The 107,500-nt window shown below is 44.1% G+C and overlaps 5 protein-coding genes across 9 annotated transcripts; 3 read left to right on the top strand and 2 right to left on the bottom strand.

Annotated features, from left to right (window-relative positions):
* Nucleotides 1–1,143: 1,143 nt before the first annotated feature.
* On the bottom strand, nucleotides 1,144–11,889 carry niban1b (niban apoptosis regulator 1b; the record flags this gene model as incomplete). The annotated part of the gene is made up of 14 exons (XM_080860273.1): nucleotides 1,144–2,201; nucleotides 2,836–2,947; nucleotides 3,330–3,437; nucleotides 3,628–3,738; nucleotides 3,945–4,091; nucleotides 4,517–4,704; nucleotides 5,033–5,195; nucleotides 5,611–5,715; nucleotides 6,321–6,436; nucleotides 7,034–7,195; nucleotides 7,314–7,428; nucleotides 7,617–7,742; nucleotides 7,850–7,980; nucleotides 11,835–11,889. 14 exons carry the CDS (start codon nucleotides 11,887–11,889, stop codon nucleotides 1,144–1,146), a joined length of 2,697 nt encoding a protein of 898 aa, XP_080716399.1.
* A 16,749-nt stretch (nucleotides 11,890–28,638) lies between these two features.
* rnf2 (ring finger protein 2) lies at nucleotides 28,639–33,640 on the top strand. Of its 4 annotated transcripts, none has more exons than XM_080860650.1 (7): nucleotides 28,639–28,724; nucleotides 29,949–30,086; nucleotides 30,376–30,533; nucleotides 30,949–31,164; nucleotides 31,389–31,664; nucleotides 32,071–32,260; nucleotides 32,606–33,640. In XM_080860650.1, the coding sequence occupies exons 2-7, from the start codon at nucleotides 30,000–30,002 to the stop codon at nucleotides 32,705–32,707; spliced, it is 1,029 nt and encodes a 342-aa protein (XP_080716776.1). In that variant the 5' UTR covers nucleotides 28,639–28,724; nucleotides 29,949–29,999; the 3' UTR covers nucleotides 32,708–33,640. The 4 variants fall into 4 exon arrangements, with proteins under 4 accessions (XP_080716776.1, XP_080716777.1, XP_080716774.1 ...); XM_080860651.1 differs by having other exon boundaries at nucleotides 30,373–30,533; nucleotides 32,089–32,260; XM_080860648.1 differs by having other exon boundaries at nucleotides 30,373–30,533.
* Nucleotides 33,641–36,244: 2,604 nt separating this feature from the next.
* Nucleotides 36,245–41,786, bottom strand: cyldl (cylindromatosis (turban tumor syndrome), like). Of its 2 annotated transcripts, XM_080860713.1 has the most exons (15): nucleotides 41,470–41,786; nucleotides 40,771–41,221; nucleotides 40,435–40,608; nucleotides 39,890–39,971; nucleotides 39,554–39,720; nucleotides 39,234–39,393; nucleotides 38,984–39,122; nucleotides 38,742–38,852; nucleotides 38,411–38,502; nucleotides 38,188–38,251; nucleotides 37,867–37,999; nucleotides 37,554–37,662; nucleotides 37,219–37,337; nucleotides 36,592–36,796; nucleotides 36,245–36,471 (listed from the first exon to the last, which is right to left on the bottom strand). In XM_080860713.1, the coding sequence occupies exons 2-15, from the start codon at nucleotides 41,191–41,193 to the stop codon at nucleotides 36,287–36,289; spliced, it is 2,163 nt and encodes a 720-aa protein (XP_080716839.1). In that variant the 5' UTR covers nucleotides 41,194–41,221; nucleotides 41,470–41,786; the 3' UTR covers nucleotides 36,245–36,286. The 2 variants fall into 2 exon arrangements, with proteins under 2 accessions (XP_080716839.1, XP_080716838.1); XM_080860712.1 differs by having other exon boundaries at nucleotides 40,771–41,786.
* A 123-nt stretch (nucleotides 41,787–41,909) lies between these two features.
* On the top strand, nucleotides 41,910–87,094 carry zc3h3 (zinc finger CCCH-type containing 3). Its single transcript, XM_080860691.1, has 12 exons — nucleotides 41,910–42,001; nucleotides 43,445–44,687; nucleotides 45,582–45,718; nucleotides 61,292–61,427; nucleotides 65,936–66,078; nucleotides 66,958–67,039; nucleotides 68,751–68,909; nucleotides 69,347–69,416; nucleotides 79,882–80,013; nucleotides 85,425–85,609; nucleotides 86,242–86,438; nucleotides 86,616–87,094. The coding sequence occupies exons 1-12, from the start codon at nucleotides 41,929–41,931 to the stop codon at nucleotides 86,651–86,653; spliced, it is 2,595 nt and encodes an 864-aa protein (XP_080716817.1). The 5' UTR covers nucleotides 41,910–41,928; the 3' UTR covers nucleotides 86,654–87,094.
* Nucleotides 87,095–91,012: 3,918 nt separating this feature from the next.
* mafaa (MAF bZIP transcription factor Aa) lies at nucleotides 91,013–94,979 on the top strand. Its single transcript, XM_080832138.1, has one exon. The coding sequence runs from the start codon at nucleotides 91,833–91,835 to the stop codon at nucleotides 92,763–92,765; it is 933 nt and encodes a 310-aa protein (XP_080688264.1). The 5' UTR covers nucleotides 91,013–91,832; the 3' UTR covers nucleotides 92,766–94,979.
* Nucleotides 94,980–107,500: the final 12,521 nt, after the last annotated feature.

The following is a 107,500-nucleotide window of genomic DNA, read 5'->3' as shown; positions in this document are numbered from 1 at the left end:
GTTTGGGGGAAACAGTGACTCAGAGGCGTTCTCACCTGGGGGATGAAATTCATGTTGACAGTTTGGGCAGGCCAATAGGAAAAGCACATATTTCAGCTGTGACTGGAGGGGGAGGGGGAGGGGGGGTGATTGCAGGCAGGCTTTTGGTGTGCCAGTAACTGATTACTGGAAGTGATTTTAGGCTAAAACCAACATCGGATCGCAAGGGGGCAAAGCAAACAGCTCATATTTTAAAAGGGCCCTCTGCTGTTAAATGTGCCTTCATAGCAAAGAGAGAGAGAGTTAGAGAGAGAGAAAGAGAACACTTTTAGGGTAGGAAGATCAGGTCTGTGTGAGAGGAAGAGAGGAGGGAGGGAGGCAGAAGACAAAATGTATTTCTGACATTATAAATGCAGGAAAAAGATCTGCATTAGGAACAGGCAGAGCGACTAGTTCCTCAATACAGCGGCTTCAGAACTGCAGAAATCCCCTCATGTCCTGCTACTGTGGCAGAGGGTCCCATCTACTGGCTGACTGTGGAAACATTCACTTCATTTTGTAATCCTAGCTGAATAGATTATTACTCAAGGTGCACTTGTTCCCTGATGGCTTATCGTTTCACTGATTTACAACTAGTTAGAAGTTTTGACCCCTAACACCCTATCCTGTGCATAAGTAGGCTACTCGCATCGACACCCATGTCAACGAGAATGGAATAAGATTGACAGTATTAGTTAGACTATGCTGAGGTTATGGTTGTTATTAACAAAAATGTTAAACTAAAAATCTATTTCTGCATATCAGTTCATTCAGAAATATGTCAGAAATATTGTCATTCCAACAAATGAACCAGGAAAAAATATTTTAATATTTGCATTTTGTATTAAGGCGGCCAGTATTAAACAAAATAAAAGCAGCATATTAAACAACAAAATATAACGTGCAACATTAATCATAATAATTGAAATACTGTAGTATGAAAATAATAAATTGACTGTATGTTCTCTTGGTAAGTTGCATAAAAAGCCCAATATCTCCTTATAAAACTGCGTTAGTATTAAGCCCTTCTATGTCGATGACGTGTATCAGTTATCTTGTTATTGTGTTTCTATGATGTCCATTAGTTCAATGCGGTTCAGGTCAGGACTCCCTCAGAGTGTGACCCTAAGCTGACCTGCCAGCGGGACAGGGTCTGATGAAGTCCTCCACCTCGATGACCTCCACCACCAGATCCCGTATGGCCTTCACACTGTCCAAACGCCCCTCCTCCTCCTCCTCTTCCCCCTCACTTGTGCCAGATAGAGGTGCAGTGGCGCCCTCTGCTGTTGCTTCAGAGGCTAAGAGTCCAGAGGAAGTGCTCTTCCCCTCACCGGCCTGACCTCCAGTCCCCTCTGGATCCCCACCTCCCCCTCCTTCTCCTCCTGTCTCCTCCACAACTCTAGCTACCGCTGTCACGGCCGTCGCCGCCTCATCACCGCTGCCTCCTGGTGGCGTGGCATGGGAGAGCCTAGGGGAGGTTGAGTCGTCTTCAGAGAGAGGCACCGCGCTGCCGGCTAGAACCCCTGCAGGTGGGTTAAGATAGATGGCTCTGTCTGTGCAGACTGTGGAGGTGCCAGGAGTCACCGGGTCCGGTTCGCCTGGAGATGAGAGAGCTTCAGGACCGGATAGCTCCTCTTTGGGCTCAGCAGGCGGTAAAGCGTCTTGGGTTGCGCTGTCCTGCTCCTTGGCCTGTTCCTCCTGTTGTTTTAATGGTTCTCCTTGTTCTTTGGCCTGTTCCTCCTGTTGTTTTAATGGTTCTCCTTGTTCTTTGGCCTGTTCCTCCTGTGGTTTTAATGGTTCTCCTTGTTCATTGGCCTGTTCCTCCTGTGGTTTTAATGGTTCTCCTTGTTCTTTGGCCTGTTCCTCCTGTGGTTTTAATGGTTCTCCTGGTTCTTTAGGATGCTTCTCTTCTTCCTTCCCTTCCTCCACCTGCTTCTCACAGTGCCCCTGCTGCCCCTCTATGCCCTCCTTGTGCCCCTCAGATACCCCTGTGCTGCTGGCCAGAGGGGAGGGCTTAAACTCAGCCTGCTGGGAGCGGGCAGGACCCACCTGCTTGGATGGGCTGGAGGGGGCGGAGCGAGGAGGCGTCAGGCTGTCACTCAGACTGCCCTGGCTGATGGACTGAAGGTCAGAGCTGTCCACCAACAGGTTGTGCTTCTTCTGGCTGGCTGCCTCCTTCACCACTGCAGGGACACAAGAGAACAAACAGGCATGAAGTTGCAAAACACTCAAGACGTGGCATTGTATCTTACAAATCTGAGAACATGAGCTGATGGTTTCAGTAGATGGAGCAGTTTGGAGAACTATGACAGCATCAAAACACAGCACAGAAACTGTTAGGTCAGGGCAGCAGCCCCAGATGGCCTGTAAAGACATATCATGGTGTATCTCACATCACAGGCAGCACCACACAGACACATCATAGTGCATCCCAAATCACAAGCCACACCACATAGACAAGATCCAATGTCCAGGTAGTATGTCTACCCCAAGCGAGGACAAGAGACAAACCAGGAACCAGGACAAAGAAAGTAGTAGCTGCCTGTAGTAGCAGTCTGTAGCCAAGCTGACCCTGAACAGGCTCTAGTGTCAGGTGTTGTGGATCGAGCTTGTGATGCCTTTCCCGCAAAATGCCGATTTTGCGCTTGCAATGTGACTCTTCAGCGGTGATGCCCACACTAGCCGAGTGCGAGTGTAGGCATCAAAGAGGGTGAGTAGCCACAGAGTACCACACTCTGGGCTCGCTCGGACGTCATGGCTGACGCGCAAACACACGTAGAGGGTGAGCAGCCACAGAGGGGATGAATGATCACCGACCTTTATTCACTTCAGGGGTAAGGGTCTTCATCAGGATGTTCTCATATACATTCTCCACATTTATGAAGTCAGTGCAATCCGCAAATATGTATTGTTCAAACTTCTCCAACTCCTGAAAATAAAGATGGAATAGAGATTTGTGGTCAATAATACATTTATAGAGTTCAAGTTATTCATAAACCCATGCAGAGATACAGCTAGTCTATATAAGTCTACATACATAGTCTGTAGGTGCGCTACTCAGGATGACACTGGAAAATGGCATCGGGCTAAACTATGTGATTCCTCTCCTTTTGCGTATTTTGAGTAAAAGTAAATTAAAGTAAACTTTCCATAACTTTTAATAGTTTATTTGTCATTTCTACTGGGGTGGATTCTTATCATATGAATCCAAGGTTAAATCCAATGTTTCTTGAACATGTGGGAGTCTGTGAGGTTTGTGACATGTATATGAGGTGTGATGTGCAGCTTGTGATGCGAATGGAAAGCCATACAGGTCTGCAGGTGGGACCCAGGTGTCTCCTCAGCACAGGGAGTGTGATGTCCACCAGCGCCTCCTGAAAGAACCGCTTCCGCACTGTACTGCTGTCGTAGTCATATTGCTTTGAGAAACAAAGACAACACTGTCAGGGGACTAGGTACTGCTTTCACAGAACTGTTCAAACCAAAACAGCATTTATTGGGGGCGTGAGATTTCTTTTCTCATTGCCAAAGGTGAGAGGTTTGGGAACCACAGTGATAGGGTAAGGGAGGGTAAGAGTTGAGGAACTCATCTAGTTAGAATAAGATTACCTTGAGGACTCTCAGCTTGGCTTTGTCCATGACAGACCCCAGCTGAGCAGGGTTGTCTTTAACAGCAGACTGGAGCAGCGACTCAAAGGTGTACATTGCATTGTCCAATAGCTACAGGGAGAACAAAAAACACATGCAGTATCTGACAGAATAGAGGACAGAAGAGCTGATTCAGATGCTGACGGACAGTGACCACTAGAGGGAGCTAAACGTAATGAGAAACCACCATATGCATGAATTCTGCATGTTTTGCCTGCTTCATGTCTCTTTAAATCCCTTAAATCGCATTGTATTTATGGACCTGTACATAAGCGTACCTGCTGCATGTGTGTTTGTGCTCCCTGCACCAGATTTGTGGTGTTGGAGAATCTGAAGCGTCTCTGGAGCTCCTGGAGCTTCTCGTGAAGAACTTCAAGCCTCTGGAAGCTCTCCTCCAGCTCTGCTCTGCTGGCCTGCTGGAGGGTCTAGCAAGAGGGCAAATGGGTCAACAATTTCTCAGAATGCATCCCACAATTACTGCTATCAATGATAATATAAAATAATATACATAAACAAAATAATATAAATAAAGTATCTAACAGTTAAGGGCGAACATATCCTATCTTATTGCTTTATATGTCTATCACATACTGCTCCATACAGCCATATGTTAATATCGCACATACCTGCAACTATTGTTAAATATAACATGGCTATATATTTGACAATTATGTTCAAAACATGCCGCTGTTTCTACTGTATACACTGGCAAACTCAGAGATGTGTGTAACGGCACCCAAAAGTAATTACTTCCATTCTGCTAACATTACACCATCTATTACTATCTCTGAGGAGAATTTGACGGTCCTGTGTATGTTATGGCGTCCTCCGACCCCATCCTGTCCCTAACCTGCTGGACCTGCTGGAAGGTCCAGCCCTGGTGGACGTCCCTGCAGAGCCGCTCCAGCTGTTCCTCGCACAGCTGCCTGACAGCATGGAACCCTCCGTTCACCGGCTCCAGCAGCTCCTCCAGCACGGAGCTCAGATACGGAGTGACGTGCTCCGCACACACACTCTGGGCTCGCTCGGACGTCATGGCTGACGCGCAAACACACATGAACAGACACACATGCAGATGCAGAAAAAAAAGAGACGAATGCATTCACAGACTAATACTAAGATGTTTATGTCTTTTGGTGGCCTTCAAATCGACACTCATTTTGGGTGCTACAACCACACAAACAATTACAAAGACATTTTGAATTGGCTTTTACATGGCTTTCGGTTCATTCCTTCAGTTTTGAAAACAATTTCATAATATCAGATTTAATATCAAGACAAGATATATATATGTATGTATATATTTTCCATGATTCATTAGTTACATGTGCAACACCCACCCACTACAAAAGTCTATTTGTTTCACCTTGAAGCTTGGTCTCCAGAAAGGTGCGAGAGGAGGCAATCTGGTCCATGTTTGAGCGCAGCAGCACCCCCTGTTGTTGGGCTGATGCAGTGCACTCCTCCTTCAGGCTATGCAGTGCTTCCTGAACTTGAGCTAGCACTTGAGTGTGAGCAGCCTCCACCAGCTGAGCATGACAACAGGACACAGCACAGATGAGAGCACAACAGCATCACAACACAGTAGTGCTTAGAACAAAAAAAAACACAACTATACATGCAACAAACAATACAACACAATTGCAACACTGACTCCAAATCTCAATACAGCAACACAACCCAGCGCGGCTCCGTGCAAAATAAAAACACAACCTTCCTCATCTGAACGCTACAAATTTAGCTTAGCTCAACACATAATGAGAGTTTGAGGATTATATTGTTGTAAATGTCTGAGAGCATATCACAGCATCAGCGATTAACACCACTGAAATAACACAAAATAATGATGAGAATGAGGAACCTGTTTGAAAACCACACAGAGCTTTTTCTGCTTTAAGTGCATCAATGGAAACCTTTGAATGAGTTGTAGACAATGAGGCTTACAGACAACCAGGCCCTCCTCTTCTCTGCACTCTTCCCCTTCAGCTGGGGAAGCATCTCCTTCTGCAGAAAAGTAATAAGCCTCTCCATGACCAGATGTGTGAGGACCTGCACACACACACACACACACACACACACACACACACACACACACACACACACACACACACACACACACACACACACACACAACACACACACACACGCATGCACACACACACACACACACAAGTCTTATATTGTTAATGAAGAACATTATACTGGGCAAGTTCTGGTTTCATAATTTGTTTACATTTGTTTATATAATAAGCATTTTTATCTCACTAAAGTTTCTCACAATACATATATATATAGAATATTCTCACTATATATATATCAAATATAAGATATACTTTGTATATAATCCACAGGCAACACTGAGTGCTGCACTATGGAGACACGTGTTTCAAAAAACAATGGTATCTAAACTTGTGACTAAAGTTTAACACAGGAATGGGACATGACACCAAACTCATCATTTTTGGGTCCTGCCAGCCGTTATGTGTGAGAGCACACAGCTCGGTCTGATATGAGTGTGGTTGCTTTGTGGTTTGCCTTTAACATCCGCTGCTTGACGTGGGCTCTAAAAATATCGCTCAAAACTGCAGAGACCACCACTTACCCAAATAAAACAGTCTTATTTTACTCCCTCCATGTGTGTACATGGCCCTCACCTGCGTATCATCTCCCACGAGCATGTCCCATGATTCATAGTGGCCTTTCTCCTGTCTGTGGAAGTGGGTGGCTGCTAGGAAAGCCTGCGTCTCACAAGTAGGTTTGTGCATTGAGTCTAGAGGAAGGAGAGGAGAGCTAAGTGCTATGGAATTAGTCTGGGGGATCCTTATATCTGTGGCCTTGTGAGAGAAAAACAAAATGAGAATGCGATCGGGATTATGGAGGGTGAGGGTATCTGACACAGACAGAGACAGAGAGAGGATGGAAAAGAGAGTGTGTGTGATGTTCAGCATTGGTTTTGGTGCTAGGTTATATTGGGTCACATTCAAAGTGCCCACTGCACCCTGCAGCTCTGTGGTTTCGTGGTGTTTCTTTCAAGCAACACGTCATCTGCATGTTACCAAGGCTACCAAAGACACATGGCATAGCTACGGCCAGTTTCGATGATGCAGAAAGCTAGAAATGTCATCTTTTCTGAAACGCTTACACACAAGCTCAGACAAACACACAAACAAGAACACAGACACACTCGGCTGCTGACTACAAACGCTCTGTGGCAGATACCAATCTCTATGACCAAACCGTTTAGAGTATATTAATTAGTAATTAATCAGACGCTACAGCAGACAGCAACCACTTGTAGAAACAGCAGGCAACAACACAACAACAGGAAACAGACACATGACTCAGTAGAGGCAGACCAAAATAATACCATGGTTCTGATGACGGATGCCGTGACTGAGAATGGAAAGCAAGTGGCACCGCTGTTTGTCGTCATGGCAGCAGAGGTAAACATCGCGTCGGTATGGTAACCTCAGATATACTGGAAATGCAGTGGGTGGCACCAGCTCAGGGCCAGAGTCCTCCTGTTCATCTGACCCAGGATGACACAACAAACCCATATGAGTGTAAGTGTGTGTGTGTGTTTGTGTTTCTGTGTGTGTGTGTGTGAAAGTGGCTGGTGAAATTTGGTGAAGATAGTAGATACTTACTGATCAGATCAGGAACGACCTTGTGCACTAAAGCCTCATACTTCTCTCTTGAAGTAACCACAGTACCACCAACCACCTCAAGCTTCTGCCGTGCAGGAGTCCTTTTCTTCCACATCTGTCAGCCAGTAAATAAACCACTTTAATCAGGATAAAGAACAAATGTCAACAGATATTAATACGAAAAAGAGTGAGGCAGAAATGGGCTGAAAACAGAACAGCCTATTAAAGATGGGTTGTGTTTTTTTAGATATTGGATGGAGAAATGGATGATGACAGCAAAACAGAAAGGGATGTGGTGGTGACCTCCTGGCTGTCGTGAAGCTCCAGGCTGTAGTCTCGCACAACAACCCATCTGTCCCTCCACTTCTTCCCGTCCTCACACTGCAAGACACCCCCCTCATAGAGTACCTCAGGCACACCTGCTTGCTCCTGCACGTGTGAGAATAATATATTAATATCAGTGTATGTGTGTGTGTGTGTGTGTGAAAGAGTGTGTGCACATTTGTGTGTGTGTGTGTGTGTTTATGTTTTCTCACCCTCTGTTTGAGGAGAAGTGCTGGACTGGTGTTTTGCTGCTCCAGCTCCTCCTGCAGTTTGGAGCAGAGGGCCACACAGTACTGCCTCCTGAAGTGAGGACTGAAGCCCTTCAACTCTGCCTCTGTCTGCTCTGCACACACACACACACACACACACACACACACACACACACACACACACACACACACACACACACACACACACACACACACTCACACACACACACACACACACACACACACAAAAACATTTCTCAAGGATAGATCAGACATCGAGTCATAATTTTAGTCGAGTCATAAATGTTATGCTTTCATCTATGTGCTGAGACCCGCCCCATCATAGATCATAGTCTTTTAATTGATACAAGACACGTTCTGCACAACACTATCCCCCGGGACACACACATACGCACACACTACTCAAGTACTTGAGTTATTTTTTGGAAACCATTACTAGATTTCTAAAATGATATTCTCGTGCAACCCCTATTGTTTGTTTGTGTTCGAGAAAATGTCAGTGGTTGTGCTTAATGTTCCCTTTTCGATTGCACTTGTGTTTTCTAGCTTGCGTTAATGTTAGAGTGTATTTCTGTTTTCCTTTATGAGTCCGCGTGCCATGTGTGATCGAGTGTATGTGATTCTTTGATGTTAGCGGATTTGCCCACCCTGAATCAAGTGTGTTGTGTCCACGTAAAAGACTGTCTGTCTTCCCTACCTGCTGTATCAGTCCCTGAATGGTGGCCTCCCATGTGTGGCTTTACAACAAGCAGCCAATGCCAAAGACCAACCCTCCTGCCTGCTCCATGTTAACAGTACATATTACCTGTCTCATGATGCCTTTTAGCGTGATGTTATTTCTTACTGCACGGGTTAATATCATTTGGACAGTATACAGAGTATTGGTTACAGGGCTTTACTACATCACCCACACATTACACATACTGTAACACTATGAGTCTATGACACAATATTTCACATTCCGAACTTCTCCAATCCACCCTAATCTGGGTGTTTCCCTGAGCTGTTTTATGGCCTCAGTCAGCTCTGTATCTGTAGTCTATAAGTTTAATAGCTTAAGGAAGTTTGACCAAGATATTTACGAGATATAGGACCTTGAGAAAGATTAAAAAAAGCCTTTATCTGATCATGACATTTTTGAGCAAACCTGAATTTATTTCTAGTGGATAAACTGGCCATTCAACTTGTGTCAACAGTTTTCCCCCACAATGAAGGCTTAGTTTTAATATCATGGTTATGAGCCTACATTCTACAGCAAGATATTATAGGTCATATTTATGTCAGCAGTTGTACAGGAAACAACCAAACATGCCTTCTGTCTGTGGTCTGATCCCCAGCACCTAGAGACAGGGCGGGTGGGGAAACAGTTGCTTATCTCTGTTTAGAGAAAAGCCTTTAATAACAAGATAATGGCTGTAATTGGGTGTAATTGCCGGGCCATTACAACACAGTCCAACTGCAGGATGTGTACCCAAAGAGAGCTGGAGAGCAAGTTGTCTAAGCTACAGCCCCATGCCAGTGTCACCTGGCACAGCAAGACTGAAAGCGAGGTTTCTCTATTCATACATCGGAATGACACATAAGTTTTGATAACTTTCAAATACATTTTAATGTAAACATTAATATAATGGCTTATGTTAGTGCTTAGTAATTGCTAATGTGAGCTTACTTACAAATATCGTATAGATTTGAGAATTACCAGATGTCCCTATACAAACTTAAATTCACTGCAAGAGAACATCTGGCTCCCTTCTTTTTTGAGTTTTTGAAAGCTTGATGATGAATTTGATCTCTAATACTCAGGAGGACTGGCCCATTAGAATGGAAACACCCTCAATAAGCCAGCAACGTATGAATCTGTTTTTGTTGTGCATTTGGAATGATTAAATATACAGGACCTTCATCAAGAGTGCGGTAACTGCAAAACCACAGAAAATTCATGCAGATACCTCAGCCAACAGAGCAACCTGATCAAAACAGCAGGATTGCAGGAAGAATACATTATCCTCCTTTAAGCTGTCAGCATATTTGTCCCACAAAGAAAAGCACTAAATATGTTAAAGAAAAAAACGAGGCCACACAAACAGGTTAGAGCTGGCCCAACAGACCTCTACTCTTCGGTCTGGAAAAGTCATTGTCAAGATGTGTGTGTGTGCTTGTGTGTGTTCGTGTGTGTTCGTCTGTGTGTGTGTGTGTGTGTGTGTGTGTGTGTGTGTGTGTGTGTGTGTGTGTGTGTGTGTGTGTGTGTGTGTGTGTGTGTGTTTGCGTGTGTGTGTGTGTGTGTGTGTTTGTGTGTGTGCATGTGTGTATCTGTATGTGTGTGTTTGTGTGTGTGCATGTGTGGTTGCGTGTCAGTGTGTGTCACTGAATATCTCTACATAGTATCAGGCACAACGGAAATGTCAGAGTTCTGTGCTGAGCAACTGTAGATCCTTTTACCATGATCTCACTGCTCTCACCTCTTGGATGTCTGAATAAGCCTCATTGTACAGGGAAGTGCAAAAAGACATTTGCAATCACAAAGTCCTTGCACACTGAAATAAAAAGACATTAGGCAACAAACCAGACAAATGTGAGGGGCTTTTATGAAGGGGCTATGTTTATGAGGCATAGCAAATTGAACACAGAGTTCAGTTTCACATGAATGTATCAAGTAAACTGGGTCTATGGTGCAAAGAACCAACACCAGGACCAGGCGAACTCTGACCATTGTGAGTCCAAATGGGTTAAGCAGAAGTTGCTGAGTTCTTGCATGGGTGTGTTAGTGTTCGCCTGTGTGTGCTGGTCCAAGTTTGACAGAACTGTTCGCTCCCCCACTACTGCAGCTCAAGAGTGGTGTGATGTTATGGGGAGGGCCTCACACCCGCCCCCTCTCCAGAGGTTCGCTCTCCATGATGTCACACTGTTCCAGGGCTCAGTTTGGAGAGATCCCCTCCTGATGAATAGCAATAGCATGACTCCCATGGTGGACGCCTTGGTCCACTGCAACTACATCGCCAAAGAAGCTAGTGTGCTACTAGTTTACCTAAAGATGCAGTCTTAAGTGCTGATGAAGATGTTTGTGAGATGCTTTCTACTAAAACAGTCTTCACAGTCTTCAGAACTTGGGGAGGACTAGTTTGGAACCATGTTTATCACACACAATACCTTTCTTTTAATCTGATACTAATTTCACCACGCATCTTTTGAAAAGCCTGTGTATATGAGTAGTTGATATCCCCTTGCTGATAAAGTGATGAATAATAACACATTTCAGGTTGACTCAAATTAACAGATGTTTAGATAAATAGATTTGACTATTTCAATACATTTTGTACTGTAACAAAAAAAAGTCTTAGTTGTGAAAACCATAAATGTGTGTTCGTATTTATTTTTCCTTCTTGATTCATTTTCCTTTCAGCATGAATTTACTTGGCATGATTTGGTTGCCAAAAAGTAATACACTGTTGTATTTTTTTTTGTCATTTTTTAATGTCATCTCAGGTCTCTACTGTAGCTTATTTAAAAAACAAAACTCATGCAACTGCGAGGTCATCCCTAAAATATGGAGGTATAAGTATTAAAGGATGTATGCGCTTTTGAACGGCAAATGAGTATGAATTATTTGAGTTACTCGCTCCTCAATTTGGCTGCATAACTCGCAGATCTCCATCTCCATTTGAAACTGAACACACATTCCTATGAGGATAAATGTGTATCCTACATCTGTCCATTTCTGAATACACAATAAACTTAAGTATGGAGAAAAACTCTTTGGCTGTAATTTGCATTAAATAGATTTTATATGCCGATTCTCTCCGTTAAGGGCTAGGGGTTTTATTCCCACTTCGCAAAATTCTGATTAAATCATGCACGAAAGTAAAGTTCTGAAGCCACCCGATTTATCGATGAACTCGCTGCTCTAACTCTAGGCAGTCTTCAAAAACTAGGCTATTGTTTTAATTCACTGAATAATCAGCAAGCCTACCTCTTATGTGGTTGGATGTAGTCTCATCCAGTTGACTGGAAGGCGATCCACCCATGGTCAGAGGAAACTTCAGCCTCTCTCACAACTCTCTTCTCTGTGTCTGCACAGACGGTTGCGCCTCTTTTTGGTGGCTGTCATTAAGTAATGGGCGTGCAGTCACTCGTGATAAATGAAACAATTCTGTCTCACAGATCTCTTTGAACTTCCTCGAAATTCAGCGACATGATTGGGGCAATCTCATGTAGGCTCAAATACAGGGCTAAAATAGCCTATAGCATATTCTAAAAATGTTAGAATGACCGGGAATAAAATTTGGGGAGGTTTACATTTAAATGCTTTTCTTTCCTCGTACGCTGAGCTGAGCAGACTACGCTAATATAAAACACTCTATTTGACAGTTAGGCCTACACGATTAAATCGTTTTTTATTTCGCTAGATAAATGCTTTTATTATATCAGTTCACATCCATATGGAAGCCCATTTCCGCCAGTAAAAGAAAAAAAAGGTGGTCACAAAAAGTCATAATTATGAGATAGAAAGTCATAATTATGAGATAGAAAGTCAAAATTACGAGATAAAAAGTCATAATTATGAGATAAAAAGTCATAATTATGAGATAAAAAGTCATAATTATGAGATAGAAAGTCATAATTATGAGATAAAAAGTCATAATTATGAGATAGAAAGTCATAATTATGAGATAAAAAGTCATAATTATGAGATAGAAAGTCATAATTATGAGATAGAAAGTCAAAATTATGAGATAGAAAGTCATAACTAGAAAATGCATTTCCTGAAGGAAATACCAGTGCATGAAATGCAAAGGTTAAGAAAGGAAGAAGAAAAGAAAGAAGAGTGAAAGAAGGAAAGAAGAAAGGAAAGAAGAGTGTAAGAAGGAAAGAAGAGTGAAGAAAGGAAAGAAAAGTGGAAGAAGGAAAGAAGAGTGGATGAAGGAAAAAAGAAAGGCAAGAAGAGTGGATGAAGGAAAAAAGAAAGGCAAGAAGAGTGGAAGAAGGAAAGACAAAAGGAAAGAAGAGTGAAGAAAGGAGAGAAGAGTGGAAGAGGGAAAGAAGAAAGGAAAGAAGAGTGAAAGAAGGAAAGAAGAAAAGAAAGAAGAGTGAAGAAAGGAAAGAAGAGTGGAAGAAGGAAAGAAGAAAAGAAAGAAGAGTGAAATAATGAAAGAAGAAAGGAAAGAAGAGTGAAGGAAGGAAAGAAGAGTGGAAGAAGGAAATAAGGAAAGAAAGAAGAGTGAAAGAAGGAAAGAAGAAAGGAAAGAAGAGTGTAAGAAGGAAAGAAGAGTGAAGAAAGGAAAGAAAAGTGGAAGAAGGAAAGAAGAGTGGATGAAGGAAAAAAGAAAGGCAAGAAGAGTGGAAGAAGGAAAGAAAAATGGAAGAAGAAAATAAGAAAGGAAAGAAGAGTGGAAGAAGGAAAGAAGAGTGAACAAGAGTGGCTCTGGATGAAGAGATAAAGAGAGAGTGAAAATATTGAAAAAAGGAGATAAAAATGGAGTGAAGAAGAGAGATTGAGTGTGAGAGAAAGTTGACAGAGAGAAAGATGGAGAGATGGAGAGAAAAAAAATAGAGAATGGATGGTGTCTTAATGTTCCTAGTTACAGTTAAATTGAGAGGGACAGAGAGAGAAGAGCACAGGTGTCAGTGAAGCATGTGAAGCAGTGAAGCATGTCAGTGAAGCATACTAAGGCAGAAGGCAGTAACTTCTATGTTAAAGCTCAGTGGTATGATAACAATGGAATAATGACCCTATTAATTAATCAGTAGTAATACTATTTCATTTATCACAATTACCAATACAATGATTATCACACACACACACACACACACACACACACACACACACACCATTGAATTATCACATTAAGCACATAAAACAATGAACTTGAATTGTCACATGAAACACATAAAACATCTATGTCAGTCCATTGGGGGGTGTGTGTGTGTGTGTGTGTGTGTGTGTGTGTGTGTGTGTGTGTGTGTGTGTGTGAGAGAGAGAGAGAGAGAGAGAGAACGATAGAGAATGAGGCCCATTTTCCCCCTCCACATGCCCCCGCTCGCCAAGCGAAGTTACCCGATTTAGATGCACCTTTTTCGGACTAGCCACAGGCACTGGGTGGGGGAATAGCCCGATAGCTTAGCATATCTGCCATGCAATTCTAATGGTAATGCTACCTAGCTTGGTATGCTAACTGTCGGTAGCCTATACATCGTGAAATCAACCAAAATACTGATGTCACTGGCTTTAATTTGATAATGGCATGTTAGTAGTACATTTAATATCAGTACATTTGTTTAATTACTGCTGATATTTTACAAATACGTCAAAAACTCATTTTTGACCAAACTTGAAGTTACGGTCTTTTGCCTTAGCACGGCAGAGTAAAGCACAGGTGCAAGCCAGTTTAAAGACCCTATTATGATGTCATAATGGCCCAATGTAAGTCAATGGGAGAAATTTATATTCGTTTTTCTTTAACCTGTTACTGCAGTGGGATATTTCGCCTTAATTTGGAACGATTTGTACTTACACATAATAACACTCAATATCTGAAGTTGTACACAAGATACAAAGATCATTCATATCTTAAATTGAAGAAGACAAATGGGCCAAGACATGCATTCACCTCCTGACTTTTATTTTCATTATTAAGTATCAATTTCAAAGCATCATATACAGAACAAAATGTAAAAAATGTAAAAAACGCCTTTCATTTTTATGTTTGACAGTGTGTGGATGGTTTCAAGGAAAAAAAAAACTGTCATGTCCTATATTTCCTAATTCAACATGTTCCTGAGAGACAAAGAACAAAGTTTGGAGCAGATATCTAAAAATGTCCAGGTGTTGCACAGCAATATCTAAATGGTGCATTCAGGCGTCTCCAAGTGTCCAAAACCTCTCCAAGCTCTCCAAATGCATAAAAAATGTTCTCATTGTATATCATTGTTTTTTTTCGTTGTACAGACATATATAACTCCATTTTAGACTAATATTATAATTTCTTTTGAGATTGGATTGTGTCACTGTTGGAGACTGTGCAGCTGGTAGTAGTGGTGGCGACAGGGGTGGTGGTGGTGGTGGTGGCGACAGGGGTGGGCGTGGGGGTGAGGGTGATACTGAAGCTGGAGCTGGGTCACTGCAAGATAAAAACGTTGGACAATATCAATATTTTGACTGGGTCATGCCTTACAATTGAATGTTGCTTCATGTTATTTACTAAGCTAATGCACAAATATGTAAAATGTAAACATATGTAAAAAACACCATAGTCAAGTTGAAGTGTGATAATAACATAGGCATTATGCATTCAGCATGCATTTAGCAGATGTAAATAAAACATTTCTATGCGATTTGAGGCAAGAAGCAGGTTGTGCTATGTTAGTATGTTGTAACCTACATTGCAGCTACGTGAATACAGCAGCAGCATGCTAACCAATATCCATTACTAACAAACTACATCCCACAATGATAAAAAAAAAAATAAAGCACTAAAGAGAATAAGGCATATGCATAGCTTACTGGTATGCACTAAAAAGTAGTTGATTTAAATTACTTACGCATCGAGGATGGCATCGATTCCATTCACTCTTCCGAGTCCATGCTAGTCCATGCTGAGTCCATGCTGAGTCCATGCTAGCATGCTAGTCCATGCTGAGTCCGCTGGCTTCCGTCGACGTCTTCATCAAAAATCATCCCATATATTTCACTCATCTGCAATCCTCGTCTTGCCATGATGGATGAGTACAAGGGAGACAAATTGCAGCCAAAAATATGCACAAACAAGCCCTCAGGATCGTGTGGACCAAACCACTTGCTGTGCGCATTTGAAGGTAAACAAAATGGCCCATTTACGCACCGGGAGCGCAGCTGAGACTCTTGAGTTGCGCTTTCAAAAATCTAAACTCCAGGACTGAGCAATCAGGGCAAATGACCTACCTACTTTTTTGTTAGAATCTCTATTATTCGGTAAAACAGGTGTCAATCACTACTGAGAAGTCTTACAAGAAGTGTAAAGTGATATGATAGGACATGCCTGAGCAGCTGCATGATTGAGAGCTGATGCCATTGGTGGTAATGCCTGTCACTCATGACAAACATGTGTTTAACAGCCAATAAAATCCAAAGATTCTGAAAGAGGGGGTCTTAAGCTTTGTAACTATATATAACATCACGTGATAACTTCGTGTAGTGTTGTCAGGAAGAGAGCGAGGAGATCGCCATCAGAAACATACAAGAAAGTGAACGTTTTTTCTCAATGTCGTGAGCAAGTGAATAAACAACTTTATGGACATAACCATGCAGTTCAAGTCTGTTTTTTTAGATGTTTTGAAGGTAAATTAATGTTCTATAACGTTATTTAAGGTACGGATAATGCAGAAACACATTTAAATGGCTTAGTTATGGGAGGAGGCTGCTCCATATGTAAAAAATGAGGATGTGTCATGGTGTGTTTAAAATTGTATTTATTTGTAACGGATGCATGTAGACAACTGAAAATCGGTTTACATATAGATGGATTACCACAAAAAAATATTAAATGGGAGTTTGAATCATATTTTCAGAAATAGAATTTTCAGGATTTGTTTTGGCGATTTATCCAGTACGGGCCCGCCCGCGGGTCCATTAGGGGGCGTTAAAGCAGTAACAAGTTAATATCTTAAAAAGTATAAAGTTTAGAAAAGTGAAAAATACATAGCATAAGTGTCGTTTACAAGACCTACGCGACAAAGTTTGAATGAAGTTTCTACGTTAAGTGGTTCGGGCTGAATTAATCGCAGAAAAAGGTAACAAGAATAAGAAGAAGAAGAAGAAGAAGAAGAAGAAGAAGAAGAAGAAGCCTAGGAATAACAATACAGGGCATTTCATGCACTGTAATTATGAGATAGAAAGTCAAAATTATGAGATAAAAAGTCATAATTATGAGATAAAAAGTCATAATTATGAGATAGGAAAGTCATAATTATGAGATAAAAAGTCAAAATTATGAGATAGAAAGTCATAACTAGAAAATGCATTTCCTGAAGGAAATACCAGTGCATGAAATGCAAAGGTTAAGAAAGGAAGAAGAAAAGAAAGAAGAGTGAAAGAAGGAAAGAAGAAAGGAAAGAAGAGTGTAAGAAGGAAAGAAGAGTGAAGAAAGGAAAGAAAAGTGGAAGAAGGAAAGAAGAGTGGATGAAGGAAAAAAGAAAGGCAAGAAGAGTGGAAGAAGGAAAGACAAAAGGAAAGAAGAGTGAAGAAAGGAGAGAAGAGTGGAAGAGGGAAAGAAGAAAGGAAAGAAGAGTGAAAGAAGAGTGAAGAAAGGAAAGAAGAGTGGAAGAAGGAAAGAAGAAAAGAAAGAAGAGTGAAATAATGAAAGAAGAAAGGAAAGAAGAGTGAAGGAAGGAAAGAAGAGTGGAAGAAGGAAATAAGGAAAGAAAGAAGAGTGAAAGAAGGAAAGAAGAAAGGAAAGAAGAGTGTAAGAAGGAAAGAAGAGTGAAGAAAGGAAAGAAAAGTGGAAGAAGGAAAGAAGAGTGGATGAAGGAAAAAAGAAAGGCAAGAAGAGTGGAAGAAGGAAAGAAAAATGGAAGAAGAAAATAAGAAAGGAAAGAAGAGTGGAAGAAGGAAAGAAGAGTGAACAAGAGTGGCTCTGGATGAAGAGATAAAGAGAGAGTGAAAATATTGAAAAAAGGAGATAAAAATGGAGTGAAGAAGAGAGATTGAGTGTGAGAGAAAGTTGACAGAGAGAAAGATGGAGAGATGGAGAGAAAAAAAAATAGAGAATGGATGGTGTCTTAATGTTCCTAGTTACAGTTAAATTGAGAGGGACAGAGAGAGAAGAGGTTCTTTGGATTTGGCACAGGTGTCAGTGAAGCATACTAAGGCAGAAGGCAGTAACTTCTATGTTAAAGCTCAGTGGTATGATAACAATGGAATAATGACCCTATTAATTAATCAGTAGTAATACTATTTCATTTATCACAATTACCAATACAATGATTATCACACACACACACACACACACACACACACACACACCATTGAATTATCACATTAAGCACATAAAACAATGAACTTGAATTGTCACATGAAACACATAAAACATCTATGTCAGTCCATTGGGGTGTGTGTGTGTGTGTGTGTGTGTGTGAGAGAGAGAGAGAGAGAGAGAGAGAGAGAACGATAGAGAATGAGGCCCATTTTCCCCCTCCACATGCCCCCGCTCGCCAAGCGAAGTTACCCGATTTAGATGCACCTTTTTCGGACTAGCCACAGGCACTGGGTGGGGGAATAGCCCGATAGCTTAGCATATCTGCCATGCAATTCTAATGGTAATGCTACCTAGCTTGGTATGCTAACTGTCGGTAGCCTATACATCGTGAAATCAACCAAAATACTGATGTCACTGGCTTTAATTTGATAATGGCATGTTAGTAGTACATTTAATATCAGTACATTTGTTTAATTACAGCTGATATTTTACAAATACGTCAAAAACTCATTTTTGACCAAACTTGAAGTTACGGTCTTTTGCCTTAGCACGGCAGAGTAAAGCACAGGTGCAAGCCAGTTTAAAGACCCTATTATGATGTCATAATGGCCCAATGTAAGTCAATGGGAGAAATTTATATTCGTTTTTCTTTAATATCTTAAAAAGTATAAAGTTTAGAAAAGTGAAAAATACATAGCATAAGTGTCGTTTACAAGACCTACGCGACAAAGTTTGAATGAAGTTTCTACGTTAAGTGGTTCGGGCTGAATTAATCGCAGAAAAAGGTAACAAGAATAAGAAGAAGAAGAAGAAGAAGAAGAAGAAGAAGAAGAAGAAGCCTAGGAATAACAATACAGGGCATTTCATGCACTGTAATAATGAGAAACAAAGTAAGCATGCCTAGATAAGACCAGTCAAAATCACTTTGGCTTGAGTCTGATACAAAAATGGAGTACATTGAGGACTACTTTAAACGTGGCTTTACCACAAATGAAATGCTTGATTTGCTTGCTGTTTCGCATGGAGTTGTATTAAGCAAGCGTACTCTTGAGAGGTTTTTAAGCAAGAAGAAGTTATGGCGACGGAAAAATAAAACCGATGTGGCTGAGGTGGCAGCATTCATTGAACAGCAGCTGCAAACATCTGGTCAGTGTCATGGGTACCGATGGATGCACCAAAAGTGTTGGTTAAATGGAATTGTGACGGACAGAGAGACTGTTCGAATATTGTTACGATTACTAGATGGTGAAGGTGTTGATCTGAGATCAAGAAACAGACTACGACGGCGTGTTTACCACAGCTGTGGTCCAAACTACGTCTGGCACATTGATGGCTACGATAAGCTTAAACCATTTGGAATTGCAATCAGCGGATGCATAGACGGATTTTCAAGAAAGATGATATGGGTTGAAGCCTATAAAACAAACAATGATCCGAAGGTCATCGCTGGATACTTTATGGATGCTGTGATCAACGCTGGTGGATGCCCTTCCAGAATTAGACTTGATTTGGGGACAGAAAATGGGCATGTAGCTGATATGCAGCGCTTCCTCTCAGATACAGACAGCGTAACCTTAGGTCCTAGTACTGCAAACCAGCGAATTGAACGCTGGTGGCTGATCTTGCGAAGTCAATGTGCCCAATTCTGGATGGACCTATTCGACAAACTGCGGGAAGATGGCTTCTTTTCAGACAACTTCTTGGACAAATCCTTGATTCAGTTTTGTTTTCTTCAAATAATCCAGGTAGGCATTCACAATTTATTGCATCTTCTATAATGTAATTTAATATCTAGGGATGTAGGCTAGTGTGTGTATACGCACGTAAACCGTTTACGCAACTCCTTTTTATGCAGATTTGATGTTATTTTTAACTTTGGTTATCATAAATGTTGGTAACTTAGGCCTATATAGGCCTATACAAGACAGGCTTTGTAGGCTACTCATTATCTGCATGGTAGGCTATGTCTAATCACCCTCTTGCGGAGGCCAGCGCAATAGGTGTCAGAAACAGAATATGGATCAAGGTAGCCTAACTACGTTTATCAGCTGCATAAAAAGTGGGACTGACTACTATAGGTGGAATAGATGGAAGGCGATTTCTGAAACGTGGCACCCCTCCTCCTGTCAAACCTGACGTTTTTAGGTCCATTCAATACATTTTGGGTGGCATGGCCACATGGCCTCTTATCACGGAGAATCCAGAGTACACTACCCTTATAGAGTAGGCCTTGCCCTTAATCAAATAAGCACAAGGGCCTAAAAGATCCCCCCACCCCATCCCAAGCTCAGGGGCCCTGGCCCTGGATAATGAATCCCACTTTGCCTGCCACTTCAACACCCCTACTTCTGGTTTGTTTAGATTGTGCTCACCCCCTCTCCCACCCAAATAACCATTTCAACCGCTTCAGCTTAAATAATCAGGATACTGTTACTAACACTGTGATACAGAATGTATACTGAATATTATGTCTGTCCTCTAGGAAGAAGTTGATGGGGTTGTATCGACTTGGAATGACCACAGAGTTCGTCAAGTCCACAACTCTCGTTCACCTCATGGACGTCCCTCCATACTATATGCAGTCCCTCAGCTGTACGGAGGCAGAGATTATTTGCAGAATGTGGACCTGGAGAAAGTTGAAGTCTGCCTTGAAGAGTGTGTGTTCAAAGACTTTCCATGTGATGAGGACGTCTTTCACATTTGTGTGGACCTAATGTCAGAGCATAATCTGTCATTAACAAATGATGTGTTTGAAACAGTTAACCTGTATATGACATTGAGACAGCTGATAAACAATGATCTTGGTGTATATCATTGATTTGATTGGACAAGGTCTTGTGTCACAAGATTGTCATAAGATAGAATAGTACTGCATTTAGTCCTTGAGCCAGAGCCCCATTTTGTTTTTTGTTTTATTACAAATGTATTAGCAGTCAAGTTATTTTGATGTACTAACATTCAACATTTGCAAATATGAGTAATAGTGCAAAATGCAAAAGTTTTAACTGAACTGTTTATTCAGATATAAAAGTTCACAATAGAAAAATTACAAAACGTCTCTCATCTTTAATTGGAGCTGTAATGCCACCTTAAAATCTTTACAGAAAAGCCTTCAACAGTAATAGATGTTTTTTTTGTAAACAACAACAACAGCAACTGTATGGAGTAAAATAGAGGTTGCCACGTGAAATGTAAACAGGTAGTCATACATTGACATGATGACATCTCATCTGAAATTATTTATAAAGATAACTGCAATTTTCTTTCTAATAACTCCCAGGCAGACAAAACTGAACAACAGTACAACAGTACGCCTAGGCTAATCCATTGTTAGAAGGCTTTTTGTTATACTTAAAGCACACACAACAGGTATTCACAATTCACTCTGCAGCATACCATTTAAAGCTCATAACACTTTCAAAAAAAAAAAAGTGGTCAAAAAGGCAACACCAAGTAAACAGCCGTCATCCAACCTTCACAAGCGTAAGGGACATTCCTATTGACTAAACCCCTACATAATATCCATGATCCATATGTTGCTTTCTAAGATTTTGTTCATTTCACTTCTGAAATCTGGGTAACTGTCATAACTGACTGGTAACTCCAGGTAACAGCCACAAGTGTGAGCAACTGGTCTTCTCTGAAATCCCTGAATTTGTGTAAAGCTGACAGTGATGTTTTTTCCCATGAACAAGTCTGATCCAGTACAGAATCTAAGAAAACAGGAGAGGTGCTGGGTGTCTGAATCTCTAAGGTATGCATTCACATACTTGATCTGTTTCTCCTGTATATTCTGGGTTGTGGGGTAAACAATTGATTTAATGATTTTTCGTGCTGTTGGCTGAAGGCCATCGTAAAGTGCTGCGATCCCTTTTATCTCTGATCTAAGTGGTGTGAGCATATTGCTCCACTGTTCAATGACAAATGCAGGCTCCTGGATCAGTTTTTGGTGAGCTAGCTCCTTCAAGATTTGCTTAATGTTATCTGCGGTCACTACCTTCCGACATCCCTGACCATCCATAATGTCCAACAACTCGTCTTGGTCAACACTTTCAAAATCAAAACAACAAGATTCAAACATCACGCGCTCTGACTCTGACACATACTTCAAAAAGGTGTCCACAAGATCACTCTCCACATTGCCTAAAACTGCCTGCTCAAGAATTACCGGTGCAATTTTTACTGGAAGATATTTCTGCTTTTGCCAGCCAAATGTGATTATTCTACCTACATTCTCCCATTCTTGTTTACCAAAATCATGCCGTAAATATGGGACTTTGAAACTATTTCCCACGGTGCACTGCTCATAAAAGTCCTTCCAAAACTCTGAAAGAACATCCCTTAAAACTCCTCCATCATCCACAGCCTTTTCAAGTTTTCCATCAGGAAGGATAACTTGAAAAGAAATGTTCCCCTCCAGAACACTTGCATCAGAAAAAACTTGAAGAAGTTCTTTCAGAATCTGGCCACGATGAAGAACAATTATTTTCTTAGCTGCATCTGTGTTACTGCCTTGTTCATGTGAAAAGGGTGAATCAAATGAATGTTCTTGAGAGAGAGGTAAAGTATCATCAGCACTTGAGTGCTCCATCCCTGAGAAACCTTCAGTACGGACAGTTACGACACCACTATCATCTAAAGCATCCCCTTCAAGTATTGTTTCTGGCAAAAGAGTGGAAACTGTACTGCTTCCAATGTATATGACATCTGAACTATTCCTTTCCATAGCATCTGCTGCTGAAGTGTGTGAAGGACTGATATCAGGTTCGCCAGGTGTCTCTTGTGCCTCAGTTGTCTCTTGTGTATTCTCTAGATCTGAGTCACAGACATTTTCTCTCTTTTTTGTTGTTGTTAAATAGAAACGCAAGGTGGGTAACTTAGTATTTTCATAGATTTCCCCAACTGTAATTTTACCATCTAGTGAATGTTGCTGAAAGTCAGTTAAATCACAGTCAAAATCATCAAGGTTCCCCTCTGCATTTCTTCATCCTGGAAAGAACAACTGCACAGCTTTATCAATCAAGTCTGATTTTGTATAGTCCTTCTGAACACTCAGTTTTCTGGTTCCACCTCCTTTTTTGGTTCGTACCTGCACAAATTCCCCTTTCCTAAAATGCAACCATCCCAATTCAATTTTCCTCTCATTCTTCTGAGCATTCCTTGCTGTGGTTTGACACTCACTGTCAGACACGCGATCGGCTTTTTTTCCTGCAATCTTTGCTTTAAGCCGTTCAAAGACCTTTGACTTGTGACTTCTGGGTTCTTTTTCCTTCCGTCTGCAGTATCCAAAAACAGCCAATCGGTCACCATAGGAAGGCAGATATTCTCTTAGCTGGTCATCCGTCATAAGGTGTATCACCCTGGAATCAATCTACAATAAACATACAGTATACTTTATGAATTCTCACATCAAGTGCATTTAAGAATTTTTTTAGTAGCCTACCAATACCAGATATTATTTGCAAAGTGCTTTTGACATCATGCATTTATTTTCATGTGTGATTTGTCAAAACTACACATTTCCTGTATGACTACCTTCTCCTCTTCCAGTCTCTTTATGTTTTCCTCAGGCACATCCCGTGACCTTAAGTAGTCGCTCAGCTCATCCATCTTTCTTGCCTCTCAAAACCTCTCTGAGCCTATGTTGAATAGAATTAAAGTATGACCTTAAGGAAAAATGCAATATTTTTCATAGGCCTAGGTGTTTAGCACTTTTGTGCAAGTAGGCCTTAATTTCTAACATTTTACAGCAGGCTGTAGGCTTTCATCAAGATCTTGTGTGTAGCCTACACAAGTACATTCAATGTTGCTTTATCTGCATGACTGTACAGTGTTGACAAGGCATAAACATGAAAACAATATTTAAACTAGATGTGGCTACACAACATAGAAAGTTAGCTCTCTCGTGCTCTCTCTTCCTCTTTGTCTCTCGGCTATCCGGAGAATATACCCGTTTTCATAAATACCATGGTACTTGTTCACGAAGTGTCAGACATGGCCCTCGAACTCTTCAAAATATTGATGTAAAGCTTTATGATACTTCCTTAAGAAATAACGATATTTTATGAACTCGCAGACAGAGCTACCTACCTCTCACCCCCCTCAGTTCTGCCTGATAACAGACGAAGTCATCCCATGCCCAAATCTGGCCTATTTTACTTGATTAAACTACCATAGCCTCAATAATCCAAAACGTAAACAATTCAGTGCTTAATCATCTAGCCCGCTGTGGCAAGTTTTATTTTTGAGGTCGCTAACGTTAGACTGAAAGTAAATTAACTTGGAAAATCTCTCTGCTCCGGACACAGATAGGCATTAGACTAACATTAGCTATAGGCTACTAAAGTTAGCTAGATGAAATGGGTTTCTGACGACAGTACAAGGACTAACGTTACATTTACGATGATAACTCTGTTTCACACAGGTCTACGCGCAAACGTTTAGTAGCATGCTCAGACATGATACAAGAGGGTAACGTTAGGTAGTTCCATGAATGTAACTATATTTAAAGTAACTAGTAAGATCACTGCGAGTGAGACGATTCTAAACTAACGTTAGCATGGATACAACGTCTTGTGGCTGTAGAAAGGAGCATGTTAGTGTCACTTCTTTACTGATCCTAATCGGTATTAAATTACCTCAAACATATCCGCAATGCAACATCAAACAGAACAGAATGGTAATCTTACCTTGGAACTGCATCCCTTGCGTTTTGCATTCAGCGTTAATATCGGCAGGTTCACATACTGTACGTCTAGCCCAGTGTAAAGCCACTTTCCATTCCCTTTCCACGTGTCTCATTTCCATGGCAGCGGTTCGAGCATGCGTGCTTCTTATGTCAAAATTTTGACTTTTTATCTCATAATTATGACTTTCCTATCTCATAATTATGACTTTTTATCTCATAATTATGACTTTCCTATCTCATAATTATGACTTTTTATCTCATAATTTTGACTTTCTATCTCATAATTTTGACTTTCTATCTCATAATTATGACTTTCTATCTCATAATTTTGACTTTCCTATCTCATAATTATGACTTTTTATCTCATAATTTTGACTTTCTATCTCATAATTTTGACTTTCTATCTCATAATTATGACTTTTTATCTCATAATTTTGACTTTTTATCTCATAATTATGACTTTCTATCTCATAATTATGACTTTTTGTGACCACCTTTTTTTTTTTTTAACTGGCGGAAATGGGCTTCCATACATCCATACATGACAGTTTTAACTTTATTGTCCGAGTTATTAGCCTTTTACCTTCCTACTAGGCCGCAAGGTGAAGCACGAAAAGTCCTTTAGAAAACGAATCCCGTTCCACTCACTGGCATCTACACAATCTTTAGCTTATAAAAAAGAACGAGTCGTGGTTAGTTACCAAAAAAAAGTTCGTCGCTGATTTTCCAGTCGATTGTCTATATGGCTTTGTTTTATGCAGAACTAGAGACTTCAGAGCGTAATAAGATTTTTGTCGGGAGCCGTGCCACGGTTCGACACGTGATCATGCTACACCAATGAGAAGGCTGCATTTGTCAACAGAATGGAAAAATGGCGGCTCCCGTGTGGTTAGAAACATCGTTAAAGATAGAGGAAAACATCCGAACATCCTCAAAAGTGGGCTAAATTAATTCTAATTAGTGCTGTATAGATAGCCGCGTCCAAGAATAACAATGAGGCAAATATACGATGATGTTATTTTTATGTTAAGTCATTTACATCAAGTTTGACATACATGGGAATACCCACCGAAGAAATCAAGGCAAAGACTGTACTTCCTACGTCAGCTGAGGTGATCTTAACTATGAGAAATCATAGGCTTAGATGATACACAAGCAATTCCATGCAACATTGTAAGAACTCATGAGCATTTCTTAGAAATCACAAAGAAATGATGACATCGTCTGACAGATGAACAAAGACAAGAATTATGACTCTGGATGTCACTTCCACCAGCTCCAAAGGTGATCCTTGAGCTGGTTCACTGCCCCTGCAAAAACTATGTTTGCCTGCGAGTTTAACTAACTTTGACACTATGGATTTAAGAAAATGGGCAAAAACTTAAGGTGGCAACAACCACACACACACTCCACATACAAACACACACACCCCACATACAGTAGGCTACACACACATTTCACTCCACATCGACACATAGCCTACACACGCACACACACACTCACAGGTGAGATTTCATTCACAACAATAAACCCTCATTCCCCTATAACATTACAGCTCCACTCCCAGATTCTCTCTCTCCCACACACACACACTTACAGAAATACAATAATCATCCCAACTTTAGAAATCCAGCGAGGGGGTTGACTTTTCCTCATTGATCTGGAGCACTCACACCTAATTGTAAGCCCTGTCAGACCCTCGTTTGTAATTGTGATTAACATTAAATAAGGGTTAAATACATTATATCAATAAGACACAGAACAAAATACAGTAGTAATAAGGATGATAAGTGCATCGGCCCAGTGGTTGAGAAACACTGCACTAGGACATCAAGTCTGAAATGCCATCAGCGGTTGCACAGTGAAGAAAAGCCACTTAAATGCTTGAATTCTGAAGTGTGAAGTTTGCCCTTCTCAAATACATATGTTGATACTCATGCCATGTGGAAAAACTTCTAAACAAGCTGGGTCTTTAAAACGTCACCTGATAGTACATGGCAGGGAAGGTCCACATAAATGTGCCTGACCTTTTATATGTTTACAATATGTAAAGGCATTTTCACTGGCATTTTCATATGCAAAAACATACTATGTGGGAAAACATTTACAAGGTCTTCAACTCTGTTTGTGTGTGTGTGTGTGTGGAAGAGAAGACTGGAGAGAAGCCTCGTGAAGGTGCCCAGTGTGTGCACACTCACACTCACACACATGCACATCCTCATATAGGCTGTAAGGTGAACCCTGTTTCCGTTTTAACCCGCTACACTGTCTGGCATCTACAGATGTGGCAGTCATTGCTGTAAGTGTGCAGACAGATTTGCCATGCACTTTATATGTTTTCACAGGGACTGGCAACAGGACATGTATCATTGACATTACCAAGGTGTCATCAGCTCTTGGAACCAGTGTGTGTTCAGCCTTGATCGGAATTCAAACATTCTATGGGTGTGACTCCACAAGTGCCTTTTATGGCAAAGGAAAAAGAAAGACATTTTCTGTTGCATGTAAGAAAGATGAGTACCTAAAGGCTTTTAAAAGTTTAGGTACTAACTTAAACTTGGAGCAGTCAACATTTGCATTTCTTTGCCAGTATGTATGCCACTTATATGATCAGTCGGCTGCTGATAATGTAAATAAAGCTAGGTTCAAGGCTTTCTGTATGACATCATCAGCCTTGCCAGAATTATCCATTCCCCCTACCACTGATGCCCTCCATCAGCACTGCAAAAGGGCAAACTACCAGGCTGCAATAATGAGGTCCTGTCTCAAACATAATATAAGTGCTCCATCACCTGCTGGATATGGTTGGCAAATAGAGGATGGGAACTTCACGTCACCTGGATGACTAGAAATCCAGCCCCTGACAGTGTTTTGCATGTGATACACTGTGGCTGCAAAGGTGCCTGTGAGACAGACAGATGTTTTTCTGCAGGATTGTGTTGCATGTAGTTGACCTATGTCGTTGCTGTAGGAACTGGAAGATAACTGTCCTGACACTGACACTAACAGTGAGGACTGAGTGTCCCTAATCTGTTATTTCTTATTCAGTTTTGTACAGTTTTATTTATCATATTTCATGTTTCATGAAGAGTGTTTTTATGGTTCATTAGTGTTGTTTTCATTTGTGGAAGAATGAATGAATTAATGAATGAACAAACAGATGGTCATTGGTATTTACAATTACTGCCTTTTATTGATACATGGAGGTTTATTTGTCACATACATAAAAATACTACTGTTTTTTTCTGTGCGAGTGTGGAGAAAGAAAGATCAAGAAATATTTTTCATAAATAGCAAGAGGGAGTTTAAAGAGCAGTGTGTGAAAAAAGGTGTAATTGATGTTTTATAGTCATTGTGTGTGTTTAGGATAAGGAATGCTTGAGGAAAGAAGCTCCTCCTCAGTCTCTCTGTTCTGGTCTTGTAGCAGCAGAGACGTTTGCCTGACCTCAGTGTTTTGAAAAGTCCATGGTCAGGATGTTAGGAATCCTTTACAATACCTTGGGCGCTGGTAGGTAGGTCTTCTCTTGCAGGTCTCCTGCAGAATATGGAGAGATGCTCTGATGATTCGGTGCTGCAGTCACAGGCTGTACAGTTCCCATACCAAGTCTTTGCCTTGATTTCTTCGGTGGGTGTTCACAGTCCATGTAAGATCTTCAGTAATGGGTATTCCCACGTATGTCAAACTTGATGTAAATAACTTAACATAAAAATAACATTATCGTATATTTGCCTCATTGTTATTCTTGGACGCGGCTATCTATACAGCACTAATTAGAATTAATTTAGCCCACTTTTGAGGATGTTCGGATGTTTTCCTCTATCTTTAACGATGCTTCTAACCACACGGGAGCCGCCATTTTTCCATTCTGTTGACAAATGCAGCCTTCTCATTGGTGTAGCATGATCACGTGTCGAACCGTGGCACGGCTCCCGACAAAAATCTTATTACGCTCTGAAGTCTCTAGTTCTGCATAAAACAAAGCCATATAGACAATCGACTGGAAAATCAGCGACGAACTTTTTTTTGGTAACTAACCACGACTCGTTCTTTTTTATAAGCTAAAGATTGTGTAGATGCCAGTGAGTGGAACGGGCTGAAACGAAAACCGTGTTCACCTTACGGCCTATACGTTTCCCATATTCCATTGCGGGTTTTTTCCTCCGCCATATTGAGAGTGCCAGAACGCGCTGGTCTGGAATAGTAGCACCACAACACAGAATTGTAAGTACATAAAAATATGAAATTACTCAAATATGACAGTGTTATTTGAAGCTGTTAGCGCGTTTCACTGGTATTTTAATGCTTAGGGATACATTTGAGTTATTCTTTAACTGAATTAGTGCTCATATTGGTTTGAAACCATTGTACCTTGTTTGCTTCCTCGCGAATGTATCTGTTAACGTTAGCCCTTTAGCTAACCTTAGGTTCTACGTCTCTAGAAAGCTAGTTGATGGCTAGCAGATAGCTAGCTGGCTAGCTAATGTAAATGTTATGCTTTATTTTCTTGACAGCAGTTACCCCAAAATGAGGAGCATCTCTCGTTTTTTACTCATTACGGCTTCTGTAGTTGTTCTATCAGAGTCTCAGCCATGCACAGGCATAAGTTATTTATGACTCCCTGTGTTTATAGTCTTTGCCGTAGTGTTGGTTGGCTGGAACTTGGCTAACACAGCAAGCTAACACAAAGAGGAGTGAGAAGTAACGATAGATAACCCAGCCAGGGTTAGCCAGGGATCATGCCTCAATTATCTGGAGTCTTGTTATTAGCTGACGTGTCAACCGCAAAAGGGGGGGTGGGGGGGGGGGGGGGGGGGGGTCGGTTTATCATTTGGTGTAGATATCGAGCTGTCTCTACATGCGATAATTGTAAGTGTGCGATTGTTTTGCTTGACAGCGGGTGAATGGCAGCCGTGTTTACGCACTGGCCAGTTAATGTGAGGACAATTATATAGTGTTTATTCTATTGTGATTTTTTCCCTAAAATAATTTTACTCTCCCGTTATCATGGACGTGTTTTATCGGAAAAAATGCATTTCAAACTGAGAGTTTGCAAGGCAAGCGTAGTGGGAACATCGGCAGACGGTTGGACACCACGGCAGCATAGTAGCGTAGGATTTGTGTTCTCTGTCAGGACAGGACAGAACCAAACACTTTTGATATACCATTATCGGGAATTTTTTTTGCACACCACTATGTTAGGAAGGGCAGCAGTTCACTTCGTTGTGACGCGTGTAAAGGTCTGTGCTGGTGACTAGTTGAGTGTTTATTCTACACTCATGTTTTTCTCTCAGAGGGCCAGGCGTTTTAAAGTGGTATTTGTCGGTTTGCTTCCAAATATGACGATTAAACATTTCCTCCATACTACCTAGAGATGTGTCCGTTAATGTGCAATGACTTTAGTCAGGTCTCCATAACCCCAGCCTTTGCTTGTATTATCCTTCCCAGGTGTTTCTGGTGTAAAGTGACACTAGCCTCTCTTCTTCCCAGCAGCAGAGGATGACTCAGACCGTACAGACCAATGGGGTCCAGCCCCTCAGCAAGACCTGGGAGCTCAGTCTGTATGAGCTGCAGAGGACCCCACAGGTGATACACACATACACACACAATGACCAGAAGCATGGCCTGGAATGTGCAGGTTATGGTCTACAGAATTGATTGGGGGAGGGGTTGTCAGGTGCAAACATGGGCAACATGGCTTTAATGGCAACAAGGCTCTACCTCTAGAACCGTCGGGCAAATGCCTCTGGAACAACGTGATTGGCTAAGTTTAGACGAGAGGCCTTGTGGTAAGCCTTGGACTGGGACTGTGGGGTGAAGGGTCACATTTAGTGTGCTGGATGATAAGCTGTGCTGTATTGTGCCCGTGCAGGAGGCCATCACAGACGGACTGGAGATCGCTGTGTCCCCACGCAGCCTTCACAGCGAGCTGATGTGCCCCATCTGCCTGGACATGCTGAAGAACACCATGACGACCAAGGAGTGTCTGCACCGTTTTTGCGCAGACTGCATCATCACCGCGCTGCGCTCTGGGTGCGTGTTGCTCTTCTCAGACTCCGCAACATGCACAAATGCATATCAAATGATAAGCATTTAGCATATAGGCTCATACAGACCACCTCCATGCTCTAACACCAGGGGTGCCACCTCCATTTTGACTCCCATTACACACTAGGATGCAAAAACTATTGACTTCAATGCCTCTCATGCCAAAATTGCTGTTGTTAGCTAAAATTTTTGTCAATCTGATGCAGAGTAAGCTTTGAAAGTTGGCAGCCCTTCCCTACACTGAGAATCATACAGATATAATCGTAAAAATATACTACAAAATATGTATGTATGTATGTATGTATGTATGCATCTATGTGCGTGTATATATATATATAGACTCTGGTCACAGACCTTTTAACCTCTGTAGCCTCTGAACCCTGTAATCGTCTGTCTACAGGAACAAGGAGTGTCCCACCTGCCGAAAGAAGCTGGTGTCCAAGCGCTCTCTGCGGCCGGATCCCAACTTCGACGCACTGATCAGCAAGATCTACCCTAGCAGAGACGAGTACGAGGCGCACCAGGAGCGCGTGCTTGCACGCATCAGCAAGCACAACAACCAGCAGGCACTCAGCCACAGCATCGAGGAGGGCCTGAAGATCCAGGCCATGAACAGGTCAGTGGCCCACACGGGTGTCTCTCTAACTGCCTGTGTGTGTTGGTGGTAGGATCAGAATGGGGATATTGAGGTGGGGGCAGAACACAAAGGTGTGGGTGTGGGTGTGTGTGTGGGTGTGGGTGTGGAAATGTAATGTGTGAGGTGTTCAACAAAGGAAGTTGTTGCCAGGGCCTCAGGAGAAGGTCTCTTTAGCTGAGGATAATTTGTGTGTTTCTCTGTAGGCTCCAGCGGGGGAAGAAGCACCAAGTGGAAAATGGCAGCGGGGCGGAGGACAACGGCGACAGCTCCCACTGCAGCAACGCCTCAGTCCACAGCAACCAGGAGGCAGGGCCCAGCATCAAGCGCACAAAGACATCAGACGACTCCGGGCTGGACATGGACAACGCCACAGAGAACGGCGCCGGCGGAGAGCTGGCGCTGGACGGGGCCAGCGAGATCGAGTTGGTGTTCCGCCCACACCCCACGCTCATGGAGAAGGAGGACCCAGCGCAGACCAGGTGAGATGCTCGTCTGGCCGGCCCCAAGAGCGGTCAGGCTGGTCAGAAACTTCACTCCTAAACCCTCAAATGGTGCTTCAACCACAAAAGCCAGGGCCGGTACACTTAAAAACAGCCTACCTGTAGGGTGACTACAAATTGAAAGATGGTTTGAGCCCTGAGGTTAACTGAGCCAACTACATTGGGTTACTGATGGCAAATTGTAATAGCATTAATACAAACTTAACAAATACAAATTCTAACAGACATACAAAATACATGACATTTTATATCAAAACATTCCATAACAGTGAGCTACCATGCCCCAACAATAACCTTATCATCACTTTGGGTCCTCCTGGATCCCTAGTGCAGTTCAGTCTACCCAGTCAGCAGAAGAGCACTGCCTATCACTGATACTGCGTAGTGTGGAATTCATCCCCAGGTACATCAAAACCTCAGGGAACGCCACGGTGGACCACCTGTCCAAGTACCTGGCCGTACGCCTGGCCCTGGAAGACCTGCGCAAGAACGGTGAAGCCAGCCCCATCAACGTGGAGGCTGCCAGCGAGAAACAGTACACTATCTACATCCCCACAGCCAACAGCCAGTTCACAGTGAGTACCCATGTCTTCACACAACCCACACCACACACATGTAGTTCACATCTACCTTACACATACAGTGCACTCATATGTGTACGATAACTCATTCCACAACATGAACTCCCTATGGCAACGCTTCAGCTTTCTGCACTATGGCCTGCCTCTTGCTTCATCGCTCTCTCTCTCTCTCTTTTTGTGTCTCTACGTTCTCTCTCTCTCTCTTTTTGTGTCTCTACATTCTCTCTCTCTCTCTCTTTTTGTGTCTCTCCGTTCTCACTCTCTCTCACACACACACGCTCTTCTTTTTTTTCCTACTCTGTAACTTCAGTAACCAGTCTTTTTCTCTGTCTGTCTCAGGTCCTGAATGGCTCCTTCTCTCTGGAGCTGGTGAGCGAGAAGTACTGGAAGGTGAACAAACCCATGGAGCTCTACTTCGCGCCAACAAAGGAGCACAAATAGGTTGAGACCAGTCGGGTCTGGAAAAGACTGATGTTTTCCCCCAAATACCTCCTACTTATTCTCTCTTTACCTCTCTCTCTCTCTCTCTCCCCCTCTCTCCATCTGTCTCTCTCCCCTTCCCCAGTGTGGGACTCGTTGCCCCTCGGTAACTGTGCTGCTTTGTTTTTTTATTGTGTTTTTGTATGGGGTTGGCCGGGACTTAGGAGATGTTTTCTGTTTGTTGTTTTGTCTGATCCCCCACCCGTCATGTGTGTCCGTGGAGAGCGCTTCAGGAGAGAAGCAGACACGCCGCGTAGAGACGTTTCATCTTGTAAAATATCACGTAAAAAAGGCCCACCGTAGAGAACTGTACAGAAACTCCACAAAGGGGTCAAAACACTCAATAACAATTAATTTTTTCTCTCTTTTGGGATCTTAGTTTCTATCCGTGGCAACGATCTTTCAAATCAGTCAAGATCATAGAATTCAGTTTCACCTGAGGGTTAATGTGCACCACCTGAACTGGTCCTGACCACTGTACGTGAGACTGGAGAGTCTAAGGGCGCTAGTTTAGCCCAAAGTTGGGCCCCTAAGCTGTAAACTATCCCTGAGGTTGTGGTGTCAGGGTCAAAGGTTACTGTGACACTATGAGAACCCTGGAAAACTCCAGAAACAACACGACAGATGTACGACTGCTCCAGAAGATATTGTCTTCGCTCAAAAAGAAAGACTCATCTTACCGAGTTTATTATTTTAAATAGAATACATAGCCGTTGTTTCTGTCTGAGGAGGGACCTGTTTTTTTATATATCTTGATGTTTCGTAAAATCGCCATTGCAGAGTTCTTTTAGAGCATGAAATATTTTAGTTTGACATTCTTTGCATAAATATGAGTTGTTGTTTGGGAAAATGTATACTGCATTATCTGTTTGGAAAATAAAAAATAAAAAAGTGTGACAACTGCGTCATTCAGTGAGACTGAAGTTGCAGGACTTTGCAGCTTAAAGAGAATCGTGCACGGGCTTAGTAGGGATTAGAAGACATCTAGACATAGGGAAGTTATGACTTTCGGTCTTGAGTTTAAGGGGGTTGTCCTCCGAGACCTGCAATGTAAAGGCTCCAGTATTGGGGATTAAGATGAGTGATCACCTATTGGAAGCTACTTAAAGAGCATCCTTAAGGCCGATATATGCTCAGTTTCAGATGCAACGCGTAAGCACGTAAGCGCAAGCAATTCACCGCCAGAACAATAGGCTTGCGTAAGCAAGTCTAGAAAAAGGGGCCGACGCACGCAAGACTTCAAAAGATGCGCAAGGGGCGCACAAGGGCCTCTTGCGCTTGCGCCTCTGACCATAAATCGGCCTTTAGTCTTTAGTCTCCATCATGTAAAGTAAGTGAACCAGATCAGATTCTTGGGTTGAGACCTGTAGAACTCACTTACTGCTAAAATGTTAACTGAACCTGCGCCAAACCTGTACAGCTTTGCTTGAAAACTGCTGAATGAAGGCATGAATGTCAACGACAGTACAGCTGCAGACTCAGATGGAAGAGTTAACAAGAGACGAGAGAGTGGTCATACTTGTAGTCGGACTCAAGTGCAGTTCTCGGGGCGTGTTGGCTTCTGATGTTGAACTGAATTGATTCACATCACCACCATAATTGCTTGTATCTTCGATTAAGAACAGAAGTGAGGAAGGAGCAGTAACCATCATGCCTGCCTTGTAACTTAACATGACATAAGACGGAAGGGATGGTCCATATATTCCCAGTCAGCGTGTACATCTGAAGCAACAATCGACCACTGTAACAGTCATCAGTGTGTCAGGTTGCCCTTGATCTTTCCAGAAACAGCCAGAAGATTCCATGTCTACTGTCACAGATGTCTGCGTTTGCACTACATTACATTTTATTTCATGTACCACAGACTTTGGTTCAAAGCAACTTGTAGTATAGGTAGCATATGTGTTCTACCTGAACAGGGTATATCCACCTGCTTATAGGCTGGTCCAGAGTACCTGCCTCTTATGGACATCTATGGGATGTCAGGTTTACTGTACTAGCCTGTACGTTTTTTGGTAGATTACTAATAAGCCTTATTAACCCATGGAGAAAGTAACACTAAAAGCTTTTCCCCAGGCACTTAAATCTCAGCACAGACATTGATCCTAAAATTGGTTTTAATAGTCTTAAAATCCCTTCACCAGGTTAATGTGTTACACTAGTGGTATTTACTGATATCCATCATGTCTACAAGTTACATGACATAAGCCAGGTATTTTTATGAACACCCATAGTTTCAAAGCATTTTTCCACTTATTTGGCAATCAAGACTAAGAGTCTAATGGTCCATGCAGAACGGAAAAAATTTGCAATGTACATGATGGAAAATTGATCATTTGAACACGGGATTGTTTTAAATTATATTTGAAGAGACTCAATGCACAGAACGCTTCACCAATCCATTTCACAACGAACTGATTATTTTATTTTCATTTGGTCCTTCCAGGGTACAAATGGCAGACATCAGTAGTACTCATTCAGCATATTGTGGAAATGCTCTCCCCTTTGAATGTACTGAGAATGATTGTTTTCACAGTTGCATGTCTTTTCAGAAACAATAATTCAGTGTCTATGTGACTGATATACTGTATATTGTTCAGAACATAGTCCTATGCCTGTGTCTGATCGGTGTTGATATCCGGTAGTAATATCCCTTTGATGTCATTCCTATGCAGATTTTTACACCCAAGAAACAGTTCTACTATAGAGTCCTCTGCATTTTGTAAGACTGAGTTGAAGAGCAGCTTTGCCACTATGCATTCTCTTTAATGAGCTTTCAGAGTATGCCCATCATTGAGGAAGCTAAAGCAATCAATGATTCAAAGTGAGGAGAGCCTATTTACAAACATGAAAAGTCTTTTGTACAAGAAACCAGACCAATACCCTACTGTTCCCATATTTAAAATTATCAAAAATATGATCATGATCTCAACTTCAAACATGCTGTGTCGTATCATGAACAATTAATTGGTGATAGAAAAAGTTGTAGTACAGGAGTCAAGATACTGGTACCCTGCTACAGTCCTATTGATATTCAGAGCAAGAGGCTTATTTAGTCTGATCCATATTTATCTTAAAGTTGGAAGCTCTGGTGCAATCCCAGTTTTGCAGTTACTGACAAAAGTATGACTCATTTTCATTTTCATTTTCAAAGATATATACATCAATATTTTTCATCAGTGTGCCAGAAGACAAATCTCTTTTTATCTAGCCACTTATCATTTAGCAGGTATTACATTACAGGCACAATCATGTTAGTTGACAGGCCCTACGTTATCCTCAACAGAAGTCAGGTTAGCCTTTTATGGCCTTCAAATGTTTTTTTTTTTAGTTGTGTCGGGCTAAAATTGGAGAGCTACTACTCTGGTAAAGCATGCCAGTGCTGTGTGATTTGGGACTCTTGTAGAGGATCATTTAGGTCTCAGTTTCCTCTGAAGAGATTGGAGTTCTAAGTATGGGTGGGGGGGGGGGGGGGGGGGGGCGGGTAGGTAAGTGGGAAATAAGAGAGATTACTGGGCTATGGTACATACAGTGCAGGTGTCAATGGTACAGGTAGGCATTGGGACTCTGGTAGAGGTACATGTAGGCATCACAGAAGAGGCGCTTGGCCACATCATCCATTTCTCTGGGCTGTAAGCAGGCGAGCTCTGGGAGGGGCATCTCCAGGTACCTGCCCACCTCGGGACAAAGGCGCACCTCTGGGATATTGTAGCCATCACTCTCCCCTACAAGACAAATGCAATGATTTCTCGAACTGAGAGCACACCCACACATGGACACATTTCCTGAGACTAGTATTTGGCTGACTACAAAAGCTTTTTTTGCTTGCAGTCTTCTCTCCTCACCCTCTCTGTCTGACATGCTGTCGAAGAACGCCCAGTCGGTGGTGTTTGGCCCGTACTTGAGGAAGGACACGTAATGGCTGGTGTCTATGCAGAGCACAGCAAACATCTCCATCACGTCTCTGGGAGGAGCAACGGCTTGTGACCAGCCTTCAGGCACAAAGGAAGGAGAAGGTTTGTGGGACCCCCGGCTTGGATGGCTGTGCACCTAAAAAATATTACATATTATCACATGCCAATGTCACACTACCAAATCAAGTGAATTATGAGAACAAACAGCACCTAACCAAATTGAATCAGTGCATAATCAGTGCATACCCTAACTCTCCTTCAAGTTCAAGTAGGCCCTCACTGAAAGACTGTCAAGAATCACTTTTCAACCCTTTCACAGAAACCAGCATGATTCATGGTAAACCCCTCAGATGGTTATTTGGGAACTTCTGCATTTGTACACCATTTTCTGCTAAATGTAATTTTCAGTGACACTGTGACATCGTGACACTTTTCATCCTCTCAGTGGTTTGTGTGCATCACCTTCCTCATCTGTGCTAGCTGATGTTAATGGTTGTGTAGTACTGAGGCCAGGATCACTTGATTATTGGTGAAAAGGTAAAAGGAAAACATGACTACCTGAGTGGAGCATGTCTGGCAGAAATATTTGAAGCCATTCCTGCTAAAAGCGGAATCTTGGAAGCACTCTTTGCACTCCAAACTAGCAAGGCCTCCACACAACAGGCACTGCTGAGGGACTAAAATCACACATACACACACACACACACACACACACACACACACACACACACACACACACACACACACACATGCACGCACATACACACATTACAGACATGACATGTGCATTTACACTAAGGTAGGTAGTATTAAAGTGGTTTGGGGCTGTACACTGCACAGCAACACATGTGTATATGTTATGCGAATGTGAGTTAGTGGACATGTGTGTGTACCTTCTGATAGAAGGCCAGTGATATCCAGCTCCAGAGAGGGAATGATCTTTGGAAACATCTTAAAGTTCTTCCCAAAGCGTGGCATCTGGAGGATCAGGCAGGAGGGTACCTGAATAAACAGAGAGTACGCACCCAGTTTTCAATACTTTGCTGTGCTTCAAAGCCATGGGAACTGACACTACCCAGACACATAACTGGTTGAGTGCCACAGACAATATATGAGCAACTTGATATTGAGCTAATACTCTTCTGCCTTCAATGCCCCAAGAACACATCATAGAGACACAAACAATATAGCAAGTTAAAGAGTTACTTCAGCCAGTTTGAGATGACCGCTGTAGAATGACTGCTCAATCAGCTGCTGGACAGTGGGCAAGATCAGATTGTGGGGTTCGTCCAGGAAGATCTGGTAGCAGAAACTGCTCTGCACTCTATTTCCTGAACAACTGCCCAAGAAAGAAAGAACACACTATGTAAATAAGTAATAACGTAGTCGCATGTCTAGTAAGTAGTAACAAAGATCAGAGAAAGATCAGATGTATTTAAAAAGACACACACACAGAGAAGGTCCAGGGATCTAGTCACCGAACCCTGCACTTGCTGAAATTCCTAAGTCAGACAGTTTTGAACTTACAGTTTGATAGGTGGCTCCAGAGAGAGGATTTTATTCATGATTAGAGAGAGGAACTCCTCTGGATCTGCAAGAGACGCAAGAGAGATTTTCACATATGTTCTCATATGTTCTTATATAATTTCTTTATATATAATTTCAGCTATTTCCAATTTATACTATCTAAATTGATATACTATATAATATATAGAACTGTATAGAACTCCACTTCTGTATGTCTTCTCACCTTTTTCGTCTGTGGTGAAGGTGGGACAGTATCCTCTCTCCTGGAGTTGCTTACGAAGCCTCATAACACTCCCAGCCTCTACAAAGCCTCTTCTACAAACATATACAAATATAGATGTTACTCTTAAATTCAGAGTACTATTAAAAGGAGGAGCTGTCATGGACAAGTAACAAACATTCAATTTAATTTCCTGTTTAACACAGATGTTGCATCACTAGATATTTTCGGTGTACAGACAGCTGATTGTGCTCTAGTTTCGCCACTCTACAGTTTAACTGGATGCTCGACCCACAACCAAACCTTTCCCTGTAAGTCTCTGAACAACCCTTACCTGCGCAGTGGGTTGACGATGTCTAGCAGTAGTGTTCTCTGTATGGGCTGGTCCTTTGGATCAGCAGGCTTGAACAGCAGAGAGTCAAGCACTGATGAACAGGAGAACAAACTGGGAACAAATAATATCCTTAGCAGTTACTAGCTTATAATAACAGTCAATGGTAATAATACGGGTATAAGTTGCATAGTACCAGTTATGGCTTTAGGGTTGATGGTTTTAAATGGGGTTTAATATCTGACCTGAAAAGAGCAGAGTCCATGTAGCAAGAGTTGCAGTGACCTTGAATACCCTTCATGCGACCCACAAGCATGTGTTTCACATCCTCTGAGCTGATAGGAGGAACATTCTCACTCTCAGTGTCAGCATCACAGCCTTGTGCTAAAGAAAAGATGCCACCATTGGATTTAAAGGCATGCTGACATTTAAAGGTTGCTGTAATAAAAGTGGTACATGTGGTTGCGTGTGCAGTAGCAGTTGTGCTGGTCCTACTGGTTTGCTTGGGGAAGGAAGAAATCAATGTGTCCCCGGTGCCACTGTAAGGAATGTCTGGGAAACAGGAGCTCATCTTCACAAACATGCCTTGTTTTGACGGACATGTGAAATAACGCACTTCTTTGAATTGGCCATCACCCACTCCAGTTTTTGTGTCCTGGAGAAAGAGAGGGGGAGCGGAGAGAAAAGATGAAGAGCAAAATGTCAACTGTACTACTCTTAGAGACATCTCACTACAAAAGAACAGAAAACAATGTGTCATAACGATGTCTATTGCTGTGAGTGGGTTTCTCTTCCTGTGTCTTTTCTTCACGTACCAGCTCCAGGCCCACTCTGGTCCCGTCTAACCCCGGAAGGCTTCCTATCCAGCGGACAGTCCCATACACCGCGCCTTTCCCAAAATGCACTCTCACCCGGGAGTTCAAGCTGACCGAGCTGCTATTTACCGGCCCAGTGCCTGCATCAGTGTCCATGAGTCCCACATCTAACAACACATGATCTCAAAATCACTACTATATAATCACAGTACGTATTTTCTAGCAGAATAAACCAAATTTAAAGATCTAAATAGGCTTGCAATGAAATTGAATGTTTGCTCAAATAATTCACTGAATTGATTTAAGTGTAGAACATATGAAATATTGAATGCATACCTGAGGGGTGGTACTCCTCTTTTAGAACAAAGCCCAGGGGGACAGTGACTGAACCCCCCTTCTCTCCCTGCTCATTCTTGTCCTGAAGAGAAACAGTTACCTCTTGATATTTCAAGCATTTACACACTTTCCTCATTTGATCGCTTGATATATATATTACAGCGATGTAAGAACGAATAACACAATAAACATCAAACAGCAGACCTACATATTGAAAACAACAGTTTCATATTTTGTTTCGCTATTAAGTAGACTTAAACAAATTTGCATAGCTAAATTATTAAATGTTTGTATGGGTATAACTGTTAGTTAGGTATAACTGAATACAACTAAATTACCGAAATAATGATTACACTACAAATGTACCAGGCATGTCTGACTAAACAGAAAGACAGAAAACATCAATTGAATAAACCACACAGGAAGGCGCCCTAGTTATTGAGAAAACCACAAGTGAGAGAAGTGCAGTGCAGGTGAGTGAATGACAGGTAAATAACATCCAAGTGAGTAAACAGCAGGATATGGCACTGTCCTAGCACACTCACCGTGGAGATGAAGGCCAATTTCTCGCCATTAATCTCCTTCAGCTCCATCACCATGCCACGACGGGCATGTATTTCATTGTTTGGGAAGAAGATGACCCTGTCTCCTGCCTGCACAGGGGTCTCAGAGGCAGGCTTCACACATGGGAAGGGGGCCCAGATTTCCCCAGATCCGTCCTGCAGGATGATGTTAAGATGCATGGTCAAATTCCCGCAAGGAAAGTTCACAGAAAGATAAGACGTAATGTAGGCCTACTGTGCTTATGCCAACACCAATATATCCATCACCATCATACACCTATATGTATACACACAAACACACGAAAGACACACACCCACCTGCAGTTTAATCCTGAAGAATGTGCCAGAGGTGCAGTCAGGGAAGAGCATCCTACTCCTGCTGCCAATGTACTGAACTACGCCTTGCTGCCACTTCCCCTTTTCCTCCACAAAAACAGAGCTACCCTCCTTCAAACCCGCTGCTGCTTCTAAGGCCACTTTGTTCAGGAAGGCGTCCAGTCTTTCCTCCTCGGTGTCAAGAGCCTGTAGAAGTGCTGCCTCTACTTTAGACAGCGGGTGCAAGGAATCCACCTGCACAAGGTATTCAATGAAAGACCCCAGCCACTTCACTGGTAACACTTTAGATTCCTGGGAAACTTCACTTAAGTATCGGTTTTCTTTCATGTAGCAGATCTTGCCAGGGTAGATATAGCTTGGCATCCCCTCGCATCTTTCAGTAATGATGAAAAAAAGGTCTTCCATTTCTAGTGTTACAACGGTACAGTAATTTCTGAAAGGCAGGAGAAGAGTGTTAAAGTAGCAAGATGTCAGTCCAGCGCGCTGGAGCAGCGTCCACCCTTCTCGAACTTTGATATTTGATTTAGTTCGTCATGACCAACAACGAAACTGATTTTGACGAAGATAGGACTATAACCTATGACAGTCACCAGTAGACCACCCGCTTTACAGTCCTGTGTGAAAGTGTATATTTAGAAAGGCCTAACCTATTCCAACGTTGTATTCTCCATATACAATTACCATCGGAATGCTGTTAATGTCTCGTCGTTGTTGTGGATCAACCTCAGCAGCCCGGAATTGTGACGGCAGTTACTTTCATTTTCTCCGTCAGTAGGTGTCCGCCTTCTTTCAGGCAGTCTCATCAAATTCTTCTTCGGTGAAGTTACATTGACGCGACAGAAGCTTTCTTATCCAGCCCAACTGACAAACATGGGAATTCCCCATTTCACGAATTTTCATTTGATAAAACTTTTGACACAAGGCTACAACTATCAATGTTTTGTACATTGTGCGTTACATTGTGTTGAAGGACGTGTCCACCTGTGCTGTATGTGTTACAACACTTTTCGTGTGTACAAAACGGTAGCTTGCTAGAACTTTGTTGACGTGAACATCCCTCCTACACAACTTAAATGGTCGGAAGAACTCTGATTGGCTGCAGCAGGGCTCCGTCACAAGCATCCTATTGGTCTGTGGCTGATGACCGACGTTGTTTTGGCTTCAATTATGGAAGAACGGGAAGCATTAAAGAGGCAGATCGAACTATTACAAAGTAAGTAAGAGGGAATGTTTACCACTTTTTACGCATATTTGTATGATTTCAAAGCCTGAAATTACAGTGATTTTACGCACGTATGTGCTTTATGTTTACACAGTGTTTTGGTTGAAAGAAACCACAGTAACCCAGCTAGCTTGCTTGCTAGCCAGCTATCCTAACTCAGCTGTCACTTGCAACGTGATGTACGCATTGGAGTTAACTTGATAGCTAGCTTGCATAACTCTTTGATCGTAGTTCGCTTAGCACCTTGTCACATTTGTTTTTCCGAAAAGAAACATACCCCTCACAATAAGTGACTTAACTGCTGATCTATTATCTAGCCATATAACGTCAGTAACCAGGACATGGTTAACAAGGGATGGTTAATATTAGCATTTGAAGGCCAATGATTACCTAGCCAGTTAGCTAGGTTAATAGTAGATAGGCTAACGTTGCATGATGGTTACTTCAAAACTGCCTATTCTCATCAACTGTAGTTGTAGTTGTAGTGACAACATTAACCTGATGACTTGAACATCGAGGTCAATACAACATGTGTTCTTCATCCCTTATCCTTAGTCAGTCTATGTTATATAGTTAACGCTAGCAAGGTAGCCTGCTAATGTAGCTGATGTACTCTCAAAGGTAGCCTGCTTTCATGCTTTCATTACTACATGTGATAATGTGTGTATCCATTCTATAAGTGTAAAATATGTTACATTTTTCTCACCTTTCAACAAACCATACGCATAAAAGCTGTAGAAACACACAGTGAATTGCTGGTAAAAGTGTATGAAGGATTCTCCTTTGAAGTCGAGCTTTTTTAACACATTTCATACAAGTGAAGATAATACACGAAAAATACACGACAGGACCATGTAAGATAAGGTATTACAGTGAAAGGGAATAATATATAAGAAGGCGTTATTATTCTAAAAGGGGATAATGACAATGATACTGATTCTAAGTGTGACCTGTTTTTTGAATGCTTTTGTAAGAAGATACTGTTGTAGCAGACCTTAGTTCAAGTGGTAGGGAATTCCTGAGAGTGGAACTATAATGACTTAAGGCACCATAAGCTGATTTAGGGTTAGGTCGGTATAGTGAGGAGTCCTTAACTTGATGATCTAAGTGATCTGACTGGTGTGTGTGTAATTCACTGAGCATGTCAGGAAGGTATGAAGGAGCTTATCAATCAATTTTGTTCTAGTGAAAACAAGTACACATTGGAGTGATGTGTTCAAATCCTTTGGTTTTAGTTAATACTCTGGGTGCAGCATTCTGGATTAGCTGGAGTGTATATAATACCTGTTTGTGATTCCCCTCGCTTTGATGAGGTACACATTTGTGGACAGCAGATGCTAGGGGTTCAGGAACAGCACTGTGTGTTGTTAAACTGAGTATTGTTTGATTGGAGGTTTCGTTTGTTCATTTCATGACTTGTTTTGCTTTGCACAGATCTCATCAGTAACCACAGCAGTGGCCAGAGCAGTGTCCAACAGAATGTTGCTCCAAAGACTCTTGGCACTGGGCACAACAGCGGACCTGTCAGTGGGCAGAGGACCGGACATCTCTCCAACCTGACTGTCCACTCTCAACTGGATGCCCCACGGCCAGCAGGGTCGTGGAGGAAGACCTACTCTCTTAATAACAAAAGCACAGCTGGTAGGGCAAGAGATCCTGCAGCACAGCCGCAAACTCATGCAGCCTCACACACATTCACAGGTTCAAAGACACTCACGGCCCCACAGACAAGCACCACCTCTCAGACACACACATCGCTACACAAGGGAGACTCTGCAGGAATTGTGACCAAAGCGAGTGTTCCCATTTCTTTAAATCCCCCTCCTGCATGTAAGACTGTGACATCAGCTGCACACATTGAGATCAGACCTCAACCCCACAGTTCAGCCAATCCTCACATAGCATCTGATCCTCAGGCTCGACCATCATCTTCCTCCATGACCAATCTCCCCGCCAGCCTTGCTCCCTCTAGTCGACTGAAATCTGCCTCTCATAGCCAACCAAAAGGAAACTCCAAGAAAACACAGACAGCTGTAGCTCCCTTGAAAAAGTCCCAGTACAGTTGGGTAAAGACTCAAGAGACTGGCGTAAAGGCGTCTGAATTTCATCGGCAGGCCTCCTCCTCCTCCACAAAATCATTAAGGACTTTACCTGTTACCCAGACCTCCCCAAAGACTGCCATCCCCCAGACTTCTTCCAGGACTTCTCCTGTTTCCCACCCCGTCTCCTCAAAGAAGGCATCCACCCCCAGCACACAGAACTCCCAGCGAGTAGTCACTCCCTTAGGGCGACCACTTGCTCCCTCAGGGCGACCCAGGACTTCCAAATACACTTGGGTGTCACACTCCACCCACAGCGCCGCGGCAGCTAAACTCACGCGGAAGCCCCTCTTACCTCGCGTGCTTCAAGCCCCACTATGCCTCCCTGCAGGGGATGGGGGCAAAGCCCGGAAACCCCGAACCAAAGGTGGGGCAAGTGAAGCTGCTGGCTCACAGACCCGCCTCAGTCGCTACAGCTGGAGGGCCGAAGGCACCAGCCCTATGGCCAGGGGCTCAGTCTACCGATGGACCCCCCAAAAGGAGAGGGGGCTCAGAGCAGGGGCAATCTCTCCAAGCAGCTCCCCTGGGGCGTTTAAACTCAGGAGCAGGATGAAGATCATCAGGAAGAACTCCAGCAAGTGAGGACCTTCAGATGACCACAGCATGGTTTTCATAGAGTATAATTACTGTTGAAAGGCTTGCCTGATGTGGATAAGGTGTTGTGTGTGATGTCTTAATATAGTCTGTGGTTGTGAATACTGTGTTTTAAACTAGCTTATTATACGGCTCTTACGGCCCCGTTGATTTGAATGGGCCATCCCCAACGTTCGCAGGTACTTATTTTCATATAATGACCTGCATATAATGACCGCTGTGCTGTCAATGGCAACGGGTTTTGTGCTTCTGATATAGGTCTTTCGTATCATTCCGCAAGTATTCCACACTAACTTATCAATGGAGTTTCAGCGGACGGTTGAGCAGCTGTGTTCTAAAGAATGTTCAACGTCTTTGAAGTTCAACGTCTTTGGCGAACTATTTCTCTGCTTTTTAACACTACGTATAGTAACAAATACATTGTAAAAAGACACACTGTGTTAAGTGTATTTGTTTTTTTGTTTTGTTGTGGCAAGTAACCGTATAATAAGCGGGATAATGTATAGAACGCAGGTCCTTATCGGAAAATAAGTCCCTTCAGGGCGAAGCAAGACACCTCCGCTTCGCGTCGGTGTCCGGTTCACCCTGTCTGGACTTATTTTCCGATAAGGATCTGCGTTCTATACATTATCCCTTACTTGTAGACTACTTTTGTGGTCTGTGCAGACATAATTGTGTTTAAATTGTCTGCAATATACATATACAGTACTTGTGTATTTGAGTGTGAGTGTGTGTTTCAGGTGTACTGCCATTTTTTCCCCACTAAGTGGCAGCATACGATTGATAATTGGTGCTTAGGCATTTTCCCATACCATGCATATTCACACTTGGTTGGTATGTCTCTCTCTGTAGTGGACTAACCTCCGAGTTTTCCCCAGGCAAACACAGGCACCCGTGAAGATGCCCATGAGGACTCCACCCAGCAGACGAGGAAACTGGGCCCTGGTGTCCATCGGCAGGCACAAGCTACGCCTCGTCAGCCCCAGTCGCCCAGCTCCAGGCTCCTACTTCTCAGGTACACATCACCACTCTTCCTTACTTCCGATCTCACCTCCCTCAGTCTGCACTCCCTTTTGCTGACCGGTCTACTGACTTGCCACACCAACTTCTGCCACTAGAGAGCATACGTGAGCTCTGCAGTGTGGGTGCACTTGTGGGAGTGTGTTTGAGCGTGTTGGAGAGAGGGGATGGCTGGGACGGGTGGGACTTAGTGAATTAATAGCCCAATCTGTCTGTGATTGCTCACTAGCTGATTGCACTTCCTTTTACAACAAGAGCTCCTGATAACTACCCTCCTATCAAGATCACCCTCTTCTCCCCCTCTCTTTCTCTCTCATTCAATCTCAGGGAACTTAACTGCCTATGCATGGTTCAAGTGTTTGGATAAAAAAGGTGATGATAAACCCATACGTGGTCAACACTGGTGTGTAAGTGCCGCTCGTATGAAATTGTATGAGCAGCATCGTGTGTATAAGATTCTATGGTATGGATGACAGTGTGGATACTGAGGGGTAGTTTCTCTCACACACACCCATACACTTCCACACACAAAGACAGAGCGAGACAAACACACAAATTGGTTTTGATCTTGGAATTTCTGCAGTCCGATATGAGCACTAGCTCTATCTTCATATGTTTTTCCTCGATGTGCATTTTTTTATATTGCTGTTTCAGCATTGCTGTCTTCCGTTTTGAGGCCGGACTCCTGTTCTGCCCTTTTTCTACGGACAGCGCGTGCTCACCAAGAGCTAACCGGGGGTCGCACTTGTCAGCAAGATCTGTAGTTTTGGATCTGTTGGGTTCTTTTTTTTTTTCCTCCACAAAGCAACACAGATGTGTGTAGACCTATATAATCTCATCCTGTTACAAATCGGTGCCTGCATGATACTTTTGTCTATTAGATTTGTTTTTTGGCTAAGGCTCAAAAGCATTCTAAGGCATGAACGTGATACAAACGGGTGGAGTGTATTTGAGTAATAAGAAGTGTAATTCGGGGATGAGGTTGAGACTGGATCACAACAGGGTATGTGGTTAGTTTTCAATGGTCTAGGATGTGTGTCTGTGCATATTTTGGCAGAAATCTGATTGGGTTTGATTTAGCACCAGGGAAGTCCTTCTTTCCTCTTATATCCTCTCTCTTCCTACTTTCCGCTTTCTCTGTCTTTTTCTCTGTCTGTCTGTCTATCTGTCTCTCACTCTCTCTCTCTCTGTCTGTCTGTTGAAATGCAATGCAATGGCCAGTGCACAATGGTGTGTTAGTAGATGGCGTAGAACAAGAGGTGCAGCTCTGATGGAGAGGTCACTACACAGCTATCTTCCTCAGCGCTTCCTCACGGCGTCTCCCCTGCCGTCTCTCGTGAGTCCGTGCGCATTGGAAGATAGCAGCTGCCCATAAAGACCTCATGGAACAGTAATGACGTGGGATAAGGGTGTTCGCTGAAACCCTAACTGCCACGTGTCACTAATCACTTGTGCGTGGAAATTACTTTCTAATTGCTTTCTCGACGCGCTCACTCACTGTGTCTTGCACTCCTTTCCTTGTCTCATCTCTCATTTCTCCATCCCTTCTTTACTATTCCTCCTTTTTTATTCTGCCTTTCTGTCGACTTCTGTCCCTTAGCTCTGTAGGGAACCTTAAACTTCAATGCTTCTTTGAAAACAGTACGGTGTAGGTCCAATGGATTGCTGTAGGTGAAATTGATCATTTTGTAGTAAATCCTGTGAGCTGAGCACGAGCGGACTGGTGATTTTAGCTTTGACTAATGTTTGGTTTTCAAAGTAGTGTTGTACACAGATGTTATTAAATATAGGAAGGAGGCACCAGACATTCATGCTTTGGCTTTGAATAAAAAAGGTGCTGATGGTTGCACTGGTAAATTTAACAAGCCCAGCCATAATATCTTGCAGTTCTCTCATAAATGTGTGGAAGTAAAATTCTCATAAAGGAATTTGAAAAGTGCGTATCAGACATGTCAACAATTTTTGTGCTGCGTGTCACACCTGCACTGCATTGTTAAACCTGATCTCATTTTGGCTATGTAGAGAAGGCAAGTCCTGTTTGTTGATTGAGTTAGTCTGAACCAGCACATCAGAAGAGCAACTGAGGTCAGTAGAGCCCAGAGCCCAGCAACACCACCCTACATGTGCTTAAACCCAGAGTGCAGGCTGCCCTGGCTTTATTTGGTGCGCCACACAAACACACACACACACACACGCACACAAACATGGACACACTCGTATTACTAAGTTCCTGCATCTCTGGGAATCCTGTTACAGTACTTATGAATCCTAGTTTATTTACCCATAATTCCCCACCACTACTGACCCAATTCTGAGTCCTCTCCTTCCGAGTGTGTCCACAACATGCACCTGTTTTTCACACATCGCCCTTGCTCACATCTGTTTGCGTAAATATACATGTGGCCTGCAAGGATGGGAAAGCACGGGGCTGTCTTTCCTCAGTGAGTCGCTCCACTTTCCACTACACGTGTCAGATATCCAGTTTGTTGGTTGTCTCTGTTTGTTTTTCAGTGCATTAAGTGTTTTCCTGTCCCTGTCCAGGCGACAGCGCTGTCCTGGCTTACAATCCCTGCCGGAATATCTTTATGTGTAACTGTAGGGTGTGTGTGTGTCTGTGTGTGTGTTTTTGTGCGTGTGTGTTTTTTTATTTGTGTGTGTGTGTGTGTGTGTGTGTGTGTGTGTGTGTGTGTGTGTGTGTGTGTGTGTGTGTGTGTGTGTTTCAGTGCATTAAGTGTTTTCCTGTCCCTGTCCAGGCGACAGCACTGTCCTGGCTTATAAAGCTTGCCGGAATATCTCCGTCCGTGTAACTGGAGGGGGTGTGTGTGTGTGTGTCTCTGTGTCTGTATATGTGTGTGTGTGTGTGTGTGTGGCCAGTTTGGGTGCCTGTTTGTAAGGCAGACGAGTAAACAGTCCCTGATATGCAGACCTCCTCCCCAGCCTGCTGGTACTTAAATACACGCACTGCCAATCTTCTCACCCTGTCTCACGCATAGGGTCTACACTTACACGCTGTAGCAGCTGCAGGAGGCACTCTCTCTCTTACACACACACACACACACACACTCACTAATGCACACACAGAGACTTATACACTTGCACTAATACACACACACACACACACACACACACACACTAATACACACACAGTCTCTCATTTGCCCCTTCCTTCTGTGGCATCGTAACATTGAGGCTTTTATTGCCACGACGACAGCATGGAGGCACTTGAGCCTCTCTCTGTGGTTAATGAGTTGAAGTCTAATTGTAAACCATAATAAAACCAAAATCAAACCCAGCCATTCACACCGAACCTTAAACCCGTGCTCTCAACCCAATACTGAAGATACTGAACCATCCCCTTAATCATAACCGTTCTTTAGCCATATTCCCTTCTCTGTTATGTGAACCCTAAGCTCACCAGAACCCCAGCCCATCACTTACATCATGATTACTATTAGTCATTATTACTAATATTCTATAACTCTACTTATGAGAGTGTAATGTGCTACGTTTAACTACTCATTATGTGATTGTGCGAGTTTCTTAAGTGTTATGATTATTCTGGCGCCTTTTCAACTCCGACGGTTTTCACAATATCGGTTTCATTGCAATGCTAACAGGTCCAGCTGAATGCTTTGCAGGGTGCTTGTAAGTAGGTAACTCACAAAGGTTGCATAAAGTAGTTTTACTAGCGGCTGATGCTTCTTACTGCACTCAAATGATTGTTGCTGAGTTTGTTCTACAGGTGAAGAGTCAAACTTTTCTTTCATAGGGCGAAGCATTAGCACACACATAACTGCATAGGTTACGGTATGCAACAGCCGACGGCAACTGAGCTTTGGGGTGAATTAAAATACCTTCAGGCTAAATTGGGACTTAATAGTATTTGTTATTTAGTTAAAAGTAATGGATAATATGCATACCAAATCCATTTTCTCCTGTGTAGCCTTATGAACTAAAGTAGCTCAATTGGATGGGAATTGCCCAACATTTGGCTGTTCATACCCAACTGTAAACAGGAACATGTCTTTTTATACAGTACATTGGCACATCTTTCAGCATAGATATGTATATATTTTGCCATAGTTCATCAATGAAATAGCAATGCACTTAAAATCAGGGCCGTGCATCATGCCAACATCTACAGCCCCAGCAGGCCACACCCGTGCACCCGCTGCCTGTTACAACACCTGACACCCAAACACCAGCTGCCCCAGGTTGGCAACACAAACAGACAAGTAGCTTGGCAACGATCTCTCTCTCTCACCTGCTCTCTTTCACTCTCTCTCTCTCTCTTGCTCTTCCATGCTGTCTCTCTTACACCCACACACACACGCATACACACACACGTGCGCACACACACACTCACACACACACACATAATTTGATAGACATGTTTGTGGAGCGGTATCCATCTCCTTTTCTGGTTTGTTTATTTTAGTTTGCTTTTTTGCATCAATCGCTGCTTCACACCTCCTTCAGTTTCTGCCACTTCTGTTCACACCACGGCCCATCCCTTCTCCTCTCCAACTGAGTCCTCCTCTCAGTATCTCAATTTCTTTCTACCACTTTCACCTCCTCTGTCTAATTTCCCTTCCTTTTCAATCTTTTATAATATGAATGTCATTGTCAGAAATGGCTACATAATTGTCATACTGCATGTGTGCATAATTAGAAACAATTATACAAACCCAGAACTTTTGTATGGTCACATCCAAATTCATATCCCAAGCTTTCACTCCCAGTTGTCATTGAACTGGAAGTGGTCGGGAAGGAGTGTAGTTTATACAGGATAGTGGTAAGTAGTGTCTCAGAACTTTCAATGACGGTGCTTGCTGGCATTTAAAGAACATTTCTCATTGTGTGTGTGTGTGTGTGTGTGTGTGTGTGTGTGTGTGTGTGTGTGATATCTGTGTGTGTGTGATATCTGTGTGTGTGCATGTGTGATATCTGTAGATGTATGTGTGCATGCGTGTGTATATGTCTGAATGCATTGCGTGGGTAAGAGTCATTCAAACATATGTGTTGACAGATGTAATCCACACCCCTTAAGCCTGAAATATTAGACCCATGTCACTCTCTTCTCTCCCCTTTTTTCTCCCGAGGGGCTCATATGTCCACAGGGCTCTTTGTCATTCCCAAGACTTAAATAAATCAGAAATTCTAAGCAGGCCATGCCACCTCATTCTTTGAAAAGACATGCCAGCAGCCATGCTAGGCTCTCTGCTGGCCACATACAGACCCATATATGCTGCAGACACACATCTAGTTGTAATTGATCGTGTGGCTTGTAGCAAAGCTTAGATTGCTCTTTTGGCTGTTTTGATATGACCCAAAATGGCCTCTGGAAGGTGTGGGGCCTTGTGTTGGCTCGCTAATAAGACCCAGAGTAATATTTCTCAGAGTAGTTTACATTATCATCTTTTTTTTTCAGCCGTGGTGTAGCCATTGTACACGCCAGTGTGTTGGAGGCCATCTCATCCTCACACGTGAATCAAGGTTTCTTTTCACGGGTTTGTGCTTCTACTTGGAGATGTTGTCTTCTTGTGTGTACATTATGGCAGTGTAGTCAGTGTTCGCTCAGAGTGCAGCCCGAGGTCCAGCCTGAAAGATGTCTGTCTGAAAAACAGTCATTGCTGGTACTCTTGCTTAAAGCTCTGCTCTTGTTTCCTGTTGAACTAGAACTAGACGACTGTAACACCCATCCTTCTCCTTTGATCACTTCAGCCACCAACTGTGAAGAATCTCAGCTTTCAGGCAGAGCTCAACTCTCTGACCTCATTTCACTTCTCACCTCTGACCCTGGTAGGGATGGGCTCTAACCTGACATTAGGGGTAGGGGTTAAAGGTCACCATTGGGGTTCTGCTTCAGAGGAGGTCTTGTGCGACTTCTCCATTTGGACTCCTGCCGTCACCACTTGAACGCCGGTTATATTTATATCTTGGCAACCATCTCTCTCTCTCTCTCTTTCTCACTCTCTCTCTTCACCTCTCTTCCTTCCACCCTTCTGAGGGAGTGATGAAACTCGCCTAATTAACTGACAGGCTGTTGGTCCTGGGAGAGGAGGGAGGGGTTTTGGGGGGCCGGAGGGCGAGTTTGTGTGTGTGTGTGTGTGGGGGGGGGTTTGCAGGCCGGTCCAGGGGCCACAGTAACTCCCCCCACCCACTCGCCCCACCTGGCCCCTGGCCTGTAGCAGGGGGAAGGAAACTCAAGCCTCCACTACTCTCGCCCAACTTTCCATGGCTGCCTGTCTGATGGGCCAGCCACTCAAGCTGCCTGCCTCCCACGCTATTCTGGGCGCAGGGAGTTATCCAACGCCTTCCCCTCCTTACTGTCAGTACAGCCTGTTGCTCTCCATCTCTCTCGCCCTCTCACTCTACCTCTTCCTCTGTGTCTCTCCTTCCATCCTTCCCTCCCTCCTCTTCCTCACTGTTTTTCTTGCCCCATCTCTCTCTCTCTCTCTCTCTCTCTCTCTCTCTCTCTCTCAACCCCCTCTCTTACTCTCTTTCTCTATCCCTCCCTCTCTCTCCACCCGCCCCTTCCTTAATGTGGAGCCCCCAGGGCCCCCAGGGAGCAGTTTAGCTTTCTGCAGGGGCTCCTCTGGCCCGCCAGGCATTCCAGTCTTCCAGCTCTGTACACACACACACACACACACACACACACACAAGCACACACTCTCTCTCACACACAAACAAACTGTCCAGACGCCCCTGCCAGTCCCCACAGGTGCCTCCTCAAATTAACCCAGAGGATGACCACCTGCTGTGGGTTGGTGTGCAGCCCTGGGACAGGAGAGCCGCAGGACTGGGTCAGGGTATGAGAAGGACCAGGGCAGGATCAGAACTGGATCAGGACTGGGTCAGGGTTTGAGTTGGACCAGGGCAGGATCAGAACTGGATCAGGACTGGGTCAGGGTATGAGAAGGACCAGGGTAGGATCAGAACTGGATCAGGACTGGGTCAGGGTTTGAGTTGGACCAGGGCAGGATCAGAACTGGATCCGGACTGAAGACCTGTCCACACTGACAACAATAAATGATAACTGTTTTAAATATTGTATATATGTTTGAACTTTTTACAATGGCAGTGTCAACGCTACAACAAAAACGTCATGAAGAACGATGTTGTTGGGCTTCACTTTTATTAGGGGATGGTGTGAATAATACAAGCACTGACAGCCCGTCAGAATCCGTCCAATTTGAAATGCATATCATTAAAACATGAATGATGTTTCTGAGCGGCTTTTCTTAACGTTGATCAGTTGTAGAGTCTCATATAGTCTCATATCTTAAGTTGTCGTTGTAGTCATCATCAGCACGTGCCTGGCCCTTTGGTTGAGGACTATGAAAGCGCTGTGGGGTGTGAGAGTTGAGTTCTGTCTGTGCCATGGATTTCTCACTCTTTCTCAATTCCCATCCGCAGTCATTACATGCCATCACCCCCTCTCTCCCCCATCCTCCCTGCCCTTCGTGTGTGTGTGTGTGTGTGTGTGTGTGTGTGTGTGTGTGTGTGTGTGTGTGTGTGTGTGTGTGTGTATAATCATGTTTGTGTAATTATGGATGATTGTTTGTGTTTGTCAGCGTGTGCCCTGCCCCGTTAAAGTGCTTTAAGATAACTGCTAATCCTTCTGTGGCAGTATCGATCAGATGGCCTGAATAATTAATGCTTAACGGATTTAATTAGTGAGATTTGCTCTGACGGCCGGCAAAGGAATGGAGTCGTAACATGAGGGAGGGGTAAAACCCTGCATCCGACACACACACATACACACACACACACACACACCCTGAAAATGTAAAATATGTTTAAAACACACACACACACACATTTAATTGTGCCTTTCCCCTCTCTGTCTGTCTGCGTCTCCCCCGCTGTTTGTGAGCTGTGAGCTGTGGTGGGAGGCCGGGGTCATGTGGCAGTCTCCGGGTAATCACAGATCATTGGAATTACAGCACCGTCTCGTCTCACCGTGTTCCAGAGGCTCACGCCTGGTCAAGTTATTTTTACACCAATATCTCATATCTCGCATCACATCTCACACATCACACAAACACACACACACACACACACACACACACACAGAAATATGAACTGCGTCATGGAGTTCAGCCAGTAGTTCTTCCCTCTATCCATTTCAGTCTCGGTTTTTCTACCTCACTCTCTCTCACTGGATCTGGCCATGTTAGGAATTGCTTTAATTTGCACTTGATCAATTAACCTAAAGTCAACTACTTTTTTCACTGCTGTGGTGTGTGTGTGTGTGTGTGTAATGTCTCCCTTCAGCCTACAGAGGGAGCTCAGGAGTGAAGTGGTGGGCTGCCGTATACACATAGAATAGGACTGTGGAATTAGTTATTTTAGAATTATATAGTATAAAACCCATGCATGGCTTTATGCAGTGCAGTAAACATTCAGGGAAAAGTTCCCAAGGAGACCTGGAGCAGGTATGCTGATGTCATCGGTCTCCGTACAGATACCTCCTATTCTTTCAGTGAGAGTTGGATGTGAGGATGTGTTTTTACTTTTATATGGTTATTGTATTTATGCAGCTTCTCCAGATAATCAACTGCAACCTGAAAATCCCCCAAATTCCCCCAAATTCACATAGTTTACACACTTTCGCACACACACACACACACACACACACTCACAGTCATGCTCACATACACATGTGAACACGTGCACACACACCCTTAACAAAAGATAGATGGCAGGCGTTTCCCTGGTGAGGTGCGTGGTGGGGATGGTCAGTTTGTCTGCTGTCAGGAGTGTTTGGATGAGTATTATCACTGGGCCCTTTGGGAGGCATCATTGATTTCCAGGTTTTTAACCCTGGTTAAGTCACCCCTACACACACGCATGCACACACACACATGCACACACACACATGCGCACACACACACACACACACACACACGCATGCACACACACGCATGCACACACACACATGCACACACACACACACACACACACACACACACTAGGGATGTGCATCTCATCACTGAGGAAGATGCGATACACATCTCGATGCACTGCCAACGATCCGATACATTAAAGATACATAAAAGCAGCTACTAATGCGATACGATACGATTCACCCCTATTGCGATGCAGTACGATTCGACACGATGCGATTCGACACGATGCGATTCAACAAGGTGCGATACAAAATAATGCAATTTTATATTATTCATAATGATTCATTTATTTGTCATACAACAAATCATTAAAAAGGTATCTGACAAAATATAACATGTATATGTAGCCTACGTGTGTAAGTGTTCTCTAAATGTCTTTTTTTTTTTTTTTTTAAACTGTAGGCCTACCAAGCAGTCACAACACAGTTTGCTTCATCCTAAACATGTGGATCAAATACCTCACGCAATCAATTTAACTTATTTGCCCTATTTTAAGGTTTTTCTTTAGGTTTTGAGTTGATCCACATGATCAACAGGTAAATTCAAGTAACAAATAGAGAGTTTAGCTACGGTATATGAAGTATATTCTTACCTATTCCTCCATCATCACCTCTGCTATTATTTTAAAAATACCATGTCCTTGGTGCCGTGGTCTTCCAAGAAAGCCAGGTCTTTGAAACGTGGTTCAAGCGCCACGGTTGTGTCTGAACGCGTTCATTGAATGAAAGTTCATGAACTCGTTCATAATTTTGGTGAAAGTGAACTGAACGTAGGGTATTACTGTCTGATTAACGATACTGTGAGCGTGTTCATTCTGGTGTCTGAGAACTGCACGTTCACTCTTTTTAATTTCGTTCAATAAGGTGCTAGATTTCTAGAGACTTCCATGCGAAAAACACCGTTAGTAATAGTCGCTTATCCCACCTGTCTATTCCTGTGAGAGCCCCGAAGTTGTGTAGAGGCCGAGAGCGGTATTGCAGACATGATTTTAGAAAAGTTATAGACTTCACGAGAAGCGGCCATTAACAGCAGTGGAGATGAGAGCGCGTTTAAGAAACAGTAAGAGAGGTGGAATCTATCTAAATATAAAATGATTGGTCTTGTATTGAGATTATACCGATACAAAAATGTTAGAACCGATGCATCGCGATTCATCTCACATTGTATCCGGTCCACACTTTTTTGATCCGGGCCATCGTATCGTGAACTTTTATGCCGGTGCATCGTGGCGAACCGGTGAATCTTCCCATCCCTAACACACACACATACATACATACATACATACATACACACACATATACAGTATACTTATACAAACACACACACACACACACACACACACACATACTCACACACACATACTCACACACACATACTCACACACACACACACACAGGCACCACCACCACTCTCATCCCCAGGTCCACACTCTTGTTTTCTCACAGCCATGCCTGCGCTCAGCTGTGTGCGTATGTGTGAGTGACGTGAGCTGCACTGTGCAAGCACTGCTGTGATGGTCACACTCCTCAGCCACTAGTTGACTGGATGCCCTGGTATCTGTGCATGTGTGATCTGTTTACACTCTTCACTTTTACCCTGAAACCGTGTGTGTGTGTGTGTGTGTGTGTGTGAGAATGTCAGCAGTTGGGTTTGAATTATCTACGGAACGGCTGGTGCTATTTTAGGGGTGAAGATCGTGCCCCATTTTTTGGTCCCTGTACCAGCTCCCCTTTCATGGCATTCTGCTCACCTGAGGTGACTCGTCTCCAGTTTCCACTGTGATTGGACCGCTGTCACTAACATGATGTGGCACATCTTGTCCATGACTGTTTATAATCTAACCCCTCTGCCTTTCGCAAGGACTATAAATGCCGCACTGTAAGCTTCACTATATTATCTGATGGCTATGAAATCCAGAAGCTCACTATACAAGTGGAAATGGACCCCAAGTGAGATTTGTAACTGGGTTTGGGAATGTGGTATGTCCATATTGTATTGCCCCCCCTGTTGACCTGAGGGATCGAGTGAGCCTGTCAGCCCATTAGTTAGCAGGTTAGCAGGTTGGCGGTGATATGGCATGCTAAACCTGTAGGCTAGCCTGATCATTTGAGCAGCTGCAGCTTCTTTTATGTAGTAATCCTTGTGTATTTGCATCTGGAGCGCTGGTCAGATGATTGGGCTACATGACGATGTGGTAGTCATGACGATGTGGTAGTCCTGTGGTCCCCTCTCCTGCCTTCTGCAAGTGATGAAAATGAAGAGAGACACGTGGTACCTTGGCCTGGTCTAGTCTGGTTTGAATGTGGTCACTCGTGTCACTCACCTAATCAATCAGTCAGTCAGAGCGCTCCGGGTCCGAGAAGGGAATTGCCTAAGCCTACACAAACTCTTGAGAGGGACTCTATTTCACGTTGAAATGATGAATGATGTTGTGCAACCAGAAGCTTGCCCTGGGTTTCGTGTAGCTTGCCCTGTAGACGGCAAGGAGCCCCGGCTGGCTGATGGGAGTGTTTAAGAGGCTACATGAGAGCGTCATGCTCGCGCTTTCATGGAGACGTCGTGACTCTTACCCCGCAAAGGACATCACTCAACTTTAGATGGCCTGTCATTGCACTTTACGAAGCGCCTGCATACCAGGCCTATACATAGTCTTCGGACACAAACACGTATAGACACACACACACACACACACACACACACACACACACACACACACACACACACACACACACACACACATATGTACACACACTCACGTAAACACACATGCCCTCGGTTGCCCCTAAGGGATTTGGTGTGTAGGGGATGAAGGGTAAAGAATCCTGATGGTTTGGGTTGAAACGTGGGGCCCCCTGCCACTTAACCTTCATTTGACCCGACTGAAGTCCCGCACTCATCACACACACAAGCGCCCAGGCACACGCACACATCACATCACACGTACTTATATTCGAACGACCCGACAGAGCTATTGACTTCAGGAATGACCTTAGCATGGACACGCATAGATGTATACATGCCTCAACCCTCATGTCAGTCATACACTCCACCGGAGCATCTGTTGAGTGGAGTGTGTTTTCCAGAGCTTTCTGAAGGTGACCGCAAGTGTATAACTCCATCTCAGCAGTACCATTGGCCTAGACTTGATTGTACCTACAGGAAATTGTCTTTTCCAAATAGATCTGTTATCAGTAGACAGGTAAGTGGTGGCTAATAATGAATCCTGCTGTGACTAGATGGAACAAGACATGTGGCACAGAGGATTCTAAACATGATTAGCCCCCTCCGTTGAAAATAGAATAGACTGTGGCTAATGCAATGCGTTCATTAGCCCAACACAAACAATCGATTATTCGCTTTCACTGAGGTGTCATATTTTTTCAGGCAGCAAGTAAGCGCTGCTTGAAGCGGAGTTTACAACCAGCGCTGTCTTCAAATCCTCCTACATGGGTCTCAACAGCATGCCGGTTTTAAGCCCTCTCTCTCTCTCTCTCTCTCTGTCAAAGCCTTCAAGATATCAGCTCATCTTGGGAAGGCTGAAGAGCCGCAGCTTCCCAGTTGGACGTACATGTAGTCATGCGCTGTGAGACTTAATTGACACTGGTGTGGTGTGTCGCTCATTTAGAAGGGTGTGTATGTGGTGGGGGGCGGGGGTGGTCTCATTACAGCTGTGGTAGGGGGGGGTGGGGGGTGGGCGGTTGGAGATGAGTCCCTGGGGGGATTTGGGCTGAAGCGGAGTGTGTGGGGGTCCCTGTCGGGCTCTTTCTCTTGTCGCTGATAAGATGAATGAGCTGACGGAGGACTGAATGGCAGAGCCGTGAGCTGGCAGAGGGCTGTCAGGCATGGCACAGGACGGCTGCCATGAGGGCGGCCGGTGAGTGAGCCCCTAAGCGGATCGGGGGCGATGGCTTCAGCACATCAGACCCATGCTGTCTTAGCACCCGGTGGGGAGCACGACGGCATCCACGGAGGAGACGTTCTCACTCAAGCGAACACGTGCGAGACCCCGCATGACCCTTAGTAAACTCGTTCAACCCACATCCTTAGATTAGAGTTGTCAGTGGTTATCTGTGCCGTAAGGAGCGTTTTTTTTTTTTTTTTTCTCCCGTCTGGCAGAGCCATCATTGGCACAGCTGGTCCTCCGAGAGGTTTGACTGGATGTTACGGCATGGGAGATGAAGGGAGGTTATGGTACAGATGCTAGAGGTCAGAGTTCGGCTGTTCAGGCAGAAGACTGGGTCAGAAGAGGTTGGGTATTTGCCATGTGATGTCAAAAGCAGGTGATCAGATGAATTGTTATAGATTTTGGAGATAAGGCATTGCATGTTCGAGGTTTTGGACATGAGGTGGGAGAAGTTTAGGTGTTTGATTCAAGTGAAAGTGAAAGGGATTGGAGTCGTGCCACTCATTGCTAGATGACCGTTGCCTAAAGGTCAAAAGTCAAAGGTAAAGGTCTGGTATTTAGCTTGTATCCATAGCAACACACAAAGGCATCCTGCAGTGACTAGAAACAATGAGTGCAGGAAACCAGAAGATGTGAGATGATCACTCCTTTGCTGATGAGCAGGAGTTCAGCCTTAGAGAGTTGGAGACTGAGGGTTGATGAAATAAGTGTTATGGGGGTTTGATGTTCAGTTTAGAGGCCAAGAGGTTTGACATTACACATAAAGGCAATAATAATGAAATTAATGGCAGGGGACATTAAGGGATATGTAAATAGCTGGCACGGGTTCCCATTGAGACAATTCCCATTGCTATTTAGAGAGGAAAAGTGACCACTCGGATGGCCTTGAGAAGACATCATCTTATGCCGCTCTGAAACCACTTACCTCTGAGCGTGTATGAACTTTGGGGTACACACACACACACACACACACACACACTGGAAGGTCTTCTGAAAGAGAGGGGTGGTGTGTCAGTGAGCGATGGATGGGATCGTAAAGACCAGCAGCTTGTGTTGCTTCAGTGGGTCTGGACCCAAAGGGGTCTCAATCTTTCCCCTAATAGCCCTCTGACAGTTCCACACACACACACCCTTACACACACACACACACAGGAACACATACACACTCATGCACACACAGGAACGCGTGCACACGTTCACTTCTATCCACACTCACTCACTCACACTCATTCAAATATTCATCAGCACTGACCCTCTCACACGTGCACTGACTCTTCTAAAAACTTTTCTGTTTTCTCACATACTCAATCTCTCACATGGCGAATCACTCTCTCACTTACATACTCACACACTCTCTCACTCTCTCACTCTCTCACTCACTCTCACATACTCACACACTCACTCTCTCACTCTCTCACTCACTCACATACTCACTCCCTCACTCACTCACATACTCACACGCACGCACGCACGCACACAGACACACACAGACACACACAGACACACACAGACACACACAGACACACACAGACACACACAGACACACACAGACACACACAGACACACACAGACACAAGTATACTTACATTGGAGGCAATGGTTCAATAGCCCTGTCAGTAAGCATCAGGTAAAGTAGAAGCGTACAAAGATGGTGTGTTTATGAGAGAGGGAGGGAGAGAGGGAGAGAGAGAGAAGGAGAGAGGGAGAGAGAGAGAGCAGGCAGGGGGAGCTGCTGGCTGTGTTGACAAGCACTATTAGTCATCTACAGGGAGGCCCAAATAGCTCCGACTACGATACAGATGACTGCTGCGGAAAAAAGGCACTTCAACCCAGCCAACTAATCCTCTACAACCACCCCCCACCTTCCTTACACACACACACACACACACACACACACACACTCGCACACGCACATACACATGACAGCTCACACAGGTGCACTCAGGGAAGCACACACACTCACAGAGCGGCACACTCGCACACTCACACACACATAAATCTTAGGTAACGGGAGGTCCCATTCTTTGGTGAGTCCATCATCAGTACATTCTTGGAGAAGAATTTCTCACTGTGATTCAGAGCCGTCTTCCTGTAGGGGTGTGTACCCCTGTCCTAATATTTGGCAAGCCGACCGAGTATTTCCAGCAAAAAGCCAAATGTGTCTCTTTATTTCTAAAATTCTTTAACTAGTTAAATCTCAGCATTCTTTTTGCATATTAAATCAATGATCTAACAAACTAACTGGCTGTGGTCCTCTGGCAGGACACATTTCAGTGTTCCATTATTGCGATATAGGGTAACTTAAGTTCATATATTTGGCACGAGTCTGCTTCCGGACTCTTCCATCCTTTACGCAGATGGAACACGGCTGCCATCAGCTAGTGAGAAGCCTCATCTCCACCCCAGGATGGATGGATAGAGAGAAAAGAGAAGGAGACAAATAAATAAATAAGTAAATAAATAAAGCGTTCCTGGTTCATGTTGCCTGATGAATGTGTGAAATGATAGGATGAATGAGAGCTAAAGAGAGGAGAGGGGACAGAGGGAAGGCGACAGTGGAAATGATTTATTAGACTCATAAAAATTCAGCCTTTGTTATTCCTTCATTTTCCTGTGCGAGCCTTGTTAAAAAGTACGCCTGTCAGAGAACTTGGAAAGGTGTGTGTGTGTGTGTGTGTGTGTGTGTGTGTAAACGAGAGACTGGTGACTGCGAGAGTCTGTGAGTCTCATTTTTTCTTTTTTTTCTCAGGCCCAGCTGCTCATCTCAGCCCAAGCCGAGTCCGCACGCGCTACCGGATCGACGCCAGGCGCTGGCACGCGCTCTCCCACCCACCCCAGCCCATTACCGCCCGCTCATGGAGGACCAGGAGAGTCCAGTCAGCCAGGTCAGACGCCAGACACACTCGCATTGTTGGTTGTCATAGCAACTCATTCCGCATTCTGTCTACTCAGCATTTCTCCTCCCCCTCTTTCTCTTTCTTCTCCTCCCCCTTTCTCTCTCTCTCTCTCTCTCTCTCTCTCTCTTGTTTGCCCCCTCCCTCTGACCCTCTTCCCCCCCCTCTCCCTGCCCTTTCAGCACCCACGTCTCTCACACACTTTCACGCATCACGTAAACGCTTCTTAAACACATGGGGCAAGAGATAAGCTGCTATCTGCTTCTGGTGTGAGGGGCACTTCTCTGGTTATTACAATCCATTACGACTATATAGTCATAAACACTCATTTATCCCTCACGCACCACACACACACACACACACACACACACACACACCATAATGCCAAGCTCTTTGCTGTACATCTCTTCCTTTATTTATCCCCTGGCCTGAAATGATGGAGTGAGCAGAAGGTGAAAGCCATGGAAGAATGACAGAGCGAATGATGAATAGAGAGAGATGAAGATGAGAACAATGAGGGGGGGAGAGCGAGAGAGAGGGAGTGGAGTACGTGCCGAAGTAGTAAAGATATCCCTTGTAAATCAGGTGTCTATCCCCACACATTCAATGCTCCTATTAAGCAAATGAATCGAAGTTCATTCCTTTGATTTAGTGTGGAGGGGAGAGATACGAGGAGGAGAGGGAGAGGGAGAGATTTAGAGGATTTGAAGAAGGGAGGAGAGGACAAAAAGAGTGGTATTTAAAGTCATGGAGAGAGGAGGAGTAGAGGTGGGATGGGCTTTTGACTTGTTCTGACGAAGGTTACTGTATTACTGTTTAAGTACAGTCAGACCTGACAACTGGATTTCTGAGTGTACGGTATATGTAGATTATATCTAGTGTATGATTAGTCTGTGAAGTGTTTGAAAGTAGGCTATGCTTAGGGCATTTTGAATCTGAATGCTATGTATGATGGTATATCGAGTGTGTTTAGAGTATATACGTTTTTGTTTTCTGTAAAGTAAGTGTATTTTGAACATATGTTGCGCGTCTATTACACATATGTTGAGTTTTCACAGTATGTTATTGCATGTTGTTAGGTGTGTGTCCTCTGCATGATAACTTTAATGAGCGTATGAGTGTATGTTAGGAGTATATTAGCATGTTGAGAGTATAAGTGTATGTTAACAGTGTGTTATGTATGTGATTAGTATGCTAAGTGTATATTAAGGGTGTTGAGCATATGTTTTGATTATGTTAAATGTACATTGAGAGTATGGTTTGAGTATGTTAAGTGTATATTGAGACTATGGTTTGAGTATGTTAAGTGTATATTGAGAGGTATGTTTGAGTAGGTTAAGTGTGCATTGAGAGTATGTGTGCTGTATGCTAAGTGTATGTTTAAAAGAGAGCCCAGCTGGAGGGAGCTGCCTCCTCTGGCCTCAGGCTGGTGACGGATCGCCACTCATTGACTGCTCCTGCACTAAATATTGATTCACTATGGCATTTTTTAATTTGAGGCGCCATGACTGTGCTGTGTGAAATATTAGAGGGGAATGAGAGCGAGAGATGGAGAGAGAGCGTGCGTGCGTGCGTGCGTGTGCGTGTGCGTGTGCGTGTGCGTGTGCGTGTGCGTGTGTGTGTGTGTGTGTGTGTGTGTGTATACTAGGTGTATGACTAGATGCTCTCCGTGTCCACCTGACCTTTGGTGTGCTGCTGATGTCAGCGGTGTTCTCACCTGCGCTAAGGTCTGTTGTGTCCCTCCTGTTCACGCTGTGCCTGTACCTGTGCTGATGTCAGCTGGGCCACTACCTGCGCTGTCCATGTGCTCCATGTTCCTCCGGCTCTCAGCGCTGCGGTCACCTGCCCCTGTCCTTAAGGTGGCCTTGCCTTTGATCCTGGCCTGGCGGAAGACCCGGAAATGAAGCAGCTGTTTGCACACTGTGGCTGACTGGCTTTCAACAACTGCATTTCCACCATCAATATTTAGTCACTGCTGCTAACCAGTAGTTCATTTCTATTGTTTCTGATGGGACTCCCGAAGCCAAGGTCTTATATGGGTTGTGATATTTCGACGTCCCTAATCTTGCTGTGTTTTTGCCAGTTCTGGCCTCAGCTTAGACTCCAGAATTAGGCAAGTGCCTACTAGCGGTTAAGATATAGCGATCCCTGAGTGGACCATTTTCATTGGGTGATATAACACGATGTGATACACGCGTGCCAGCACACACACGCTTAAGCAAAAGCACTCCCACAAAGTAGTGAACACACACACATATGCACACACACACACACTCACACACCCTGTTCCAGTCACGCCCTCTTTACTTGCCCCTCAGCCCCAAGGGAACTAGGGTGACCCCGCTCCCAGCATGCCTTGCAGGAGTGTGTAGTCAGCAGGATCAGGCCAGGGGGTGATTGGTGGGCTGGGCAAGGGGTGGGGGGTGGGGGGTGGTGGGGAACTCACTGGAGAAATGGCCGCCGTAAATCTTTCCTGCCACCAGAAAAGAGATACAATCTCAACATTAAGGGCATTAATAGTAGTAGGAGCTGAATTAAGAAAGCTGTAAAGCATGGACCGTCAGCGCATATATCACACCAACATCCCTCCCCTCCTCCCTTCTCTCTCCTCCCCTCCGCTCTCTTCTCTCTCCTCCCCTCCGCTCTCTTCTCTCTCCTCCCCTCCTCTATCTTCTCTCTCCTCCCTCTGTTTCTGTCCACACTCTTAGATGTGTTCTAACCTCCGTCCATCTCGCCCCTTGTTAGATTTTCAGTCGTTTAAGTTGCATTTGCCTATTCAGTCGCCTCTCTCCTCTTCAACTAGTTTTTTTCTTGTTCTCATTGTTGAGTTCTGTCTTTTGCCTCTCTAACTCTGCTTTTATTATGTTGATCTGCACACGCACACGCACACACAGAGAATTGAAGAGTCGTGCCCTCATCAGGTTTAGTGCTTCAGTATTGATCAGGATAGAGAGGAGTCCAGTCTCTGGCTCGCACACTCATCCTCCGTGCTCCCTCTCTCCCCCTCTCCTCTGTCCGCTCCCTCCATTCCTCCCCTGGCTGTGTTCCCTGTGCCTCTGGGCTTCAGACCGCCCCAGTCATATACATGCAGTACTGTCGCAGACAGCACAGGAACACCTGTCATATGCATGCAGTACTGTTGCAGACAGCACAGGAACAACAGTCATATGCATGCAGTACTGTCGCAGACAGCACAGGAACACCTGTCATATGCATGCAGTACTGTTGCAGACAGCACAGGAACACCTGTCATATGCATGCAGTACTGTCGCAGACAGCACAGGAACACCTGTCATATGCATGCAGTACTGTTGCAGACAGCACAGGAACAACAGTCATATGCATGCAGTACTGTTGCAGACAGCACAGGAACAACAGTCATATGCATGCAGTACTGTTGCAGACAGCACAGGAACAACAGTCATATGCATGCAGTAAAGAAGCAGACAGCATAGGAACATTCTGCCGTTGGGATAATCAGTTCACTTTTCAATACTATTCATTTCTGTAGTGCCGTTAAGAGTTGAGATTGAATCGAAGCACTTTATTTAGCCTGGAGCTCCTAGATCAAGCACATAGGCGACGGTGGGAAAGCAAAGCTCCTTCTTAACCGAGGAAGGGGCGCAGACAGGCAATTTTAATTTACTTTTACAATTAACTTTTACCTTTTCGTAGGAAAGACGTGACATTTTAAAAATTGAATGAATGTTTAATGTCTGACTTCTGAAAGCATTCTCAGAACTGACCCTGTGGTGTCCAGACCCCTAACTTCTGGCTGTAAATTGCCTTGTTGAGTCCCTTGAATTGACCTGAGATTGTGTGTTGGCTCCGGGAGAGTGTGGGTAATTTGCTGTTGAACCACGAGTGGACTGGAAATGGATTCATGCTGCCCATTACAGAGAGGAAATCTCACACACACTCTCGGGCCAATCTCTCTCTCTCTCTCTCTCTCTCAGAAACACACTCATTCACTCACTCTCATGTTCTGTTTCACAATCACGCGCACGCACACACACACACACACATACACATATACTATATGTTAACCTATCCTCACAGTTTCACACTTTCATTCACCTAAACACGTGTATACAAACATACACACATTTACTATCTGTGGTTATTATAAGCTGCTAGTGTGTGTGTGTGTGTTCCTCTGGCATCCTGCCCTGACTATTATCTTATTAATTCCCCCTCTCCTCTTCTCCTCTTTTCAATTCTCTTCAATTCCACTTGCCTGTACAGTCTATCAGAGGGTAAATTTGGAGGAGTACAGTGTTGGGGACACACACGTGCACATAAGATGGTGAACACAACGGATGGGGGGGGGGGGGGGGGGGCTGTGGAGAAAGAACTGTGTATCGGACAGAGGGAGAGAGGGAGGAAAGAGAGACACATACACAAACATACACAGAAAGAAGTTGGAATACAGGATTGTGACAGATTCAAATGACCGATAAACTGGCTTAATGTGCTCTGTTCTTCACTACATTTCCCAGAACGCTCCTGCAGAGTCGGTTGCGGAGTGCCCAGGAGCGACACTGGAAGGGGCGCATGCGATGGATTGGTGGAGAGCTCTACCAGGTGTCAGCCAATAAGCTGTCCCGCACTCAAGCTCCTGGCACAGCTACAAATAGGACAGGTACAGACACTTCATTACAGTGTGTGTGTGTGTGTGTGTGTGTGTGTGTGTGTGTGTGTGTGTGTGTGTGTGTGTGTGTGTGTGTGTGTGTGTCTGGGTGTGTGGGTGTATGAGTGTTTGTGTGTGAACTCCAGATTATCACCCTGTTTCCCCAGTAGGTGGGAGCTGAGACCGGCCATCTGAAATAATAAAGTTATCATCTATCAGTGTGTGTGTGTGTGTGTGTGTGTGTGTGTGTGTGTGTGTGTGTGTGTGTGTGTGTGTGTGTGTGTGTGTGTGTGTGTGTGTGTGTGTGTGTGTGTGTGTGTGTGTGTGTGTGTGTGTGTGTGTGTGTGTGTGTGTGTGTGTGTGTGTGTGTGTGTGTGTGTGTGTGTGTGAGTGCAAGAGAGATTAAAGTTCCGGACTGAACTACATGCCGTGTCCTACTGCTGGAATTAAAGAGCAATACTCCACACATGACTGGCCTTCTGATGCCTTACACACACAAGCACACATGACTAGCATTCTGATGCCTTACACACACACACAAACACATGACTGGCCTTCTGATGCCTTACACACACACACACACACACACACACACAACATGGGAACACTCACTGTATTCTCTCTCCATTTTCCACCAGCTCACCTTCGCTTTTTTTTTTTTAAGTATGCAAAGTAAATCTTTGCACTCTGTCATTCTGCTTTGGAATTTAAAATAACTGTATAATACGTTTTGGTCATTTTTGTTTGAGTGCAACATTTTGAATAGTATTTGTTATATCTGCATAATATTACCTAGTTAGAATCCCATCGGGTGTGGAATGCACTGGTTGCTTGGCTCCAGTTAGCCTCCGCTGCCCCTCATGTCTCAGCGTTTGCCTTTCTTCCCCTCAGGGAAACGCCTTTGGTGGCCCACGGCTACCTCCCCCACTGCAGCCAACTTCGGCAAGACCTCCAGCACTCGCCATGTAGCCAGGTGAGCCGCACACATCTGTGTGTCTGTGTGTCTGTGTGTGTGTGTGTGTGTGTGTGTGTGTGTGTGTGTGTGTGTGTGTGTGTGTGTGTGTGTGTGTGTGTGTGTGTGTGTGTGTGTGTGTGTGTGTGTGTGTGTGTGTGTGTGTGTGTGTGTGTGTGTGTGTGAGCCTGACGGGAGGGAAGCAGCTGATCTCTGCCAGGGCTCGTTTGCTTCTGCTGATAGCTGCAGATTTCATACTCTCTCCTCTGTCTGTCTTTTTCTACATCCCTTGTTTTCTTCCTTTCTTTTTCTGTCTCCGTCACACCTTATGATGCACATGTTTGATAGCCAATTGATCCCGTCTGTACATAAGCCGCACATTCCTCAGTCAGTCGTCTCTCCTGCTCATCCACAGCCGACTACACTCATCAGTGCTCTCTGATGACCCACAGCAGGTGTGTTCACCTACTGCTGAGCACACCTGACGTGGCTCATCAAGGTCATCATCATCATTTAGTTCCTCAGAGTGGGTGTAAATATCTGATGGGGTCGCTCAGGTGTGGTGGAGTAGGGTGAAATGGTAAACATGCAGTGAGGGTATAGATCGAAGAGCTGATAGACTTCTACAGTCCTGCCCATCTGTTTTTTTTGTCCTATCCTCTCCCTTTCTCTCGAGATGTCTGCCTATTTTTCCGCTCTCTTTCTTCTAAGGCTGTAATTTCCCGCCTTTTAACCACAGTTTATACATTGATTTTGTATCATTAACTTGCGAGAGGTATGTAAAGCTTGAGGTCTCACGCCAGTTAACATAGATATGAACTATACAGTACTTACTATCTCTAGCTTAGGGAACCATCTTAAGAGTTGGTAGTTGCTAACGTGTGTGATATGAACAAATTTTAATATGAAGTGAATATGAACTCATGAATAAGTTAATATGAAGCTGCACAGGCACCCAGAGGTTTTCTATCTATCGTTGCTTTTTAACTATCCTAGTTATCGCGTGCTTATGGAACCATCTTCACAGTTGGTAGCTGGTAGCGTGTTTTGATATGAGCTCTTGCTAATATGAACTCCTGTTTAAAGCTTCACAGGCACCCTTCTTGAACATGTTAATTCAGTGGTCGCCAGGCGATCTATTAACGATTCGACTTAAAACATTTAGCGACCATTCCCACACAACAACATAACACTAAATAAACGCTTAATGAATGCATGCTTTTCACTGTGAGTGTGTGTGTTCGCGTAGGCTATTTGTGAGGAGAGGGTGTAGCATTTATGCTTAAAATGCCCATACAATACAAAATGGCTAGCAGCGCTCGCACCACGACTAAATGCCATTACGTTTTACGTGACCGGATGATGTAACATGAATGTGAATGTGAATAAACTGAAGATAATACACGGGTTCGGTCAATACACAGGTTCATTGTATAAAATTCAGTAATGCGGTTTATGTACCGTGCGGTTTATAGGGAACATACGGTACTTCCTCTGGTTCCTTTCCAAACAGATCACTCTGCAGGTGTGATGTTGTTTGCAGATTTTTGTACGTTTACTGTGATCCGTCTCCCTGGACAGTGATGTCGGTGAGATCTCTTGACCTTCTGTCTGCTAATCTTACTCATGGGCTCATCTCTTTGTGCTGGCCCTCTCTCTCTCTCTCTCTCTCTCTCTCATATGTGTGCATGTGTGTGTGACCGTGTGTGTGTGTGTGTGTGTGTATGTGCAGCCGTGTGGTCCAGAGGAGTCTGGCCATCATCCGTCAGGCTCAGCAGAAGAAGCAGCAAGCGCGACAGTACTGCATGTACTACAACCGCTTCGGCAAGTGCAACCGCGGCAACAGCTGTACCTTCATCCACGACCCGGAGAAGGTGGCCGTCTGCACCAGGTACAGCATTTACACTCTTACGTGCCCCCACAGATCTACTTCTGGACACACATATGAGCTCACACACTCAGACAAGCTTCCACAGACACATGTAAAATATTTACCATATGCTCACTCTCCTATTCTGTCATACATACACACACATACATACATATATACACACACACACACATACATATATCAAAACACGTGTGTGTGTAAATATACACACTGTACTCACCGGCCAAGGCGCTCACATCCCACAACCACTCTGTGGCTCGTGTCAGTCCTCACAGCAGTGTGGAAGCTCTGTCCAGAGCACTGATTTGACTGTGTGTAACACACACCATTGGCTTTGTCCCAGTATCCCACTGAGTGGGCATCAGATGTTTCATAAGGACCGTGATTGTGATTGATTCATCTGTCTGACTGGGTGTGTGTGGGGTGTGTTGTGTCAGATTCCTGCGGGGGACGTGTAAGCAGACGGACGGCACCTGCCCCTTCTCACACAGAGTGTCCAGAGAGAAGGTAATGTCCCCGTGTGAGACACACACACACACACACACACACACACACACACACACACACACATTTATGGCTCAAGGAGTTAAAAACAGCCTTTCTCATCCACAGTTAAGGGATTTTCTTGGCTATGGCCTTCAATGCACAGGCATACATGCACAGGTGTCCGAGTCATTGCTGTCTCTTAACATGATAGTGTTCGGCTAGAGAGACGGGGGGAGGGAAGTGGAGGGGTCGGCAGGGGTCATGGGCAGGGGAGGTGGGGTTCAGAGATTGAACTAATGTATTTACACACATACACACATGCTATTATGTCTGGGACATAAGGGTGGGTATGGTTAGAGTAGTTACTACTACTCTTGTCGATGCTTCGATACACTAATCATTACTAAATCATTGCTTTAAAAATATATATTTGAAAAAAATGAATAAATTCATAACTGGATTAGAATTTAATATTTTTTGAATATCACTAAATGTTGTCTCACTTCATCTGGTTCACTCCTTTGTCTCCATTGCGGCCATGCATGAAGCTACTTAAGGGAGATGTATGCATCTGTGTATCTGTATTTGTGTGTATGTGTGCCTGCGCAGTTGTTGGGGTTGGAAAATATTTATACGTGTGTGTGTGTGTGTGTGTGTGTGTGTGTGTGTGTGTGTGTGTGTGTGTGTGTGTGTGTGTGTGTGTGTGTGTGTGTGTGTGTGTGTTAAGACCCTTTCCAGGTTTGAAAGTGAATGTGTGTGGTGGAGAAAGTCTTGGGGTCTGAAAGTTGCCCTTTGCACTAACCACCTGTCTCTCTGGTGTTGGGTGGGGGGCAGCAAACAAAAAAATCCTAACTACGAGTCTCCACACACACACCCACACACACCCACACACTGTCCCACACCCTTGACCGCACCTGTGTCAGCCGTCACAGTCCTGCCTGTAGGCGCTGAGGAGCCAGCTGTCGGTTTGTCCTAAATGGGCCACTCCACCTCTTCTTGGGGTCCCCCACCTGCCACCTGCCACCTGCCACAACCCCCATCCCCCCCCGCCCCAGTCGCCTGTCCAGCAGGCCCTCTACCAGCGCCCATCCTGCCTGGCTCACTTTAGCCGTGCTCCCGAATCCGATCCCACTCCGATCAGGCCCCCCAAATAACTCAGAAACCGGACCCCCCCAACAACCCCCAACCCCCTGTTCCTTCCACCCAACCACCCCGCGTCCGTGCCCTGGACACGGGCCCACCCCCTGCTCATAAACCCATCAGAAGTGCTGTACCGCTCTCTGCCTGGATAAATATTTCTGTAGCAGTTAATTAGGCAGAAATGATCTGACCCCCACCCCCCAACCTGACATATACCCCTTAAGGAGGCTCAACTCACCACCCCCATACCCCCCCCTCCCCCCACCACCATCCCAAGCCAGGGTTATATCAGGATCACACAAACACGCAGCCACAAACACACTTACACTCATAGCCACAACACTATGTTCAACTGAACAGCAACCAAGTAGACATGGGACTATTAACAAGATTCTTGCCCTTCACTAGCTGCATGCTTCAAGCACTTTATATGTGACTAAAAGTATATGAATTATTTATATATATATGTATGTATGTATGTATGTATGTGTGTATGTCCTTGTGTATGTCCTTGTGTGTGTCTGTGTGTGTGTCTGTGTGTGTCATACATTTTTTAACAGCTCATATTTGATGTGTTGCCATGCATCAATGATATTGCCACTCTTAGCTTATGCATGGGACTGTATGCAGGGCAGGAGGGCCAAAAATAACACCAATTTAGTCCCACACCAAGATAAATGACATTTCTGCACACTGTATTTGGATATCTGTATCTGTCCTGCATTGGTCTCCGTTTTTTTCCACCTCAGTACTTTACTGTGCTGAATGCAGTCAGATGGCACCACAAGCTTCCACTTAACAGATGCTTTTCTTAACTACTTTATCTTTTCTTAAAAAGATTAAAGAGTATACTTCCTCTGTCAAATCCTCAGTATTAATTACATGAGTGTCCATTTCCTGTCTGCACACAGCCTTGCTTAGCCATATGACTTCAGACAGCTTGTTGACAAAGACTTACTAGGTCTAGACTAGGCTAACTAGGTCATTGACGCTTGTCTGCTTAGGCAAGTTATTTACCTTAGGACCAAACTGTTTGTGGAATTTGAGTCAGATGTAGATTTTATCAACTTGTTATAATCAGCAAACCTTGATCAGCAAACATAAATTATGGATTTATAGGTAAACCATGTTTTCAGGAAAGCTGTCTTAACCTTTAACTACTTAACATGGATAGGTATATATATATAGGTATATATAAGTATATATAAAGGTTATTGCCTTCTGCCATTACCATTGCCATCTGTCATTACATGGTATGACTGACAACCACTATACCAGCTGAGTGACAGAAATAATGATGTCCAATGACTGAAGTAAATGTGTTGATCACGGTGTGAGCCAGTGGTCTGTTGTTGCATTATATGCATATTTAGATTTTGTTTCCTTTGAATGCCATGAAAGAAAGAAAAGTTATGTTTTCCAGTGCATTGATTTGCTGTCAGAACTAGAGTGGAGTTTTCTGCTTCAGGTTATTTTAACCATATTGACTGCTCCAAAACTGTTTACTGTACCGAAGACCAATCACTGTGCTTCCTTTCGAATGAAGAGACTGTTATGATCAATCTATTACTCCCTCAGACTGTTACGATCATTCTATTCCTCTCTCAGGCTGTTATGATCACTCTATTACTCTCTCTCTCAGACTGTTATGATCACTCTATTACTCTCTCTCTCAGGCTGTTATGATCACTCTATTACTCTCTCTCTCTCAGGCTGTTATGATCATTCTCTCTCTCTCTCAGGCTGTTATGATCACTCTATTACTCTCTCTCTCTCAGGCTGTTATGATCACTCTATTACTCTCTCAGGCTGTTATGGTCACTCTATTACTCTCTCAGGCTGTTATGATCACTCTATTACTCTCTCTCTCTCTCTCTCTCTCAGGCTGTTATGATCATTCTCTCTTTCTCTCAGGCTGTTATGATCACTCTATTACTCTCTCAGGCTGTTATGGTCACTCTATTACTCTCTCAGGCTGTTATGATCACTCTATTACTCTCTTTCTCTCTCTCTCTCAGGCTGTTATGATCATTCTCTCTTTCTCTCAGGCTGTTATGATTACTCTATTACTCTCTCTCTCTTTAAGGCTGTTATGATCACTCTATTACTCTCTCTCTCTCTTGCTCTCTCAGGCTGGTATGATCACTCTATTACTCTCTCAGGCTGTTATGATCACTCTATTACTCTCTCTCTCAGGCTGTTATGATCACTCTCTCTCTCTCTCTCAGGCTGTTATGATCACTCTATTACTCTCTATCTCTCTCAGGCTGTTATGGTCACTCTATTACTCTCTCAGGCTGTTATGATCACTCTATTACTCTCTCTCTCTCTCTCTCTCTCTCTCAGGCTGTTATGATCATTCTCTCTCTCTCTCTCTCAGGCTGTTATGATCACTCTATTACTCTCTCAGGCTGTTATGATCACTCTATTACTCTCTATCTCTCTCAGGCTGTTATGATCACTCTATTACTCTCTCTCTCTCAGGCTGTTAGGATCACTCTATTACTCTCTCTCTCAGGCTGTTATGATCACTCTATTACTCTCTCTCTCTCAGGCTGTTATGATCACTCTATTACTCTCTCAGGCTGTTATGATCACTCTATTACTCTCTCTCTCAGGCTGTTATGATCACTCTATTACTCTCTCTCTCTCTCTCTCTCTCAGGCTGTTATGATCATTCTCTCTCTCTCTCTCAGGCTGTTATGATCACTCTATTACTCTCTCAGGCTGTTATGATCACTCTATTACTCTCTATCTCTCTCAGGCTGTTATGATCACTCTATTACTCTCTCTCTCTCAGGCTGTTATGATCACTCTCTTACTCTCTCTCTCTCAGGCTGTTATGATCACTCTATTACTCTCTCAGGCTGTTATGATCACTCTATTACTCTCTCTCTCAGGCTGTTATGATCACTCTATTACTCTCTCTCGCTCTCTCAGGCTGTTATGATCACTCTATTACTCTCTCTCTCTCTCACTCTCAGGCTGTTATGATCACTATTTCTCTCTCAGGCTGTTACGATCACTCTATTACTCTCTCTCTCAGGCTGTTATGATCATTCTCTCTCTCTCTCAGGCTGTTATCACTCTATTACTCTCTCTCTCTCTCTCTCTCGCTCAGGCTGTTATGATCACTCTATTACTATTTCTCTCTCAGGCTGTAATGATCTCTCTATTACTCTCTCTCTCTCTCTCTCAGGCTGTTATGATCACTCTATTACTATTTCTCTCTCAGGCTGTAATGATCTCTCTATTACTCTCTCTCTCTCTCTCTCAGGCTGTTATGATCACTCTATTACTATTTCTCTCTCAGGCTGTTATGATCACTCTATTACTCTCTCTCTCTCTCTCTCTCTCTAAGGCTGTGTAGCAACCGATAACGTAATAACGGCCAATAATGTAATAATGGCCAATAACGTAATAATTTAAATGTAATAAAACCAATAACGTAATAAACTGCCAATAATGTAATACAGTTGCCGTGCCAATAACGTAATAACTTTTGGCCAATAACGTAATAACTTATTACGTTATTGGCCGGTTATTACGTTATTGGCCTTGCATTAAAAAAAAACCTTTGAAAATGAAATAACTGAGCCAATAATGTAATAACTGAGGTATCACTTTATTTTATCTTCAATATCTGGACAGAAAGTGTCCCACTTATCCTTAATATTGCATCTTGTAACAGATGCTTAAATATCTGACCTTACAGATACCCCTCCACCCTCAACCCCCCCTCAACAGGAGGCCTTACGGGAGCCATTAAGAGTCATTTTGGATTAATATGTCACTCTTAGGGTTCTGTTATAGTACTCTGTGTATCCAACTCTGTGACCATGCGGGCGCTTTGATGGAGTCTTTCTAAGTTCTGCGTTGCAGTTTTCAGTATTGTATTGCAATTCACTGTCTGAACGCTAGGGGTTGTGGGAATTATTTGACCGTCTCCATTGGTCTCAGTCGCCTCGACTGGTAACATTTTTTGGAGGCACACGTCGGGCTACCATAAGCGGAGCTTTACTTTTACTCTAGGATTCTCGAACCGGCCAAAACTGTGCTAGGGCCAGTCTGATCTACAAAGCGACATAAATTGCTTGCAGATTCGGATTAAAATTGAATAACTGAGCCAATAATGTAATAATGTATAAATATGACTGCAGCCCCCTCATTCAATAATATCATATCATACTGCTTTCATTACCAATATTTAAAAGCTAAATGTTTGTCTGATGCATATGATCTAGATGCTGCTCCTAAACTGATTTAATGCACTCATTCATCCACATATGCACAACCATGCGGCTCTTGAATTAAAGAAATCTGTAAATTCCATAAAGGTATTGCAGAAATCTTATGTGCTGATGTGTCTGTGTTTTTGTGTAGTTCGCTCACAAAAAATAGGTGTAGTGGATGGCATAGTCACATAAACACATGTCATTACCACTAGCCCTATGTACTGGGCACCTCTCTCTTTCTTAGGGTTAGCCTATTTGTAACACCTTTCTGCTCATTTGGGTCTTTAGTCATTACAATTCAATTACAGATATTGTTGTATAAAAAGACAGTTGCTCATAATCGTGTATGTATGTAACATGTAATAATGTCTCTGTGAGGTTCTTGCATTGTCTAAATAATAATTTAAAAAAATCATGGAAAAACATTTTTAATTCAACCTCATTCAAACAGAACTCTTTTACTGAAGGCTAAGTAACTCTGAACAATTCTAAACTAACTCTTAACTCTTAAACTGTCATATTTACTCAGTGGAACTTAAGCTGGAGGCAATGCTCAATTTCAAATGAAAAGTTACCAATTTACTAATTTACTAATGTAAATAAAATAAAACATTAACATAAAATGTACTACTACTTCATTGTATACTTTTTGATGTGGAAATCATCTTACCAAAAACCACAAAAGAATTCTTAGTCCATAAAAGACATCTAGACGATGAAGCTACGGAGAGATTTTCTGAGCAGATTGCTCTATATGAGCCAACTAGTCATGACTGCTCTCTAAATGAAATGGTAGAAAACCTAAATGATGCATTATCATCTGTGTTAGACTCTGTAGCCCCACTTAAAACTAAAAAGAAGTTTACAAGTAGGACCTCCCCATGGCTAAAAAATAAAAATGTTAGTGAAATAAAAAGAAAATGTCGCATAGCAGAGAGAAAATGGAGAAAAACAAAGACCACTATCCACCACGGTATCTACAAAGATGCACTAACTACCTATAACAAAACCATCCGTCTAGCAAGGAAAGGTTATTTTTCCTACATTATTACAGAAAATGCCGGAAATTCCAGAGTTCTGTTCTCCACCATTGACCGGCTGCTAAACACTGTCCCTGCCCCCCCACTATCCTCAGCAGCTAAATGCGAAGAGTTTGCTCAGTTCTTCAAGAACAAAATAACATCGATCAGATCTAGTATCACTACTACTGGAGGTGAAATTGACATCAGTAGATCTTGCAACTTAACTATGAGCACTTTCACATGTATCACACTAAGTGAACTCTCTAAAATCATCATCGAATGTAAATCTACAACCTCAGATATTGATCCCATTCCCACTGCATTCTTTAAGCGAGTGTTTGATAGTGTCTCAGGTCCGGTCCTTGACATCATAAACACATCCCTTAGAACTGGCGTTTTCCCAGATGCCTTCAAAACAGCTGTTGTAAGGCCCCTATTAAAGAAACCCAAATTGGATACCAGTACACTAGCAAGCTATAGACCCATATCCAATCTTCCATTTATTAGTAAAGTCCTGGAAAAGATAGTATTAGTCCAAATAAATTCATATCTGGAAGAAAATAACATCCTGGAAGTCTTTCAGTCAGGTTTCAGAAAATATCACAGTACTGAAACCGCTCTCACCAAAATAATTAGCGACCTCAGACAAAACTCTGATGCAAATAAAGTTTCTATCCTTATCCTGTTAGATCTTACTGCAGCATTTGATACCATTGATCATGACATCCTAATCAATAGACTTGAAAATCTTATTGGGTTCTCTGAGTGTGTATTGAACTGGATCAAAACATATATTAGAGGAAGGAAGTTTTATGTCAGTCTAGGAGACCATATGTCCGAGAAACATGAAAGCTGCTACGGGGTTGCACAAGGGAGCTGTTTAGGTCCATTGCTCTTTTCTCTTTATATGTTACCACTCAGTGACATCATCAGAGAACATAGAACAGATTTTCATAGCTATGCGGATGACACACAATTGTATATTTCCGCTGAGCCAAATGATGCAACAGCAATAAACTCCATTACCAACTGTTTATTGGCAATAAACAAATGGATGAACAATAACTTTCTAAAACTCAATGAGGACAAAACTGAAGTCCTACTTATCGGCCCTAAATTAAAAAGAGAGATGCTCACCAAGAATCTAGGAGGTTTATCCCGGTGGATTAAACCTGAGGTGGTTAGTCTTGGTGTCACCCTGGACTCAGATTTGAACTTCAACTCCCACATTAACAAAGTCACCAAAACCGCTTTCTTTCACCTCAGGAACATAGCAAAGGTACGATCATTCTTAAACCAAAATGATGCCGAGAAGCTTATTCATGCTTTCATATCGAGCCAGCTAGACTACTGTAATTCACTTTTTACTGGTCTTCCCAAGAAAACAACTGTAAGACTCCAGCTCATTCAAAATTCTGCAGCTAGACTATTAACCAAAACTAAAAGGAGAGAACACATTAGTCTTGTCCTAGCTACTTTACACTGGCTTCCTGTTACCTTTAGAATTGACTTTAAGGTCCTCCTCCTCACATACAAAGCTCTAAATGGACAAGGACCTAGCTACATTGCTAACTCTCTTACTAACTACACACCAGCTAGAACACTGCGATCATCAGATACAGGTCTGTTACAGGTCACCAGAAGCAGTCATAAGAAGATTGGAGATGCAGCCTTTGTCAACTACGCCCCAAAATTATGGAACACATTACCCGTTAATATTAGGGAAGCAAACACGCTAGACACCTTCAAAAGGCAGCTTAAAATCTTTTTACCAAAGCATTTTATTAATTTTATCTGGCACTTTTTATTTCTCTGTTCTCTTTGAAACTGTTTTAAGGGTTTTATGACTTTTATTACTTTTACTATTTCTCTGTAAAACTGTTTTGAGGGTACCATGGCACTGTCGGAAACCATATTGTGGCTCAATATATCACATATTATTCTCAGAGATATTTCCATAACAAATGTTCTAGTCCCCTAGGTGCAGTCACCTTCCTTAAGCCTGTAAAAGAGAGCTAGTGTCTCTCCCGAAGCCCTGAAGTGCGTTCGGTGGAAGAAGACGAAGAGGCCTCTGAAGGAAGGGTATAGAAGGAAGGGTGGCCTTTGGCCGGGGAAACATAGCTAGGGAAAATATTTAACAGGGTAGGTCGGAATCTATGGAGCAGCACTATGGTTTCGACTGCGCTAAATACCAGGCAGAAGGGTTTTATTACTTTTATTATGATTTTAATATTTTAAGCCTATCGGAACATCAGGTTCTGATACGATGTTGACCAATATTTTATTGCTCTTGCTGCTTGCTCTTATTGATTTTATGTAAAGCACTTTGAATTGCAACCCCTGTACGAAATGTGCTATATAAATAAAGTCTTACTTACTTACTTACTACTTTTTCCAGGATATGTACCTAATTTTGAACTGCCCGAAGGCTACATGCCTTAGAAGAATCCATGCCCTCATCCAGCAGTTGTCCTTACTAAACAAATCTCTCAGATGCATGCTAAGGCCACTGTTGCGTCCAGCGGCCTTGTAGAGCTTCATAATGCTGATTGAAAAGTCTTTGTCTTTACCCAGGTGAAGGCTCTCAGTGTGTGTGTGTGTGTGTGTGTGTGTGTGTGTGTGTGTGTGTGTGTGTGTGTGTGTGTGTGTGTGTGTGTGTGTGTGTGTGTGTGTGTGTGTGTGTGTGTGTGTGTGTGTGTGTGTGTGTGTGTGTGTGTGTGTGTGTGTGTGAGGGAGTGTGGGTGTGTGCGTTTGGTGTGTATCCGGAACGCTAGGGGTTGCGGGAATTATCTTACCGTCTCCATTGGTCTCAGTCTTCTCGATTGGTAAAATGTTTTGGAGGCACACGTCAGGCTACCATAAGCGGAACTTTACTTTTACTCTACTCCATCCTCCATCCATTACTGGTTTTCAACATAATTTAAGGTTATTACGAGTTTAGGTACATGTTTAGGCACATGTGTGCTGTTAAATTATTTTAGTATTTAAGTATCTTTTATACACATTGATGGATACAATAAATAAATAAATACAAATTAAAACAAGACAGCAATAACAGCAATAACAGGGTGTGTTTGTGTGAGAGTGTGTGCTTGTCTTTGTGCTAGACTGGGTGAACCCACCCGAATCTGCAAGCAATTTAATGTTGCTTTGTAGATCAGACTGGCCCTTGCACAGTTTTGGCTGATTTGAGAATCCTAGAGTAAAAGTAAAGCTCCGCTTATGGTAGCCTGATGTGTGCCGCCAAAAAATGTTACCAGTCGAGGCGACTGAGACCAATGGAGACGGTCAAATAATTCCCACAACCCCTAGCGTTCCGGCAGTGAATTGCAATACCATACTGAAAACTGCAACGCAGAACATAGAAAGACTCCATCAAAGCGCCTGCATGGTCACAGAGATGAATACAGAACCCTAAGAGTGACATATTAATCCAAAATGACTCTTAATGGCTCCCGTAAGGCCTCCTGTTGAGGGGGGGTTGAGGGTGGAGGGGTATCTGTAAGGTCGGATATTTAAGCATCTGTTGCAAGATGCAATATTAAGGCTAAGTGGTACACTTTCTGTCCAGATATTGAATAATAAGTTATTACGTTATTGGCCAAAAGTTATTACGTTATTGGAACGGCAACTTTATTACATTATTGGCAGTTTATTACGTTATTGGTTTTATTACATTTAAATTATTACGTTATTGGCCGTTATTACGTTATTGGCCGTTATTACGTTATCGGTTGCTACAGGCTGTTATGATCACTCTATTACTCTCTCAGGCTGTTATGGTCACTCTTACTCTCTCAGGCTGTTATGATCACTCTATTACTCTCTCTCTCTCTCTCTCAGGCTGTTATGATCATTCTCTCTCTCTCTCTCTCTCTCTCTCTCAGGCTGTTATGATCACTCTATTACTCTCTCTCTCTCTCTCTCTCTCAGGCTGTTATGATCACTCTATTACTCTCTCTCTCTCTCTCTCTTTCAGGCTGTTATGATCACTCTATTACTCTCTCAGGCTGTTATAATCATTCTCTTCTTTTCAGTTCAGATTCACACATTCACTGTCTTTCTTATCTTTTGCACATCTCTGTGTAGATGCCGGTGTGCTCATACTTTCTGCGAGGGATCTGCAACAACAGCAGCTGCCCCTACAGTCATGTCTATGTGTCCCGCAAGGCCGCCGTTTGTCAGGACTTCATACGAGGCTACTGCCCTCAAGGAGAGAAGGTAACCACCACACACACACACACACACACACACACACACAAATATATTTTATTCACAATAGAACATAGATAACATAACAAATGTTTAAACAGAGAAAAAATTAAAAACTTTTCCGGAATTCGGGTTGTAGAAGCTAAAGACACACAAAGCACATGCAACAATCAGAACAAATCAAGGGTATACAAATGGATTCTCTGTGAGAAGAGACCAAGACATAGTCACCCTTCAGATTTAACAACCAGAAGCCCTTGGACTGAGGACCCTGGAGACCTCATAGTGGCAGTCTACTAACTGCCCCTCTCTGCCACTACTGCCTCACCCTCTTAACTAAGGCGTCGTGCACACGAAGTCTAGTTTGTTTGCATCCGATCTGTTCATAATACCGATAGCCCTATCATACATACGAACACTCTCTATCCGCACCTTGTTTCGGCAACGATCGCAGTCCGGGGTAGAAAGTGAGTAGATTTGAATCGGTACGGGGGCTGGTGTTCGTCTGCACGGTTTCACGCAACCTGATGACGTCACTGCCCCACGTGATCTTTTCGCCATCTCCAACCACTATATATATAACTTGTTCTCCCTCAAAATCTCACTCGTGGTGGGCCTCGAATTCACTAACATTAACCCAGTCTTCTGATTTTTGATTAGCCCCCTATCTTGATCTAATTCTTCTTATTCAGACGTAACATAACTTTCATGACCACAAATATAAATTGGCCAGCGATTTAATTTGCTTTTTTATTCATAAATGTATGTAAAATGCTCTGAACAATGCATCATGGGAAATGGGATGACAGACATGTCATGTTACTGTTCCAAACTCTTTATTATCAATAGAAAAAATTATTCATTTTCGCCTTTAGTCTGACCACTGATATTAACTATCCTAATGTAATGTTGTTAATTGGAGCTTGAATGTCTTGTGTAATGTGTTTATCCTCGTGCTGTGAAGTCCCTTCTTCTAGGTTTTTCACGTTTTTTCAGTTGTGTAAATAAAGCGCTAAAGCGCCACCCACAGGCGTGAGGTATGTACTACAGTCGGTTCACCACAATCTGCTGCCTCCGTGTTTACGCAAATCTCTCGTTGCCAGCCTCCGTATTTACGAAATTAAAAGATTCTATTGGTGTGAAAAGTAAATCCGATTCGGAGGCCCTAGACTTCGTGTGCATAGCACCTAATCTGTCCCCTGTGCTTTGTCAGCTCCCTCCACTCCTATCGTTCATTCTACTTCTGCTGCCCCTCTGCTGATACTGCCCCAGCCCCAGGGTAATCTGCCCCTGCTGCCCCTCATAAGGCCTGTGTGCTCCAATTGCACCCTAGTACCCCTCTGCCCTAGCTTTAATTGCCCCCCTCTGCCAGCTACTCTTGCCCCTCAGTGGTCTAACTGCCATCTTTATTCCCTATCTACACAGAGACAAAGCTCAGACTCAAAACTGGATCTTCTGTCTTTTTTTGCCGCTCTCTTTATCTCACTATTGTCTCGCCTCACTCTCTGGCTTTCCTCCTCCTCCTCCTCCTCCTCCTCTCCCTCCTCCACCTCCTCCTCTGCCCCCGCTGGTTCTCTCCACTCTTCCCTGTGAGGATCTATTGTTCTCTGTCTTTTCTCTCTACACACTGTTTCTCTCTCTTTTTTTTCAGTATCTTATGTTTTATGTTTTTTTCCTGCAAATAACACACACACACACACTCACTCACACACACACTCAAACTCATTCTCACCCATTTTTCCTGTGGCAAATGCATTTGTGCTGTCAGGGCTCATTTAAATGTTTGGGGTGAGAATGAGAATATATAAAAGCAGAGATATTAATATTTATTCTATTAGCTGAAGTGCTTAGGTCTGTAATTTTAGTGTCCCAGTAGCCCAGTGTGTGACATGATGGATAGCATGCTGTAATTATGGAGGTGAAAAAGTGCTGATGACGGCAGTACAGCAGCCTAGAGCCGCGGCTCAGACAGTCAGTCCAGCGCATCAAGGGTTAAAGTCAGTCGGGCTCTCTCTCTCACTCAAACACACACACACACACACACACACACACACACACACACACACACACACACACACACACACACACACACACACACACACACACATTCTCTCTCCCTCTCTTTCTATGTGTCTGCCTTGTCCATTATTTCCGTCTACCCTGCTTGTATGGTTATCCTCCATCCTTTCCTCATAGCCTTATCCCCCCCTCTCTCTCTCATTCTCTTTCCCCTCCATCCCTCTTTCACTCACTCACTCACTCACCACCTCATCCCAATGTTTTCCTGTCTAACTCCTCCATCACTTTCCTCTATCTTACTCCCTACCCCTCTCCGTTTCTCTCCCCCTCCTCCCTCCCTCCCTCCCTCCCTCTCTGCCATTCTGTCTCTCTCCAATGTAAAATGTGCTGACTGCGTGTGGTTTGTGTGCAGTGCAGGGCTGCTGGAATAGGCCCCAGAGACTCACAGCATTCCTTAAATCAAGTGGAAAATTGTTAACTCACTCCTATATGAAGACGTTCCGTCTGCTTCTCTCTCTCTCTCTCTTTCTGTGCTCCTCCATCTGCCTCTCTTTCTCTCTATTTCTGTCTCTTTCTCTCCCCCTCCACGGCTCTCTACCAGTCTTCCCTGGTGGCTTCACCTGCCAGGTGGCTGCAGTGTGACCACTGTGTTAGGGCTTGTGTGTGTGTGTGTGTGTGTGTGTGTGTGTGTGTGTGTGTGTGTGTGTGTGTGTGGGGGCGGGGGGGGGCGGGGGGCGGGGAAGAGTAGCGTGTCAGCAGTGGCAGTTTTTGTTCTCGTTTTTGACGTGGGCGAGTGCCTTGGGTACCTACGGGATTGACCAGTAAGGTGAGCAGATATTTAACCAAGGCAGATCCAAATCCCCCCTGGAACCTCCACCCCAATGTTGTTTCCTATCTGGCAGTACCTCTTGCCACTGCACACACACACACACACCCCTGACCCGTCCACTCTTACCAGACCCAACCCTCTGGTCCGTCTGTCTGTCTGATGTTTGAGTCAGATACCAGTAAGACAACACCAGCTCACAAATGCACACACAAAACAACGTTACACCACAGCGGCCATGACTGATATCCCTCACTGTAAAATGTGCCTAACAACGTAACCACCCTACAGCTTCATTTGCACATCAATCATCATGACAAATGCAATCATTAATTGTATTTGTATAGCATAGATTGTTTGTGCTTTATTCATCAAATTATACATAGACCTATTTAATATATGCCTCTTAATGTATTTATCTTAAATAAATGTGTAATTTTTTTTTTTCGAAAATGAACTGCAAGTATAAATGTAGTTCACATAATACTGGTCATTTAAACACACACACACACACACACACACACACACACACACACTCACACACGCGCTTACATACATACACAATACACAATTGGAATTGACTGAAAGTGAGCGAAGAGGGATTTGTTAAATTGGGCCAATTAGTGCCCGAGTGTACAGAGTCAGGAGACTGATGATGATGAAGGACATGTGTGCCCGTGCGTGTGTGTGTGTGCGTGCGTGCGTGCGTGCGTGCGTCCGTGTGTGTGTGTGTGTGTGTAAGAAAGAATGAATGAATGAGAGAGGGAGAGGTGCCCACAGGATGATTTAGGAGCTGTTGCCGAATGGGATTCACAGGGCACCATAAACTTGCTCCACGAGACAGCAGTGTTTATGTGTGGGGCCATTTGAGTGTGTGTTTTTGTGTTAATATCTCTGAGTCTGTGTGGATATGTGTTTATCTGTGCACGTGTTAGGTTTGTGTTGTACGTGCCCTCTACAGATTATTGTGTAGTTTTGTAGTCACTCTCTCTCTCTCTCACACACACACACACACACACACACACACACACACACACACACACACAAACACACACCGCAGTGATGGTTTTGAAGGGATTACACTCCAGAGCTATTTTTAGCCAGGGCAGAAACCATTATGTGATTGTAATGAAATGAATAATCAGTGCCTTTCCATAGTAGAGACACATAGACCAACAGGCCCAGAAACCTTTTGGGAAACTCTGAATTCAAAGATCAGGTTCTGATTTGCACACAATGCTGACTTTTGACTGTACTGTGAGTCCAATTGTATTCATCTGATTGGGAATTTGATTTGATTCAGTTCTTTTCCCACTGACTGTGTTGCATGTGGTGATTAAAGACATCCGGAATATAAGGTGTGTATGAGGATGTGGACAAAGTTTAATGGTTGACAGCAAGTGCGTTGTATGAAGTAGCTATACAAGGCAGGTCCATTCTGCGCAGGGTCTTCTGTATGAGGTAGATATTTGCACTAGAATTTTGGTCCTAACCTGATATCTGGCTCAGCTGTGTGTGTGTGTGTGTGTGTGTGTGTGTGTGTGTGTGTGTGTGTGTGTGACGACTGCTCTCCGGGGTGATCGGGAGTCCACACTGTTCCCTGGAACATGAGCTGTCCCATCCACTCCCTACCCTCTATTTCAGTACCAACCTGCTCTACATACACATATCACACTGATGCTGTCCCGCACACACACACACATGTATTACTTTTCTCTCATACACACACACACACGTATTACTTTTCTCTTATACACACACACATATCCACACTCACACGCCTTGCACCCCATAGTGGGTATAATTAGCTTTTCTGACAGGTGGGAGGGATCAGATCTCTTGAAGAATGAAACCACCAATTTACACCCATATTACACCGCCCCCCATCTCCCCCTCACACATGCGCGCACACACACACACACACACACACACACACACACAGCTTATCACATTCACATTCTATTCTACTGGGCATGACCGATGCAGAGAGTCTTCCCCTGAGTGTGTTTCTGGTCAAGGTCTCCTCCAGGCACTTGGGAGGTTTTCCCTCACACTTTCACTGGGGGCTGGGAATCCTTTTTTTGAACTCTCTGCATAGTGTCATTTATACACCACCTGTTCACTGGAGGGGAAAGCTTGATCTTGGCTCCCTGTACAAATTAACAACAGTGGCTTAATGAAATCACATTTGTGGGTAGACCCAATATTATTTCACGCTCACGCACGTATACTCCTCCTTATCCACACAGCTTTTGCTTTACAATACTGCAGACATTACGTAAACGTTTGTGTTTGAAAGTGTGTGTGCTTATTTGTGTTTGTGTGTGTAAAACTTAGTCTGTGTGTGTGTGTTGTGTGTGTGTGTGTGTGTGTGTGTGTGTGTGTGTGTGTGTGTGTGTGTGTGTGTGTGTGTGTATGTGTGTTGGTATGAGTTTTTGAGCATAAGGTGACCTGTTTTTGAGCATGAGGTGACCTTATGCCAGTGTATTTGTAAACGTGTGTGTGTGTGTGTGTGTGTGTGTGTGTGTGTGTGTGTGTGTGTGTGTGTGTGTGTGTGTTCATGGTCATTCCTCAGTGTAAGAAGAAGCACACTCTGGTGTGTCCGGACTTCTCAAGAACAGGTGTGTGTCCTCGCGGATCCAAGTGTAAACTGAAGCATCGCCTCCGGAAGACCGCCGCGTCCGGCCAGGCCCAAAACAAGACATCACCAGCTCTGCCGCCGCCTGCTAAAAGAGCACACACGAAAGCCCTCTCAAAGAGGTGAGCTCATTAACACACACACACACACACACACACACACACACACACACACACACACACACACACACACACACACACACACACACATTTAGATAAGAGGCATCAGAAAAGCATTACCATAAAGAGCCTTTAAAGGGCTTTTGTCGCCTCACAGGAGAGCCCCGTAAGATTCTGCTGAGGTCAATGAAGGGAGCTAGGACATTGATGGCTTTCCACAGAAGGGTTCAGGACAACAGCAGTGTTTTTTTCACCAAATTCTAAAAGGTTTCTCACAGAACCGAACGGATCTTATTTGTTCTATAAAGAAGCTAGTCATTTGTATCCATCAGACTGTCTTGGGCCTGAGGCTCCTGTGTAGCTGAAGCTGCCCCGATGGGTCCACATGAGTTTTGTAAATCACCCCTGAGGTGTAGGAGGTCACATTTGTTTACACAGGACTCCTCTATCTGTGCGTCACACTCACCGCTAACTGTCGTGTCCGGTGTCGTCCTCTCTTTTGCTCGTTATCACTCTCTCTCTCTCTCCATCATCCCCTTGTGTCTTTCTTTCCTCGTCATCCCTCCATCTTCCTCTCTCTCTCTCTCTCTCTCTCTCTCTCTCTCTCTCTCTCTCTCTCTCCCTCCTCCTTGCAGGCCAGATCAAGGTCAGGGCACAGGTGCCGAGTCGTTGTTGTTGTTGTCGTCGTCGGCATGCGAGCGGGCTGACGATGGAGCGTCGCTGTCATCCTCGCCGACCCCTCGGTCACTGCCGTCTTTCATCGCCCTGCCCAGCTCCCCAGAGGACGGCGTCCCCCCCGAGGTGCCCGCTCACACCCTGGTTCCGCCAGCCGGTGAGTCATGTGACCCTCTGGGACACTGAACAGGCCACTACCTGAATCCATGCTTCTGAATGCTTAAAGACTTTTATGTGAATAAATCGTTGTTGCTGTCACACTAACTAAAGTCTCTCTCTCTCTCTCTCTACCTCTCTCTCTCTCTCTCTCTCTCTCAACCTCTCTCTCTTTCAGCACAAGGGAAAAAGCTTCACATCAAGCCACGATTTTAGAGACTGCAGCCTCTTGATGGTCGCCCAGCTGTTTACAGCATCCGAAAACCAGCTTTTCCAGGATTTTAACTATTGAAGTGTTTGTATAGAAATTAAAAGCATGAATGCAAAGTGATTTCAAACATAGGTTTGGGTGTGGTTCCTGGTGCCTGCAAGATCCTGCCCTGACCGCTTTCTTTTTCTTCAGGGCACAGAAGTGCAGGTGTATTACCATGGTGACGACTGAGATACTCTTGCGTCAGGGAGTTTCTCAGTAGTAGATGGAGAAAACTAAATCTAAATAAAAAGATGCTAAATGAAAAATGATCTGAACGTGGAAAGTCAATACATTAAAACTGACCATCCTTCAGACACTGGCCTCAGACAAACCTTTACTCTCATGCTGCAGACATACAGTATGTTAGCACCTTTCGATAGATACCAACAACCTTCATCTCAATTCACCTGTACAAAACATAGAAATGTCACAAGTGTGGCCTCTGGTTCATGCTTAGGTGGGCCAGAAATGTCATCACAACTGGCTACAACCAGTAAGTTTGCAAAGTTAAATGCTATAAGTTTGTACCAGAACCTGCAATCACAAGAAATCATCAACGCTACAAAGTCCATGGACGACTGAATGTAATGCCTATTACACAGGTGAAATAGTCATACTATGAATCCCAGCACTGAACTACACAACACAAGCTTCATTCTCTCTGATGCATTGCTTAAATGCAGCAGTCACAGCTGAGTGTCCAGTCAGTTTCTCGTATGCAGACAGGGAGTCTAGCAGGATTCCAGATGATTCTGTAGTTGCAGATTCATATCAGTAGATAGCACTTGTAATTACACAACCTTAACAGGGAGGTGATTGACAGGTGTATGTTAAAGTGAGGAGGTGTTTCCTGTAGCGGTGTGTGAGAGATAGACATGGTACTCGGGTGTGTCCTCTAAGCTGAAGTGTGTGTGTGTGTGTGTGTGTGTGTGTGTGTGTGCGTCTGTTAAGTGTATGTGACATGTGGGTGTATATATGTGTTTCAAGCTATTGTGTAAATAGGTAGTCTACAACATTAACACAAATAATATATGTTGGTGTGTAAAATATCTGCCTATAGTGTTAAAGTCCTTGACACAGATTTCTATCTGACTGTTTAAGTGTGTGTAACTGGGAGTATTTGAAAAAAAAAATCAGATCTATATTTGATAGGGTTAGTGTGTGTGTGTGAGAGAGAGAGAACAGAGGTGTCTGAAGAAGGTGTAGTGTTTTACTGTTTGACACCTGTGTTCTAGAAATATATGTGACAGGTGGCAACGTTTATGTGTCTTCAGACAGATGTTTGTTTACCTACGTTTTTCAAACAGGTGTGTTTGTAAGTGCGCAAGCCAGATGTGCATGTATGTGCATGTATGCAAGTGTACAAGGCAGGTGTGCCTGTGAGTGTAAGAGTTTGAGACGGCTGCGCGTGTGTATGCGTGCACCTAAGTGCTTGAGACAGATGTGGATATGTGTGTGCGTGTGTAAGTGTTTGAGACAGATGTCTGCTACCGCCTGTCTCGAACCCTCAGAGTTGCTGAGCTCTGCAAACTCTAATTAAGATCAATACTCCGCTCCTGAGTAAAAGTACGAGGAGGCACGAGCTGCAGACGCAGGAAAAGCTCAAGCGGAATTTTTCTCCCCGGGATTACAGGAGCAGCAAAGAGAGAGACAGAGAAAACCTCGCTCGGCTCACTCAATAAAGATCACGCGCTCCCAAAGAAGAAGATTCATTAGTCGTGCACCCGTCCCCTTCCTTCTCTCCATCATACTCTCCCCTCCCCGCTTTCCACCCTTCATCTCCCCCTCTTATACTTCTCCTCATTCATGGGCAATTTTTCTCTCTTCTCTATTCGCTCTGTCACTTCTCTCTCTGCGCACAGTTTGTCTTTGCGGCCCTTTCGCGCGAGAGATTCTACATGACACATTCTGTCTGTGAGCATTTTCCGACGTGGGGAGCAAAGCTGGGCTGACACGGCGGCAGGAGAGGAGACAGACGGACGCTCTTCGGGCGGCGGGAGAGAGGTCCACTGACCAGACATATTATGACAATTGGGCAGAGTGGGACTGGGGTTGTGATGGAGGCTTAGAGTAAAACTGACGGTGAATGGAGAACGCCAACTGACAGACATCACTGCAGGACTGAATAGCACAGGTCTATGATGACATTCTATGAGTGGGATGAAAGAGAGGGAGTCACATTTATTCATGAGCAGTTATTTCATGGCTCCTCAGAATCAGACTGAGATTTATCCGAGTTGATGTTATGTAGGTTTAAAAATATACATAGTATAATGTCGTTTCACTGTCTCTCACGGCCACTTTTATACAGATGAGGGCCTGCTGTTAAGAGATATATCATTGTGTGTGCAGAGGTGTCAAACGATACGATGGTGAAGACTGGGCAGCATTAGTGTACTGACCAAAAGTTTGTAAGTAAACCTCTCCCATACCTTACATGACTTCAGTGAAGTTTTATTGACAATTAGTGCTGAATCTTTGAGCTGAAGATTTGAGGCCTTGAGATAACCCCCTAACCCCACCTTTTCCACCCCATACACATACGATAGGACAGAGTTAAGCAGTAAAATGCTTGTCTGTGGTTTCATAGGAATGCACAACTCAATCCCCCCTCCCTCTCTCTCTCTCTCTCTCTTTCTTTATCTCTCTCTCTCTCTCTGTGGATCTCCGACATGCTGATGTCCATTTTGCTTAAATAGGGAGAACTGCACCAGCCGCTAACTCCCAATATGCAAAGGCACAATGAAAGCCCTGACTTCAAATTTATGTCTAGAGCCCTCGGCCACACGCTAGCAGCCCATCTCCCCCACAATGAATGGACTTCGGTAGATCTTCTTAAATGTGGCATTTCAAAGCGTACTGCTTAGCTCGGACTTTGGGGTCCAGCCCTGCTTATTTGATAAAAGCGCATATAATGACTTTGCGCACCTTAAACTTCAAGCACCGTGATATGATTTGTCCCTTCCTTAATACATCTTATTTCTTTCCTCTGCGTCGGCAGATTTGATGCGAGCTGCGCACGTCTCTCGGACATCACTTCCAGTGAAGGAGAAATCTCTGCGCGTGCACTGTTACCATAATAAACTTTAAACAGGTCTTGTACACGGTGTGAATACATTTAGCATTAATTCGGTAACAGTCGTTGTTTATTGTGTGTTAGGTTTTACTGGTTCATACAGTTGACCTGTCCAGCAGGCAGACAGTTCAAAAGACGCACAGCCCTTTTTAACTCCTGTCTCTTGTGCGTCCCTGGCCTATATGAAGACTGAGTTGACGTACTAGTGATTTATTTGGAAATCAGCTGTCAAAAGCCGATCATAATTAACTAGCGTGCAGACATTGCGCACTTCTTTATAATGCTGGAGATTGATTTCCTGAAGAGACTGAGTCAAATTCATTCCAGTACTTCAAATGGTCCGCCTTGAGCAAATTAGAGAAACCTTGGGGTTGGGATTATCGTGAGAGTGTTGGGGATGCATCCCACTAGCATAATTGCATCTTTATGGGTCTCATCACATGAGTACAAAGAAACGTACTGCCTCCCCACCACCACCCATCGGTGTAATGAGTTCCTATTCCGCAATATTCTCGCCCCTCAAGCTATCCAACGACTTGCAAGCACAAAGCTATTTGTAAACGTCAATTATCTAAATAAACACAGGTCAGCATATCAAATTCTATCACAAATTAGTATTTTGTTGAAAGGTGGTTTCTTTTCTTCAGTATTTTAACTTTGTAAAATATAGCCTAAATGAGTACGCCAAAGAAAAATAATTTCTATCTACCATGGGGATTGTGTTTAGCCAACTAATGCTGGAGATGCTTATTTATTTAAGGTGAAGTGGAGAAACCAACAATTCACAAACTTACACCTTTAGATTACCTATGTTAATTTTTGCACGTAACAAAAATATTTCTCTTTTACCTAAAGCCTTCTTGCACATGCCTGTGTCAACACCCTAAAATATCCTAGTTCTCCATAGGCTACATACTTTCAGAGAAGAGTTTAAGGCATTCCAAGTCAACATTTTCTCAGTAAATCTAGCAGTGCTATCGTCTTTCCTCTGCGCATCTTCTCCGCGTTCAAGACGGAGCCGCTAGGGGGCGGGACGCAGCACCTGTTCTAGCGGAGACTGTGAGCCTGACAGCTGCTGCACGCTTGCTTCAGCTGGCCTAGAGGAAAGGTTGCTATAGGAAAATGCAAATATGTCGGTCTCTCCCCTTTCCATTGGTCCGTCCCGTACACTGGGTGGGACAGTCGAAGGAGTTGTGAGTATAAAACCAGATAGTTTTTCTGTGCGCCACTGGAACTGCGTGTCTGCAGATAGAAGAGCGTAACAGCAACTCCCAATAGAGAGGAGAGTTTATTATCCAACATAACATATTTAACCAACAGAGACAAGTCAAGGGAAATCACGTTCTGGATGCACAGGATATTTGCTACTGCAGGACGAAATATGCTTTATTAATCCGATATCTTAAACGCACTTGAAACCGCAGCGAACAGTTAACCCAAGTGGTGCACTTTACACCACGGTAAGAAACTCCGCCAAACACAGGCCCCGAGGGACTGGAGGGCGGCAACTATATACTTCACAAACGGGATTTTGCTATCCTGATCCAGCGGAAATTTGGCCGACTTGGCCCTAATCTGACTCTCTCTCAAATCTACCATCAGACGGAGTGGATTTAATGCATTTAAACTGAGGAGAGGAGGCGAAGGAGGGAGAAATACTTGCACCGCTTCCAAAATCAAGAATTGTTTGCAGCGACAGAACGCTATTGAGTTGACACGAGGACAAGACAGGTTTGTGTCTCTGACTTCACAAGTTTCTTGTTTCACCCTCCTTGCTTCGTGATATTAAGGCGTTCATTTGACCCGGCACAAGTTGTCAACAAGAGGGACTGAGAGGCGGACTGGCAGGTGTACAAGTTCATTTACATGCATGGAACTGCGCGACCTCAGCGCCGCTATAAATAGAAGCTGTTTTAAGGACTAAATACACCCTTCTCTGGCGTGTGCATATGTATTAAAGCCATCTGTATAAATTACCCTCGGAGCATTTCAATCGGTCAGATACGTGAGAGCTGTGACAGCATTGTGCCAGTGAAAAACCCCACGCGTGTGTCGCATGGACTGACATGGCCACCGATCTCGCCATGAGCGCAGAGTTGCCAAACAGTCCTCTGGCCATCGAGTATGTTAACGACTTCGACCTAATGAAGTTCGAGGTGAAGAAGGAGCCGCCCGAAGCTGAACGCTACTGCCATCGCCTCCCGCCGGGCTCCCTGTCCTCCACCCCTCTCAGCACGCCTTGTTCCTCCGTGCCCTCCTCCCCCAGCTTCGGCGCACCTAGTCCTGGAGAGCCGTCGGGCCACAACCTGGCCAACAGCGTCAACAACAACAACAACAATAACAACAGCAACAACAACAATCCGAGCACTGGCGGGAAAGCACAGCTGGAGGACTTCTACTGGATTCCCAACTACCAACATCATATCAACCCGGAAGCCCTGAACCTTACGCCGGAGGACGCGGTGGAAGCGCTCATTGGAAATGCGCATCACCATCACCATCACCACGCGCCATACGAGGGCTTCCGTGGGCCACAGTACGCCGGGGAGGATCTCTCGGCCACTGCGAACGGCCATCACCACCCAGGCCATCACCATCACCACCACAGTCATCACTCGCACGCGCGCCTGGAAGACCGCTTTTCTGACGACCAGCTGGTCAGCATGACGGTGCGAGAGCTTAATAGACAGCTGCGGGGATTCAGCAAGGAAGAGGTGATCCGCCTAAAACAGAAGCGGCGGACCCTGAAGAACCGGGGTTACGCACAATCTTGCCGCTTCAAGCGCGTGCAACAACGGCACATGTTAGAGAGTGAGAAGTGTACACTTCAGAGTCAGGTGGAGCAACTCAAACAAGAGGTCTCGCGCCTTGTCAAAGAACGGGACCTGTACAAGGAAAAGTACGAGAAGCTTGCAAGCCGGACCTTCAGCAGCGGCGGCAACAGAGAGGCATCAAACGGGAGTCACGCGAAAGGATCCAATGAGTTTTTCATGTCTTAGACTCTTCCCACTGACTATCGTATTTCTTTTTAATCATACTATGTATTTTTTCAGTGTGAAGTTTTGTTTACAGTTGTTCACTAAATGGACGTACACAGAGAAATTAGAGAAACGAGCCTTTACACGAAACTTCAGTAGGCTACCTGCGTGTAAGCTTATAGGCCGACAAGATTTTGTAGTCTTAATCACAGTTTATTTCTGTACAGTAACGAGAAGTAGGCTATGCATTGTGCAATCTTTGACCCGGTCATATCATCTCCTGTCATATAGAAACATTATTTTCGTCTTTAATTTGAGTTACACACTTTTAGTCTTACAAGAGAATTGATATATGACCCGACGGTATCTGAGACTCGCTTATTCACGACCACCTGTCGTGGTGTCATTGCAACAGTCTTAAGGGGAAGGGGACTTCACTGGAATTGATATCGTGGCTTTGCCTGGGCCTGCTCTTCGTAGGCGAAGTGAACAAGGGACACATCACAAGTCTTCTTCACGGCTCAGGCCTGGAAATGAAAGAACGGAAGAGTACAGCTATGGAGCGGAAAGAGCATCGCGCTATGTCCATTTTAAAAACCCTGCATGCAGGACATGTATGGTTGCCTATCTGCTGAAGTTCCGTAGTCCTTCTAACGCCACTCACTTAATTGAAGCATGAATCCCCTTGCCCTGTCCCTCCCTCCCTCATCTTCTGCGTTATCAATGCGGTCCAGTTGAAGCATCCGAGCATCTCTCTAGAACTGCATCCTTGCCGCCGAGCCTGCAAGCTCCCCCCTCTCAGGACGTAGCATCTTCACTAGTCGCTATCTGCATTCAACTTTGTTTCTTGTTTCAAAGAACGTGTTTAAAAATGCATTAACTGAGCCACCTTTTAGAGATTATTTATTCCCACGTGTACATATGTAGATGAAAGTTAGCGTGTTAGCTGCCTTTTTAATGCCATTCTGCTTGATAACTAAAAATGTCTTAACATGTTTGTATGTAAGCGCATGCAAATAATTCAAATCATTTACGATATTATTCTCCTGTGGACAATGTACAAATTTCAAAGGGGATAATATTACTGCATTAATACATTAAAAAGCTGGGATGCATTTAGAATCATTTGGAAATTAAAAGCGCACTAATTTAATCAGAAGTTAGAGTTAAATAGTTTACTTTAGCCGAAGATGATTAGGTCAACATTGAAACATGTTGAAACATATTTTTCCTGATATATTTTTCGAATAAGCATATTTCCTACACCATCTTGTGCAGTCATGTACTCAGATGTCCACCTTTAAAATCAGCCATAAATCCTTGGCAGTTAACAGGTGATCAGCAACATTTTACCCTCATGTGTATCCAGTTCACTGATTCTGCATCTGATTGTGGCGTGATGCTAAAAGTGAAAATGTAACAGTAGATGACGTTCTGAATTGAAAGACTAAGGACTTTCTTTGTAACGGTGAGCTGCGAGTCAAACGACGCAGAAACAACGCAATCATTCGCCTGGATGCGCCCAGTTTTGTCTTTCATTCGAAGGAGGATCTTTCCTCTCTAAATATCTTACTCTTAATTATCTATATCTACCTGACTTTATTTTTTTCGGCTTTGCATTTGGAATGCGCCCAACTTTCATTGTGTATTGCGTTACTAAATATAAACAAACCATTAATTTCATCAGCGATTGATAAGTAATAACTAGATGTCAATTAAACATTCCCAATTTTTGTATTTCTTGAGCAGTATATACTAATAATGGCATACACTGGTTCAACCCTTGCACGCCAGATGTTACGTAAAACTCTACACAATTAACTGGGCACACAGATTGCGTTTCCACCGTTTTTGGGTTAATGCGCGTGTCACGTAGTTAACATTACTTGTACGGTTTCATGGTTGATGGTTTGTTTATAAATAAAAACTAATGCAATGGACATTTTTAGTCGGTGCATGCTGAATGTAAAGTTTCCCTTATTTTCTTTCATTCTTTATGTCTTTCGTTCTGTTTCCCTTCTACAGGCAATATATCTTTCCTCTTTGGATGAAAGACGCATGTACCTGGGGCCTGTCCGCCCCTGAGGCGCAGTGCCAGATGTGTAAATGTGTAAATATGATTTCTATATATATTTATTGACGAAACATTGAATTGTGGTCGATAAGTTCAAACCAAAATGTTTCAATATGGAATGTTGTTTTCATAATGTTTAATAAAAATTTCTGTCAAAACGGGTTATTTTGCTATGCTTTTCCTGTCCTTAATTGGTCTGCAACAGCTGTCAATTATATAGACAGATTGAAGGTCTTTCCATTGCGAACTTTTTTTTTTTAAAATTAATTCGATTTTTCCCACTTCTTTAGAACAAACTTTTAACTTAGTTTTATTTCATTTTCGGCGAAGATTTACATTAGCAGAGCTGGCCGACCGTTATTTGCATAATAATGCAAAATATCTTCAGTTTAGCCAAGGCCTAACAATGACAATTACAAAAATCACCTTTTTGCATATTATATACTGCTGATATTATTATTGTTTACATAACAAAACCTTTAATATTTCTTTTAAATTGTCTCAATAAAGTACAGATAATTGCAGGCGACTCTTCACGATGAACTATACATCGCAGATCTGACTCAGATTCATTTTAGCAGGTGTAATCAAAGGAGGAACTCGTCATCAGACTATGATTTACAGAGAAACGATGACATTTATATATTTGCGATTCTGATATAAATTGCCTTCAAATTAACAACTTAAGTCCCTAAAACATTTACCAAGTTCACTATTGGAGACGTACTGTCCTGCAGGAATAACATCAGAATATTTTTCCTTCGAAAACAAGTAATTAGAATAAAGAAAATACATTATAAAATAAAATACATAATTATTGCTTACAGAGATTCATTTAAATAACCCTTGACCCCCTTTAGTTTTATCTGTTTCAGGAATGTGGATTTCATGCCAGATCACATTTTGGGATGGGATTATGTTCATAATAGTATGTGTGCACTCCTTGTGCGATACTAACCTCACATATTAACAGAACATTTTAGAATACATAAGTAATGGAAGGATAATAGAGGGATAATTAATCCTCGCCATCATCATCTTTTCAAGTTTCATATTCATCATCATTACCATTATCTTCATTGTCACTAATCACCCCATATGTAATAACAATTATGGTTCTGGTGGTGGATGTGGTTTTCCTGCCTAGGATGCCCTGTCAGAATTGAGAGTCCTCTGTGAGTGTTTTCTGCTTGAACATTAACAAGGGTCAGAGGGTCAAGATGACTAGCACTATGAGCTTCAGTCTCTAACTCTCTTGCAATTTCGCATCAATGTTGTTGTTTACCCCGATTCTTGCTACCGCAAGGGCTGGGCAATGCAATTAAAACCGCTGGAGCTCGGATGTGATCGGACATGCATAGCACCTTCTTTTTGTCTGATGTGTCTTCTGTGGATGATGTTGCTTGAGGAACAGAACCCTGACTGGCAGTACTGGTTTGGGTCTGTGCGAGGCTGCTTGTCCGTCTCTCTTGTGTTTGTCTCTCTGTGTGCGGTTCTCTTCTCTCCTGGGTCTGTCACATCTGTACTGCCTCGTCTTTCTCATCCCATAACCTCTGCCTCTCTATCAGAACATCACCGTCTGTTTTTGGTGTCCATCCTTCATTAACAGGGAAAACTTGGATTTTTATACATTCCCAAGAATTACCTTTTTTATGTTCGATTTAAGCACAGTTGAATGCCCCAAATACTATGCCAGTGTCTTGATTGTGTTTAGGCACTGACTGATAAAGAGGAATCAATACACAACACAAGTGCACTTTAGCTCCAGTAGCTTCTGGAAGACTGCTCAAATAATCATCCAAATCATCCAAAATCTACTCAAATTGTTTATTCAATTCCAAGATTAATTCACAGAATGTTTTCCTATCCCAGGACAATCTGGGGAGAGTAAACGAGATCTACATTTGACCTAGGCGGCATACTTCTTTTGCATCACGACAAAAATCGACTGATTGCTCAGGGTATGCGAGACAGCATAATGCTGTGTCATTCATGGTATATTGAGGACAACCATGGCTCTTCTGTGTCTTGCATTATTTGGATTCAGAATGGAACATGCGACTCAGCAAGAGGCATATGTTTATACATGTGCACGCTTTGATAAATATGGCTTGGTTCAGATGCATACATGCACCCACACTTATAGGTAACTGTGTAAAACACTCCTAAATGCATACAGTCACGCATGCATGCATGCACACACACACGCACGCTCGCACACACACGGACCCGCACACACACACGAACGCACACACACACACATGCACGCACGCACACACACACATGCACGCACGCACGCACACACTGTGTACAACTACTTCCCTTTCTCCTGCACCCACAGATGCATGCCTACTCATGCCTGCACCATCCAAGCACAATGCCATGCACATAAACCTTGGTGGAACAGCGCTGCATGCACACATACACACACAGACACACAGACACACACACACACACACACACACACACACACACACACACACACACACACACACACCCACCCGCACACACAAACACACATCTATTTCTGACATTGTTCAAAACTCACACACACCCTTTGACCTGGGCACCCATACATCCACCCACCCACACCCTCACACACCCTCACACACCCTCACACACCCTCACACACACACACACACACACACACACACACACACACACACACACACACACACGTATCCTGTCTTTGACAATGCCCCATGCTCATACACACACAGTTTCCCCTCTAATATGGGCACTCAAACACACACACACCAGCGTGGCTGTGAGCATGCTGCCCTTACCCCCATGCAGTGGCAGTGTGTGTTTAATATTTCATGGCCGTAGGTGGGTGGGTGGGAGGGCGGGCGGTGGGGCGGATGGCCATCTGCAAACTCGAAACGCACTAGAGGTCAGAGACAAAGCCTGTGGCTGGGGAATGACCATGTCCCCAGGCTTATCCCGGACACTGCTAAAAATAATGGATGTCGCATGTGTGTGTCAGGATAACCCATTTTAGTTGCGTTCACATTTGAACTTGAGATATGTTGTGGTATTTCATGTATGGAGTGTAATGCTTTTTTAATATGGAGAAATACTACCTGACATCTTCACAAACTAATGTAGAATTATAATTAAATGTGATTCTCACTCTCTCCCACTCACGCTCTCTCTCTCTCTCGTTCTCCCCCCCCCCCGTTTGTTTTTATGGGATTCTCACTCTGCCCTTATCACTTTCATTCCTACTGCCTGTCTGTCCAGTGTATCCTATTCTATCTCTCTCTTTCACACACATACACACACACACACACACACACACAAATACACACACCTCAAACCCAGAGACACTGCACACCATACACACATCCAGATATAGAATTTGCTGTGGAAATAATAAAGATTGCTGTATAGAGGTTGTAGAGATGTTCTGTTCTTTAGTCCAGCATGAACTGTATCCCTGATGATGTTCTAACTCAGCAAAGTCTCCCCTCCCCCACCCCCTCTTTCTCTCTTTCTCCATCTCTCCTTCCCTCTCTCTCTCTGCCCTCCCCCACTTCCTCCCATTTCTGCTGAGTAAGCCGAAAGAGGAGTGTGTGTGTGTGTGTGTGTGTGTGACAGCCATCACTTTCCAGCACCTGATCACTACATATACACACACATTGCACACTTAAACAAATACATTCACACACACACGTGCATACACACCCACACACACTGACCATGTATGTAAGCAGGGGTATTCGTTTGCATGTGTGGTATGAACAAGAGAGGAGAGAAGAGGAAGAGGAAGAGAGGAGAGGAGAGCAGAGGAAGAGTGTGTGCTTTGGCGTCTGAGCTGCTGCTACTGAGATTCCACTGTAGTCAGCGTCTCTATGGCTCAGCTTACACACACACGCACGCACACACACACACACACACACACACACACACACGCGCGCGCACGCAAACGATCACTTTGAAATACTGTAAGACACACACACAACACAATATTTTCCAACAGGTAAAACGGGAGACTATTGTGGTCGGTCGTTGCATCGCATTTAAAACGGAATCCTCGCGCGCTGAGGTCATGGCAGTAGTCATAAGGGCCATCACATATTGGCAGGTTGATAAATTGGCTGGGAAGCGCTCTACACACGCGCCGGGGGCATTAACACCTATTCAAAATGAACTAGTGATTGAATTAGTGACCCCAGGCACGCGCAGTGCTTGATCCCAAAACGCCTGAGAAGTCATTACCGCGGAACCGTTCCCTCTCCCGCGCCGCCACCGGCAGCAGCAGCAGCCCTGCGCGAATCTACCGGAAAAAAAGCAATTTACCGTCTCTGCGCGAGCGTGTGGCAGAGTCGACCCTTCGCGCTGCGCAACCGGCTGTCACACATGCTCGCTGACACGCCGGATGCTGAATAGACAAAGCGCAAACATGCTATCACAGGGGAAAAAGTGCCCAAACAGCAGTTTTGCACTTTTTCGTGCTCCGATGAAATGAACAAATAAACAAACACACAAATAAATAAGATATAATGTTGACGAGGGGCTCACGCCAGGGAGAAGGAGAGGAGAAAAAAGCCAAAGCTGTGATATCTGGGACATTTAACCAATTAGCGCGAGGAAAAGGTGTATGCCAATCAAACGTCCTACTGGCGCATGCTGACGTTCCACAGCTGTGTGTGCGCGCAAATAGTACACCTACAGTTGTGTAGTACTCCCAGCACATAAGGAATAGAGCTGTGACACAACATATGAACCTACACATGATGTGCTCATGGTTTATTCTTTTTTAAGATGTTCGATCTGAGAGTGAGGCTAAGATAAAATAAGATAAAAATTGGGAGGACAACCGAAGAAGCAACTCCCTATGCTGTGTGATCTGTTTATTGCTTCGTAAAGCTTTCATGTTGTGGCCTGTGTCTGTTTCCCACACGGGCCTATTGTGTGTCAGAGTTGGATGAGACTGCTGCTTTGTTCAGTTTGTTGTGTTGTTTGTTTGCTCAGGTCGTTGTGTTGTTCATTTTCTCAGTTTGCTGTGTTAAACAGGTTACATCCTCATGTGAGGCTCTTGCAGTCAGGGATTTTGCAGATTCACTGTGATGATCCAGATGTTCAACCCTCTCTCTGTTCTTTCACTTCCCCCAACGTGTGTGTGTGTGTGTGTGTGTGTGTGTGTGTGTGTGTGACTGTGTGTGTGTGTGTGTGTGTGTGTGTGTGTGTGTGTGTGTGTGTGTGTGTGTGTGTGTGCGTGTGTGTGTGTGTGTGTGTGTGTGTGTGTGTGTGTTTGTGTGTGTGTGTGCATTTGTCGGTGCATGTGTGTGGGTGTGTGGTTGTAATGGCGAAGTTTGTAAAAAGATGTACTCTAGCCACTTGTCACAGCAGAGATATACACACAAAGGCACACATCCTGGAAATCAAACAGTGCTCTTTATCTCCAGTGCATGGACTCTTGAACCAACCCCAGGCCATCTTCACTTCTCCTCCCAGTCCTGACAATGTCCTGTGGAAAACCCAAGCATCAGTTCCCCTATCAAGGCACAGAATGACCTGCATGTCTTCACCAGGGGGGGTTTTGACAGGTCAGACGAGAGTTCACTGTTGGTCACTGACTGCTGGACGGCACCTCAGGGTATAGTCCAGTGCTTTAGTGAGTCCTGACAAGTTTTGAGTTTGTTGTCCATTTCACTGCCTGGCATTAAGGCGAGACGCTCTGCGGTGGTGTGTCGTTCATGCTGGGCTTGGCTACTGGTGCCTGATCTCATAAGTTGTTCTGTGCTTGACTGGTAATGTCTGACTGGAGCCTTGGGGTGCTGTGGAGAGCTGTGGTGCTTTATTCTTCTGCTGTCATCACGGCGTGGCAGACAGAGGATCAGGACAACAGAGAAGGGGGGTGGAGGTCTGGTCAGGGTGAGGTGGGGGTGGGGGGTTGGGTGTGGTTGGTGGCGGGGTGCAAATATCAATGACGGTGATATAGAGATGAAAAGACAGCATGAGAGGGGAAAGAAGAAAAGGAGAAAGACAGAAAGAGAGAGGAAAGTGGATGGAGGTAGAAACAGGGGACACAGAGGATTAGTGTCAAAGAGATGGGTGTAGGGTGAGAGGGAGAGGAGCAGCCCACACACTCCACCTGCCCTCCTCTCCCCCTGTCTGTGTGTGGCTCTGACTCTCTCTCTCCCCTCTCTCTCTCTCTCTCTCTCCCTCCCTCTCTCTTTCTCCTCTCTCTATCTCTCTATCTCTATCTCTCCATCTCTCTCTCAACTTGTCTTTTTCTCTCCCTCTCTTTCCCTCCCTCCCTCCCTCTCTCTCTCCCCCCCTCTCTCTCCCTCTCCCTCTCTCCCTCTCTCTCTCCCTCTCGCTGCCTCTCTCTCGGTCTCTGTCTTTCTCTCTCTTGGGAGTTGGCCTGGTAGGTCCTGAAGAGGTTTCAAAGCGGGTGGTGAAGTGACGCGTTAAGCTTGAATATGCTTATTATAACTTGGTTAATGATGTTATGTCATTTTCAAGTGTTTCAGGGGGTGCTGTGTAATGTTTGAGAGGCAGGGCAAATTCTTTTTAAAGGGTAATGGGGAGATATGAGATGGGGTTGAAGACTTTACTTTATTTTACTGTAATTTAATGATGTAAACCTTATTGATTGACATTTTAAAGTTGCATGTGTGTTATTGGTGTAATCATGTCTGAAAGTTAGACAGTTGTCTAACAAAGGAGAGTTAAACCTACCTCTCCCTCTCTCTCTCTCTCTCTCTCTCTCTCTCTCCCTCTCTCCGTCTCTTTCTTTCTCTCTCTCTCACTTGAAACACTCACACACACACTCTTCCCTCTCTCTCAGCTGGCCCTGCACACCTGTTAGATGCTGTATTCGACACATTTATGTGGTCAGCCACTGCATCCTAAAACATAACACCATGGCTATAATTGTATCCTCGTCTATGCGGTTACAACGCCATTAACCCACCACAAGGCTTTGCCATGGATTCCAATCCGCTGAGTCCCAGACCCACATCCCACAATGCATTTGTGCTGACACTGCCCATATCACCACAAAATCAGCATCATACAACCCCACCCCACTCAACATACAACCACCTATATCCCAACCGAGTTCCCACTTCTAGCTGTAGGATGCTGTGCCACTGATCCGAGTAAAGCGTAGCCACGCCGACACCAGTGACAACCCTTCTCTGTCCCTATGTGTATCACTGATGCCCTTTCCCCCTGTCCTGCACCTCTGATGTCTATACCACAGCCAAACCCCAGGCCCACCCCAGTGGCAGTGAAAGGCCACCCACAGCCCCACTCCCCAACCAGTCACATGGCATAAATAAGTCATAGCACCGGCCTGTCTCACCCAGACTTGTTTATATTGTTGAAATATGAATGCTCTGCGTCATTAACATTTGATTCACCACCCTATTCATACACGCACACACGCAAGCACACACACACACGCACGCACACGCACGCACAAGCACGCACACGTACACACACACACACACACACATGCACACACACACACACAAACAAACACACACGCAAACACACACACACACACATATGCACACATAAACACATGCTCACCACACATTGCACTGCCACTGAAGGACCAGCCCAGTCCATTCTCCGGCTGTCTCTGTGCTCAGTGCTCACTGACCTGGCTGATACCTCGGGAGGGGGCATTTATACCCCAGGACAATGACACGCTCTAAGAGTCCTATTCTGTTCTTCTCTGCAGAGCGCCAGGAGTACAATCCTACCCCCACCCCTCTCCTTGTTTCACAGCTGTTTCTTTTCTTCATCACTTCCCTTCCGTCCTCAATAGAACGTGGTGACTTCTCCTTCCTATTTGACTTTCCCAGCGAGCCCCTCCAGTGTTCTTCTTCCTCCCCATCCATCTCCACTGACATTACACATCTGCATTAAGCAGACTCTTTAATCCAAAGCGATTTACAGGTGAGCTGCATAGCCAGCAAATATGTAAATCGAGGAATGGACAATTGATAGCAATGAGAGAAAAACAAACATGTCAGTTTCAATGGGACATAAGTACAATTTAAGAGCCACTATCCTCCTCCTAGACCAAACAGCTTTTGTTACTCCTGGCAAGGTCTGTCGGAGCAAGCAGGTGCATAGCATTCCATGTATGGACCTCCTCAGGGACACACAGGGAGTTCCTGGAGGAGGACTCTAGCACAGCAGCATCCAAACACACACCTCAGAGCGTTGGTTACTGCTCCCGAGGGCTCGGACCTCCGCTTATGGAGGCAGGGGTCAAGAGGGGGTCTCCTCTGAATAGCGTGCCTTCGCTATGACAAGAGTTTCTTAGGAGCAGAGACGGTTTACTGGGGAACTCCTCTGAATAGCGTGCCTTCGCTATGAGAAGTGTTTCTGAGGAGCGGAGACGGCTTACTGGGGAATTCAACGCACTTCGTCATCTTCTCAGCACCAACAGATTCCACACGCCACTGAAGACGCGCTACTCCAACTGTCTCAGTTACTGAAATGCACAACTGCATCTGGGAGCATAGAACCAAATTTGGGCCCTGCAGAGAGAACAGAATGTGGGCCCCCATCCTGGAGAATAGGGGTGGCATTTGCACCCATTTTAAGACACAGATTATGCCCCCCAACCCCTTTGGACAGTAATGACCTTGGTTATTCAGTTTCATCACCCTTTAACCCCCCCTCTCCCCACACACAAACATGATGGATCCTCAGTAAAATAGTGCCCCCTATGGTAAAAGCCCTGTCCCTACACTGAACTCAGTCAAAGAGACACATAAGACAAGAACCATGTGCTTTGCTTTATCAGATCTTATTATGCCATAAGCTAATCCTTGCCTTCTTATTCTGAACAGAACACAATTAAAGTGGGCTTCAGACCCAATCATAACGTGGTATACTATGGAGGTTTGAGGAGATTTTCCATCTTGAAGAAATGAGAAAAAAATCTCCACAGGCCCCCACAGTCACTGCACTTTATTCATTAATGGCTAACCCATCAATGAACATTGTGATGATGGGAAACAAATGGATGAGTGTGAATTGAGCAGTGCCTACTCATTTACCTGAACTGATGTTTTAGAATCTGTCCAGACCGGTGATGGACCGGGCCTGACTGATCCTGCTGCTGTGTGTGAGGCTGGTCCTGATGAGGGACTGCCTCTTCCCCTGCTGCACCTACACTGCATCCAGCATCCTTCCTGTGCTCTGCTCACGGACGAGGAGGACCTTGTGTCAGCAAGCTTAGCAGAACATACATCACACAGAGTGTGTGGACAAGTAAGTACACAAATACACAAACGCGCACACACACAGAGACACACACACGCACATGTATACAATTCAGACCCGCAAAACTGCTGAAGCCACTGAAATCCTTGATGGCCTGTGATGATGAAAGGATACAGGCTTCTTTGATTGCGATGAAAGAGTGACAGGAGAAAACAGAAAGAAAAAGGTGAGAGAGGAGGAAATGCGAGGCCATGGGCCCCAGGGCTCCAAAGTTGTTTAAAGACGTCCATTTGTGTTTCTCCCTGTTGACTGACACCACCTCATGTCTATGTAACCATGCCTCCTGGCTCATTCCAGAGATGGCAGGCAACCGGGGTAGTGTGTGTGTGTGTGTGTGTGTGTGTGTGTGTATGTGTATGTGTATGTGTATGTGTATGTGTATGTGTATGTGTATGTGTATGTGTATGTGTATGTGTGTGTGTGTGTGTGTGTGTGTGTGTGTGTGTGTGTGTGTGTGTGTGTGTGTGTGTCTGTGTGTGTCTGTGTGTGTCTGTGTGTATCTGTGTGTGTAGGGGGTATCTACCTGAGATGGGGGGGTGGGCGTTGAGGCCAGTGGATGGCGGGTGTGGAGGGGTGTGTGATGTGTGTAGAGGGTGATGAAAGCGTTCCTGTTCCCCCTGGAGGAGGCTGGCAGCGGGCGGCGGTAGCGGTAGCGGTAGCGCTGGTGGTGAAAGCGCTGATGGTTGTCCAGCACAGCTCCCTTTGTGCTGAAGTTTGGCCTTTAAAGCGCTGCGTCGGGTCTTTGGGCCTGGTCCCGCCGAGGCAGCCAGACCCGCTCACCTGAGTCGCTGATGCCTCCCTCAGCGAATCCCAGCGGCCGATCCCCGCCCCTCCCCCCCCCCCCCCAAACGCACACACACACACTCTCCCTCCCCGGCCCGGCAGGTCATCAGCGCCGTCATTAATTGTGGGGGTGGGGGGGGGTTTGGTGGGGCCCCTCCTGGGAATGGGTGGGGTGGGGTTGAGTTACCGTTCAATGCTGGCTGGAGGGAATCGTCTGTTCTTCCTGGCCATTTTTTGCTGGGTAAGGGCTTCTCCACACACGCACGTGTGTGTGTGTGTGTGTGTGTGTGTGTGTGTGTGTGTGTGTGTTTGTGTGTGTGTTTGTGCATGGGTGTGTGTTTGCCTGTTTACAGTTTTAAAGGTGTGGATCTGGACGTGCACTGCTGAATGTGGTTTTCTGCGAGTTGTGTGTTTGTGTATGGAGCTGATATTTGCAACCGCGTGTTGGTGTGCATACAAGTAAGCATGTTTTTGTGTGTGTGTGTGTGTGTATGTGTGTGTGTGTGTGTGTGTGTGTGTGCTGTGAGCCATAAATCTCGGCTGTTTGTTTGCTTTCCCCTTCATTAGAGAGGTGCCTGGACCGGTTGTCTGTGAACCATGAGATTAGTAATTAAGGTAAAGCTTAACGAAGAGAAAATTGAAAACAACACCTCGACAAACCCAACCCATCAGGCCAGGCCTGCTGACGACAAGCAGGACGCTGCACTTTTAGAGCGGTACACTCGATACGACCCCCACGCCTCCGTGCAACCCTACCTCTCACCTCTCAGTGGCCTCCGCTTCCTCATTTGTCGTTTGTCAGGCGTCTGCGATTTGCAGACAGCCATTTGTTAGTTTATTTACTCGAAAATCGTACAAACCTCATTTAAAACGGCCCCCGATTAGGACTAACAAGCGATAATTGACCTGATTCAACGGATCCAAGCTTGGTACTTTGTGAGTGTTTAAATAGAACAAGCAAATTGTACATTACACAACTGAAAGAGGTTAATCAACAAGCACATCCTGGGTGCATTTTTTTGTCAACACTCGTAAGGTAGTAGCACGGCTCACTGTGACCACAGTGTGTGTGGACTTTCTCATTACACATCATACCACTGGGTACACACAACTTTAAGGGGGAAATCCAGTGCCTGTGTCTTGGTAGACATTCTGAGCAAGAGCTTTAGTTTTTATTCAGCCTGCTCTGATAGACACACTTTAATCACAGTCACTGAACAATAGCCACATACAATATATTTCTATTAAAGATACAGTTTGTAGGATTTAGAGGCATCTGGTGGTGAGGTTGCTGAATTGCAACCAACTGAATATCATATGCCATCAAATGCCACAAAAGTACGAGCCAATGTTTTGGATTGTCCGTTCTGGGACACTGTAGAAACATGACGGCGCAACACAGTAGACTCCGTGGGAGAGGACTTGCTTCCTATGTAGACATGAAGGGCTCATTCTAAGCCAAGGAAAACACAACGACTTGTAGTTTGTTTATAGCTTACAGGTGATGATACACTAATGAAAACATAATTGTGAATCCTTTATTCTATTTCTGCTAATAGATCACCCCAAATCCTCCATGCCACATCCGTAAAGACCACCTGCCTCCACCTCCACATTCAACTCCAACTCCAGCACCAGCAGCACCACCCATCTCTCTCCCTCAGCACACACAAACTCACCCAGGGTGCCTGACACCCTCTTACCCCCGTGACGGACATCTGAAAAGGAGGAGAGGTTAAGTGAGCGAGGAGGGTTAAGTAAAAAGGAAAGAAGAGAGAGAGTCTGTTGCCCTTTGACCCCCACGTGACTGACAGGCTGATTGCGGGGTAGTTGTGAGGTGTTAGTGAAAAGGGAGAGGGGGTGGGGGGGGGCGCAGCCTAATTCCCCCTGACACCCGGCACACTCTGGCTGTCACAGCTGTCCCCTTCTATTAGCAGCCCCGGGACTTTTCTGGGGCTAGACACCCATCTCTTCCCGGAGTCTGAGGGGGGGAAGTGGGGGGAGAGAGAGAGAGAGAGAGAGAGAGAGAGAGAGAGAGAGAGAGAGAGCGAGAGAGAGAGGGCTGTAGTCTATCCATTATAGCTGAAAAAAGAGAGAGTGAGCGAGAGATTGAGAGAAAGATGGAGGTTGAAAGAGAGCAGTCATCTCCTCATTATGTCTGAGGAAGACTAGCCATCGCTCTGTCAAGCCTGAGCTGAGAGAAGGATCAGCTATCTCCTCACCAGAAATGACAGCCGGCGAGCAGGCATCTATTTGTTTTGCCTGAGAGGAAGCATTAGCACAAAGAGAGCTGGATTATGTTGCTACATGGCACCTCTACAACCTATGCTCCTATAAAAGCCCATGCACATGTTTTGGTTCACTGTAAGCAACTGGCACATATTCATATTTTCATCACATGTAGCCATTGAAGGCCTTCCATAGCTTTGAACTACCTAATGTGATGGACGGTAAATAATTACCATGTCATTATGTATTGAGTGAGGCATTAGACCATATTTAGGGATATGGTGAGAGTAGACATCCACCTCAGGTGCTGCTTTGAAATCCATGAGCAGGTCTACCCCTGTCCAGGACGAAAATGTAAGTACACTTCAATCCAACTCGGGTGACATTTTGAATACCATACTGATGCTAT

Source organism: Sprattus sprattus, assembly GCF_963457725.1.
Source record: "Sprattus sprattus genome assembly, chromosome: 2".
NCBI lineage: Eukaryota > Metazoa > Chordata > Actinopteri > Clupeiformes > Clupeidae > Sprattus > Sprattus sprattus.
The sequence above is the reverse complement of the archived record's forward strand: the minus strand, read 5'-3'. Positions and strand labels throughout refer to the sequence as shown.

What these genes read in the sequence shown, in the direction of transcription:
- zc3h3 (XM_080860691.1), top strand. Translation starts at nt 41,929, where the DNA reads ATGACCGACGTTGTTTTGGCTTCAATTATGGAAGAACGGGAAGCATTA. An exon ending in ACGAAAGCCCTCTCAAAGAG is followed by an intron (nt 85,610 to 86,241) that starts GTGAGCTCATTA and finishes TCCTCCTTGCAG; the next exon opens with GCCAGATCAAGGTCAGGGCA. An exon ending in CACCCTGGTTCCGCCAGCCG is followed by an intron (nt 86,439 to 86,615) that starts GTGAGTCATGTG and finishes TCTCTCTTTCAG; the next exon opens with CACAAGGGAAAAAGCTTCAC.
- cyldl (XM_080860712.1), bottom strand. Translation starts at nt 41,193, where the DNA reads ATGGAAGACCTTTTTTTCATCATTACTGAAAGATGCGAGGGGATGCCA. An exon ending in CACTGGCCTTCTATCAGAAG is followed by an intron (nt 37,338 to 37,553) that starts GTACACACACAT and finishes GTGTGATTTTAG; the next exon opens with TCCCTCAGCAGTGCCTGTTG. An exon ending in CAGCATGTCAGACAGAGAGG is followed by an intron (nt 36,472 to 36,591) that starts GTGAGGAGAGAA and finishes TTTGTCTTGTAG; the next exon opens with GGGAGAGTGATGGCTACAAT.
- rnf2 (XM_080860648.1), top strand. Translation starts at nt 30,000, where the DNA reads ATGACTCAGACCGTACAGACCAATGGGGTCCAGCCCCTCAGCAAGACC. An exon ending in ATCACCGCGCTGCGCTCTGG is followed by an intron (nt 30,534 to 30,948) that starts GTGCGTGTTGCT and finishes GTCTGTCTACAG; the next exon opens with GAACAAGGAGTGTCCCACCT. An exon ending in GAGGACCCAGCGCAGACCAG is followed by an intron (nt 31,665 to 32,070) that starts GTGAGATGCTCG and finishes GATACTGCGTAG; the next exon opens with TGTGGAATTCATCCCCAGGT.
- mafaa (XM_080832138.1), top strand. Translation starts at nt 91,833, where the DNA reads ATGGCCACCGATCTCGCCATGAGCGCAGAGTTGCCAAACAGTCCTCTG.